Consider the following 144,179-nt stretch of genomic DNA (forward strand, 5'->3'; position numbering starts at 1 on the left):
TTACGGAATAACAATTCCGGAATGTTCAGTTTGGATTTTAGAATGTGTTATGTTAACATTCCGGAATGTTAAATTCTCATTTTAGAATGTGTTGTTAACATTCCGGACTGTTAAGTTCAGATTTTAGAATGTGTTATGTTACAATTCCGGAATGTTCAGTTTTGATTTTAGAATGTGTTATGTTAACATTCCGGAATGTTAAGTTTGGATTTTAGAATGTGTTATGTTACAATTCCGGAATGTTCAGTGTGGATTTTAGAATGTGTTATGTTACAATTCCGGAATGTTCAGTGTGGATTTTAGAATGTCTTATGTTAACATTCCGGAATGTTAAATTCTGATTTTAGAATGTGTTGTTAACATTCCGGAATGTTAAGTTCAGATTTTAGAATGTGTTATGTTAACATTCCGGAATGTTTAGTTTTGAATTCAGAATGTGTTACGGAATTACAATTCCGGAATATTCAGTTTGGATTTTAGAATGTTTTATGTTAACATTCCGGAATGTTTAGTTCGGAATTCAGAATGTGTTACGGAATAACAATTCCGGAATGTTCAGTTTGGATTTTAGAATGTGTTATGTTAACATTCCGGAATGTTTAGTTCGGAATTCAGAATGTGTTACGGAATTACAATTCCAGAATGTTAAGTTCAGTTTTTAGAATGTGTTATCTTACAATTCCGGAATGTTCAGTTCGGATTTTAGAATGTGTTATGTTAACATTCCGGAATGTTTAGTTTTGAATTCAGAATGTGTTACGGAATTACAATTCCGGAATATTCAGTTTGGATTTTAGAATGTTTTATGTTAACATTCCGGAATGTTTAGTTCGGAATTCAGAATGTGTTACGGAATTACAATTCCAGAATGTTAAGTTCAGTTTTTAGAATGTGTTATGTTACAATTCCGGAATGTTCAGTTTGGATTTTAGAATGTGTTATGTTAACATTCCGGAATGTTTAGTTTCGAATTCAGAATGTGTTACGGAATAACAATTCCGGAATGTTCAGTTTGGATTTTAGAATGTGTTATGTTAACATTCCGGAATGTTAAATTCTGATTTTAGAATGTGTTGTTAACATTCCGGACTGTTAAGTTCAGATTTTAGAATGTGTTATGTTACAATTCTGGAATGTTCAGTTTGTATTTTAGAATGTGTTATGTTAACATTCCGGAATGTTTTGTTCGGAATTCAGAATGTGTTATGTTACAATTCCGGAATGTTCAGTTTGGATTTTAGAATGCGTTATGTTAACATTACGGAATGTTTAGTTCGGAATTCAGAATGTGTTACGGAATTACAATTCCGGAATGTTCAGTTCAGATTTTAGAATGTGTTGCGTTACAATTCCGGAATGTTCAGTTTGGATTTTAGAATGTGTTATGTTATCATGTCCGGAATGTTTAGTTCGGAATTCAGAATGTGTTAAGGAATTACAATTCCGGAATGTTCAGTTTGGATTTTAGAATGCGTTATGTTAACATTCCGGAATGTTTAGTTCGGAATTCAGAATGTGTTACGGAATTACAATTCCAGAATGTTAAGTACAGATTTTAGAATGTGTTATGTTAACATTCCGGAATGTTAAGTTCGGAATTTAGAATGTGTTACGGAATTACAATTCCGGAATGTTCAGTTTGGATTTTAGAATGTCTTATGTTAACATTCCGGAATGTTTAGTTCGGAATTCAGAATGTGTTACGGAATTACAATTCCAGAATGTTAAGTTCAGATTTTAGAATGTGTTACGGAATAACAATTCCGGAATGTTCAGTTTGGATTTTAGAATGTCTTTTGTTAACATTCCGGAATGTTTAGTTCGGAATTCAGAATGTGTTACGGAATTACAATTCCAGAATGTTAAGTTCATTTTTTAGAATGTGTTATGTTACAATCCCGGAATGTTCAGTTTCGAATTCAGAATGTGTTACGGAATAAAAATTCCAGATTGTTAAGTTCAGTTTTTAGAATGTGTTATGTTACAATTCCGGAATGTTCAGTTTGGATTTTAGAATGTGTTATGTTAACATTCCGGAATGTTAAATTCTCATTTTAGAATGTGTTGTTAACATTCCGGACTGTTAAGTTCAGATTTTAGAATGTGTTATGTTACAATTCCGGAATGTTCAGTTTGGATTTTAGAATGTGTTATGTTAACATTCCGGAATGTTAAGTTTGGATTTTAGAATGTGTTATGTTACAATTCCGGAATGTTCAGTGTGGATTTTAGAATGTCTTATGTTAACATTCCGGAATGTTAAATTCTGATTTTAGAATGTGTTGTTAACATTCCGGAATGTTAAGTTCAGATTTTAGAATGTGTTATGTTAACATTCCGGAATGTTAAGTTCAGATTTTAGAATGTGTTATGTTACAATTCCGGAATGTTCAGTTTGGATTTTAGAATGCGTTATGTTAACATTCCGGAATGTTTAGTTCGGAATTCAGAATGTGTTACGGAATTACAATTCCGGAATGTTCAGTTTGGATTTTAGAATGTGTTATGTTAACATTCCGGAATGTTAAATTCTGATTTTAGAATGTGTTGTTAACATTCCGGAATGTTAAGTTCAGATTTTAGAATGTGTTATGTTACAATTCCGGAATGTTCAGTATGGATTTTAGAATGCGTTATGTTAACATTCCGGAATGTTTAGTTCGGAATTCAGAATGTGTTACGGAATTACAATTCCGGAATGTTCAGTTCAGATTTTAGAATGTGTTGCGTTACAATTCCGGAATGTTCAGTTTGGATTTTAGAATGCGTTATGTTAACATTCCGGAATGTTTAGTTCGGAATTCAGAATGTGTTACGGAATTACAATTCCGGAATGTTCAGTTCGGATTTTAGAATGTGTTATGTTAACATTCCGGAATGTTTAGTTTTGAATTCAGAATGTGTTACGGAATTACAATTCCGGAATATTCAGTTTGGATTTTAGAATGTTTTATGTTAACATTCCGGAATGTTTAGTTCGGAATTCAGAATGTGTTACGGAATAACAATTCCGGAATGTTCAGTTTGGATTTTAGAATGTGTTATGTTAACATTCCGGAATGTTTAGTTCGGAATTCAGAATGTGTTACGGAATTACAATTCCGGAATGTTAAGTACAGATTTTAGAATGTGTTATGTTAACATTCCGGAATGTTAAATTCTGATTTTAGAATGTGTTGTTAACATTCCGGAATGTTAAGTTCAGATTTTAGAATGTGTTATGTTACAATTCCGGAATGTTCAGTATGGATTTTAGAATGCGTTATGTTAACATTCCGGAATGTTTAGTTCGGAATTCAGAATGTGTTACGGAATTACAATTCCGGAATGTTCAGTTCAGATTTTAGAATGTGTTGCGTTACAATTCCGGAATGTTCAGTTTGGATTTTAGAATGCGTTATGTTAACATTCCGGAATGTTTAGTTCGGAATTCAGAATGTGTTACGGAATTACAATTCCGGAATGTTCAGTTCGGATTTTAGAATGTGTTATGTTAACATTCCGGAATGTTTAGTTTTGAATTCAGAATGTGTTACGGAATTACAATTCCGGAATATTCAGTTTGGATTTTAGAATGTTTTATGTTAACATTCCGGAATGTTTAGTTCGGAATTCAGAATGTGTTACGGAATAACAATTCCGGAATGTTAAGTTCTGATTTTACAATGTTTTGTTAACATTCCGGAATGTTTTGTTCGGAATTCAGAATGTGTTACGGAATTACAATTCCGGAATGTTCAGTTTGGATTTTAGAATGTCTTATGTTAACATTCCGGAATGTTTAGTTCGGAATTCAGAATGTGTTACGGAATTACAATTCCAGAATGTTAAGTTCAGATTTTAGAATGTGTTACGGAATAACAATTCCGGAATGTTCAGTTTGTATTTTAGAATGTGTTATGTTAACATTCCGGAATGTTTAGTTCGGAATTCAGAATGTGTTACGGAATTACAATTCCAGAATGTTAAGTTCATTTTTTAGAATGTGTTATGTTACAATTCCGGAATGTTCAGTTTCGAATTCAGAATGTGTTACGGAATAAAAATTCCAGATTGTTAAGTTCAGTTTTTAGAATGTGTTATGTTACAATTCCGGAATGTTCAGTTTGGATTTTAGAATGTGTTATGTTAACATTCCGGAATGTTTAGTTTCGAATTCAGAATGTGTTACGGAATAACAATTCCGGAATGTTCAGTTTGGATTTTAGAATGTGTTATGTTAACATTCCGGAATGTTAAATTCTCATTTTAGAATGTGTTGTTAACATTCCGGACTGTTAAGTTCAGATTTTAGAATGTGTTATGTTACAATTCCGGAATGTTCAGTTTGGATTTTAGAATGTGTTATGTTAACATTCCGGAATGTTAAGTTTGGATTTTAGAATGTGTTATGTTACAATTCCGGAATGTTCAGTGTGGATTTTAGAATGTCTTATGTTAACATTCCGGAATGTTAAATTCTGATTTTAGAATGTGTTGTTAACATTCCGGAATGTTAAGTTCAGATTTTAGAATGTGTTATGTTAACATTCCGGAATGTTAAGTTTGGATTTTAGAATGTGTTATGTTACAATTCCGGAATGTTCAGTGTGGATTTTAGAATGTCTTATGTTAACATTCCGGAATGTTAAATTCTGATTTTAGAATGTGTTGTTAACATTCCGGAATGTTAAGTTCAGATTTTAGAATGTGTTATGTTACAATTCCGGAATGTTCAGTTTGGATTTTAGAATGCGTTATGTTAACATTCCGGAATGTTTAGTTCGGAATTCAGAATGTGTTACGGAATTACAATTCCGGAATGTTCAGTTTGGATTATAGAATGTGTTATGTTAACATTCCGGAATGTTAAATTCTGATTTTAGAATGTGTTGTTAACATTCCGGAATGTTAAGTTCAGATTTTAGAATGTGTTATGTTACAATTCCGGAATGTTCAGTTTGGATTTTAGAATGCGTTATGTTAACATTCCGGAATGTTTAGTTCGGAATTCAGAATGTGTTACGGAATTACAATTCCGGAATGCTCAGTTCAGATTTTAGAATGTGTTGCGTTACAATTCCGGAATGTTCAGTTTGGATTTTAGAATGCGTTATGTTAACATTCCGGAATGTTTAGTTCGGAATTCAGAATGTGTTACGGAATTACAATTCCGGAATGTTCAGTTCGGATTTTAGAATGTGTTATGTTAACATTCCGGAATGTTTAGTTTTGAATTCAGAATGTGTTACGGAATTACAATTCCGGACTATTCAGTTTGGATTTTAGAATGTTTTATGTTAACATTCCGGAATGTTTAGTTCGGAATTCAGAATGTGTTACGGAATAACAATTCCGGAATGTTCAGTTTGGATTTTAGAATGTGTTATGTTAACATTCCGGAATGTTTAGTTCGGAATTCAGAATGTGTTACGGAATTACAATTCCAGAAAGTTAAGTTCAGTTTTTAGAATGTGTTATGTTACAATTCCGGAATGTTCAGTTTGTATTTTAGAATGTGTTATGTTAACATTCCGGAATGTTTTGTTCGGAATTCAGAATGTGTTATGTTACAATTCCGGAATGTTCAGTTTGGATTTTAGAATGCGTTATGTTAACATTACGGAATGTTTAGTTCGGAATTCAGAATGTGTTTCGGAATTACAATTCCGGAATGTTCAGTTCAGATTTTAGAATGTGTTGCGTTACAATTCCGGAATGTTCAGTTTGGATTTTAGAATGTGTTATGTTATTAGTTCGGAATTCAGAATGTATTACGGAAGTACAATTCCGGAATGTTAAGTTCTGATTTTAGAATGTGTTATGTTATCATGTCCGGAATGTTTAGTTCGGAATTCAGAATGTGTTACGGAATTACAATTCCGGAATGTTCAGTTTGGATTTTAGAATGCGTTATGTTAACATTCCGGAATGTTTAGTTCGGAATTCAGAATGTGTTACGGAATTACAATTCCGGAATGTTAAGTACAGATTTTAGAATGTGTTATGTTACAATTCCGGAATGTTCAGTTTGTATTTTAGAATGTGTTATGTTAACATTCCGGAATGTTTTGTTCGGAATTCAGAATGTGTTATGTTACAATTCCGGAATGTTCAGTTTGGATTTTAGAATGCGTTATGTTAACATTACGGAATGTTTAGTTCGGAATTCAGAATGTGTTTCGGAATTACAATTCCGGAATGTTCAGTTCAGATTTTAGAATGTGTTGCGTTACAATTCCGGAATGTTCAGTTTGGATTTTAGAATGTGTTATGTTATTAGTTCGGAATTCAGAATGTATTACGGAAGTACAATTCCGGAATGTTAAGTTCTGATTTTAGAATGTGTTATGTTATCATGTCCGGAATGTTTAGTTCGGAATTCAGAATGTGTTACGGAATTACAATTCCGGAATGTTCAGTTTGGATTTTAGAATGCGTTATGTTAACATTCCGGAATGTTTAGTTCGGAATTCAGAATGTGTTACGGAATTACAATTCCGGAATGTTAAGTACAGATTTTAGAATGTGTTATGTTAACATTCCGGAATGTTAAGTTCGGAATTTAGAATGTGTTACGGAATTACAATTCCGGAATGTTCAGTTTGGATTTTAGAATGTGTTATGGTAACATTCCGGAATGTTAAGTTCTGATTTTACAATGTTTTGTTAACATTCCGGAATGTTAAGTTCAGATATTAGAATGTGTTATGTTACAATTCCGGAATGTTCAGTTTGGATTTTAGAATGTGTTATGTTAACATTCCGGAATGTTAAGTTTGGATTTTAGAATGTGTTATGTCACAATTCCGGAATGTTCAGTGTGGATTTTAGAATGTCTTATGTTAACATTCTGGAATGTTTAGTTCGGAATTCAGAATGTGTTACGGAATTACAATTCCGGAATGTTCAGTTTGGATTTTAGAATGTGTTATGTTAACATTCCGGAATGTTAAATTCTGATTTTAGAATGTGTTGTTAACATTCCGGAATGTTAAGTTCAGATTTTAGAATGTGTTATGTTACAATTCCGGAATGTTCAGTTTGGATTTTAGAATGCGTTATGTTAACATTCCGGAATGTTTAGTTCAGAATTCAGAATGTGTTACGGAATTACAATTCCGGAATGTTCAGTTTGGATTTTAGAATGTCTTATGTTAACATTCCGGAATGTTTAGTTCGGAATTCAGAATGTGTTACGGAATTACAATTCCAGAATGTTAAGTTCAGATTTTAGAATGTGTTACGGAATAACAATTCCGGAATGTTCAGTTTGGATTTTAGAATGTCTTTTGTTAACATTCCGGAATGTTTAGTTCGGAATTCAGAATGTGTTACGGAATTACAATTCCAGAATGTTAAGTTCATTTTTTAGAATGTGTTATGTTACAATTCCGGAATGTTCAGTTTCGAATTCAGAATGTGTTACGGAATAAAAATTCCAGATTGTTAAGTTCAGTTTTTAGAATGTGTTATGTTACAATTCCGGAATGTTCAGTTTGGATTTTAGAATGTGTTATGTTAACATTCCGGAATGTTTAGTTTCGAATTCAGAATGTGTTACGGAATAACAATTCCGGAATGTTCAGTTTGGATTTTAGAATGTGTTATGTTAACATTCCGGAATGTTAAATTCTCATTTTAGAATGTGTTGTTAACATTCCGGACTGTTAAGTTCAGATTTTAGAATGTGTTATGTTACAATTATGGAATGTTCAGTTTGGATTTTAGAATGTGTTATGTTAACATTCCGGAATGTTAAGTTTGGATTTTAGAATGTGTTATGTTACAATTCCGGAATGTTCAGTGTGGATTTTAGAATGTCTTATGTTAACATTCCGGAATGTTAAATTCTGATTTTAGAATGTGTTGTTAACATTCCGGAATGTTAAGTTCAGATTTTAGAATGTGTTATGTTACAATTCCGGAATGTTCAGTTTGGATTTTAGAATGCGTTATGTTAACATTCCGGAATGTTTAGTTCGGAATTCAGAATGTGTTACGGAATTACAATTCCGGAATGTTCAGTTTGGATTTTAGAATGTGTTATGTTAACATTCCGGAATGTTAAATTCTGATTTTAGAATGTGTTGTTAACATTCCGGAATGTTAAGTTCAGATTTTAGAATGTGTTATGTTACAATTCCGGAATGTTCAGTTTGGATTTTAGAATGCGTTATGTTAACATTCCGGAATGTTTAGTTCGGAATTCAGAATGTGTTACGGAATTACAATTCCGGAATGTTCAGTTCAGATTTTAGAATGTGTTGCGTTACAATTCCGGAATGTTCAGTTTGGATTTTAGAATGCGTTATGTTAACATTCCGGAATGTTTAGTTCGGAATTCAGAATGTGTTACGGAATTACAATTCCAGAATGTTAAGTTCAGTTTTTAGAATGTGTTATGTTACAATTCCGGAATGTTCAGTTTGGATTTTAGAATGTGTTATGTTAACATTCCGGAATGTTTAGTTTCGAATTCAGAATGTGTTACGGAATAACAATTCCGGAATGTTCAGTTTGGATTTTAGAATGTGTTATGTTAACATTCCGGAATGTTAAATTCTGATTTTAGAATGTGTTGTTAACATTCCGGACTGTTAAGTTCAGATTTTAGAATGTGTTATGTTACAATTCCGGAATGTTCAGTTTGTATTTTAGAATGCGTTATGTTAACATTACGGAATGTTTAGTTCGGAATTCAGAATGTGTTACGGAATTACAATTCCGGAATGTTCAGTTCAGATTTTAGAATGTGTTGCGTTACAATTCCGGAATGTTCAGTTTGGATTTTAGAATGTGTTATGTTATTAGTTCGGAATTCAGAATGTATTACGGAAGTACAATTCCGGAATGTTAAGTTCTGATTTTAGAATGTGTTATGTTATCATATCCGGAATGTTTAGTTCGGAATTCAGAATGTGTTACGGAATTACAATTCCGGAATGTTCAGTTTGGATTTTAGAATGCGTTATGTTAACATTCCGGAATGTTTAGTTCGGAATTCAGAATGTGTTACGGAATTACAATTCCGGAATGTTAAGTACAGATTTTAGAATGTGTTATGTTAACATTCCGGAATGTTAAGTTCGGAATTTAGAATGTGTTACGGAATTACAATTCCGGAATGTTCAGTTTGGATTTTAGAATGTGTTATGGTAACATTCCGGAATGTTAAGTTCTGATTTTACAATGTTTTGTTAACATTCCGGAATGTTAAGTTCAGATATTAGAATGTGTTATGTTACAATTCCGGAATGTTCAGTTTGGATTTTAGAATGCGTTATGTTAACATTCCGGAATGTTTTGTTCGGAATTCAGAATGTGTTACGGAATTACAATTCCGGAATGTTCAGTTTGGATTTTAGAATGTCTTATGTTAACATTCCGGAATGTTTAGTTCGGAATTCAGAATGTGTTACGGAATTACAATTCCAGAATGTTAAGTTCATTTTTTAGAATGTGTTATGTTACAATTCCGGAATGTTCAGTTTGGATTTTAGAATGTGTTATGTTAACATTCCGGAATGTTTAGTTCGGAATTCAGAATGTGTTACGGAATTACAATTCCGGAATGTTCAGTTTGGATTTTAGAATGTGTTATGGTAACATTCCGGAATGTTAAGTTCTGATTTTACAATGTTTTGTTAACATTCCGGAATGTTAAGTTCAGATATTAGAATGTGTTATGTTACAATTCCGGAATGTTCAGTTTGGATTTTAGAATGCGTTATGTTAACATTCCGGAATGTTTTGTTCGGAATTCAGAATGTGTTACGGAATTACAATTCCGGAATGTTCAGTTTGGATTTTAGAATGTCTTATGTTAACATTCCGGAATGTTTAGTTCGGAATTCAGAATGTGTTACGGAATTACAATTCCAGAATGTTAAGTTCATTTTTTAGAATGTGTTATGTTACAATTCCGGAATGTTCAGTTTGGATTTTAGAATGTGTTATGTTAACATTCCGGAATGTTTAGTTCGGAATTCAGAATGTGTTACGGAATTACAATTCCGGAATGTTCAGTTTGGATTTTAGAATGTGTTATGTTAACATTCCGGAATGTTTAGTTTCGAATTCAGAATGTGTTACGGAATAACAATTCCGGAATGTTCAGTTTGGATTTTAGAATGTGTTATGTTAACATTCCGGAATGTTAAATTCTCATTTTAGAATGTGTTGTTAACATTCCGGACTGTTAAGTTCAGATTTTAGAATGTGTTATGTTACAATTCCGGAATGTTCAGTTTGGATTTTAGAATGTGTTATGTTAACATTCCGGAATGTTAAGTTTGGATTTTAGAATGTGTTATGTTACAATTCCGGAATGTTCAGTGTGGATTTTAGAATGTCTTATGTTAACATTCTGGAATGTTTAGTTCGGAATTCAGAATGTGTTACGGAATTACAATTCCGGAATGTTCAGTTTGGATTTTAGAATGTGTTATGTTAACATTCCGGGATGTTAAATTCTGATTTTAGAATGTGTTGTTAACATTCCGGAATGTTAAGTTCAGATTTTAGAATGTGTTATGTTACAATTCCGGAATGTTCAGTTTGGATTTTAGAATGCGTTATGTTAACATTCCGGAATGTTTAGTTCGGAATTCAGAATGTGTTACTGAATTACAATTCCGGAATGTTAAGTTTATATTTTAGAATGTGTTATGTTATCATTCCAGAATGTTTTGTTCGGAATTCAGAATGTGTTACGGAATTACAATTCCGGAATGTTCAGTTCGGATTTTAGAATGTGTTATGTTAACATTCCGGAATGTTTAGTTTTGAATTCAGAATGTGTTACGGAATTACAATTCCGGAATATTCAGTTTGGATTTTAGAATGTTTTATGTTAACATTCCGGAATGTTTAGTTCGGAATTCAGAATGTGTTACGGAATAACAATTCCGGAATGTTCAGTTTGGATTTTAGAATGTGTTATGTTAACATTCCGGAATGTTTAGTTTCGAATTCAGAATGTGTTACGGAATAACAATTCCGGAATGTTCAGTTTGGATTTTAGAATGTGTTATGTTAACATTCCGGAATGTTAAATTCTGATTTTAGAATGTGTTGTTAACATTCCGGACTGTTAAGTTCAGATTTTAGAATGTGTTATGTTACAATTCCGGAATGTTCAGTTTGTATTTTAGAATGTGTTATGTTAACATTCCGGAATGTTTAGTTTCGAATTCAGAATGTGTTACGGAATAACAATTCCGGAATGTTCAGTTTGGATTTTAGAATGTGTTATGTTAACATTCCGGAATGTTAAATTCTCATTTTAGAATGTGTTGTTAACATTCCGGACTGTTAAGTTCAGATTTTAGAATGTGTTATGTTACAATTCCGGAATGTTCAGTTTGGATTTTAGAATGTGTTATGTTAACATTCCGGAATGTTAAGTTTGGATTTTAGAATGTGTTATGTTACAATTCCGGAATGTTCAGATTGGATTTTAGAATGTCTTATGTTAACATTCCGGAATGTTAAATTCTGATTTTAGAATGTGTTGTTAACATTCCGGAATGTTAAGTTCAGATTTTAGAATGTGTTATGTTACAATTCCGGAATGTTCAGTTTGGATTTTAGAATGCGTTATGTTAACATTCCGGAATGTTTAGTTCGGAATTCAGAATGTGTTACGGAATTACAATTCCGGAATGTTCAGTTTGGATTTTAGAATGTGTTATGTTAACATTCCGGAATGTTAAATTCTGATTTTAGAATGTGTTGTTAACATTCCGGAATGTTAAGTTCAGATTTTAGAATGTGTTATGTTACAATTCCGGAATGTTCAGTTTGGATTTTAGAATGTGTTATGTTAACATTCCGGAATGTTAAGTTTGGATTTTAGAATGTGTTATGTTACAATTCCGGAATGTTCAGTGTGGATTTTAGAATGTCTTATGTTAACATTCCGGAATGTTAAATTCTGATTTTAGAATGTGTTGTTAACATTCCGGAATGTTAAGTTCAGATTTTAGAATGTGTTATGTTACAATTCCGGAATGTTCAGTTTGGATTTTAGAATGCGTTATGTTAACATTCCGGAATGTTTAGTTCGGAATTCAGAATGTGTTACGGAATTACAATTCCGGAATGTTCAGTTTGGATTTTAGAATGTGTTATGTTAACATTCCGGAATGTTAAATTCTGATTTTAGAATGTGTTGTTAACATTCCGGAATGTTAAGTTCAGATTTTAGAATGTGTTATGTTACAATTCCGGAATGTTCAGTTTGGATTTTAGAATGCGTTATGTTAACATTCCGGAATGTTTAGTTCGGAATTCAGAATGTGTTACGGAATTACAATTCCGGAATGTTCAGTTCAGATTTTAGAATGTGTTGCGTTACAATTCCGGAATGTTCAGTTTGGATTTTAGAATGCGTTATGTTAACATTCCGGAATGTTTAGTTCGGAATTCAGAATGTGTTACGGAATTACAATTCCGGAATGTTCAGTTCGGATTTCGGAATGTGTTATGTTAACATTCCGGAATGTTTAGTTTTGAATTCAGAATGTGTTACGGAATTACAATTCCGGAATATTCAGTTTGGATTTTAGAATGTTTTATGTTAACATTCCGGAATGTTTAGTTCGGAATTCAGAATATGTTACGGAATAACAATTCCGGAATGTTCAGTTTGGATTTTAGAATGTGTTATGTTAACATTCCGGAATGTTTAGTTCGGAATTCAGAATGTGTTACGGAATTACAATTCCAGAATGTTAAGTTCAGTTTTTAGAATGTGTTATGTTACAATTCCGGAATGTTCAGTTTGGATTTTAGAATGTGTTATGTTAACATTCCGGAATGTTTAGTTTCGAATTCAGAATGTGTTACGGAATAACAATTCCGGAATGTTCAGTTTGGATTTTAGAATGTGTTATGTTAACATTCCGGAATGTTAAATTCTGATTTTAGAATGTGTTGTTAACATTCCGGACTGTTAAGTTCAGATTTTAGAATGTGTTATGTTACAATTCCGGAATGTTCAGTTTGTATTTTAGAATGCGTTATGTTAACATTACGGAATGTTTAGTTCGGAATTCAGAATGTGTTACGGAATTACAATTCCGGAATGTTCAGTTCAGATTTTAGAATGTGTTGCGTTACAATTCCGGAATGTTCAGTTTGGATTTTAGAATGTGTTATGTTATTAGTTCGGAATTCAGAATGTATTACGGAAGTACAATTCCGGAATGTTAAGTTCTGATTTTAGAATGTGTTATGTTATCATATCCGGAATGTTTAGTTCGGAATTCAGAATGTGTTACGGAATTACAATTCCGGAATGTTCAGTTTGGATTTTAGAATGCGTTATGTTAACATTCCGGAATGTTTAGTTCGGAATTCAGAATGTGTTACGGAATTACAATTCCGGAATGTTAAGTACAGATTTTAGAATGTGTTATGTTAACATTCCGGAATGTTAAGTTCGGAATTTAGAATGTGTTACGGAATTACAATTCCGGAATGTTCAGTTTGGATTTTAGAATGTGTTATGGTAACATTCCGGAATGTTAAGTTCTGATTTTACAATGTTTTGTTAACATTCCGGAATGTTAAGTTCAGATATTAGAATGTGTTATGTTACAATTCCGGAATGTTCAGTTTGGATTTTAGAATGCGTTATGTTAACATTCCGGAATGTTTTGTTCGGAATTCAGAATGTGTTACGGAATTACAATTCCGGAATGTTCAGTTTGGATTTTAGAATGTCTTATGTTAACATTCCGGAATGTTTAGTTCGGAATTCAGAATGTGTTACGGAATTACAATTCCAGAATGTTAAGTTCATTTTTTAGAATGTGTTATGTTACAATTCCGGAATGTTCAGTTTGGATTTTAGAATGTGTTATGTTAACATTCCGGAATGTTTAGTTCGGAATTCAGAATGTGTTACGGAATTACAATTCCGGAATGTTCAGTTTGGATTTTAGAATGTGTTATGGTAACATTCCGGAATGTTAAGTTCTGATTTTACAATGTTTTGTTAACATTCCGGAATGTTAAGTTCAGATATTAGAATGTGTTATGTTACAATTCCGGAATGTTCAGTTTGGATTTTAGAATGCGTTATGTTAACATTCCGGAATGTTTTGTTCGGAATTCAGAATGTGTTACGGAATTACAATTCCGGAATGTTCAGTTTGGATTTTAGAATGTCTTATGTTAACATTCCGGAATGTTTAGTTCGGAATTCAGAATGTGTTACGGAATTACAATTCCAGAATGTTAAGTTCATTTTTTAGAATGTGTTATGTTACAATTCCGGAATGTTCAGTTTGGATTTTAGAATGTGTTATGTTAACATTCCGGAATGTTTAGTTCGGAATTCAGAATGTGTTACGGAATTACAATTCCGGAATGTTCAGTTTGGATTTTAGAATGTGTTATGTTAACATTCCGGAATGTTTAGTTTCGAATTCAGAATGTGTTACGGAATAACAATTCCGGAATGTTCAGTTTGGATTTTAGAATGTGTTATGTTAACATTCCGGAATGTTAAATTCTCATTTTAGAATGTGTTGTTAACATTCCGGACTGTTAAGTTCAGATTTTAGAATGTGTTATGTTACAATTCCGGAATGTTCAGTTTGGATTTTAGAATGTGTTATGTTAACATTCCGGAATGTTAAGTTTGGATTTTAGAATGTGTTATGTTACAATTCCGGAATGTTCAGTGTGGATTTTAGAATGTCTTATGTTAACATTCTGGAATGTTTAGTTCGGAATTCAGAATGTGTTACGGAATTACAATTCCGGAATGTTCAGTTTGGATTTTAGAATGTGTTATGTTAACATTCCGGGATGTTAAATTCTGATTTTAGAATGTGTTGTTAACATTCCGGAATGTTAAGTTCAGATTTTAGAATGTGTTATGTTACAATTCCGGAATGTTCAGTTTGGATTTTAGAATGCGTTATGTTAACATTCCGGAATGTTTAGTTCGGAATTCAGAATGTGTTACTGAATTACAATTCCGGAATGTTAAGTTTATATTTTAGAATGTGTTATGTTATCATTCCAGAATGTTTTGTTCGGAATTCAGAATGTGTTACGGAATTACAATTCCGGAATGTTCAGTTCGGATTTTAGAATGTGTTATGTTAACATTCCGGAATGTTTAGTTTTGAATTCAGAATGTGTTACGGAATTACAATTCCGGAATATTCAGTTTGGATTTTAGAATGTTTTATGTTAACATTCCGGAATGTTTAGTTCGGAATTCAGAATGTGTTACGGAATAACAATTCCGGAATGTTCAGTTTGGATTTTAGAATGTGTTATGTTAACATTCCGGAATGTTTAGTTTCGAATTCAGAATGTGTTACGGAATAACAATTCCGGAATGTTCAGTTTGGATTTTAGAATGTGTTATGTTAACATTCCGGAATGTTAAATTCTGATTTTAGAATGTGTTGTTAACATTCCGGACTGTTAAGTTCAGATTTTAGAATGTGTTATGTTACAATTCCGGAATGTTCAGTTTGTATTTTAGAATGTGTTATGTTAACATTCCGGAATGTTTAGTTTCGAATTCAGAATGTGTTACGGAATAACAATTCCGGAATGTTCAGTTTGGATTTTAGAATGTGTTATGTTAACATTCCGGAATGTTAAATTCTCATTTTAGAATGTGTTGTTAACATTCCGGACTGTTAAGTTCAGATTTTAGAATGTGTTATGTTACAATTCCGGAATGTTCAGTTTGGATTTTAGAATGTGTTATGTTAACATTCCGGAATGTTAAGTTTGGATTTTAGAATGTGTTATGTTACAATTCCGGAATGTTCAGATTGGATTTTAGAATGTCTTATGTTAACATTCCGGAATGTTAAATTCTGATTTTAGAATGTGTTGTTAACATTCCGGAATGTTAAGTTCAGATTTTAGAATGTGTTATGTTACAATTCCGGAATGTTCAGTTTGGATTTTAGAATGCGTTATGTTAACATTCCGGAATGTTTAGTTCGGAATTCAGAATGTGTTACGGAATTACAATTCCGGAATGTTCAGTTTGGATTTTAGAATGTGTTATGTTAACATTCCGGAATGTTAAATTCTGATTTTAGAATGTGTTGTTAACATTCCGGAATGTTAAGTTCAGATTTTAGAATGTGTTATGTTACAATTCCGGAATGTTCAGTTTGGATTTTAGAATGCGTTATGTTAACATTCCGGAATGTTTAGTTCGGAATTCAGAATGTGTTACGGAATTACAATTCTGGAATGTTCAGTTCAGATTTTAGAATGTGTTGCGTTACAATTCCGGAATGTTCAGTTTGGATTTTAGAATGCGTTATGTTAACATTCCGGAATGTTTAGTTCGGAATTCAGAATGTGTTACGGAATTACAATTCCGGAATGTTCAGTTCGGATTTTAGAATGTGTTATGTTAACATTCCGGAATGTTTAGTTTTGAATTCAGAATGTGTTACGGAATTACAATTCCGGAATATTCAGTTTGGATTTTAGAATGTTTTATGTTAACATTCCGGAATGTTTAGTTCGGAATTCAGAATGTGTTACGGAATAACAATTCCGGAATGTTCAGTTTGGATTTTAGAATGTGTTATGTTAACATTCCGGAATGTTTAGTTCGGAATTCAGAATGTGTTACGGAATTACAATTCCAGAATGTTAAGTTCAGTTTTTAGAATGTGTTATGTTACAATTCCGGAATGTTCAGTTTGGATTTTAGAATGTGTTATGTTAACATTCCGGAATGTTAAATTCTGATTTTAGAATGTGTTGTTAACATTCCGGACTGTTAAGTTCAGATTTTAGAATGTGTTATGTTACAATTCCGGAATGTTCAGTTTGTATTTTAGAATGTGTTATGTTAACATTCCGGAATGTTTAGTTCGGAATTCAGAATGTGTTACGGAATTACAATTCCAGAATGTTAAGTTCATTTTTTAGAATGTGTTATGTTACAATTCCGGAATGTTCAGTTTGGATTTTAGAATGTGTTATGTTAACATTCCGGAATGTTTAGTTTCGAATTCAGAATGTGTTACGGAATAACAATTCCGGAATGTTCAGTTTGGATTTTAGAATGTGTTATGTTAACATTCCGGAATGTTAAATTCTGATTTTAGAATGTGTTGTTAACATTCCGGACTGTTAAGTTCAGATTTTAGAATGTGTTATGTTACAATTCCGGAATGTTCAGTTTGTATTTTAGAATGCGTTATGTTAACATTACGGAATGTTTAGTTCGGAATTCAGAATGTGTTACGGAATTACAATTCCGGAATGTTCAGTTCAGATTTTAGAATGTGTTGCGTTACAATTCCGGAATGTTCAGTTTGGATTTTAGAATGTGTTATGTTATTAGTTCGGAATTCAGAATGTATTACGGAAGTACAATTCCGGAATGTTAAGTTCTGATTTTAGAATGTGTTATGTTATCATATCCGGAATGTTTAGTTCGGAATTCAGAATGTGTTACGGAATTACAATTCCGGAATGTTCAGTTTGGATTTTAGAATGCGTTATGTTAACATTCCGGAATGTTTAGTTCGGAATTCAGAATGTGTTACGGAATTACAATTCCGGAATGTTAAGTACAGATTTTAGAATGTGTTATGTTAACATTCCGGAATGTTAAGTTCGGAATTTAGAATGTGTTACGGAATTACAATTCCGGAATGTTCAGTTTGGATTTTAGAATGTGTTATGGTAACATTCCGGAATGTTAAGTTCTGATTTTACAATGTTTTGTTAACATTCCGGAATGTTAAGTTCAGATATTAGAATGTGTTATGTTACAATTCCGGAATGTTCAGTTTGGATTTTAGAATGCGTTATGTTAACATTCCGGAATGTTTTGTTCGGAATTCAGAATGTGTTACGGAATTACAATTCCGGAATGTTCAGTTTGGATTTTAGAATGTCTTATGTTAACATTCCGGAATGTTTAGTTCGGAATTCAGAATGTGTTACGGAATTACAATTCCAGAATGTTAAGTTCATTTTTTAGAATGTGTTATGTTACAATTCCGGAATGTTCAGTTTGGATTTTAGAATGTGTTATGTTAACATTCCGGAATGTTTAGTTCGGAATTCAGAATGTGTTACGGAATTACAATTCCGGAATGTTCAGTTTGGATTTTAGAATGTGTTATGGTAACATTCCGGAATGTTAAGTTCTGATTTTACAATGTTTTGTTAACATTCCGGAATGTTAAGTTCAGATATTAGAATGTGTTATGTTACAATTCCGGAATGTTCAGTTTGGATTTTAGAATGCGTTATGTTAACATTCCGGAATGTTTTGTTCGGAATTCAGAATGTGTTACGGAATTACAATTCCGGAATGTTCAGTTTGGATTTTAGAATGTCTTATGTTAACATTCCGGAATGTTTAGTTCGGAATTCAGAATGTGTTACGGAATTACAATTCCAGAATGTTAAGTTCATTTTTTAGAATGTGTTATGTTACAATTCCGGAATGTTCAGTTTGGATTTTAGAATGTGTTATGTTAACATTCCGGAATGTTTAGTTCGGAATTCAGAATGTGTTACGGAATTACAATTCCGGAATGTTCAGTTTGGATTTTAGAATGTGTTATGTTAACATTCCGGAATGTTTAGTTTCGAATTCAGAATGTGTTACGGAATAACAATTCCGGAATGTTCAGTTTGGATTTTAGAATGTGTTATGTTAACATTCCGGAATGTTAAATTCTCATTTTAGAATGTGTTGTTAACATTCCGGACTGTTAAGTTCAGATTTTAGAATGTGTTATGTTACAATTCCGGAATGTTCAGTTTGGATTTTAGAATGTGTTATGTTAACATTCCGGAATGTTAAGTTTGGATTTTAGAATGTGTTATGTTACAATTCCGGAATGTTCAGTGTGGATTTTAGAATGTCTTATGTTAACATTCTGGAATGTTTAGTTCGGAATTCAGAATGTGTTACGGAATTACAATTCCGGAATGTTCAGTTTGGATTTTAGAATGTGTTATGTTAACATTCCGGTATGTTAAATTCTGATTTTAGAATGTGTTGTTAACATTCCGGAATGTTAAGTTCAGATTTTAGAATGTGTTATGTTACAATTCCGGAATGTTCAGTTTGGATTTTAGAATGCGTTATGTTAACATTCCGGAATGTTTAGTTCGGAATTCAGAATGTGTTACTGAATTACAATTCCGGAATGTTAAGTTTATATTTTAGAATGTGTTATGTTATCATTCCAGAATGTTTTGTTCGGAATTCAGAATGTGTTACGGAATTACAATTCCGGAATGTTCAGTTCGGATTTTAGAATGTGTTATGTTAACATTCCGGAATGTTTAGTTTTGAATTCAGAATGTGTTACGGAATTACAATTCCGGAATATTCAGTTTGGATTTTAGAATGTTTTATGTTAACATTCCGGAATGTTTAGTTCGGAATTCAGAATGTGTTACGGAATAACAATTCCGGAATGTTCAGTTTGGATTTTAGAATGTGTTATGTTAACATTCCGGAATGTTTAGTTTCGAATTCAGAATGTGTTACGGAATAACAATTCCGGAATGTTCAGTTTGGATTTTAGAATGTGTTATGTTAACATTCCGGAATGTTAAATTCTGATTTTAGAATGTGTTGTTAACATTCCGGACTGTTAAGTTCAGATTTTAGAATGTGTTATGTTACAATTCCGGAATGTTCAGTTTGTATTTTAGAATGTGTTATGTTAACATTCCGGAATGTTTAGTTTCGAATTCAGAATGTGTTACGGAATAACAATTCCGGAATGTTCAGTTTGGATTTTAGAATGTGTTATGTTAACATTCCGGAATGTTAAATTCTCATTTTAGAATGTGTTGTTAACATTCCGGACTGTTAAGTTCAGATTTTAGAATGTGTTATGTTACAATTCCGGAATGTTCAGTTTGGATTTTAGAATGTGTTATGTTAACATTCCGGAATGTTAAGTTTGGATTTTAGAATGTGTTATGTTACAATTCCGAAATGTTCAGATTGGATTTTAGAATGTCTTATGTTAACATTCCGGAATGTTAAATTCTGATTTTAGAATGTGTTGTTAACATTCCGGAATGTTAAGTTCAGATTTTAGAATGTGTTATGTTACAATTCCGGAATGTTCAGTTTGGATTTTAGAATGCGTTATGTTAACATTCCGGAATGTTTAGTTCGGAATTCAGAATGTGTTACGGAATTACAATTCCGGAATGTTCAGTTTGGATTTTAGAATGTGTTATGTTAACATTCCGGAATGTTAAATTCTGATTTTAGAATGTGTTGTTAACATTCCGGAATGTTAAGTTCAGATTTTAGAATGTGTTATGTTACAATTCCGGAATGTTCAGTTTGGATTTTAGAATGCGTTATGTTAACATTCCGGAATGTTTAGTTCGGAATTCAGAATGTGTTACGGAATTACAATTCTGGAATGTTCAGTTCAGATTTTAGAATGTGTTGCGTTACAATTCCGGAATGTTCAGTTTGGATTTTAGAATGCGTTATGTTAACATTCCGGAATGTTTAGTTCGGAATTCAGAATGTGTTACGGAATTACAATTCCGGAATGTTCAGTTCGGATTTTAGAATGTGTTATGTTAACATTCCGGAATGTTTAGTTTTGAATTCAGAATGTGTTACGGAATTACAATTCCGGAATATTCAGTTTGGATTTTAGAATGTTTTATGTTAACATTCCGGAATGTTTAGTTCGGAATTCAGAATGTGTTACGGAATAACAATTCCGGAATGTTCAGTTTGGATTTTAGAATGTGTTATGTTAACATTCCGGAATGTTAAATTCTGATTTTAGAATGTGTTGTTAACATTCCGGACTGTTAAGTTCAGATTTTAGAATGTGTTATGTTACAATTCCGGAATGTTCAGTTTGTATTTTAGAATGTGTTATGTTAACATTCCGGAATGTTTAGTTCGGAATTCAGAATGTGTTACGGAATTACAATTCCAGAATGTTAAGTTCATTTTTTAGAATGTGTTATGTTACAATTCCGGAATGTTCAGTTTCGAATTCAGAATGTGTTACGGAATAAAAATTCCAGATTGTTAAGTTCAGTTTTTAGAATGTGTTATGTTACAATTCCGGAATGTTCAGTTTGGATTTTAGAATGTGTTATGTTAACATTCCGGAATGTTTAGTTTCGAATTCAGAATGTGTTACGGAATAACAATTCCGGAATGTTCAGTTTGGATTTTAGAATGTGTTATGTTAACATTCCGGAATGTTAAATTCTCATTTTAGAATGTGTTGTTAACATTCCGGACTGTTAAGTTCAGATTTTAGAATGTGTTATGTTACAATTCCGGAATGTTCAGTTTGGATTTTAGAATGTGTTATGTTAACATTCCGGAATGTTAAGTTTGGATTTTAGAATGTGTTATGTTACAATTCCGGAATGTTCAGTGTGGATTTTAGAATGTCTTATGTTAACATTCCGGAATGTTAAATTCTGATTTTAGAATGTGTTGTTAACATTCCGGAATGTTAAGTTCAGATTTTAGAATGTGTTATGTTAACATTCCGGAATGTTAAGTTTGGATTTTAGAATGTGTTATGTTACAATTCCGGAATGTTCAGTGTGGATTTTAGAATGTCTTATGTTAACATTCCGGAATGTTAAATTCTGATTTTAGAATGTGTTGTTAACATTCCGGAATGTTAAGTTCAGATTTTAGAATGTGTTATGTTACAATTCCGGAATGTTTAGTTCGGAATTCAGAATGTGTTACGGAATTACAATTCCGGAATGTTCAGTTTGGATTATAGAATGTGTTATGTTAACATTCCGGAATGTTAAATTCTGATTTTAGAATGTGTTGTTAACATTCCGGAATGTTAAGTTCAGATTTTAGAATGTGTTATGTTACAATTCCGGAATGTTCAGTTTTGATTTTAGAATGCGTTATGTTAACATTCCGGAATGTTTAGTTCGGAATTCAGAATGTGTTACGGAATTACAATTCCGGAATGTTCAGTTTGGATTATAGAATGTGTTATGTTAACATTCCGGAATGTTAAATTCTGATTTTAGAATGTGTTGTTAACATTCCGGAATGTTAAGTTCAGATTTTAGAATGTGTTATGTTACAATTCCGGAATGTTCAGTTTTGATTTTAGAATGCGTTATGTTAACATTCCGGAATGTTTAGTTCGGAATTCAGAATGTGTTACGGAATTACAATTCCGGAATGTTCAGTTCAGATTTTAGAATGTGTTGCGTTACAATTCCGGAATGTTCAGTTTGGATTTTAGAATGCGTTATGTTAACATTCCGGAATGTTTAGTTCGGAATTCAGAATGTGTTACGGAATTACAATTCCGGAATGTTCAGTTCGGATTTTAGAATGTGTTATGTTAACATTCCGGAATGTTTAGTTTTGAATTCAGAATGTGTTACGGAATTACAATTCCGGACTATTCAGTTTGGATTTTAGAATGTTTTATGTTAACATTCCGGAATGTTTAGTTCGGAATTCAGAATGTGTTACGGAATAACAATTCCGGAATGTTCAGTTTGGATTTTAGAATGTGTTATGTTAACATTCCGGAATGTTTAGTTCGGAATTCAGAATGTGTTACGGAATTACAATTCCAGAATGTTAAGTTCAGTTTTTAGAATGTGTTATGTTACAATTCCGGAATGTTCAGTTTGGATTTTAGAATGTGTTATGTTAACATTCCGGAATGTTTAGTTTCGAATTCAGAATGTGTTACGGAATAACAATTCCGGAATGTTCAGTTTGGATTTTAGAATGTGTTATGTTAACATTCCGGAATGTTAAATTCTGATTTTAGAATGTGTTGTTAACATTCCGGACTGTTAAGTTCAGATTTTAGAATGTGTTATGTTACAATTCCGGAATGTTCAGTTTGTATTTTAGAATGTGTTATGTTAACATTCCGGAATGTTTTGTTCGGAATTCAGAATGTGTTATGTTACAATTCCGGAATGTTCAGTTTGGATTTTAGAATGCGTTATGTTAACATTACGGAATGTTTAGTTCGGAATTCAGAATGTGTTTCGGAATTACAATTCCGGAATGTTCAGTTCAGATTTTAGAATGTGTTGCGTTACAATTCCGGAATGTTCAGTTTGGATTTTAGAATGTGTTATGTTATTAGTTCGGAATTCAGAATGTATTACGGAAGTACAATTCCGGAATGTTAAGTTCTGATTTTAGAATGTGTTATGTTATCATGTCCGGAATGTTTAGTTCGGAATTCAGAATGTGTTACGGAATTACAATTCCGGAATGTTCAGTTTGGATTTTAGAATGCGTTATGTTAACATTCCGGAATGTTTAGTTCGGAATTCAGAATGTGTTACGGAATTACAATTCCGGAATGTTAAGTACAGATTTTAGAATGTGTTATGTTAACATTCCGGAATGTTAAGTTCGGAATTTAGAATGTGTTACGGAATTACAATTCCGGAATGTTCAGTTTGGATTTTAGAATGTGTTATGGTAACATTCCGGAATGTTAAGTTCTGATTTTACAATGTTTTGTTAACATTCCGGAATGTTAAGTTCAGATATTAGAATGTGTTATGTTACAATTCCGGAATGTTCAGTTTGGATTTTAGAATGTGTTATGTTAACATTCCGGAATGTTAAGTTTGGATTTTAGAATGTGTTATGTCACAATTCCGGAATGTTCAGTGTGGATTTTAGAATGTCTTATGTTAACATTCTGGAATGTTTAGTTCGGAATTCAGAATGTGTTACGGAATTACAATTCCGGAATGTTCAGTTTGGATTTTAGAATGTGTTATGTTAACATTCCGGAATGTTAAATTCTGATTTTAGAATGTGTTGTTAACATTCCGGAATGTTAAGTTCAGATTTTAGAATGTGTTATGTTACAATTCCGGAATGTTCAGTTTGGATTTTAGAATGCGTTATGTTAACATTCCGGAATGTTTAGTTCGGAATTCAGAATGTGTTACGGAATTACAATTCCGGAATGTTCAGTTTGGATTTTACAATGCGTTATGTTAACATTCCGGAATGTTTAGTTCGGAATTCAGAATGTGTTACGGAATTACAATTCCGGAATGTTCAGTTCGGATTTTAGAATGTGTTATGTTAACATTCCGGAATGTTTAGTTTTGAATTCAGAATGTGTTACGGAATTACAATTCCGGACTATTCAGTTTGGATTTTAGAATGTTTTATGTTAACATTCCGGAATGTTTAGTTCGGAATTCAGAATGTGTTACGGAATAACAATTCCGGAATGTTCAGTTTGGATTTTAGAATGTGTTATGTTAACATTCCGGAATGTTTAGTTCGGAATTCAGAATGTGTTACGGAATTACAATTCCAGAATGTTAAGTTCAGTTTTTAGAATGTGTTATGTTACAATTCCGGAATGTTCAGTTTGGATTTTAGAATGTGTTATGTTAACATTCCGGAATGTTTAGTTTCGAATTCAGAATGTGTTACGGAATAACAATTCCGGAATGTTCAGTTTGGATTTTAGAATGTGTTATGTTAACATTCCGGAATGTTAAATTCTGATTTTAGAATGTGTTGTTAACATTCCGGACTGTTAAGTTCAGATTTTAGAATGTGTTATGTTACAATTCCGGAATGTTCAGTTTGTATTTTAGAATGTGTTATGTTAACATTCCGGAATGTTTTGTTCGGAATTCAGAATGTGTTATGTTACAATTCCGGAATGTTCAGTTTGGATTTTAGAATGCGTTATGTTAACATTACGGAATGTTTAGTTCGGAATTCAGAATGTGTTTCGGAATTACAATTCCGGAATGTTCAGTTCAGATTTTAGAATGTGTTGCGTTACAATTCCGGAATGTTCAGTTTGGATTTTAGAATGTGTTATGTTATTAGTTCGGAATTCAGAATGTATTACGGAAGTACAATTCCGGAATGTTAAGTTCTGATTTTAGAATGTGTTATGTTATCATGTCCGGAATGTTTAGTTCGGAATTCAGAATGTGTTACGGAATTACAATTCCGGAATGTTCAGTTTGGATTTTAGAATGCGTTATGTTAACATTCCGGAATGTTTAGTTCGGAATTCAGAATGTGTTACGGAATTACAATTCCGGAATGTTAAGTACAGATTTTAGAATGTGTTATGTTAACATTCCGGAATGTTAAGTTCGGAATTTAGAATGTGTTACGGAATTACAATTCCGGAATGTTCAGTTTGGATTTTATTATGTGTTATGGTAACATTCCGGAATGTTAAGTTCTGATTTTACAATGTTTTGTTAACATTCCGGAATGTTAAGTTCAGATATTAGAATGTGTTATGTTACAATTCCGGAATGTTCAGTTTGGATTTTAGAATGTGTTATGTTAACATTCCGGAATGTTAAGTTTGGATTTTAGAATGTGTTATGTCACAATTCCGGAATGTTCAGTGTGGATTTTAGAATGTCTTATGTTAACATTCTGGAATGTTTAGTTCGGAATTCAGAATGTGTTACGGAATTACAATTCCGGAATGTTCAGTTTGGATTTTAGAATGTGTTATGTTAACATTCCGGAATGTTAAATTCTGATTTTAGAATGTGTTGTTAACATTCCGGAATGTTAAGTTCAGATTTTAGAATGTGTTATGTTACAATTCCGGAATGTTCAGTTTGGATTTTAGAATGCGTTATGTTAACATTCCGGAATGTTTAGTTCGGAATTCAGAATGTGTTACGGAATTACAATTCCGGAATGTTCAGTTTGGATTTTAGAATGTCTTATGTTAACATTCCGGAATGTTTAGTTCGGAATTCAGAATGTGTTACGGAATTACAATTCCAGAATGTTAAGTTCAGATTTTAGAATGTGTTACGGAATAACAATTCCGGAATGTTCAGTTTGGATTTTAGAATGTCTTTTGTTAACATTCCGGAATGTTTAGTTCGGAATTCAGAATGTGTTACGGAATTACAATTCCAGAATGTTAAGTTCATTTTTTAGAATGTGTTATGTTACAATTCCGGAATGTTCAGTTTGGATTTTAGAATGTGTTATGTTAACATTCCGGAATGTTAAATTCTTATTTTAGAATGTGTTGTTAACATTCCGGACTGTTAAGTTCAGATTTTAGAATGTGTTATGTTACAATTCCGGAATGTTCAGTTTGTATTTTAGAATGTGTTATGTTAACATTCCGGAATGTTTAGTTCGGAATTCAGAATGTGTTACGGAATTACAATTCCAGAATGTTAAGTTCATTTTTTAGAATGTGTTATGTTACAATTCCGGAATGTTCAGTTTCGAATTCAGAATGTGTTACGGAATAAAAATTCCAGATTGTTAAGTTCAGTTTTTAGAATGTGTTATGTTACAATTCCGGAATGTTCAGTTTGGATTTTAGAATGTGTTATGTTAACATTCCGGAATGTTTAGTTTCGAATTCAGAATGTGTTACGGAATAACAATTCCGGAATGTTCAGTTTGGATTTTAGAATGTGTTATGTTAACATTCCGGAATGTTAAATTCTCATTTTAGAATGTGTTGTTAACATTCCGGACTGTTAAGTTCAGATTTTAGAATGTGTTATGTTACAATTCCGGAATGTTCAGTTTGGATTTTAGAATGTGTTATGTTAACATTCCGGAATGTTAAGTTTGGATTTTAGAATGTGTTATGTTACAATTCCGGAATGTTCAGTGTGGATTTTAGAATGTCTTATGTTAACATTCCGGAATGTTAAATTCTGATTTTAGAATGTGTTGTTAACATTCCGGAATGTTAAGTTCAGATTTTAGAATGTGTTATGTTAACATTCCGGAATGTTAAGTTTGGATTTTAGAATGTGTTATGTTACAATTCCGGAATGTTCAGTGTGGATTTTAGAATGTCTTATGTTAACATTCCGGAATGTTAAATTCTGATTTTAGAATGTGTTGTTAACATTCCGGAATGTTAAGTTCAGATTTTAGAATGTGTTATGTTACAATTCCGGAATGTTCAGTTTGGATTTTAGAATGCGTTATGTTAACATTCCGGAATGTTTAGTTCGGAATTCAGAATGTGTTACGGAATTACAATTCCGGAATGTTCAGTTTGGATTATAGAATGTGTTATGTTAACATTCCGGAATGTTAAATTCTGATTTTAGAATGTGTTGTTAACATTCCGGAATGTTAAGTTCAGATTTTAGAATGTGTTATGTTACAATTCCGGAATGTTCAGTTTTGATTTTAGAATGCGTTATGTTAACATTCCGGAATGTTTAGTTCGGAATTCAGAATGTGTTACGGAATTACAATTCCGGAATGTTCAGTTCAGATTTTAGAATGTGTTGCGTTACAATTCCGGAATGTTCAGTTTGGATTTTAGAATGCGTTATGTTAACATTCCGGAATGTTTAGTTCGGAATTCAGAATGTGTTACGGAATTACAATTCCGGAATGTTCAGTTCGGATTTTAGAATGTGTTATGTTAACATTCCGGAATGTTTAGTTTTGAATTCAGAATGTGTTACGGAATTACAATTCCGGACTATTCAGTTTGGATTTTAGAATGTTTTATGTTAACATTCCGGAATGTTTAGTTCGGAATTCAGAATGTGTTACGGAATAACAATTCCGGAATGTTCAGTTTGGATTTTAGAATGTGTTATGTTAACATTCCGGAATGTTTAGTTCGGAATTCAGAATGTGTTACGGAATTACAATTCCAGAATGTTAAGTTCAGTTTTTAGAATGTGTTATGTTACAATTCCGGAATGTTCAGTTTGGATTTTAGAATGTGTTATGTTAACATTCCGGAATGTTTAGTTTCGAATTCAGAATGTGTTACGGAATAACAATTCCGGAATGTTCAGTTTGGATTTTAGAATGTGTTATGTTAACATTCCGGAATGTTAAATTCTGATTTTAGAATGTGTTGTTAACATTCCGGACTGTTAAGTTCAGATTTTAGAATGTGTTATGTTACAATTCCGGAATGTTCAGTTTGTATTTTAGAATGTGTTATGTTAACATTCCGGAATGTTTTGTTCGGAATTCAGAATGTGTTATGTTACAATTCCGGAATGTTCAGTTTGGATTTTAGAATGCGTTATGTTAACATTACGGAATGTTTAGTTCGGAATTCAGAATGTGTTTCGGAATTACAATTCCGGAATGTTCAGTTCAGATTTTAGAATGTGTTGCGTTACAATTCCGGAATGTTCAGTTTGGATTTTAGAATGTGTTATGTTATTAGTTCGGAATTCAGAATGTATTACGGAAGTACAATTCCGGAATGTTAAGTTCTGATTTTAGAATGTGTTATGTTATCATGTCCGGAATGTTTAGTTCGGAATTCAGAATGTGTTACGGAATTACAATTCCGGAATGTTCAGTTTGGATTTTAGAATGCGTTATGTTAACATTCCGGAATGTTTAGTTCGGAATTCAGAATGTGTTACGGAATTACAATTCCGGAATGTTAAGTACAGATTTTAGAATGTGTTATGTTAACATTCCGGAATGTTAAGTTCGGAATTTAGAATGTGTTACGGAATTACAATTCCGGAATGTTCAGTTTGTATTTTAGAATGTGTTATGGTAACATTCCGGAATGTTAAGTTCTGATTTTACAATGTTTTGTTAACATTCCGGAATGTTAAGTTCAGATATTAGAATGTGTTATGTTACAATTCCGGAATGTTCAGTTTGGATTTTAGAATGTGTTATGTTAACATTCCGGAATGTTAAGTTTGGATTTTAGAATGTGTTATGTCACAATTCCGGAATGTTCAGTGTGGATTTTAGAATGTCTTATGTTAACATTCTGGAATGTTTAGTTCGGAATTCAGAATGTGTTACGGAATTACAATTCCGGAATGTTCAGTTTGGATTTTAGAATGTGTTATGTTAACATTCCGGAATGTTAAATTCTGATTTTAGAATGTGTTGTTAACATTCCGGAATGTTAAGTTCAGATTTTAGAATGTGTTATGTTACAATTCCGGAATGTTCAGTTTGGATTTTAGAATGCGTTATGTTAACATTCCGGAATGTTTAGTTCGGAATTCAGAATGTGTTACGGAATTACAATTCCGGAATGTTCAGTTTGGATTTTAGAATGTCTTATGTTAACATTCCGGAATGTTTAGTTCGGAATTCAGAATGTGTTACGGAATTACAATTCCAGAATGTTAAGTTCAGATTTTAGAATGTGTTACGGAATAACAATTCCGGAATGTTCAGTTTGGATTTTAGAATGTCTTTTGTTAACATTCCGGAATGTTTAGTTCGGAATTCAGAATGTGTTACGGAATTACAATTCCAGAATGTTAAGTTCATTTTTTAGAATGTGTTATGTTACAATTCCGGAATGTTCAGTTTCGAATTCAGAATGTGTTACGGAATAAAAATTCCAGATTGTTAAGTTCAGTTTTTAGAATGTGTTATGTTACAATTCCGGAATGTTCAGTTTGGATTTTAGAATGTGTTATGTTAACATTCCGGAATGTTTAGTTTCGAATTCAGAATGTGTTACGGAATAACAATTCCGGAATGTTCAGTTTGGATTTTAGAATGTGTTATGTTAACATTCCGGAATGTTAAATTCTCATTTTAGAATGTGTTGTTAACATTCCGGACTGTTAAGTTCAGATTTTAGAATGTGTTATGTTACAATTCCGGAATGTTCAGTTTGGATTTTAGAATGTGTTATGTTAACATTCCGGAATGTTAAGTTTGGATTTTAGAATGTGTTATGTTACAATTCCGGAATGTTCAGTGTGGATTTTAGAATGTCTTATGTTAACATTCCGGAATGTTAAATTCTCATTTTAGAATGTGTTGTTAACATTCCGGAATGTTTAGTTCGGAATTCAGAATGTGTTACGGAATAACAATTCCGGAATGTTCAGTTTGTATTTTAGAATGTGTTATGTTAACATTCCGGAATGTTTAGTTCGGAATTCAGAATGTGTTACGGAATAACAATTCCGGAATGTTCAGTTTGGATTTTAGAATGTGTTATGTTAACATTCCGGAATGTTTAGTTCGGAATTCAGAATGTGTTACGGAATTACAATTCCAGAATGTTAAGTTCAGTTTTTAGAATGTGTTATGTTACAATTCCGGAATGTTCAGTTTGGATTTTAGAATGTGTTATGTTTACATTCCGGAATGTTTAGTTTCGAATTCAGAATGTGTTACGGAATAACAATTCCGGAATGTTCAGTTTGGATTTTAGAATGTGTTATGTTAACATTCCGGAATGTTAAATTCAGATTTTAGAATGTGTTATGTTACAATTCCGGAATGTTCAGTTTGTATTTTAGAATGTGTTATGTTAACATTCCGGAATGTTTTGTTCGGAATTCAGAATGTGTTATGTTACAATTCCGGAATGTTCAGTTTGGATTTTAGAATGCGTTATGTTAACATTCCGGAATGTTTAGTTCGGAATTCAGAATGTGTTACGGAATTACAATTCCGGAATGTTCAGTTCGGATTTTAGAATGTGTTATGTTAACATTCCGGAATGTTCAGTTTTGAATTCAGAATGTGTTACGGAATTACAATTCCGGAATATTCAGTTTGGATTTTAGAATGTTTTATGTTAACATTCCGGAATGTTTAGTTCGGAATTCAGAATGTGTTACGGAATAACAATTCCGGAATGTTCAGTTTGGATTTTAGAATGTGTTATGTTAACATTCCGGAATGTTTAGTTCGGAATTCAGAATGTGTTACGGAATTACAATTCCAGAATGTTAAGTTCAGTTTTTAGAATGTGTTATGTTACAATTCCGGAATGTTCAGTTTGGATTTTAGAATGTGTTATGTTAACATTCCGGAATGTTTAGTTCGGAATTCAGAATGTGTTACGGAATTACAATTCCAGAATGTTAAGTTCATTTTTTAGAATGTGTTATGTTACAATTCCGGAATGTTCAGTTTGGATTTTAGAATGTGTTATGTTAACATTCCGGAATGTTTAGTTTCGAATTCAGAATGTGTTACGGAATAACAATTCCGGAATGTTCAGTTTGGATTTTAGAATGTGTTATGTTAACATTCCGGAATGTTAAATTCTGATTTTAGAATGTGTTGTTAACATTCCGGACTGTTAAGTTCAGATTTTAGAATGTGTTATGTTACAATTCCGGAATGTTCAGTTTGTATTTTAGAATGTGTTATGTTAACATTCCGGAATGTTTAGTTCGGAATTCAGAATGTGTTACGGAATAACAATTCCGGAATGTTCAGTTTGGATTTTAGAATGTGTTATGTTAACATTCCGGAATGTTTAGTTCGGAATTCAGAATGTGTTACGGAATTACAATTCCAGAATGTTAAGTTCAGTTTTTAGAATGTGTTATGTTACAATTCCGGAATGTTCAGTTTGGATTTTAGAATGTGTTATGTTAACATTCCGGAATGTTTAGTTTCGAATTCAGAATGTGTTACGGAATAACAATTCCGGAATGTTCAGTTTGGATTTTAGAATGTGTTATGTTAACATTCCGGAATGTTAAATTCAGATTTTAGAATGTGTTATGTTACAATTCCGGAATGTTCAGTTTGTATTTTAGAATGTGTTATGTTAACATTCCGGAATGTTTTGTTCGGAATTCAGAATGTGTTATGTTACAATTCCGGAATGTTCAGTTTGGATTTTAGAATGCGTTATGTTAACATTACGGAATGTTTAGTTCGGAATTCAGAATGTGTTACGGAATTACAATTCCGGAATGTTCAGTTCAGATTTTAGAATGTGTTGCGTTACAATTCCGGAATGTTCAGTTTGGATTTTAGAATGTGTTATGTTATTAGTTCGGAATTCAGAATGTATTACGGAAGTACAATTCCGGAATGTTAAGTTCTGATTTTAGAATCTGTTATGTTATCATGTCCGGAATGTTTAGTTCGGAATTCAGAATGTGTTACGGAATTACAATTCCGGAATGTTCAGTTTGGATTTTAGAATGCGTTATGTTAACATTCCGGAATGTTTAGTTCGGAATTCAGAATGTGTTACGGAATTACAATTCCGGAATGTTAAGTACAGATTTTAGAATGTGTTATGTTAACATTCCGGAATGTTAAGTTCGGAATTTAGAATGTGTTACGGAATTACAATTCCGGAATGTTCAGTTTGGATTTTAGAATGCGTTATGTTAACATTCCGGAATGTTTTGTTCGGAATTCAGAATGTGTTACGGAATTACAATTCCGGAATGTTCAGTTTGGATTTTAGAATGTCTTATGTTAACATTCCGGAATGTTTAGTTCGGAATTCAGAATGTGTTACGGAATTACAATTCCAGAATGTTAAGTTCAGATTTTAGAATGTGTTACGGAATAACAATTCCGGAATGTTCAGTTTGGATTTTAGAATGTCTTATGTTAACATTCCGGAATGTTTAGTTCGGAATTCAGAATGTGTTACGGAATTACAATTCCAGAATGTTAAGTTCATTATTTAGAATGTGTTATGTTACAATTCCGGAATGTTCAGTTTGGATTTTAGAATGTGTTATGTTAACATTCCGGAATGTTTAGTTTCGAATTCAGAATGTGTTACGGAATAAAAATTCCAGAATGTTAAGTTCAGTTTTTAGAATGTGTTATGTAACAATTCCGGAATGTTCAGTTTGGATTTTAGAATGTGTTATGTTATTAGTTCGGAATTCAGAATGTATTACGGAAGTACAATTCCGGAATGTTAAATTCTGATTTTAGAATGTGTTGTTAACATTCCGTAATGTTAAGTTCAGATTTTAGAATGTGTTGCGTTACAATTCCGGAATGTTAAGTTTGGATTTTAGAATGCGTTATGTTAACATTCCGGAATGTTTAGTTCGGAATTCAGAATGTGTTACGGAATTACAATTCCGGAATGTTCAGTTTGGATTTTAGAATGTGTTATGTTAACATTCCGGAATGTTTAGTTTCGAATTCAGAATGTGTTACGGAATAACAATTCCGGAATGTTCAGTTTGGATTTTAGAATGTGTTATGTTAACATTCCGGAATGTTAAATTCTCATTTTAGAATGTGTTGTTAACATTCCGGACTGTTAAGTTCAGATTTTAGAATGTGTTATGTTACAATTCCGGAATGTTCAGTTTGGATTTTAGAATGTGTTATGTTAACATTCCGGAATGTTAAGTTTGGATTTTAGAATGTGTTATGTTACAATTCCGGAATGTTCAGTGTGGATTTTAGAATGTCTTATGTTAACATTCTGGAATGTTTAGTTCGGAATTCAGAATGTGTTACGGAATTACAATTCCGGAATGTTCAGTTTGGATTTTAGAATGTGTTATGTTAACATTCCGGGATGTTAAATTCTGATTTTAGAATGTGTTGTTAACATTCCGGAATGTTAAATTCAGATTTTAGAATGTGTTATGTTACAATTCCGGAATGTTCAGTTTGGATTTTAGAATGCGTTATGTTAACATTCCGGAATGTTTAGTTCGGAATTCAGAATGTGTTACGGAATTACAATTCCGGAATGTTCAGTTCAGATTTTAGAATGTGTTGCGTTACAATTCCGGAATGTTCAGTTTATATTTTAGAATGTGTTATGTTATCATTCCAGAATGTTTTGTTCGGAATTCAGAATGTGTTACGGAATTACAATTCCGGAATGTTCAGTTCGGATTTTAGAATGTGTTATGTTAACATTCCGGAATGTTTAGTTTTGAATTCAGAATGTGTTACGGAATTACAATTCCGGAATATTCAGTTTGGATTTTAGAATGTTTTATGTTAACATTCCGGAATGTTTAGTTCGGAATTCAGAATGTGTTACGGAATTACAATTCCGGAATGTTCAGTTCGGATTTTAGAATGTGTTATGTTAACATTCCGGAATGTTTAGTTTTGAATTCAGAATGTGTTACGGAATTACAATTCCGGAATATTCAGTTTGGATTTTAGAATGTTTTATGTTAACATTCCGGAATGTTTAATTCGGAATTCAGAATGTGTTACGGAATAACAATTCCGGAATGTTCAGTTTGGATTTTAGAATGTGTTATGTTAACATTCCGGAATGTTTAGTTCGGAATTCAGAATGTGTTACGGAATTACAATTCCAGAATGTTAAGTTTGGATTTTAGAATGCGTTATGTTAACATTACGGAATGTTTAGTTCGGAATTCAGAATGTGTTACGGAATTACAATTCCGGAATGTTCAGTTCAGATTTTAGAATGTGTTGCGTTACAATTCCGGAATGTTCAGTTTGGATTTTAGAATGTGTTATGTTATCATGTCCGGAATGTTTAGTTCGGAATTCAGAATGTGTTACGGAATTACAATTCCGGAATGTTCAGTTTGGATTTTAGAATGCGTTATGTTAACATTCCGGAATGTTTAGTTCGGAATTCAGAATGTGTTACGGAATTACAATTCCGGAATGTTCAGTTTGGATTTTAGAATGTCTTATGTTAACATTCCGGAATGTTTAGTTCGGAATTCAGAATGTGTTACGGAATTACAATTCCAGAATGTTAAGTTCAGATTTTAGAATGTGTTACGGAATAACAATTCCGGAATGTTCAGTTTGGATTTTAGAATGTCTTATGTTAACATTCCGGAATGTTTAGTTCGGAATTCAGAATGTGTTACGGAATTACAATTCCAGAATGTTAAGTTCATTTTTTAGAATGTGTTATGTTACAATTCCGGAATGTTCAGTTTGGATTTTAGAATGTGTTATGTTAACATTCCGGAATGTTTAGTTTCGAATTCAGAATGTGTTACGGAATAACAATTCCGGAATGTTCAGTTTGGATTTTAGAATGTGTTATGTTAACATTCCGGAATGTTAAATTCTGATTTTAGAATGTGTTGTTAACATTCCGGACTGTTAAGTTCAGATTTTAGAATGTGTTATGTTACAATTCCGGAATGTTCAGTTTGTATTTTAGAATGTGTTATGTTAACATTCCGGAATGTTTTGTTCGGAATTCAGAATGTGTTATGTTACAATTCCGGAATGTTCAGTTTGGATTTTAGAATGCGTTATGTTAACATTACGGAATGTTTAGTTCGGAATTCAGAATGTGTTACGGAATTACAAATCCGGAATGTTCAGTTCAGATTTTAGAATGTGTTGCGTTACAATTCCGGAATGTTCAGTTTGGATTTTAGAATGTGTTATGTTATCATGTCCGGAATGTTTAGTTCGGAATTCAGAATGTGTTACGGAATTACAATTCCGGAATGTTCAGTTTGGATTTTAGAATGCGTTATGTTAACATTCCGGAATGTTTAGTTCGGAATTCAGAATGTGTTACGGAATTACAATTCCGGAATGTTCAGTTTGGATTTTAGAATGTGTTATGTTAACATTCCGGAATGTTTAGTTTGGATTTTAGAATGCGTTATGTTAACATTACGGAATGTTTAGTTCGGAATTCAGAATGTGTTACGGAATTACAATTCCGGAATGTTCAGTTTGGATTTTAGAATGTGTTATGTTAACATTCCGGAATGTTTAGTTTGGAATTCAGAAAGTGTTACGGAATTACAATTCCGGAATGTTCAGTTCAGTTTTTAGAATGTGTTATGTTACAATTCCGGAATGTTCAGTTTGGATTTTAGAATGTCTTATGTTAACATTCCGGAATGTTTAGTTCGGAATTCAGAATGTGTTATGTTACAATTCCGGAATGTTCAGTTTGGATTTTAGAATGTGTTATGTTAACATTCCGGAATGTTTAGTTCGGAATTCAGAATGTGTTACGGAATAACAATTCCGGAATGTTCAGTTTGGATTTTAGAATGTGTTATGTTAACATTCCGGAATGTTTAGTTCGGAATTCAGAATGTGTTACGGAATTACAATTCCAGAGTGTTAAGTTCAATTTTTAGAATGTGTTATGTTACAATTCCGGAAAGTTCAGTTTGGATTTTAGAATGTGTTATGTTAACATTCCGGAATGTTAAATTCTGATTTTAGAATGTGGTGTTAACATTCCGGACTGTTAAGTTCAGATTTTAGAATGTGTTATGTTACAATTCCGGAATGTTCAGTTTGGATTTTAGAATGTGTTGCGTTACAATTCCGGAATGTTAAGTTCTGATTTTACAATGTTTTGTTAACATTCCGGAATGTTAAGTTCAGATATTAGAATGTGTTATGTTACAATTCCGGAATGTTCAGTTTGGATTTTAGAATGCGTTGCGTTACAATTCCGGAATGTTAAGTTCTGATTTTACAATGTTTTGTTAACATTCCGGAATGTTAAGTTCAGATATTAGAATGTGTTATGTTACAATTCCGGAATGTTCAGTTTGGATTTTAGAATGCGTTATGTTAACATTCCGGAATGTTTAGTTTCGAATTCAGAATGTGTTACGGAATAACAATTCCGGAATGTTCAGTTTGGATTTTAGAATTTGTTATGTTAACATTCCGGAATGTTAAATTCTGATTTTAGAATGTGTTGTTAACATTCCGGACTGTTAAGTTCAGATTTTAGAATGTTTTATGTTACAATTCCGGAATGTTCAGTTTGGATTTTAGAATGTGTTATGTTAACATTCCGGAATGCTAAGTTCGGAATTTAGAATGTGTTACGGAATTACAATTCCGGAATGTTCAGTTTGGATTTTAGAATGTGTTATGTTAACATTACGGAATGTTAAGTTCTGATTTTACAATGTTTTGTTAACATTCCGGAATGTTAAGTTCATATATTAGAATGTGTTATGTTACAATTCCGGAATGTTCAGTTTGGATTTTAGAATGCGTTATGTTAACATTCCGGAATGTTTTGTTCGGAATTCAGAATGTGTTACGGAATTACAATTCTGGAATGTTCAGTTTGGATTTTAGAATGTGTTATGTTAACATTCTGGAATGTTTAGATCGGAATTCAGAATGTGTTACGGAATTACAATTCCGGAATGTTAAGTTCAGATTTTAGAATGTGTTATGGAATAACAATTCTGGAATGTTCAGTTTGGATTTTAGAATGTCTTATGTTAACATTCCGGAATGTTTAGTTCGGAATTCAGAATGTGTTACGGAATTACAATTCCAGAATGTTAAGTTCAGTTTTTAGAATGTCTTATGTTACAATTCCGGAATGTTCAGTTTGGATTTTAGAATGTGTTATGTTAACATTCCGGAATGTTTAGTTTCGAATTCAGAATGTGTTACGGAATAACAATTCCAGAATGTTAAGTCCAGTTTTTAGAATGAGTTATGTTACAATTCCGGAATGTTCAGTTTGGATTTTAGAATGTGTTATGTTAACATTCCGGAATGTTTAGTTTCGAATTCAGAATGTGTTACGGAATAACAATTCCGGAATGTTCAGTTTGGATTTTAGAATGTGTTATGTTAACATTCCGGAATGTTAAATTCTCATTTTAGAATGTGTTGTTAACATTCCGGACTGTTAAGTTCAGATTTTAGAATGTGTTATGTTACAATTCCGGAATGTTCAGTTTGGATTTTAGAATGTGTTATGTTAACATTCCGGAATGTTAAGTTCGGAATTCAGAATGTGTTATGTTACAATTCCGGAATGTTAAGTTTGGATTTTAGAATGTGTTATGTTAACATTCTGGAATGTTTAGTTCGGAATTCAGAATGTGTTACGGAATTACAATTCCGGAATGTTCAGTTTGGATTTTAGAATGTGTTATGTTAACATTCCGGAATGTTAAATTCTGATTTTAGAATGTGTTGTTAACATTCCGGAATGTTAAGTTCAGATTTTAGAATATGTTATGTTACAATTCCGGAATGTTCAGTTTGGATTTTAGAATGCGTTATGTTAACATTCCGGAATGTTTAGTTCGGAATTCAGAATGTGTTACGGAATTACAATTCCGGAATGTTAAGTTCAGTTTTTAGAATGAGTTATGTTACAATTCCGGAATGTTCAGTTTGGATTTTAGAATGTGTTATGTTAACATTCTGGAATGTTTAGTTCGGAATTCAGAATGTGTTACGGAATTACAATTCCGGAATGTTCAGTTTGGATTTTAGAATGTGTTATGTTACAATTCCGGAATGTTCAGTTTGGATTTTAGAATGTGTTATGTTAACATTCCGGAATGTTTAGTTTCGAATTCAGAATGTGTTACGGAATAACAATTCCGGAATGTTCAGTTTGGATTTTAGAATGTGTTATGTTAACATTCCGGAATGTTAAATTCTGATTTTAGAATGTGTTGTTAACATTCCGGACTGTTAAGTTCAGATTTTAGAATGTTTTATGTTACAATTCCGGAATGTTCAGTTTGGATTTTAGAATGTGTTATGTTAACATTCCGGAATGCTAAGTTCGGAATTTAGAATGTGTTACGGAATTACAATTCCGGAATGTTCAGTTTGGATTTTAGAATGTGTTATGTTAACATTCCGGAATGTTAAGTTCTGATTTTACAATGTTTTGTTAACATTCCGGAATGTTAAGTTCATATATTAGAATGTGTTATGTTACAATTCCGGAATGTTCAGTTTGGATTTTAGAATGCGTTATGTTAACATTCCGGAATGTTTTGTTCGGAATTCAGAATGTGTTACGGAATTACAATTCTGGAATGTTCAGTTTGGATTTTAGAATGTGTTATGTTAACATTCTGGAATGTTTAGATCGGAATTCAGAATGTGTTACGGAATTACAATTCCGGAATGTTAAGTTCAGATTTTAGAATGTGTTATGGAATAACAATTCTGGAATGTTCAGTTTGGATTTTAGAATGTCTTATGTTAACATTCCGGAATGTTTAGTTCGGAATTCAGAATGTGTTACGGAATTACAATTCCAGAATGTTAAGTTCAGTTTTTAGAATGTCTTATGTTACAATTCCGGAATGTTCAGTTTGGATTTTAGAATGTGTTATGTTAACATTCCGGAATGTTTAGTTTCGAATTCAGAATGTGTTACGGAATAACAATTCCAGAATGTTAAGTCCAGTTTTTAGAATGAGTTATGTTACAATTCCGGAATGTTCAGTTTGGATTTTAGAATGTGTTATGTTAACATTCCGGAATGTTTAGTTTCGAATTCAGAATGTGTTACGGAATAACAATTCCGGAATGTTCAGTTTGGATTTTAGAATGTGTTATGTTAACATTCCGGAATGTTAAATTCTCATTTTAGAATGTGTTGTTAACATTCCGGACTGTTAAGTTCAGATTTTAGAATGTGTTATGTTACAATTCCGGAATGTTCAGTTTGGATTTTAGAATGTATTATGTTAACATTCCGGAATGTTAAGTTTGGATTTTAGAATGTGTTATGTTACAATTCCGGAATGTTCAGTTTGGATTTTAGAATGTGTTATGTTAACATTCTGGAATGTTTAGTTCGGAATTCAGAATGTGTTACGGAATTACAATTCCGGAATGTTCAGTTTGGATTTTAGAATGTGTTATGTTAACATTCCGGAATGTTAAATTCTCATTTTAGAATGTGTTGTTAACATTCCGGACTGTTAAGTTCAGATTTTAGAATGTGTTATGTTACAATTCCGGAATGTTCAGTTTGGATTTTAGAATGTGTTATGTTAACATTCCGGAATGTTAAGTTTGGATTTTAGAATGTGTTATGTTACAATTCCGGAATGTTCAGTGTGGATTTTAGAATGTCTTATGTTAACATTCTGGAATGTTTAGTTCGGAATTCAGAATGTGTTACGGAATTACAATTCCGGAATGTTCAGTTTGGATTTTAGAATGTGTTATGTTAACATTCCGGGATGTTAAATTCTGATTTTAGAATGTGTTGTTAACATTCCGGACTGTTAAGTTCAGATTTTAGAATGTTTTATGTTACAATTCCGGAATGTTCAGTTTGGATTTTAGAATGTGTTATGTTAACATTCCGGAATGCTAAGTTCGGAATTTAGAATGTGTTACGGAATTACAATTCCGGAATGTTCAGTTTGGATTTTAGAATGTGTTATGTTAACATTCCGGAATGTTAAGTTCTGATTTTACAATGTTTTGTTAACATTCCGGAATGTTAAGTTCATATATTAGAATGTGTTATGTTACAATTCCGGAATGTTCAGTTTGGATTTTAGAATGCGTTATGTTAACATTCCGGAATGTTTTGTTCGGAATTCAGAATGTGTTACGGAATTACAATTCTGGAATGTTCAGTTTGGATTTTAGAATGTGTTATGTTAACATTCCGGAATGTTTAGTTTCGAATTCAGAATGTGTTACGGAATAACAATTCCAGAATGTTAAGTCCAGTTTTTAGAATGAGTTATGTTACAATTCCGGAATGTTCAGTTTGGATTTTAGAATGTGTTATGTTAACATTCCGGAATGTTTAGTTTCGAATTCAGAATGTGTTACGGAATAACAATTCCGGAATGTTCAGTTTGGATTTTAGAATGTGTTATGTTAACATTCCGGAATGTTAAATTCTCATTTTAGAATGTGTTGTTAACATTCCGGACTGTTAAGTTCAGATTTTAGAATGTGTTATGTTACAATTCCGGAATGTTCAGTTTGGATTTTAGAATGTATTATGTTAACATTCCGGAATGTTAAGTTTGGATTTTAGAATGTGTTATGTTACAATTCCGGAATGTTCAGTTTGGATTTTAGAATGTGTTATGTTAACATTCTGGAATGTTTAGTTCGGAATTCAGAATGTGTTACGGAATTACAATTCCGGAATGTTCAGTTTGGATTTTAGAATGTGTTATGTTAACATTCCGGAATGTTAAATTCTCATTTTAGAATGTGTTGTTAACATTCCGGACTGTTAAGTTCAGATTTTAGAATGTGTTATGTTACAATTCCGGAATGTTCAGTTTGGATTTTAGAATGTGTTATGTTAACATTCCGGAATGTTAAGTTTGGATTTTAGAATGTGTTATGTTACAATTCCGGAATGTTCAGTTTGGATTTTAGAATGTGTTATGTTAACATTCCGGAATGTTTAGTTTTGAATTCAGAATGTGTTACGGAATAACAATTCCGGAATGTTCAGTTTGGATTTTAGAATGTGTTATGTTAACATTCCGGAATGTTAAATTCTCATTTTAGAATGTGTTGTTAACATTCCGGACTGTTAAGTTCAGATTTTAGAATGTGTTATGTTACAATTCCGGAATGTTCAGTTTGGATTTTAGAATGTGTTATGTTAACATTCCGGAATGTTTAGTTTCGAATTCAGAATGTGTTACGGAATAACAATTCCGGAATGTTCAGTTTGGATTTTAGAATGTGTTATGTTAACATTCCGGAATGTTAAATTCTCATTTTAGAATGTGTTGTTAACATTCCGGACTGTTAAGTTCAGATTTTAGAATGTGTTATGTTACAATTCCGGAATGTTCAGTTTGGATTTTAGAATGTGTTATGTTAACATTCCGGAATGTTAAGTTTGGATTTTAGAATGTGTTATGTTACAATTCCGGAATGTTCAGTGTGGATTTTAGAATGTCTTATGTTAACATTCTGGAATGTTTAGTTCGGAATTCAGAATGTGTTACGGAATTACAATTCCGGAATGTTCAGTTTGGATTTTAGAATGTGTTATGTTAACATTCCGGGATGTTAAATTCTGATTTTAGAATGTGTTGTTAACATTCCGGAATGTTTAGTTTTGAATTCAGAATGTGTTACGGAATTACAATTCCGGAATATTCAGTTTGGATTTTAGAATGTTTTATGTTAACATTCCGGAATGTTTAGTTCGGAATTCAGAATGTGTTACGGAATAACAATTCCGGAATGTTCAGTTTGGATTTTAGAATGTGTTATGTTAACATTCCGGAATGTTTAGTTCGGAATTCAGAATGTGTTACGGAATTACAATTCCAGAATGTTAAGTTCAGTTTTTAGAATGTGTTATGTTACAATTCCGGAATGTTCAGTTTGGATTTTAGAATGTATTATGTTAACATTCCGGAATGTTTAGTTTCGAATTCAGAATGTGTTACGGAATAACAATTCCGGAATGTTCAGTTTGGATTTTAGAATGTGTTATGTTAACATTCCGGACTGTTAAGTTCAGATTTTAGAATGTGTTATGTTACAATTCCGGAATGTTCAGTTTGTATTTTAGAATGTGTTATGTTATTAGTTCGGAATTCAGAATGTATTACGGAAGTACAATTCCGGAATGTTAAATTCTGATTTTAGAATGTGTTGTTAACATTCCGGAATGTTAAGTTTGGATTTTAGAATGCGTTATGTTAACATTCCGGAATGTTTAGTTCGGAATTCAGAATGTGTTACGGAATTACAATTCCGGAATGTTCAGTTTGGATTTTAGAATGTGTTATGTTAACATTCCGGAATGTTTAGTTTCGAATTCAGAATGTGTTACGGAATAACAATTCCGGAATGTTCAGTTTGGATTTTAGAATGTGTTATGTTAACATTCCGGAATGTTAAATTCTCATTTTAGAATGTGTTGTTAACATTCCGGACTGTTAAGTTCAGATTTTAGAATGTGTTATGTTACAATTCCGGAATGTTCAGTTTGGATTTTAGAATGTGTTATGTTAACATTCCGGAATGTTAAGTTTGGATTTTAGAATGTGTTATGTTACAATTCCGGAATGTTCAGTGTGGATTTTAGAATGTCTTATGTTAACATTCTGGAATGTTTAGTTCGGAATTCAGAATGTGTTACGGAATTACAATTCCGGAATGTTCAGTTTGGATTTTAGAATGTGTTATGTTAACATTCCGGGATGTTAAATTCTGATTTTAGAATGTGTTGTTAACATTCCGGAATGTTAAATTCAGATTTTAGAATGTGTTATGTTACAATTCCGGAATGTTCAGTTTGGATTTTAGAATGCGTTATGTTAACATTCCGGAATGTTTAGTTCGGAATTCAGAATGTGTTACGGAATTACAATTCCGGAATGTTCAGTTCAGATTTTAGAATGTGTTGCGTTACAATTCCGGAATGTTCAGTTTATATTTTAGAATGTGTTATGTTATCATTCCAGAATGTTTTGTTCGGAATTCAGAATGTGTTACGGAATTACAATTCCGGAATGTTCAGTTCGGATTTTAGAATGTGTTATGTTAACATTCCGGAATGTTTAGTTTTGAATTCAGAATGTGTTACGGAATTACAATTCCGGAATATTCAGTTTGGATTTTAGAATGTTTTATGTTAACATTCCGGAATGTTTAGTTCGGAATTCAGAATGTGTTACGGAATTACAATTCCGGAATGTTCAGTTCGGATTTTAGAATGTGTTATGTTAACATTCCGGAATGTTTAGTTTTGAATTCAGAATGTGTTACGGAATTACAATTCCGGAATATTCAGTTTGGATTTTAGAATGTTTTATGTTAACATTCCGGAATGTTTAATTCGGAATTCAGAATGTGTTACGGAATAACAATTCCGGAATGTTCAGTTTGGATTTTAGAATGTGTTATGTTAACATTCCGGAATGTTTAGTTCGGAATTCAGAATGTGTTACGGAATTACAATTCCAGAATGTTAAGTTCAGTTTTTAGAATGTGTTATGTTACAATTCCGGAATGTTCAGTTTGGATTTTAGAATGCGTTATGTTAACATTACGGAATGTTTAGTTCGGAATTCAGAATGTGTTACGGAATTACAATTCCGGAATGTTCAGTTCAGATTTTAGAATGTGTTGCGTTACAATTCCGGAATGTTCAGTTTGGATTTTAGAATGTGTTATGTTACAATTCCGGAATGTTCAGTTTGGATTTTAGAATGTGTTATGTTAACATTCCGGAATGTTTAGTTTTGAATTCAGAATGTGTTACGGAATAACAATTCCGGAATGTTCAGTTTGGATTTTAGAATGTGTTATGTTAACATTCCGGAATGTTAAATTCTCATTTTAGAATGTGTTGTTAACATTCCGGACTGTTAAGTTCAGATTTTAGAATGTGTTATGTTACAATTCCGGAATGTTCAGTTTGGATTTTAGAATGTGTTATGTTAACATTCCGGAATGTTTAGTTTCGAATTCAGAATGTGTTACGGAATAACAATTCCGGAATGTTCAGTTTGGATTTTAGAATGTGTTATGTTAACATTCCGGAATGTTAAATTCTCATTTTAGAATGTGTTGTTAACATTCCGGACTGTTAAGTTCAGATTTTAGAATGTGTTATGTTACAATTCCGGAATGTTCAGTTTGGATTTTAGAATGTGTTATGTTAACATTCCGGAATGTTAAGTTTGGATTTTAGAATGTGTTATGTTACAATTCCGGAATGTTCAGTGTGGATTTTAGAATGTCTTATGTTAACATTCTGGAATGTTTAGTTCGGAATTCAGAATGTGTTACGGAATTACAATTCCGGAATGTTCAGTTTGGATTTTAGAATGTGTTATGTTAACATTCCGGGATGTTAAATTCTGATTTTAGAATGTGTTGTTAACATTCCGGAATGTTTAGTTTTGAATTCAGAATGTGTTACGGAATTACAATTCCGGAATATTCAGTTTGGATTTTAGAATGTTTTATGTTAACATTCCGGAATGTTTAGTTCGGAATTCAGAATGTGTTACGGAATAACAATTCCGGAATGTTCAGTTTGGATTTTAGAATGTGTTATGTTAACATTCCGGAATGTTTAGTTCGGAATTCAGAATGTGTTACGGAATTACAATTCCAGAATGTTAAGTTCAGTTTTTAGAATGTGTTATGTTACAATTCCGGAATGTTCAGTTTGGATTTTAGAATGTATTATGTTAACATTCCGGAATGTTTAGTTTCGAATTCAGAATGTGTTACGGAATAACAATTCCGGAATGTTCAGTTTGGATTTTAGAATGTGTTATGTTAACATTCCGGAATGTTAAATTCTCATTTTAGAATGTGTTGTTAACATTCCGGACTGTTAAGTTCAGATTTTAGAATGTGTTATGTTACAATTCCGGAATGTTCAGTTTGGATTTTAGAATGTGTTATGTTAACATTCCGGAATGTTAAGTTTGGATTTTAGAATGTGTTATGTTACAATTCCGGAATGTTCAGTGTGGATTTTAGAATGTCTTATGTTAACATTCTGGAATGTTTAGTTCGGAATTCAGAATGTGTTACGGAATTACAATTCCGGAATGTTCAGTTTGGATTTTAGAATGTGTTATGTTAACATTCCGGGATGTTAAATTCTGATTTTAGAATGTGTTGTTAACATTCCGGAATGTTAAATTCAGATTTTAGAATGTGTTATGTTACAATTCCGGAATGTTCAGTTTGGATTTTAGAATGCGTTATGTTAACATTCCGGAATGTTTAGTTCGGAATTCAGAATGTGTTACGGAATTACAATTCCGGAATGTTCAGTTCAGATTTTAGAATGTGTTGCGTTACAATTCCGGAATGTTCAGTTTATATTTTAGAATGTGTTATGTTATCATTCCAGAATGTTTTGTTCGGAATTCAGAATGTGTTACGGAATTACAATTCCGGAATGTTCAGTTCGGATTTTAGAATGTGTTATGTTAACATTCCGGAATGTTTAGTTTTGAATTCAGAATGTGTTACGGAATTACAATTCCGGAATATTCAGTTTGGATTTTAGAATGTTTTATGTTAACATTCCGGAATGTTTAGTTCGGAATTCAGAATGTGTTACGGAATTACAATTCCGGAATGTTCAGTTCGGATTTTAGAATGTGTTATGTTAACATTCCGGAATGTTTAGTTTTGAATTCAGAATGTGTTACGGAATTACAATTCCGGAATATTCAGTTTGGATTTTAGAATGTTTTATGTTAACATTCCGGAATGTTTAATTCGGAATTCAGAATGTGTTACGGAATAACAATTCCGGAATGTTCAGTTTGGATTTTAGAATGTGTTATGTTAACATTCCGGAATGTTTAGTTCGGAATTCAGAATGTGTTACGGAATTACAATTCCAGAATGTTAAGTTCAGTTTTTAGAATGTGTTATGTTACAATTCCGGAATGTTCAGTTTGGATTTTAGAATGCGTTATGTTAACATTACGGAATGTTTAGTTCGGAATTCAGAATGTGTTACGGAATTACAATTCCGGAATGTTCAGTTCAGATTTTAGAATGTGTTGCGTTACAATTCCGGAATGTTCAGTTTGGATTTTAGAATGTGTTATGTTATCATGTCCGGAATGTTTAGTTCGGAATTCAGAATGTGTTACGGAATTACAATTCCGGAATGTTCAGTTTGGATTTTAGAATGCGTTATGTTAACATTCCGGAATGTTTAGTTCGGAATTCAGAATGTGTTACGGAATTACAATTCCGGAATGTTCAGTTTGGATTTTAGAATGTCTTATGTTAACATTCCGGAATGTTTAGTTCGGAATTCAGAATGTGTTACGGAATTACAATTCCAGAATGTTAAGTTCAGATTTTAGAATGTGTTACGGAATAACAATTCCGGAATGTTCAGTTTGGATTTTAGAATGTCTTATGTTAACATTCCGGAATGTTTAGTTCGGAATTCAGAATGTGTTACGGAATTACAATTCCAGAATGTTAAGTTCATTTTTTAGAATGTGTTATGTTACAATTCCGGAATGTTCAGTTTGGATTTTAGAATGTGTTATGTTAACATTCCGGAATGTTTAGTTTCGAATTCAGAATGTGTTACGGAATAACAATTCCGGAATGTTCAGTTTGGATTTTAGAATGTGTTATGTTAACATTCCGGAATGTTAAATTCTGATTTTAGAATGTGTTGTTAACATTCCGGACTGTTAAGTTCAGATTTTAGAATGTGTTATGTTACAATTCCGGAATGTTCAGTTTGTATTTTAGAATGTGTTATGTTAACATTCCGGAATGTTTTGTTCGGAATTCAGAATGTGTTATGTTACAATTCCGGAATGTTCAGTTTGGATTTTAGAATGCGTTATGTTAACATTACGGAATGTTTAGTTCGGAATTCAGAATGTGTTACGGAATTACAATTCCGGAATGTTCAGTTCAGATTTTAGAATGTGTTGCGTTACAATTCCGGAATGTTCAGTTTGGATTTTAGAATGTGTTATGTTATCATGTCCGGAATGTTTAGTTCGGAATTCAGAATGTGTTACGGAATTACAATTCCGGAATGTTCAGTTTGGATTTTAGAATGCGTTATGTTAACATTCCGGAATGTTTAGTTCGGAATTCAGAATGTGTTACGGAATTACAATTCCGGAATGTTCAGTTTGGATTTTAGAATGTGTTATGTTAACATTCCGGAATGTTTAGTTTGGATTTTAGAATGCGTTATGTTAACATTACGGAATGTTTAGTTCGGAATTCAGAATGTGTTACGGAATTACAATTCCGGAATGTTCAGTTTGGATTTTAGAATGTGTTATGTTAACATTCCGGAATGTTTAGTTTGGAATTCAGAAAGTGTTACGGAATTACAATTCCGGAATGTTCAGTTCAGTTTTTAGAATGTGTTATGTTACAATTCCGGAATGTTCAGTTTGGATTTTAGAATGTCTTATGTTAACATTCCGGAATGTTTAGTTCGGAATTCAGAATGTGTTATGTTACAATTCCGGAATGTTCAGTTTGGATTTTAGAATGTGTTATGTTAACATTCCGGAATGTTTAGTTCGGAATTCAGAATGTGTTACGGAATAACAATTCCGGAATGTTCAGTTTGGATTTTAGAATGTGTTATGTTAACATTCCGGAATGTTTAGTTCGGAATTCAGAATGTGTTACGGAATTACAATTCCAGAGTGTTAAGTTCAATTTTTAGAATGTGTTATGTTACAATTCCGGAAAGTTCAGTTTGGATTTTAGAATGTGTTATGTTAACATTCCGGAATGTTAAATTCTGATTTTAGAATGTGGTGTTAACATTCCGGACTGTTAAGTTCAGATTTTAGAATGTGTTATGTTACAATTCCGGAATGTTCAGTTTGGATTTTAGAATGTGTTGCGTTACAATTCCGGAATGTTAAGTTCTGATTTTACAATGTTTTGTTAACATTCCGGAATGTTAAGTTCAGATATTAGAATGTGTTATGTTACAATTCCGGAATGTTCAGTTTGGATTTTAGAATGCGTTGCGTTACAATTCCGGAATGTTAAGTTCTGATTTTACAATGTTTTGTTAACATTCCGGAATGTTAAGTTCAGATATTAGAATGTGTTATGTTACAATTCCGGAATGTTCAGTTTGGATTTTAGAATGCGTTATGTTAACATTCCGGAATGTTTAGTTTCGAATTCAGAATGTGTTACGGAATAACAATTCCGGAATGTTCAGTTTGGATTTTAGAATTTGTTATGTTAACATTCCGGAATGTTAAATTCTGATTTTAGAATGTGTTGTTAACATTCCGGACTGTTAAGTTCAGATTTTAGAATGTTTTATGTTACAATTCCGGAATGTTCAGTTTGGATTTTAGAATGTGTTATGTTAACATTCCGGAATGCTAAGTTCGGAATTTAGAATGTGTTACGGAATTACAATTCCGGAATGTTCAGTTTGGATTTTAGAATGTGTTATGTTAACATTCCGGAATGTTAAGTTCTGATTTTACAATGTTTTGTTAACATTCCGGAATGTTAAGTTCATATATTAGAATGTGTTATGTTACAATTCCGGAATGTTCAGTTTGGATTTTAGAATGCGTTATGTTAACATTCCGGAATGTTTTGTTCGGAATTCAGAATGTGTTACGGAATTACAATTCTGGAATGTTCAGTTTGGATTTTAGAATGTGTTATGTTAACATTCTGGAATGTTTAGATCGGAATTCAGAATGTGTTACGGAATTACAATTCCGGAATGTTCAGTTTGGATTTTAGAATGTGTTATGTTAACATTCCGGAATGTTAAGTTCTGATTTTACAATGTTTTGTTAACATTCCGGAATGTTAAGTTCATATATTAGAATGTGTTATGTTACAATTCCGGAATGTTCAGTTTGGATTTTAGAATGCGTTATGTTAACATTCCGGAATGTTTTGTTCGGAATTCAGAATGTGTTACGGAATTACAATTCTGGAATGTACAGTTTGGATTTTAGAATGTGTTATGTTAACATTCTGGAATGTTTAGATCGGAATTCAGAATGTGTTACGGAATTACAATTCCGGAATGTTAAGTTCAGATTTTAGAATGTGTTATGGAATAACAATTCTGGAATGTTCAGTTTGGATTTTAGAATGTCTTATGTTAACATTCCGGAATGTTTAGTTCGGAATTCAGAATGTGTTACGGAATTACAATTCCAGAATGTTAAGTTCATTTTTTAGAATGTCTTATGTTACAATTCCGGAATGTTCAGTTTGGATTTTAGAATGTGTTATGTTAACATTCCGGAATGTTTAGTTTCGAATTCAGAATGTGTTACGGAATAACAATTCCGGAATGTTCAGTTTGGATTTTAGAATGTGTTATGTTAACATTCCGGAATGTTAAATTCTGATTTTAGAATGTGTTGTTAACATTCCGGACTGTTAAGTTCAGATTTTAGAATGTGTTATGTTACAATTCCGGAATGTTCAGTTTGTATTTTAGAATGTGTTATGTTAACATTCCGGAATGTTTTGTTCGGAATTCAGAATGTGTTATGTTACAATTCCGGAATGTTCAGTTTGGATTTTAGAATGCGTTATGTTAACATTACGGAATGTTTAGTTCGGAATTCAGAATGTGTTACGGAATTACAATTCCGGAATGTTCAGTTCAGATTTTAGAATGTGTTGCGTTACAATTCCGGAATGTTCAGTTTGGATTTTAGAATGTGTTATGTTATCATGTCCGGAATGTTTAGTTCGGAATTCAGAATGTGTTACGGAATTACAATTCCGGAATGTTCAGTTTGGATTTTAGAATGCGTTATGTTAACATTCCGGAATGTTTAGTTCGGAATTCAGAATGTGTTACGGAATTACAATTCCGGAATGTTCAGTTTGGATTTTAGAATGTGTTATGTTAACATTCCGGAATGTTTAGTTTGGATTTTAGAATGCGTTATGTTAACATTACGGAATGTTTAGTTCGGAATTCAGAATGTGTTACGGAATTACAATTCCGGAATGTTCAGTTTGGATTTTAGAATGTGTTATGTTAACATTCCGGAATGTTTAGTTTGGAATTCAGAAAGTGTTACGGAATTACAATTCCGGAATGTTCAGTTCAGTTTTTAGAATGTGTTATGTTACAATTCCGGAATGTTCAGTTTGGATTTTAGAATGTCTTATGTTAACATTCCGGAATGTTTAGTTCGGAATTCAGAATGTGTTATGTTACAATTCCGGAATGTTCAGTTTGGATTTTAGAATGTGTTATGTTAACATTCCGGAATGTTTAGTTCGGAATTCAGAATGTGTTACGGAATAACAATTCCGGAATGTTCAGTTTGGATTTTAGAATGTGTTATGTTAACATTCCGGAATGTTTAGTTCGGAATTCAGAATGTGTTACGGAATTACAATTCCAGAGTGTTAAGTTCAATTTTTAGAATGTGTTATGTTACAATTCCGGAAAGTTCAGTTTGGATTTTAGAATGTGTTATGTTAACATTCCGGAATGTTAAATTCTGATTTTAGAATGTGGTGTTAACATTCCGGACTGTTAAGTTCAGATTTTAGAATGTGTTATGTTACAATTCCGGAATGTTCAGTTTGGATTTTAGAATGTGTTGCGTTACAATTCCGGAATGTTAAGTTCTGATTTTACAATGTTTTGTTAACATTCCGGAATGTTAAGTTCAGATATTAGAATGTGTTATGTTACAATTCCGGAATGTTCAGTTTGGATTTTAGAATGCGTTATGTTAACATTCCGGAATGTTTTGTTCGGAATTCAGAATGTGTTACGGAATTACAATTCTGGAATGTACAGTTTGGATTTTAGAATGTCTTATGTTAACATTCCGGAATGTTTAGTTCGGAATTCAGAATGTGTTACGGAATTACAATTCCAGAATGTTAAGTTCATTTTTTAGAATGTCTTATGTTACAATTCCGGAATGTTCAGTTTGGATTTTAGAATGTGTTATGTTAACATTCCGGAATGTTTAGTTTCGAATTCAGAATGTGTTACGGAATAACAATTCCGGAATGTTCAGTTTGGATTTTAGAATGTGTTATGTTAACATTCCGGAATGTTAAATTCTGATTTTAGAATGTGTTGTTAACATTCCGGACTGTTAAGTTCAGATTTTAGAATGTGTTATGTTACAATTCCGGAATGTTCAGTTTGTATTTTAGAATGTGTTATGTTAACATTCCGGAATGTTTTGTTCGGAATTCAGAATGTGTTATGTTACAATTCCGGAATGTTCAGTTTGGATTTTAGAATGCGTTATGTTAACATTACGGAATGTTTAGTTCGGAATTCAGAATGTGTTACGGAATTACAATTCCGGAATGTTCAGTTCAGATTTTAGAATGTGTTGCGTTACAATTCCGGAATGTTCAGTTTGGATTTTAGAATGTGTTATGTTATCATGTCCGGAATGTTTAGTTCGGAATTCAGAATGTGTTACGGAATTACAATTCCGGAATGTTCAGTTTGGATTTTAGAATGCGTTATGTTAACATTCCGGAATGTTTAGTTCGGAATTCAGAATGTGTTACGGAATTACAATTCCGGAATGTTCAGTTTGGATTTTAGAATGTGTTATGTTAACATTCCGGAATGTTTAGTTTGGATTTTAGAATGCGTTATGTTAACATTACGGAATGTTTAGTTCGGAATTCAGAATGTGTTACGGAATTACAATTCCGGAATGTTCAGTTTGGATTTTAGAATGTGTTATGTTAACATTCCGGAATGTTTAGTTTGGAATTCAGAAAGTGTTACGGAATTACAATTCCGGAATGTTCAGTTCAGTTTTTAGAATGTGTTATGTTACAATTCCGGAATGTTCAGTTTGGATTTTAGAATGTCTTATGTTAACATTCCGGAATGTTTAGTTCGGAATTCAGAATGTGTTATGTTACAATTCCGGAATGTTCAGTTTGGATTTTAGAATGTGTTATGTTAACATTCCGGAATGTTTAGTTCGGAATTCAGAATGTGTTACGGAATAACAATTCCGGAATGTTCAGTTTGGATTTTAGAATGTGTTATGTTAACATTCCGGAATGTTTAGTTCGGAATTCAGAATGTGTTACGGAATTACAATTCCAGAGTGTTAAGTTCAATTTTTAGAATGTGTTATGTTACAATTCCGGAAAGTTCAGTTTGGATTTTAGAATGTGTTATGTTAACATTCCGGAATGTTAAATTCTGATTTTAGAATGTGGTGTTAACATTCCGGACTGTTAAGTTCAGATTTTAGAATGTGTTATGTTACAATTCCGGAATGTTCAGTTTGGATTTTAGAATGTGTTGCGTTACAATTCCGGAATGTTAAGTTCTGATTTTACAATGTTTTGTTAACATTCCGGAATGTTAAGTTCAGATATTAGAATGTGTTATGTTACAATTCCGGAATGTTCAGTTTGGATTTTAGAATGCGTTGCGTTACAATTCCGGAATGTTAAGTTCTGATTTTACAATGTTTTGTTAACATTCCGGAATGTTAAGTTCAGATATTAGAATGTGTTATGTTACAATTCCGGAATGTTCAGTTTGGATTTTAGAATGTGTTATGTTAACATTCCGGAATGCTAAGTTCGGAATTTAGAATGTGTTACGGAATTACAATTCCGGAATGTTCAGTTTGGATTTTAGAATGTGTTATGTTAACATTACGGAATGTTAAGTTCTGATTTTACAATGTTTTGTTAACATTCCGGAATGTTAAGTTCATATATTAGAATGTGTTATGTTACAATTCCGGAATGTTCAGTTTGGATTTTAGAATGCGTTATGTTAACATTCCGGAATGTTTTGTTCGGAATTCAGAATGTGTTACGGAATTACAATTCTGGAATGTTCAGTTTGGATTTTAGAATGTGTTATGTTAACATTCTGGAATGTTTAGATCGGAATTCAGAATGTGTTACGGAATTACAATTCCGGAATGTTAAGTTCAGATTTTAGAATGTGTTATGGAATAACAATTCTGGAATGTTCAGTTTGGATTTTAGAATGTCTTATGTTAACATTCCGGAATGTTTAGTTCGGAATTCAGAATGTGTTACGGAATTACAATTCCAGAATGTTAAGTTCAGTTTTTAGAATGTCTTATGTTACAATTCCGGAATGTTCAGTTTGGATTTTAGAATGTGTTATGTTAACATTCCGGAATGTTTAGTTTCGAATTCAGAATGTGTTACGGAATAACAATTCCAGAATGTTAAGTCCAGTTTTTAGAATGAGTTATGTTACAATTCCGGAATGTTCAGTTTGGATTTTAGAATGTGTTATGTTAACATTCCGGAATGTTTAGTTTCGAATTCAGAATGTGTTACGGAATAACAATTCCGGAATGTTCAGTTTGGATTTTAGAATGTGTTATGTTAACATTCCGGAATGTTAAATTCTCATTTTAGAATGTGTTGTTAACATTCCGGACTGTTAAGTTCAGATTTTAGAATGTGTTATGTTACAATTCCGGAATGTTCAGTTTGGATTTTAGAATGTGTTATGTTAACATTCCGGAATGTTAAGTTCGGAATTCAGAATGTGTTATGTTACAATTCCGGAATGTTAAGTTTGGATTTTAGAATGTGTTATGTTAACATTCTGGAATGTTTAGTTCGGAATTCAGAATGTGTTACGGAATTACAATTCCGGAATGTTCAGTTTGGATTTTAGAATGTGTTATGTTAACATTCCGGAATGTTAAATTCTGATTTTAGAATGTGTTGTTAACATTCCGGAATGTTAAGTTCAGATTTTAGAATATGTTATGTTACAATTCCGGAATGTTCAGTTTGGATTTTAGAATGCGTTATGTTAACATTCCGGAATGTTTAGTTCGGAATTCAGAATGTGTTACGGAATTACAATTCCGGAATGTTAAGTTCAGTTTTTAGAATGAGTTATGTTACAATTCCGGAATGTTCAGTTTGGATTTTAGAATGTGTTATGTTAACATTCTGGAATGTTTAGTTCGGAATTCAGAATGTGTTACGGAATTACAATTCCGGAATGTTCAGTTTGGATTTTAGAATGTGTTATGTTACAATTCCGGAATGTTCAGTTTGGATTTTAGAATGTGTTATGTTAACATTCCGGAATGTTTAGTTTCGAATTCAGAATGTGTTACGGAATAACAATTCCGGAATGTTCAGTTTGGATTTTAGAATGTGTTATGTTAACATTCCGGAATGTTAAATTCTGATTTTAGAATGTGTTGTTAACATTCCGGACTGTTAAGTTCAGATTTTAGAATGTTTTATGTTACAATTCCGGAATGTTCAGTTTGGATTTTAGAATGTGTTATGTTAACATTCCGGAATGCTAAGTTCGGAATTTAGAATGTGTTACGGAATTACAATTCCGGAATGTTCAGTTTGGATTTTAGAATGTGTTATGTTAACATTCCGGAATGTTAAGTTCTGATTTTACAATGTTTTGTTAACATTCCGGAATGTTAAGTTCATATATTAGAATGTGTTATGTTACAATTCCGGAATGTTCAGTTTGGATTTTAGAATGCGTTATGTTAACATTCCGGAATGTTTTGTTCGGAATTCAGAATGTGTTACTGAATTACAATTCTGGAATGTTCAGTTTGGATTTTAGAATGTGTTATGTTAACATTCTGGAATGTTTAGATCGGAATTCAGAATGTGTTACGGAATTACAATTCCGGAATGTTAAGTTCAGATTTTAGAATGTGTTATGGAATAACAATTCTGGAATGTTCAGTTTGGATTTTAGAATGTCTTATGTTAACATTCCGGAATGTTTAGTTCGGAATTCAGAATGTGTTACGGAATTACAATTCCAGAATGTTAAGTTCAGTTTTTAGAATGTCTTATGTTACAATTCCGGAATGTTCAGTTTGGATTTTAGAATGTGTTATGTTAACATTCCGGAATGTTTAGTTTCGAATTCAGAATGTGTTACGGAATAACAATTCCAGAATGTTAAGTCCAGTTTTTAGAATGAGTTATGTTACAATTCCGGAATGTTCAGTTTGGATTTTAGAATGTGTTATGTTAACATTCCGGAATGTTTAGTTTCGAATTCAGAATGTGTTACGGAATAACAATTCCGGAATGTTCAGTTTGGATTTTAGAATGTGTTATGTTAACATTCCGGAATGTTAAATTCTCATTTTAGAATGTGTTGTTAACATTCCGGACTGTTAAGTTCAGATTTTAGAATGTGTTATGTTACAATTCCGGAATGTTCAGTTTGGATTTTAGAATGTATTATGTTAACATTCCGGAATGTTAAGTTTGGATTTTAGAATGTGTTATGTTACAATTCCGGAATGTTCAGTTTGGATTTTAGAATGTGTTATGTTAACATTCCGGAATGTTAAATTCTCATTTTAGAATGTGTTGTTAACATTCCGGACTGTTAAGTTCAGATTTTAGAATGTGTTATGTTACAATTCCGGAATGTTCAGTTTGGATTTTAGAATGTGTTATGTTAACATTCCGGAATGTTAAGTTTGGATTTTAGAATGTGTTATGTTACAATTCCGGAATGTTCAGTGTGGATTTTAGAATGTCTTATGTTAACATTCTGGAATGTTTAGTTCGGAATTCAGAATGTGTTACGGAATTACAATTCCGGAATGTTCAGTTTGGATTTTAGAATGTGTTATGTTAACATTCCGGGATGTTAAATTCTGATTTTAGAATGTGTTGTTAACATTCCGGACTGTTAAGTTCAGATTTTAGAATGTTTTATGTTACAATTCCGGAATGTTCAGTTTGGATTTTAGAATGTGTTATGTTAACATTCCGGAATGCTAAGTTCGGAATTTAGAATGTGTTACGGAATTACAATTCCGGAATGTTCAGTTTGGATTTTAGAATGTGTTATGTTAACATTCCGGAATGTTAAGTTCTGATTTTACAATGTTTTGTTAACATTCCGGAATGTTAAGTTCATATATTAGAATGTGTTATGTTACAATTCCGGAATGTTCAGTTTGGATTTTAGAATGCGTTATGTTAACATTCCGGAATGTTTTGTTCGGAATTCAGAATGTGTTACGGAATTACAATTCTGGAATGTTCAGTTTGGATTTTAGAATGTGTTATGTTAACATTCCGGAATGTTTAGTTTTGAATTCAGAATGTGTTACGGAATAACAATTCCGGAATGTTCAGTTTGGATTTTAGAATGTGTTATGTTAACATTCCGGAATGTTTAGTTTTGAATTCAGAATGTGTTACGGAATAACAATTCCGGAATGTTCAGTTTGGATTTTAGAATGTGTTATGTTAACATTCCGGAATGTTAAATTCTCATTTTAGAATGTGTTGTTAACATTCCGGACTGTTAAGTTCAGATTTTAGAATGTGTTATGTTACAATTCCGGAATGTTCAGTTTGGATTTTAGAATGTGTTATGTTAACATTCCGGAATGTTAAGTTTGGATTTTAGAATGTGTTATGTTACAATTCCGGAATGTTCAGTGTGGATTTTAGAATGTCTTATGTTAACATTCTGGAATGTTTAGTTCGGAATTCAGAATGTGTTACGGAATTACAATTCCGGAATGTTCAGTTTGGATTTTAGAATGTGTTATGTTAACATTCCGGGATGTTAAATTTTGATTTTAGAATGTGTTGTTAACATTCCGGACTGTTAAGTTCAGATTTTAGAATGTTTTATGTTACAATTCCGGAATGTTCAGTTTGGATTTTAGAATGTGTTATGTTAACATTCCGGAATGTTTAGTTTCGAATTCAGAATGTGTTACGGAATAACAATTCCGGAATGTTCAGTTTGGATTTTAGAATGTGTTATGTTAACATTCCGGAATGTTAAATTCTCATTTTAGAATGTGTTGTTAACATTCCGGACTGTTAAGTTCAGATTTTAGAATGTGTTATGTTACAATTCCGGAATGTTCAGTTTGGATTTTAGAATGTGTTATGTTAACATTCCGGAATGTGTAGTTTCGAATTCAGAATGTGTTACGGAATAACAATTCCAGAATGTTAAGTCCAGTTTTTAGAATGAGTTATGTTACAATTCCGGAATGTTCAGTTTGGATTTTAGAATGTGTTATGTTAACATTCCGGAATGTTTAGTTTCGAATTCAGAATGTGTTACGGAATAACAATTCCGGAATGTTCAGTTTGGATTTTAGAATGTGTTATGTTAACATTCCGGAATGTTAAATTCTCATTTTAGAATGTGTTGTTAACATTCCGGACTGTTAAGTTCAGATTTTAGAATGTGTTATGTTACAATTCCGGAATGTTCAGTTTGGATTTTAGAATGTATTATGTTAACATTCCGGAATGTTAAGTTTGGATTTTAGAATGTGTTATGTTACAATTCCGGAATGTTCAGTTTGGATTTTAGAATGTGTTATGTTAACATTCTGGAATGTTTAGTTCGGAATTCAGAATGTGTTACGGAATTACAATTCCGGAATGTTCAGTTTGGATTTTAGAATGTGTTATGTTAACATTCCGGAATGTTAAATTCTCATTTTAGAATGTGTTGTTAACATTCCGGACTGTTAAGTTCAGATTTTAGAATGTGTTATGTTACAATTCCGGAATGTTCAGTTTGGATTTTAGAATGTGTTATGTTAACATTCCGGAATGTTAAGTTTGGATTTTAGAATGTGTTATGTTACAATTCCGGAATGTTCAGTTTGGATTTTAGAATGTGTTATGTTAACATTCCGGAATGTTTAGTTTTGAATTCAGAATGTGTTACGGAATAACAATTCCGGAATGTTCAGTTTGGATTTTAGAATGTGTTATGTTAACATTCCGGAATGTTAAATTCTGATTTTAGAATGTGTTGTTAACTTTCCGGACTGTTAAGTTCAGATTTTAGAATGTTTTATGTTACAATTCCGGAATGTTCAGTTTGGATTTTAGAATGTGTTATGTTAACATTCCGGAATGTTAAATTCTGATTTTAGAATGTGTTGTTAACATTCCGGACTGTTAAGTTCAGATTTTAGAATGTTTTATGTTACAATTCCGGAATGTTCAGTTTGGATTTTAGAATGTGTTATGTTAACATTCCGGAATGTTCAGTTTGGATTTTAGAATGCGTTATGTTAACATTCCGGAATGTTTTGTTCGGAATTCAGAATGTGTTACGGAATAACAATTCTGGAATGTTCAGTTTGGATTTTAGAATGTCTTATGTTAACATTCCGGAATGTTTAGTTCGGAATTCAGAATGTGTTACGGAATTACAATTCCAGAATGTTAAGTTCAGTTTTTAGAATGTCTTATGTTACAATTCCGGAATGTTCAGTTTGGATTTTAGAATGTGTTATGTTAACATTCCGGAATGTTTAGTTTCGAATTCAGAATGTGTTACGGAATAACAATTCCGGAATGTTCAGTTTGGATTTTAGAATGTGTTATGTTAACATTCCGGAATGTTAAATTCTCATTTTAGAATGTGTTGTTAACATTCCGGACTGTTAAGTTCAGATTTTAGAATGTGTTATGTTACAATTCCGGAATGTTCAGTTTGGATTTTAGAATGTGTTATGTTAACATTCTGGAATGTTTAGTTCGGAATTCAGAATGTGTTACGGAATAACAATTCCGGAATGTTCAGTTTGGATTTTAGAATGTGTTATGTTAACATTCCGGAATGTTAAATTCTCATTTTAGAATGTGTTGTTAACATTCCGGACTGTTAAGTTCAGATTTTAGAATGTGTTATGTTACAATTCCGGAATGTTCAGTTTGGATTTTAGAATGTGTTATGTTAACATTCCGGAATGTTAAGTTTGGATTTTAGAATGTGTTATGTTACAATTCCGGAATGTTCAGTGTGGATTTTAGAATGTCTTATGTTAACATTCCGGAATGTTTAGTTCGGAATTCAGAATGTGTTATGTTAACATTCCGGAATGTTAAATTCTGATTTTAGAATGTGTTGTTAACATTCCGGAATGTTAAGTTCAGATTTTAGAATATGTTATGTTACAATTCCGGAATGTTCAGTTTGGATTTTAGAATGCGTTATGTTAACATTCTGGAATGTTTAGTTCGGAATTCAGAATGTGTTACGGAATTACAATTCCGGAATGTTAAGTTCAGTTTTTAGAATGAGTTATGTTACAATTCCGGAATGTTCAGTTTGTATTTTAGAATGTGTTATGTTAACATTCTGGAATGTTTAGTTCGGAATTCAGAATGTGTTACGGAATTACAATTCCGGAATGTTCAGTTTGGATTTTAGAATGTGTTATGTTAACATTCCGGAATGTTTAGTTTCGAATTCAGAATGTGTTACGGAATAACAATTCCAGAATGTTAAGTTCAGTTTTTAGAATGTGTTATGTTACAATTCCGTAATGTTCAGTTTGGATTTTAGAATGTGTTATGTTAACATTCCGGAATGTTTAGTTTCGAATTCAGAATGTGTTACGGAATAACAATTCCGGAATGTTCAATTTGGATTTTAGAATGTGTTATGTTAACATTCCGGAATGTTAAGTTTGGATTTTAGAATGTGTTATGTTACAATTCCGGAATGTTCAGTTTGGATTTTAGAATGTGTTATGTTAACATTCCGGAATGTTTAGTTTCGAATTCAGAATGTGTTACGGAATAACAGTTCCGGAATGTTCAGTTTGGATTTTAGAATGTGTTATGTTAACATTCCGGAATGTTAAATTCTGATTTTAGAATGTGTTGTTAACATTCCGGACTGTTAAGTTCAGATTTTAGAATGTTTTATGTTACAATTCCGGAATGTTCAGTTTGGATTTTAGAATGTGTTATGTTAACATTCCGGAATGCTAAGTTCGGAATTTAGAACGTGTTACGGAATTACAATTCCGGAATGTTCAGTTTGGATTTTAGAATGTTTTGTTAACATTCCGGAATGTTAAGTTCATATATTAGAATGTGTTATGTTACAATTCCGGAATGTTCAGTTTGGATTTTAGAATGCGTTATGTTAACATTCTGGAATGTTTAGATCGGAATTCAGAATGTGTTACGGAATTACAATTCCGGAATGTTAAGTTCAGATTTTAGAATGTGTTACGGAATAACAATTCTGGAATGTTCAGTTTGGATTTTAGAATGTCTTATGTTAACATTCCGGAATGTTTAGTTCGGAATTCAGAATGTGTTACGGAATTACAATTCCAGAATGTTAAGTTCAGTTTTTAGAATGTCTTATGTTACAATTCCGGAATGTTCAGTTTGGATTTTAGAATGTGTTATGTTAACATTCCGGAATGTTTAGTTTCGAATTCAGAATGTGTTACGGAATAACAATTCCAGAATGTTAAGTTCAGTTTTTAGAATGAGTTATGTTACAATTCCGGAATGTTCAGTTTGGATTTTAGAATGTGTTATGTTAACATTCCGGAATGTTTAGTTTCGAATTCAGAATGTGTTACGGAATAACAATTCCGGAATGTTCAGTTTGGATTTTAGAATGTGTTATGTTAACATTCCGGAATGTTAAATTCTCATTTTAGAATGTGTTGTTAACATTCCGGACTGTTAAGTTCAGATTTTAGAATGTGTTATGTTACAATTCCGGAATGTTCAGTTTGGATTTTAGAATGTATTATGTTAACATTCCGGAATGTTAAGTTTGGATTTTAGAATGTGTTATGTTACAATTCCGGAATGTTCAGTTTGGATTTTAGAATGTGTTGTTAACATTCTGGAATGTTTAGTTCGGAATTCAGAATGTGTTACGGAATTACAATTCCGGAATGTTCAGTTTGGATTTTAGAATGTGTTATGTTACAATTCGGGAATGTTCAGTTTGGATTTTAGAATGCGTTATGTTAACATTCCGGAATGTTTAGTTCGGAATTCAGAATGTGTTACGGAATTACAATTCCGGAATGTTCAGTTCAGATTTTAGAATGTGTTGCGTTACAATTCCGGAATGTTCAGTTTATTTTTTAGAATGTGTTATGTTATCATTCCAGAATGTTTTGTTCGGAATTCAGAATGTGTTACGGAATTACAATTCCGGAATGTTCAGTTTGGATTTTAGAATGTGTTATGTTAACATTCCGGAATGTTCAGTTTGGATTTTAGAATGCGTTATGTTAACATTCCGGAATGTTTTGTTCGGAATTCAGAATGTGTTACGGAATAACAATTCTGGAATGTTCAGTTTGGATTTTAGAATGTCTTATGTTAACATTCCGGAATGTTTAGTTCGGAATTCAGAATGTGTTACGGAATTACAATTCCAGAATGTTAAGTTCAGTTTTTAGAATGTCTTATGTTACAATTCCGGAATGTTCAGTTTGGATTTTAGAATGTGTTATGTTAACATTCCGGAATGTTTAGTTTCGAATTCAGAATGTGTTACGGAATAACAATTCCGGAATGTTCAGTTTGGATTTTAGAATGTGTTATGTTAACATTCCGGAATGTTAAATTCTCATTTTAGAATGTGTTGTTAACATTCCGGACTGTTAAGTTCAGATTTTAGAATGTGTTATGTTACAATTCCGGAATGTTCAGTTTGGATTTTAGAATGTGTTATGTTAACATTCTGGAATGTTTAGTTCGGAATTCAGAATGTGTTACGGAATAACAATTCCGGAATGTTCAGTTTGGATTTTAGAATGTGTTATGTTAACATTCCGGAATGTTAAATTCTCATTTTAGAATGTGTTGTTAACATTCCGGACTGTTAAGTTCAGATTTTAGAATGTGTTATGTTACAATTCCGGAATGTTCAGTTTGGATTTTAGAATGTGTTATGTTAACATTCCGGAATGTTAAGTTTGGATTTTAGAATGTGTTATGTTACAATTCCGGAATGTTCAGTGTGGATTTTAGAATGTCTTATGTTAACATTCCGGAATGTTTAGTTCGGAATTCAGAATGTGTTATGTTAACATTCCGGAATGTTAAATTCTGATTTTAGAATGTGTTGTTAACATTCCGGAATGTTAAGTTCAGATTTTAGAATATGTTATGTTACAATTCCGGAATGTTCAGTTTGGATTTTAGAATGCGTTATGTTAACATTCTGGAATGTTTAGTTCGGAATTCAGAATGTGTTACGGAATTACAATTCCGGAATGTTAAGTTCAGTTTTTAGAATGAGTTATGTTACAATTCCGGAATGTTCAGTTTGTATTTTAGAATGTGTTATGTTAACATTCTGGAATGTTTAGTTCGGAATTCAGAATGTGTTACGGAATTACAATTCCGGAATGTTCAGTTTGGATTTTAGAATGTGTTATGTTAACATTCCGGAATGTTTAGTTTCGAATTCAGAATGTGTTACGGAATAACAATTCCAGAATGTTAAGTTCAGTTTTTAGAATGTGTTATGTTACAATTCCGTAATGTTCAGTTTGGATTTTAGAATGTGTTATGTTAACATTCCGGAATGTTTAGTTTCGAATTCAGAATGTGTTACGGAATAACAATTCCGGAATGTTCAATTTGGATTTTAGAATGTGTTATGTTAACATTCCGGAATGTTAAGTTTGGATTTTAGAATGTGTTATGTTACAATTCCGGAATGTTCAGTTTGGATTTTAGAATGTGTTATGTTAACATTCCGGAATGTTTAGTTTCGAATTCAGAATGTGTTACGGAATAACAGTTCTGGAATGTTCAGTTTGGATTTTAGAATGTGTTATGTTAACATTCCGGAATGTTAAATTCTGATTTTAGAATGTGTTGTTAACATTCCGGACTGTTAAGTTCAGATTTTAGAATGTTTTATGTTACAATTCCGGAATGTTCAGTTTGGATTTTAGAATGTGTTATGTTAACATTCCGGAATGCTAAGTTCGGAATTTAGAACGTGTTACGGAATTACAATTCCGGAATGTTCAGTTTGGATTTTAGAATGTTTTGTTAACATTCCGGAATGTTAAGTTCATATATTAGAATGTGTTATGTTACAATTCCGGAATGTTCAGTTTGGATTTTAGAATGCGTTATGTTAACATTCTGGAATGTTTAGATCGGAATTCAGAATGTGTTACGGAATTACAATTCCGGAATGTTAAGTTCAGATTTTAGAATGTGTTACGGAATAACAATTCTGGAATGTTCAGTTTGGATTTTAGAATGTCTTATGTTAACATTCCGGAATGTTTAGTTCGGAATTCAGAATGTGTTACGGAATTACAATTCCAGAATGTTAAGTTCAGTTTTTAGAATGTCTTATGTTACAATTCCGGAATGTTCAGTTTGGATTTTAGAATGTGTTATGTTAACATTCCGGAATGTTTAGTTTCGAATTCAGAATGTGTTACGGAATAACAATTCCAGAATGTTAAGTTCAGTTTTTAGAATGAGTTATGTTACAATTCCGGAATGTTCAGTTTGGATTTTAGAATGTGTTATGTTAACATTCCGGAATGTTTAGTTTCGAATTCAGAATGTGTTACGGAATAACAATTCCGGAATGTTCAGTTTGGATTTTAGAATGTGTTATGTTAACATTCCGGAATGTTAAATTCTCATTTTAGAATGTGTTGTTAACATTCCGGACTGTTAAGTTCAGATTTTAGAATGTGTTATGTTACAATTCCGGAATGTTCAGTTTGGATTTTAGAATGTATTATGTTAACATTCCGGAATGTTAAGTTTGGATTTTAGAATGTGTTATGTTACAATTCCGGAATGTTCAGTTTGGATTTTAGAATGTGTTGTTAACATTCTGGAATGTTTAGTTCGGAATTCAGAATGTGTTACGGAATTACAATTCCGGAATGTTCAGTTTGGATTTTAGAATGTGTTATGTTACAATTCGGGAATGTTCAGTTTGGATTTTAGAATGCGTTATGTTAACATTCCGGAATGTTTAGTTCGGAATTCAGAATGTGTTACGGAATTACAATTCCGGAATGTTCAGTTCAGATTTTAGAATGTGTTGCGTTACAATTCCGGAATGTTCAGTTTATTTTTTAGAATGTGTTATGTTATCATTCCAGAATGTTTTGTTCGGAATTCAGAATGTGTTACGGAATTACAATTCCGGAATGTTCAGTTCGGATTTTAGAATGTGTTATGTTAACATTCCGGAATGTTTAGTTTTGAATTCAGAATGTGTTACGGAATTACAATTCCGGAATATTCAGTTTGGATTTTAGAATGTTTAGTTCGGAATTCAGAATGTGTTACGGAATAACAATTCCGGAATGTTCAGTTTGGATTTTAGAATGTGTTATGTTAACATTCCGGAATGTTAAATTCTCATTTTAGAATGTGTTGTTAACATTCCGGACTGTTAAGTTCAGATTTTAGAATGTGTTATGTTACAATTCCGGAATGTTCAGTTTGGATTTTAGAATGTATTATGTTAACATTCCGGAATGTTAAGTTTGGATTTTAGAATGTGTTATGTTACAATTCCGGAATGTTCAGTTTGGATTTTAGAATGTGTTGTTAACATTCTGGAATGTTTAGTTCGGAATTCAGAATGTGTTACGGAATTGCAATTCCGGAATGTTCAGTTTGGATTTTAGAATGTGTTATGTTACAATTCGGGAATGTTCAGTTTGGATTTTAGAATGCGTTATGTTAACATTCCGGAATGTTTAGTTCGGAATTCAGAATGTGTTACGGAATTACAATTCCGGAATGTTCAGTTCAGATTTTAGAATGTGTTGCGTTACAATTCCGGAATGTTCAGTTTATTTTTTAGAATGTGTTATGTTATCATTCCAGAATGTTTTGTTCGGAATTCAGAATGTGTTACGGAATTACAATTCCGGAATGTTCAGTTCGGATTTTAGAATGTGTTATGTTAACATTCCGGAATGTTTAGTTTTGAATTCAGAATGTGTTACGGAATTACAATTCCGGAATATTCAGTTTGGATTTTAGAATGTTTTATGTTAACATTCCGGAATGTTTAGTTCGGAATTCAGAATGTGTTACGGAATAACAATTACGGAATGTTCAGTTTGGATTTTAGAATGTGTTATGTTAACATTCCGGAATGTTTAGTTCGGAATTCAGAATGTGTTACGGAATTACAATTCCAGAATGTTAAGTTCAGTTTTTAGAATGTGTTATGTTACAATTCCGGAATGTTCAGTTTGGATTTTAGAATGTGTTATGTTAACATTCCGGAATGTTTAGTTTCGAATTCAGAATGTGTTACGGAATAACAATTCCGGAATGTTCAGTTTGGATTTTAGAATGTGTTATGTTAACATTCCGGAATGTTTAGTTTCGAATTCAGAATGTGTTACGGAATAACAATTCCAGAATGTTAAGTCCAGTTTTTAGAATGAGTTATGTTACAATTCCGGAATGTTCAGTTTGGATTTTAGAATGTGTTATGTTAACATTCCGGAATGTTTAGTTTCGAATTCAGAATGTGTTACGGAATAACAATTCCGGAATGTTCAGTTTGGATTTTAGAATGTGTTATGTTAACATTCCGGAATGTTAAATTCTCATTTTAGAATGTGTTGTTAACATTCCGGACTGTTAAGTTCAGATTTTAGAATGTGTTATGTTACAATTCCGGAATGTTCAGTTTGGATTTTAGAATGTATTATGTTAACATTCCGGAATGTTAAGTTTGGATTTTAGAATGTGTTATGTTACAATTCCGGAATGTTCAGTTTGGATTTTAGAATGTGTTATGTTAACATTCCGGAATGTTAAATTCTCATTTTAGAATGTGTTGTTAACATTCCGGACTGTTAAGTTCAGATTTTAGAATGTGTTATGTTACAATTCCGGAATGTTCAGTTTGGATTTTAGAATGTGTTATGTTAACATTCCGGAATGTTAAGTTTGGATTTTAGAATGTGTTATGTTACAATTCCGGAATGTTCAGTGTGGATTTTAGAATGTCTTATGTTAACATTCTGGAATGTTTAGTTCGGAATTCAGAATGTGTTACGGAATTACAATTCCGGAATGTTCAGTTTGGATTTTAGAATGTGTTATGTTAACATTCCGGGATGTTAAATTCTGATTTTAGAATGTGTTGTTAACATTCCGGACTGTTAAGTTCAGATTTTAGAATGTTTTATGTTACAATTCCGGAATGTTCAGTTTGGATTTTAGAATGTGTTATGTTAACATTCCGGAATGCTAAGTTCGGAATTTAGAATGTGTTACGGAATTACAATTCCGGAATGTTCAGTTTGGATTTTAGAATGTGTTATGTTAACATTCCGGAATGTTAAGTTCTGATTTTACAATGTTTTGTTAACATTCCGGAATGTTAAGTTCATATATTAGAATGTGTTATGTTACAATTCCGGAATGTTCAGTTTGGATTTTAGAATGCGTTATGTTAACATTCCGGAATGTTTTGTTCGGAATTCAGAATGTGTTACGGAATTACAATTCTGGAATGTTCAGTTTGGATTTTAGAATGTGTTATGTTAACATTCCGGAATGTTTAGTTTTGAATTCAGAATGTGTTACGGAATAACAATTCCGGAATGTTCAGTTTGGATTTTAGAATGTGTTATGTTAACATTCCGGAATGTTTAGTTTTGAATTCAGAATGTGTTACGGAATAACAATTCCGGAATGTTCAGTTTGGATTTTAGAATGTGTTATGTTAACATTCCGGAATGTTAAATTCTCATTTTAGAATGTGTTGTTAACATTCCGGACTGTTAAGTTCAGATTTTAGAATGTGTTATGTTACAATTCCGGAATGTTCAGTTTGGATTTTAGAATGTGTTATGTTAACATTCCGGAATGTTAAGTTTGGATTTTAGAATGTGTTATGTTACAATTCCGGAATGTTCAGTGTGGATTTTAGAATGTCTTATGTTAACATTCTGGAATGTTTAGTTCGGAATTCAGAATGTGTTACGGAATTACAATTCCGGAATGTTCAGTTTGGATTTTAGAATGTGTTATGTTAACATTCCGGGATGTTAAATTTTGATTTTAGAATGTGTTGTTAACATTCCGGACTGTTAAGTTCAGATTTTAGAATGTTTTATGTTACAATTCCGGAATGTTCAGTTTGGATTTTAGAATGTGTTATGTTAACATTCCGGAATGTTTAGTTTCGAATTCAGAATGTGTTACGGAATAACAATTCCGGAATGTTCAGTTTGGATTTTAGAATGTGTTATGTTAACATTCCGGAATGTTAAATTCTCATTTTAGAATGTGTTGTTAACATTCCGGACTGTTAAGTTCAGATTTTAGAATGTGTTATGTTACAATTCCGGAATGTTCAGTTTGGATTTTAGAATGTGTTATGTTAACATTCCGGAATGTGTAGTTTCGAATTCAGAATGTGTTACGGAATAACAATTCCAGAATGTTAAGTCCAGTTTTTAGAATGAGTTATGTTACAATTCCGGAATGTTCAGTTTGGATTTTAGAATGTGTTATGTTAACATTCCGGAATGTTTAGTTTCGAATTCAGAATGTGTTACGGAATAACAATTCCGGAATGTTCAGTTTGGATTTTAGAATGTGTTATGTTAACATTCCGGAATGTTAAATTCTCATTTTAGAATGTGTTGTTAACATTCCGGACTGTTAAGTTCAGATTTTAGAATGTGTTATGTTACAATTCCGGAATGTTCAGTTTGGATTTTAGAATGTATTATGTTAACATTCCGGAATGTTAAGTTTGGATTTTAGAATGTGTTATGTTACAATTCCGGAATGTTCAGTTTGGATTTTAGAATGTGTTATGTTAACATTCTGGAATGTTTAGTTCGGAATTCAGAATGTGTTACGGAATTACAATTCCGGAATGTTCAGTTTGGATTTTAGAATGTGTTATGTTAACATTCCGGAATGTTAAATTCTCATTTTAGAATGTGTTGTTAACATTCCGGACTGTTAAGTTCAGATTTTAGAATGTGTTATGTTACAATTCCGGAATGTTCAGTTTGGATTTTAGAATGTGTTATGTTAACATTCCGGAATGTTAAGTTTGGATTTTAGAATGTGTTATGTTACAATTCCGGAATGTTCAGTTTGGATTTTAGAATGTGTTATGTTAACATTCCGGAATGTTTAGTTTTGAATTCAGAATGTGTTACGGAATAACAATTCCGGAATGTTCAGTTTGGATTTTAGAATGTGTTATGTTAACATTCCGGAATGTTAAATTCTGATTTTAGAATGTGTTGTTAACTTTCCGGACTGTTAAGTTCAGATTTTAGAATGTTTTATGTTACAATTCCGGAATGTTCAGTTTGGATTTTAGAATGTGTTATGTTAACATTCCGGAATGTTAAATTCTGATTTTAGAATGTGTTGTTAACATTCCGGACTGTTAAGTTCAGATTTTAGAATGTTTTATGTTACAATTCCGGAATGTTCAGTTTGGATTTTAGAATGTGTTATGTTAACATTCCGGAATGTTCAGTTTGGATTTTAGAATGCGTTATGTTAACATTCCGGAATGTTTTGTTCGGAATTCAGAATGTGTTACGGAATAACAATTCTGGAATGTTCAGTTTGGATTTTAGAATGTCTTATGTTAACATTCCGGAATGTTTAGTTCGGAATTCAGAATGTGTTACGGAATTACAATTCCAGAATGTTAAGTTCAGTTTTTAGAATGTCTTATGTTACAATTCCGGAATGTTCAGTTTGGATTTTAGAATGTGTTATGTTAACATTCCGGAATGTTTAGTTTCGAATTCAGAATGTGTTACGGAATAACAATTCCGGAATGTTCAGTTTGGATTTTAGAATGTGTTATGTTAACATTCCGGAATGTTAAATTCTCATTTTAGAATGTGTTGTTAACATTCCGGACTGTTAAGTTCAGATTTTAGAATGTGTTATGTTACAATTCCGGAATGTTCAGTTTGGATTTTAGAATGTGTTATGTTAACATTCTGGAATGTTTAGTTCGGAATTCAGAATGTGTTACGGAATAACAATTCCGGAATGTTCAGTTTGGATTTTAGAATGTGTTATGTTAACATTCCGGAATGTTAAATTCTCATTTTAGAATGTGTTGTTAACATTCCGGACTGTTAAGTTCAGATTTTAGAATGTGTTATGTTACAATTCCGGAATGTTCAGTTTGGATTTTAGAATGTGTTATGTTAACATTCCGGAATGTTAAGTTTGGATTTTAGAATGTGTTATGTTACAATTCCGGAATGTTCAGTGTGGATTTTAGAATGTCTTATGTTAACATTCCGGAATGTTTAGTTCGGAATTCAGAATGTGTTATGTTAACATTCCGGAATGTTAAATTCTGATTTTAGAATGTGTTGTTAACATTCCGGAATGTTAAGTTCAGATTTTAGAATATGTTATGTTACAATTCCGGAATGTTCAGTTTGGATTTTAGAATGCGTTATGTTAACATTCTGGAATGTTTAGTTCGGAATTCAGAATGTGTTACGGAATTACAATTCCGGAATGTTAAGTTCAGTTTTTAGAATGAGTTATGTTACAATTCCGGAATGTTCAGTTTGTATTTTAGAATGTGTTATGTTAACATTCTGGAATGTTTAGTTCGGAATTCAGAATGTGTTACGGAATTACAATTCCGGAATGTTCAGTTTGGATTTTAGAATGTGTTATGTTAACATTCCGGAATGTTTAGTTTCGAATTCAGAATGTGTTACGGAATAACAATTCCAGAATGTTAAGTTCAGTTTTTAGAATGTGTTATGTTACAATTCCGTAATGTTCAGTTTGGATTTTAGAATGTGTTATGTTAACATTCCGGAATGTTTAGTTTCGAATTCAGAATGTGTTACGGAATAACAATTCCGGAATGTTCAATTTGGATTTTAGAATGTGTTATGTTAACATTCCGGAATGTTAAGTTTGGATTTTAGAATGTGTTATGTTACAATTCCGGAATGTTCAGTTTGGATTTTAGAATGTGTTATGTTAACATTCCGGAATGTTTAGTTTCGAATTCAGAATGTGTTACGGAATAACAGTTCCGGAATGTTCAGTTTGGATTTTAGAATGTGTTATGTTAACATTCCGGAATGTTAAATTCTGATTTTAGAATGTGTTGTTAACATTCCGGACTGTTAAGTTCAGATTTTAGAATGTTTTATGTTACAATTCCGGAATGTTCAGTTTGGATTTTAGAATGTGTTATGTTAACATTCCGGAATGCTAAGTTCGGAATTTAGAACGTGTTACGGAATTACAATTCCGGAATGTTCAGTTTGGATTTTAGAATGTTTTGTTAACATTCCGGAATGTTAAGTTCATATATTAGAATGTGTTATGTTACAATTCCGGAATGTTCAGTTTGGATTTTAGAATGCGTTATGTTAACATTCTGGAATGTTTAGATCGGAATTCAGAATGTGTTACGGAATTACAATTCCGGAATGTTAAGTTCAGATTTTAGAATGTGTTACGGAATAACAATTCTGGAATGTTCAGTTTGGATTTTAGAATGTCTTATGTTAACATTCCGGAATGTTTAGTTCGGAATTCAGAATGTGTTACGGAATTACAATTCCAGAATGTTAAGTTCAGTTTTTAGAATGTCTTATGTTACAATTCCGGAATGTTCAGTTTGGATTTTAGAATGTGTTATGTTAACATTCCGGAATGTTTAGTTTCGAATTCAGAATGTGTTACGGAATAACAATTCCAGAATGTTAAGTTCAGTTTTTAGAATGAGTTATGTTACAATTCCGGAATGTTCAGTTTGGATTTTAGAATGTGTTATGTTAACATTCCGGAATGTTTAGTTTCGAATTCAGAATGTGTTACGGAATAACAATTCCGGAATGTTCAGTTTGGATTTTAGAATGTGTTATGTTAACATTCCGGAATGTTAAATTCTCATTTTAGAATGTGTTGTTAACATTCCGGACTGTTAAGTTCAGATTTTAGAATGTGTTATGTTACAATTCCGGAATGTTCAGTTTGGATTTTAGAATGTATTATGTTAACATTCCGGAATGTTAAGTTTGGATTTTAGAATGTGTTATGTTACAATTCCGGAATGTTCAGTTTGGATTTTAGAATGTGTTGTTAACATTCTGGAATGTTTAGTTCGGAATTCAGAATGTGTTACGGAATTACAATTCCGGAATGTTCAGTTTGGATTTTAGAATGTGTTATGTTACAATTCGGGAATGTTCAGTTTGGATTTTAGAATGCGTTATGTTAACATTCCGGAATGTTTAGTTCGGAATTCAGAATGTGTTACGGAATTACAATTCCGGAATGTTCAGTTCAGATTTTAGAATGTGTTGCGTTACAATTCCGGAATGTTCAGTTTATTTTTTAGAATGTGTTATGTTATCATTCCAGAATGTTTTGTTCGGAATTCAGAATGTGTTACGGAATTACAATTCCGGAATGTTCAGTTTGGATTTTAGAATGTGTTATGTTAACATTCCGGAATGTTCAGTTTGGATTTTAGAATGCGTTATGTTAACATTCCGGAATGTTTTGTTCGGAATTCAGAATGTGTTACGGAATAACAATTCTGGAATGTTCAGTTTGGATTTTAGAATGTCTTATGTTAACATTCCGGAATGTTTAGTTCGGAATTCAGAATGTGTTACGGAATTACAATTCCAGAATGTTAAGTTCAGTTTTTAGAATGTCTTATGTTACAATTCCGGAATGTTCAGTTTGGATTTTAGAATGTGTTATGTTAACATTCCGGAATGTTTAGTTTCGAATTCAGAATGTGTTACGGAATAACAATTCCGGAATGTTCAGTTTGGATTTTAGAATGTGTTATGTTAACATTCCGGAATGTTAAATTCTCATTTTAGAATGTGTTGTTAACATTCCGGACTGTTAAGTTCAGATTTTAGAATGTGTTATGTTACAATTCCGGAATGTTCAGTTTGGATTTTAGAATGTGTTATGTTAACATTCTGGAATGTTTAGTTCGGAATTCAGAATGTGTTACGGAATAACAATTCCGGAATGTTCAGTTTGGATTTTAGAATGTGTTATGTTAACATTCCGGAATGTTAAATTCTCATTTTAGAATGTGTTGTTAACATTCCGGACTGTTAAGTTCAGATTTTAGAATGTGTTATGTTACAATTCCGGAATGTTCAGTTTGGATTTTAGAATGTGTTATGTTAACATTCCGGAATGTTAAGTTTGGATTTTAGAATGTGTTATGTTACAATTCCGGAATGTTCAGTGTGGATTTTAGAATGTCTTATGTTAACATTCCGGAATGTTTAGTTCGGAATTCAGAATGTGTTATGTTAACATTCCGGAATGTTAAATTCTGATTTTAGAATGTGTTGTTAACATTCCGGAATGTTAAGTTCAGATTTTAGAATATGTTATGTTACAATTCCGGAATGTTCAGTTTGGATTTTAGAATGCGTTATGTTAACATTCTGGAATGTTTAGTTCGGAATTCAGAATGTGTTACGGAATTACAATTCCGGAATGTTAAGTTCAGTTTTTAGAATGAGTTATGTTACAATTCCGGAATGTTCAGTTTGTATTTTAGAATGTGTTATGTTAACATTCTGGAATGTTTAGTTCGGAATTCAGAATGTGTTACGGAATTACAATTCCGGAATGTTCAGTTTGGATTTTAGAATGTGTTATGTTAACATTCCGGAATGTTTAGTTTCGAATTCAGAATGTGTTACGGAATAACAATTCCAGAATGTTAAGTTCAGTTTTTAGAATGTGTTATGTTACAATTCCGTAATGTTCAGTTTGGATTTTAGAATGTGTTATGTTAACATTCCGGAATGTTTAGTTTCGAATTCAGAATGTGTTACGGAATAACAATTCCGGAATGTTCAATTTGGATTTTAGAATGTGTTATGTTAACATTCCGGAATGTTAAGTTTGGATTTTAGAATGTGTTATGTTACAATTCCGGAATGTTCAGTTTGGATTTTAGAATGTGTTATGTTAACATTCCGGAATGTTTAGTTTCGAATTCAGAATGTGTTACGGAATAACAGTTCTGGAATGTTCAGTTTGGATTTTAGAATGTGTTATGTTAACATTCCGGAATGTTAAATTCTGATTTTAGAATGTGTTGTTAACATTCCGGACTGTTAAGTTCAGATTTTAGAATGTTTTATGTTACAATTCCGGAATGTTCAGTTTGGATTTTAGAATGTGTTATGTTAACATTCCGGAATGCTAAGTTCGGAATTTAGAACGTGTTACGGAATTACAATTCCGGAATGTTCAGTTTGGATTTTAGAATGTTTTGTTAACATTCCGGAATGTTAAGTTCATATATTAGAATGTGTTATGTTACAATTCCGGAATGTTCAGTTTGGATTTTAGAATGCGTTATGTTAACATTCTGGAATGTTTAGATCGGAATTCAGAATGTGTTACGGAATTACAATTCCGGAATGTTAAGTTCAGATTTTAGAATGTGTTACGGAATAACAATTCTGGAATGTTCAGTTTGGATTTTAGAATGTCTTATGTTAACATTCCGGAATGTTTAGTTCGGAATTCAGAATGTGTTACGGAATTACAATTCCAGAATGTTAAGTTCAGTTTTTAGAATGTCTTATGTTACAATTCCGGAATGTTCAGTTTGGATTTTAGAATGTGTTATGTTAACATTCCGGAATGTTTAGTTTCGAATTCAGAATGTGTTACGGAATAACAATTCCAGAATGTTAAGTTCAGTTTTTAGAATGAGTTATGTTACAATTCCGGAATGTTCAGTTTGGATTTTAGAATGTGTTATGTTAACATTCCGGAATGTTTAGTTTCGAATTCAGAATGTGTTACGGAATAACAATTCCGGAATGTTCAGTTTGGATTTTAGAATGTGTTATGTTAACATTCCGGAATGTTAAATTCTCATTTTAGAATGTGTTGTTAACATTCCGGACTGTTAAGTTCAGATTTTAGAATGTGTTATGTTACAATTCCGGAATGTTCAGTTTGGATTTTAGAATGTATTATGTTAACATTCCGGAATGTTAAGTTTGGATTTTAGAATGTGTTATGTTACAATTCCGGAATGTTCAGTTTGGATTTTAGAATGTGTTGTTAACATTCTGGAATGTTTAGTTCGGAATTCAGAATGTGTTACGGAATTACAATTCCGGAATGTTCAGTTTGGATTTTAGAATGTGTTATGTTACAATTCGGGAATGTTCAGTTTGGATTTTAGAATGCGTTATGTTAACATTCCGGAATGTTTAGTTCGGAATTCAGAATGTGTTACGGAATTACAATTCCGGAATGTTCAGTTCAGATTTTAGAATGTGTTGCGTTACAATTCCGGAATGTTCAGTTTATTTTTTAGAATGTGTTATGTTATCATTCCAGAATGTTTTGTTCGGAATTCAGAATGTGTTACGGAATTACAATTCCGGAATGTTCAGTTCGGATTTTAGAATGTGTTATGTTAACATTCCGGAATGTTTAGTTTTGAATTCAGAATGTGTTACGGAATTACAATTCCGGAATATTCAGTTTGGATTTTAGAATGTTTTATGTTAACATTCCGGAATGTTTAGTTCGGAATTCAGAATGTGTTACGGAATAACAATTCCGGAATGTTCAGTTTGGATTTTAGAATGTGTTATGTTAACATTCCGGAATGTTAAATTCTCATTTTAGAATGTGTTGTTAACATTCCGGACTGTTAAGTTCAGATTTTAGAATGTGTTATGTTACAATTCCGGAATGTTCAGTTTGGATTTTAGAATGTATTATGTTAACATTCCGGAATGTTAAGTTTGGATTTTAGAATGTGTTATGTTACAATTCCGGAATGTTCAGTTTGGATTTTAGAATGTGTTGTTAACATTCTGGAATGTTTAGTTCGGAATTCAGAATGTGTTACGGAATTGCAATTCCGGAATGTTCAGTTTGGATTTTAGAATGTGTTATGTTACAATTCGGGAATGTTCAGTTTGGATTTTAGAATGCGTTATGTTAACATTCCGGAATGTTTAGTTCGGAATTCAGAATGTGTTACGGAATTACAATTCCGGAATGTTCAGTTCAGATTTTAGAATGTGTTGCGTTACAATTCCGGAATGTTCAGTTTATTTTTTAGAATGTGTTATGTTATCATTCCAGAATGTTTTGTTCGGAATTCAGAATGTGTTACGGAATTACAATTCCGGAATGTTCAGTTCGGATTTTAGAATGTGTTATGTTAACATTCCGGAATGTTTAGTTTTGAATTCAGAATGTGTTACGGAATTACAATTCCGGAATATTCAGTTTGGATTTTAGAATGTTTTATGTTAACATTCCGGAATGTTTAGTTCGGAATTCAGAATGTGTTACGGAATAACAATTACGGAATGTTCAGTTTGGATTTTAGAATGTGTTATGTTAACATTCCGGAATGTTTAGTTCGGAATTCAGAATGTGTTACGGAATTACAATTCCAGAATGTTAAGTTCAGTTTTTAGAATGTGTTATGTTACAATTCCGGAATGTTCAGTTTGGATTTTAGAATGTGTTATGTTAACATTCCGGAATGTTTAGTTTCGAATTCAGAATGTGTTACGGAATAACAATTCCGGAATGTTCAGTTTGGATTTTAGAATGTGTTATGTTAACATTCCGGAATGTTAAATTCTGATTTTAGAATGTGTTGTTAACAATCCGGACTGTTAAGTTCAGATTTTAGAATGTGTTATGTTACAATTCCGGAATGTTCAGTTTGGATTTTAGAATGTGTTGCGTTACAATTCCGGAATGTTCAGTTTTTATTTTAGAATGTGTTATGTTAACATTCCGGAATGTTTAGTTCGGAATTCAGAATGTTTTACGGAATTACAATTCCGGAATGTTCAGTTCAGATTTTAGAATGTGTTGCGTTACAATTCCGGAATGTTCAGTTTGTATTTTAGAATGTGTTATGTTAACATTCCGGAATGTTTTGTTCGGAATTCAGAATGTGTTATGTTACAATTCCGGAATGTTCAGTTTGGATTTTAGAATGCGTTATGTTAACATTCCGGAATGTTAAGTTCAGATATTAGAATGTGTTATGTTACAATTCCGGAATGTTCAGTTTGGATTTTAGAATGTGTTATGTTAACATTCTGGAATGTTTAGTTCGGAATTCAGAATGTGTTACGGAATTACAATTCCGGAATGTTAAGTTCAGATTTTAGAATGTGTTACGGAATAACAATTCTGGAATGTTAAGTTCAGTTTTTAGAATGTCTTATGTTACAATTCCGGAATGTTCAGTTTGGATTTTAGAATGTGTTATGTTAACAATCCGGAATGTTAAGTTTGGATTTTAGAATGTGTTATGTTACAATTCCGGAATGTTCAGTTTGGATTTTAGAATGTGTTATGTTAACATTCTGGAATGTTTAGTTTCGAATTCAGAATGTGTTACGGAATACCAATTCCGGAATGTTCAGTTTGGATTTTAGAATGTGTTATGTTAACATTCCGGAATGTTAAATTCTGATTTTAGAATGTGTTGTTAACATTCCGGACTGTTAAGTTCAGATTTTAGAATGTTTTATTTTACAATTCCGGAATGTTCAGTTTGGATTTTAGAATGTGTTATGTTAACATTCCGGAATGCTAAGTTCGGAATTTAGAATGTGTTACGGAATTACAATTCCGGAATGTTCAGTTTGGATTTTAGAATGTGTTATGTTAACATTCCGGAATGTTAAGTTCTGATTTTACAATGTTTTGTTAACATTCCGGAATGTTAAGTTCAGATATTAGAATGTGTTATGTTACAATTCCGGAATGTTCAGTTTGGATTTTAGAATGCGTTATGTTAACATTCCGGAATGTTTTGTTCGGAATTCAGAATGTGTTACGGAATTACAATTCCGGAATGTTCAGTTTGGATTTTAGAATGTGTTATGTTAACATTCCGGAATGTTTAGTTTCGAATTCAGAATGTGTTACGGAATAACAATTCCAGAATGTTAAGTTCAGTTTTTAGAATGAGTTATGTTACAATTCCGGAATGTTCAGTTTGGATTTTAGAATGTGTTATGTTAACATTCCGGAATGTTTAGTTTCGAATTCAGAATGTGTTACGGAATAACAATTCCGGAATGTTCAGTTTGGATTTTAGAATGTGTTATGTTAACATTCCGGAATGTTAAATTCTCATTTTAGAATGTGTTGTTAACATTCCGGACTGTTAAGTTCAGATTTTAGAATGTGTTATGTTACAATTCCGGAATGTTCAGTTTGGATTTTAGAATGTATTATGTTAACATTCCGGAATGTTAAGTTTGGATTTTAGAATGTGTTATGTAACAATTCCGGAATGTTCAGTTTGGATTTTAGAATTTGTTGTTAACATTCTGGAATGTTTAGTTCGGAATTCAGAATGTGTTACGGAATTACAATTCCGGAATGTTCAGTTTGGATTTTAGAATGTGTTATGTTAACATTCCGGAATGTTAAATTCTGATTTTAGAATGTATTATGTTAACATTCCGGAATGTTAAGTTTGGATTTTAGAATGTGTTATGTTACAATTCGGGAATGTTCAGTTTGGATTTTAGAATGCGTTATGTTAACATTCCGGAATGTTTAGTTCGGAATTCAGAATGTGTTACGGAATTACAATTCCGGAATGTTAAGTTCAGATTTTAGAATGTGTTGCGTTACAATTCCGGAATGTTCAGTTTATTTTTTAGAATGTGTTATGTTATCATTCCAGAATGTTTTGTTCGGAATTCAGAATGTGTTACGGAATTACAATTCCGGAATGTTCAGTTCGGATTTTAGAATGTGTTATGTTAACATTCCGGAATGTTTAGTTTTGAATTCAGAATGTGTTACGGAATTACAATTCCGGAATATTCAGTTTGGATTTTAGAATGTTTTATGTTAACATTCCGGAATGTTTAGTTCGGAATTCAGAATGTGTTACGGAATAACAATTCCGGAATGTTCAGTTTGGATTTTAGAATGTGTTATGTTAACATTCCGGAATGTTTAGTTCGGAATTCAGAATGTGTTACGGAATTACAATTCCAGAATGTTAAGTTCAGTTTTTAGAATGAGTTATGTTACAATTCCGGAATGTTCAGTTTGGATTTTAGAATGTGTTATGTTAACATTCCGGAATGTTAAATTCTGATTTTAGAATGTGTTGTTAACATTCCGGATTGTTAAGTTCAGATTTTAGAATGTTTTATTTTACAATTCCGGAATGTTCAGTTTGGATTTTAGAATGTGTTATGTTAACATTCCGGAATGCTAAGTTCGGAATTTAGAATGTGTTACGGAATTACAATTCCGGAATGTTCAGTTTGGATTTTAGAATGTGTTATGTTAACATTCCGGAATGTTAAGTTCTGATTTTACAATGTTTTGTTAACATTCCGGAATGTTAAGTTCAGATATTAGAATGTGTTATGTTACAATTCCGGAATGTTCAGTTTGGATTTTAGAATGCGTTATGTTAACATTCCGGAATGTTTTGTTCGGAATTCAGAATGTGTTACGGAATTACAATTCCGGAATGTTCAGTTTGGATTTTAGAATGTGTTATGTTAACATTCTGGAATGTTTAGATCGGAATTCAGAATGTGTTACGGAATTACAATTCCGGAATGTTAAGTTCAGATTTTAGAATGTGTTACGGAATAACAATTCTGGAATGTTCAGTTTGGATTTTAGAATGTGTTATGTTAACATTCCGGAATGTTTAGTTTCGAATTCAGAATGTGTTACGGAATAACAATTCCAGAATGTTAAGTTCAGTTTTTAGAATGAGTTATGTTACAATTCCGGAATGTTCAGTTTGGATTTTAGAATGTGTTATGTTAACATTCCGGAATGTTTAGTTTCGAATTCAGAATGTGTTACGGAATAACAATTCCGGAATGTTCAGTTTGGATTTTAGAATGTGTTATGTTAACATTCCGGAATGTTAAATTCTCATTTTAGAATGTGTTGTTAACATTCCGGACTGTTAAGTTCAGATTTTAGAATGTGTTATGTTACAATTCCGGAATGTTCAGTTTGGATTTTAGAATGTATTATGTTAACATTCCGGAATGTTAAGTTTGGATTTTAGAATGTGTTATGTAACAATTCCGGAATGTTCAGTTTGGATTTTAGAATGTGTTGTTAACATTCTGGAATGTTTAGTTCGGAATTCAGAATGTGTTACGGAATTACAATTCCGGAATGTTCAGTTTGGATTTTAGAATGTGTTATGTTAACATTCCGGAATGTTAAATTCTGATTTTAGAATGTATTATGTTAACATTCCGGAATGTTAAGTTTGGATTTTAGAATGTGTTATGTTACAATTCGGGAATGTTCAGTTTGGATTTTAGAATGCGTTATGTTAACATTCCGGAATGTTTAGTTCGGAATTCAGAATGTGTTACGGAATTACAATTCCGGAATGTTCAGTTCAGATTTTAGAATGTGTTGCGTTACAATTCCGGAATGTTCAGTTTATTTTTTAGAATGTGTTATGTTATCATTCCAGAATGTTTTGTTCGGAATTCAGAATGTGTTACGGAATTACAATTCCGGAATGTTCAGTTCGGATTTTAGAATGTGTTATGTTAACATTCCGGAATGTTTAGTTTTGAATTCAGAATGTGTTACGGAATTACAATTCCGGAATATTCAGTTTGGATTTTAGAATGTTTTATGTTAACATTCCGGAATGTTTAGTTCGGAATTCAGAATGTGTTACGGAATAACAATTCCGGAATGTTCAGTTTGGATTTTAGAATGTGTTATGTTAACATTCCGGAATGTTTAGTTCGGAATTCAGAATGTGTTACGGAATTACAATTCCAGAATGTTAAGTTCAGTTTTTAGAATGAGTTATGTTACAATTCCGGAATGTTCAGTTTGGATTTTAGAATGTGTTATGTTAACATTCCGGAATGTTTAGTTTCGAATTCAGAATGTGTTACGGAATAACAATTTCGGAATGTTCAATTTGGATTTTAGAATGTGTTATGTTAACATTCCGGAATGTTTAGTTTCGAATTCAGAATGTGTTACGGAATAACAATTCCAGAATGTTAAGTTCAGTTTTTAGAATGAGTTATGTTACAATTCCGGAATGTTCAGTTTGGATTTTAGAATGTGTTATGTTAACATTCCGGAATGTTTAGTTTCGAATTCAGAATGTGTTACGGAATAACAATTCCAGAATGTTAAGTTCAGTTTTTAGAATGAGTTATGTTACAATTCCGGAATGTTCATTTTGGATTTTAGAATGTGTTATGTTAACATTCCGGAATGTTTAGTTTCGAATTCAGAATGTGTTACGGAATAACAATTTCGGAATGTTCAATTTGGATTTTAGAATGTGTTATGTTAACATTCCGGAATGTTTAGTTTCGAATTCAGAATGTGTTACGGAATAACAATTTCGGAATGTTCAATTTGGATTTTAGAATGTGTTATGTTAACATTCCGGAATGTTTAGTTTCGAATTCAGAATGTGTTACGGAATAACAATTTCGGAATGTTCAATTTGGATTTTAGAATGTGTTATGTTAACATTCCGGAATGTTAAATTCTCATTTTAGAATGTGTTGTTAACATTCCGGACTGTTAAGTTCAGATTTTAGAATGTGTTATGTTACAATTCCGGAATGTTCAGTTTGGATTTTAGAATGTGTTATGTTAACATTCCGGAATGTTAAGTTTGGATTTTAGAATGTGTTATGTTACAATTCCGGAATGTTCAGTTTGGATTTTAGAATGTGTTATGTTAACATTCTGGAATGTTTAGTTCGGAATTCAGAATGTGTTACGGAATTACAATTCCGGAATGTTCAGTTTGGATTTTAGAATGTGTTATGTTAACATTCCGGAATGTTAAATTCTGATTTTAGAATGTGTTGTTAACATTCCGGAATGTTAAGTTCAGATTTTAGAATGTGTTATGTTACAATTCGGGAATGTTCAGTTTGGATTTTAGAATGCATTATGTTAACATTCCGGAATGTTTAGTTCGGAATTCAGAATGTGTTACGGAATTACAATTCCGGAATGTTCAGTTCAGATTTTAGAATGTGTTGCGTTACAATTCCGGAATGTTCAGTTTATTTTTTAGAATGTGTTATGTTATCATTCCAGAATGTTTTGTTCGGAATTCAGAATGTGTTACGGAATTACAATTCCGGAATGTTCAGTTCGGATTTTAGAATGTGTTATGTTAACATTCCGGAATGTTTAGTTTTGAATTCAGAATGTGTTACGGAATTACAATTCCGGAATATTCAGTTTGGATTTTAGAATGTGTTATGTTAACATTCTGGAATGTTTAGTTCGGAATTCAGAATGTGTTACGGAATTACAATTCCGGAATGTTAAGTTCAGATTTTAGAATGTGTCACGGAATAACAATTCTGGAATGTTCAGTTTGGATTTTAGAATGTGTTATGTTAACATTCCGGAATGTTTAGTTTCGAATTCAGAATGTGTTACGGAATAACAATTCCAGAATGTTAAGTTCAGTTTTTAGAATGAGTTATGTTACAATTCCGGAATGTTCAGTTTGGATTTTAGAATGTGTTATGTTAACATTCCGGAATGTTTAGTTTCGAATTCAGAATGTGTTACGGAATAACAATTCCAGAATGTTAAGTTCAGTTTTTAGAATGAGTTATGTTACAATTCCGGAATGTTCAGTTTGGATTTTAGAATGTGTTATGTTAACATTCCGGAATGTTTAGTTTCGAATTCAGAATGTGTTACGGAATAACAATTCCGGAATGTTCAGTTTGGATTTTAGAATGTGTTATGTTAACATTCCGGAATGTTAAATTCTCATTTTAGAATGTGTTGTTAACATTCCGGACTGTTAAGTTCAGATTTTAGAATGTGTTATGTTACAATTCCGGAATGTTCAGTTTGGATTTTAGAATGTATTATGTTAACATTCCGGAATGTTAAGTTTGGATTTTAGAATGTGTTATGTAATAATTCCGGAATGTTCAGTTTGGATTTTAGAATGTGTTGTTAACATTCTGGAATGTTTAGTTCGGAATTCAGAATGTGTTACGGAATTACAATTCCGGAATGTTCAGTTTGGATTTTAGAATGTGTTATGTTAACATTCCGGAATGTTAAATTCTGATTTTAGAATGTATTATGTTAACATTCCGGAATGTTAAGTTTGGATTTTAGAATGTGTTATGTTACAATTCGGGAATGTTCAGTTTGGATTTTAGAATGCGTTATGTTAACATTCCGGAATGTTTAGTTCGGAATTCAGAATGTGTTACGGAATTACAATTCCGGAATGTTCAGTTCAGATTTTAGAATGTGTTGCGTTACAATTCCGGAATGTTCAGTTTATTTTTTAGAATGTGTTATGTTATCATTCCAGAATGTTTTGTTCGGAATTCAGAATGTGTTACGGAATTACAATTCCGGAATGTTCAGTTCGGATTTTAGAATGTGTTATGTTAACATTCCGGAATGTTTAGTTTTGAATTCAGAATGTGTTACGGAATTACAATTCCGGAATATTCAGTTTGGATTTTAGAATGTTTTATGTTAACATTCCGGAATGTTTAGTTCGGAATTCAGAATGTGTTACGGAATAACAATTCCGGAATGTTCAGTTTGGATTTTAGAATGTGTTATGTTAACATTCCGGAATGTTTAGTTCGGAATTCAGAATGTGTTACGGAATTACAATTCCAGAATGTTAAGTTCAGTTTTTAGAATGTGTTATGTTACAATTCCGGAATGTTCAGTTTGGATTTTAGAATGTGTTATGTTAACATTCCGGAATGTTAAATTCTGATTTTAGAATGTGTTGTTAACAATCCGGACTGTTAAGTTCAGATTTTAGAATGTGTTATGTTACAATTCCGGAATGTTCAGTTTGGATTTTAGAATGTGTTGCGTTACAATTCCGGAATGTTCAGTTTGTATTTTAGAATGTGTTATGTTAACATTCCGGAATGTTTAGTTCGGAATTCAGAATGTTTTACGGAATTAAAATTCCGGAATGTTCAGTTCAGATTTTAGAATGTGTTGCGTTACAATTCCGGAATGTTCAGTTTGTATTTTAGAATGTGTTATGTTAACATTCCGGAATGTTTTGTTCGGAATTCAGAATGTGTTATGTTACAATTCCGGAATGTTCAGTTTGGATTTTAGAATGCGTTATGTTAACATTCCGGAATGTTAAGTTCAGATATTAGAATGTGTTATGTTACAATTCCGGAATGTTCAGTTCAGATTTTAGAATGTGTTACGGAATAACAATTCTGGAATGTTCAGTTTGGATTTTAGAATGTCTTATGTTAACATTCCGGAATGTTTAGTTCGGAATTCAGAATGTGTTACGGAATTACAATTCCAGAATGTTAAGTTCAGTTTTTAGAATGAGTTATGTTACAATTCCGGAATGTTCAGTTTGGATTTTAGAATGTGTTACATTAACATTCCGGAATGTTTAGTTTCGAATTCAGAATGTGTTACGGAATAACAATTTCGGAATGTTCAATTTGGATTTTAGAATGTGTTATGTTAACATTCCGGAATGTTTAGTTTCGAATTCAGAATGTGTTACGGAATAACAATTCCAGAATGTTAAGTTCAGTTTTTAGAATGAGTTATGTTACAATTCCGGAATGTTCAGTTTGGATTTTAGAATGTGTTATGTTAACATTCCGGAATGTTTAGTTTCGAATTCAGAATGTCTTACGGAATAACAATTCCAGAATGTTAAGTTCAGTTTTTAGAATGAGTTATGTTACAATTCCGGAATGTTCAGTTTGGATTTTAGAATGTGTTATGTTAACATTCCGGAATGTTTAGTTTCGAATTCAGAATGTGTTACGGAATAACAATTTCGGAATGTTCAATTTGGATTTTAGAATGTGTTATGTTAACATTCCGGAATGTTAAATTCTCATTTTAGAATGTGTTGTTAACATTCCGGACTGTTAAGTTCAGATTTTAGAATGTGTTATGTTACAATTCCGGAATGTTCAGTTTGGATTTTAGAATGTGTTATGTTAACATTCCGGAATGTTTAGTTTCGAATTCAGAATGTGTTACGGAATAACAATTCCGGAATGTTCAGTTTGGATTTTAGAATGTGTTATGTTAACATTCCGGAATGTTAAATTCTGATTTTAGAATGTGTTGTTAACAATCCGGACTGTTAAGTTCAGATTTTAGAATGTGTTATGTTACAATTCCGGAATGTTCAGTTTGGATTTTAGAATGTGTTGCGTTACAATTCCGGAATGTTCAGTTTTTATTTTAGAATGTGTTATGTTAACATTCCGGAATGTTTAGTTCGGAATTCAGAATGTTTTACGGAATTACAATTCCGGAATGTTCAGTTCAGATTTTAGAATGTGTTGCGTTACAATTCCGGAATGTTCAGTTTGTATTTTAGAATGTGTTATGTTAACATTCCGGAATGTTTTGTTCGGAATTCAGAATGTGTTATGTTACAATTCCGGAATGTTCAGTTTGGATTTTAGAATGCGTTATGTTAACATTCCGGAATGTTAAGTTCAGATATTAGAATGTGTTATGTTACAATTCCGGAATGTTCAGTTTGGATTTTAGAATGTGTTATGTTAACATTCTGGAATGTTTAGTTCGGAATTCAGAATGTGTTACGGAATTACAATTCCGGAATGTTAAGTTCAGATTTTAGAATGTGTTACGGAATAACAATTCTGGAATGTTAAGTTCAGTTTTTAGAATGTCTTATGTTACAATTCCGGAATGTTCAGTTTGGATTTTAGAATGTGTTATGTTAACAATCCGGAATGTTAAGTTTGGATTTTAGAATGTGTTATGTTACAATTCCGGAATGTTCAGTTTGGATTTTAGAATGTGTTATGTTAACATTCTGGAATGTTTAGTTTCGAATTCAGAATGTGTTACGGAATACCAATTCCGGAATGTTCAGTTTGGATTTTAGAATGTGTTATGTTAACATTCCGGAATGTTAAATTCTGATTTTAGAATGTGTTGTTAACATTCCGGACTGTTAAGTTCAGATTTTAGAATGTTTTATTTTACAATTCCGGAATGTTCAGTTTGGATTTTAGAATGTGTTATGTTAACATTCCGGAATGCTAAGTTCGGAATTTAGAATGTGTTACGGAATTACAATTCCGGAATGTTCAGTTTGGATTTTAGAATGTGTTATGTTAACATTCCGGAATGTTAAGTTCTGATTTTACAATGTTTTGTTAACATTCCGGAATGTTAAGTTCAGATATTAGAATGTGTTATGTTACAATTCCGGAATGTTCAGTTTGGATTTTAGAATGCGTTATGTTAACATTCCGGAATGTTTTGTTCGGAATTCAGAATGTGTTACGGAATTACAATTCCGGAATGTTCAGTTTGGATTTTAGAATGTGTTATGTTAACATTCCGGAATGTTTAGTTTCGAATTCAGAATGTGTTACGGAATAACAATTCCAGAATGTTAAGTTCAGTTTTTAGAATGAGTTATGTTACAATTCCGGAATGTTCAGTTTGGATTTTAGAATGTGTTATGTTAACATTCCGGAATGTTTAGTTTCGAATTCAGAATGTGTTACGGAATAACAATTCCGGAATGTTCAGTTTGGATTTTAGAATGTGTTATGTTAACATTCCGGAATGTTAAATTCTCATTTTAGAATGTGTTGTTAACATTCCGGACTGTTAAGTTCAGATTTTAGAATGTGTTATGTTACAATTCCGGAATGTTCAGTTTGGATTTTAGAATGTATTATGTTAACATTCCGGAATGTTAAGTTTGGATTTTAGAATGTGTTATGTAACAATTCCGGAATGTTCAGTTTGGATTTTAGAATTTGTTGTTAACATTCTGGAATGTTTAGTTCGGAATTCAGAATGTGTTACGGAATTACAATTCCGGAATGTTCAGTTTGGATTTTAGAATGTGTTATGTTAACATTCCGGAATGTTAAATTCTGATTTTAGAATGTATTATGTTAACATTCCGGAATGTTAAGTTTGGATTTTAGAATGTGTTATGTTACAATTCGGGAATGTTCAGTTTGGATTTTAGAATGCGTTATGTTAACATTCCGGAATGTTTAGTTCGGAATTCAGAATGTGTTACGGAATTACAATTCCGGAATGTTAAGTTCAGATTTTAGAATGTGTTGCGTTACAATTCCGGAATGTTCAGTTTATTTTTTAGAATGTGTTATGTTATCATTCCAGAATGTTTTGTTCGGAATTCAGAATGTGTTACGGAATTACAATTCCGGAATGTTCAGTTCGGATTTTAGAATGTGTTATGTTAACATTCCGGAATGTTTAGTTTTGAATTCAGAATGTGTTACGGAATTACAATTCCGGAATATTCAGTTTGGATTTTAGAATGTTTTATGTTAACATTCCGGAATGTTTAGTTCGGAATTCAGAATGTGTTACGGAATAACAATTCCGGAATGTTCAGTTTGGATTTTAGAATGTGTTATGTTAACATTCCGGAATGTTTAGTTCGGAATTCAGAATGTGTTACGGAATTACAATTCCAGAATGTTAAGTTCAGTTTTTAGAATGAGTTATGTTACAATTCCGGAATGTTCAGTTTGGATTTTAGAATGTGTTATGTTAACATTCCGGAATGTTTAGTTTCGAATTCAGAATGTGTTACGGAATAACAATTTCGGAATGTTCAATTTGGATTTTAGAATGTGTTATGTTAACATTCCGGAATGTTTAGTTTCGAATTCAGAATGTGTTACGGAATAACAATTCCAGAATGTTAAGTTCAGTTTTTAGAATGAGTTATGTTACAATTCCGGAATGTTCAGTTTGGATTTTAGAATGTGTTATGTTAACATTCCGGAATGTTTAGTTTCGAATTCAGAATGTGTTACGGAATAACAATTCCAGAATGTTAAGTTCAGTTTTTAGAATGAGTTATGTTACAATTCCGGAATGTTCATTTTGGATTTTAGAATGTGTTATGTTAACATTCCGGAATGTTTAGTTTCGAATTCAGAATGTGTTACGGAATAACAATTTCGGAATGTTCAATTTGGATTTTAGAATGTGTTATGTTAACATTCCGGAATGTTTAGTTTCGAATTCAGAATGTGTTACGGAATAACAATTTCGGAATGTTCAATTTGGATTTTAGAATGTGTTATGTTAACATTCCGGAATGTTTAGTTTCGAATTCAGAATGTGTTACGGAATAACAATTTCGGAATGTTCAATTTGGATTTTAGAATGTGTTATGTTAACATTCCGGAATGTTAAATTCTCATTTTAGAATGTGTTGTTAACATTCCGGACTGTTAAGTTCAGATTTTAGAATGTGTTATGTTACAATTCCGGAATGTTCAGTTTGGATTTTAGAATGTGTTATGTTAACATTCCGGAATGTTAAGTTTGGATTTTAGAATGTGTTATGTTACAATTCCGGAATGTTCAGTTTGGATTTTAGAATGTGTTATGTTAACATTCTGGAATGTTTAGTTCGGAATTCAGAATGTGTTACGGAATTACAATTCCGGAATGTTCAGTTTGGATTTTAGAATGTGTTATGTTAACATTCCGGAATGTTAAATTCTGATTTTAGAATGTGTTGTTAACATTCCGGAATGTTAAGTTCAGATTTTAGAATGTGTTATGTTACAATTCGGGAATGTTCAGTTTGGATTTTAGAATGCGTTATGTTAACATTCCGGAATGTTTAGTTCGGAATTCAGAATGTGTTACGGAATTACAATTCCGGAATGTTCAGTTCAGATTTTAGAATGTGTTGCGTTACAATTCCGGAATGTTCAGTTTATTTTTTAGAATGTGTTATGTTATCATTCCAGAATGTTTTGTTCGGAATTCAGAATGTGTTACGGAATTACAATTCCGGAATGTTCAGTTCGGATTTTAGAATGTGTTATGTTAACATTCCGGAATGTTTAGTTTTGAATTCAGAATGTGTTACGGAATTACAATTCCGGAATATTCAGTTTGGATTTTAGAATGTGTTATGTTAACATTCTGGAATGTTTAGTTCGGAATTCAGAATGTGTTACGGAATTACAATTCCGGAATGTTAAGTTCAGATTTTAGAATGTGTCACGGAATAACAATTCTGGAATGTTCAGTTTGGATTTTAGAATGTGTTATGTTAACATTCCGGAATGTTTAGTTTCGAATTCAGAATGTGTTACGGAATAACAATTCCAGAATGTTAAGTTCAGTTTTTAGAATGAGTTATGTTACAATTCCGGAATGTTCAGTTTGGATTTTAGAATGTGTTATGTTAACATTCCGGAATGTTTAGTTTCGAATTCAGAATGTGTTACGGAATAACAATTCCAGAATGTTAAGTTCAGTTTTTAGAATGAGTTATGTTACAATTCCGGAATGTTCAGTTTGGATTTTAGAATGTGTTATGTTAACATTCCGGAATGTTTAGTTTCGAATTCAGAATGTGTTACGGAATAACAATTCCGGAATGTTCAGTTTGGATTTTAGAATGTGTTATGTTAACATTCCGGAATGTTAAATTCTCATTTTAGAATGTGTTGTTAACATTCCGGACTGTTAAGTTCAGATTTTAGAATGTGTTATGTTACAATTCCGGAATGTTCAGTTTGGATTTTAGAATGTATTATGTTAACATTCCGGAATGTTAAGTTTGGATTTTAGAATGTGTTATGTAATAATTCCGGAATGTTCAGTTTGGATTTTAGAATGTGTTGTTAACATTCTGGAATGTTTAGTTCGGAATTCAGAATGTGTTACGGAATTACAATTCCGGAATGTTCAGTTTGGATTTTAGAATGTGTTATGTTAACATTCCGGAATGTTAAATTCTGATTTTAGAATGTATTATGTTAACATTCCGGAATGTTAAGTTTGGATTTTAGAATGTGTTATGTTACAATTCGGGAATGTTCAGTTTGGATTTTAGAATGCGTTATGTTAACATTCCGGAATGTTTAGTTCGGAATTCAGAATGTGTTACGGAATTACAATTCCGGAATGTTCAGTTCAGATTTTAGAATGTGTTGCGTTACAATTCCGGAATGTTCAGTTTATTTTTTAGAATGTGTTATGTTATCATTCCAGAATGTTTTGTTCGGAATTCAGAATGTGTTACGGAATTACAATTCCGGAATGTTCAGTTCGGATTTTAGAATGTGTTATGTTAACATTCCGGAATGTTTAGTTTTGAATTCAGAATGTGTTACGGAATTACAATTCCGGAATATTCAGTTTGGATTTTAGAATGTTTTATGTTAACATTCCGGAATGTTTAGTTCGGAATTCAGAATGTGTTACGGAATAACAATTCCGGAATGTTCAGTTTGGATTTTAGAATGTGTTATGTTAACATTCCGGAATGTTTAGTTCGGAATTCAGAATGTGTTACGGAATTACAATTCCAGAATGTTAAGTTCAGTTTTTAGAATGTGTTATGTTACAATTCCGGAATGTTCAGTTTGGATTTTAGAATGTGTTATGTTAACATTCCGGAATGTTAAATTCTGATTTTAGAATGTGTTGTTAACAATCCGGACTGTTAAGTTCAGATTTTAGAATGTGTTATGTTACAATTCCGGAATGTTCAGTTTGGATTTTAGAATGTGTTGCGTTACAATTCCGGAATGTTCAGTTTGTATTTTAGAATGTGTTATGTTAACATTCCGGAATGTTTAGTTCGGAATTCAGAATGTTTTACGGAATTAAAATTCCGGAATGTTCAGTTCAGATTTTAGAATGTGTTGCGTTACAATTCCGGAATGTTCAGTTTGTATTTTAGAATGTGTTATGTTAACATTCCGGAATGTTTTGTTCGGAATTCAGAATGTGTTATGTTACAATTCCGGAATGTTCAGTTTGGATTTTAGAATGCGTTATGTTAACATTCCGGAATGTTAAGTTCAGATATTAGAATGTGTTATGTTACAATTCCGGAATGTTCAGTTCAGATTTTAGAATGTGTTACGGAATAACAATTCTGGAATGTTCAGTTTGGATTTTAGAATGTCTTATGTTAACATTCCGGAATGTTTAGTTCGGAATTCAGAATGTGTTACGGAATTACAATTCCAGAATGTTAAGTTCAGTTTTTAGAATGAGTTATGTTACAATTCCGGAATGTTCAGTTTGGATTTTAGAATGTGTTACATTAACATTCCGGAATGTTTAGTTTCGAATTCAGAATGTGTTACGGAATAACAATTTCGGAATGTTCAATTTGGATTTTAGAATGTGTTATGTTAACATTCCGGAATGTTTAGTTTCGAATTCAGAATGTGTTACGGAATAACAATTCCAGAATGTTAAGTTCAGTTTTTAGAATGAGTTATGTTACAATTCCGGAATGTTCAGTTTGGATTTTAGAATGTGTTATGTTAACATTCCGGAATGTTTAGTTTCGAATTCAGAATGTCTTACGGAATAACAATTCCAGAATGTTAAGTTCAGTTTTTAGAATGAGTTATGTTACAATTCCGGAATGTTCAGTTTGGATTTTAGAATGTGTTATGTTAACATTCCGGAATGTTTAGTTTCGAATTCAGAATGTGTTACGGAATAACAATTTCGGAATGTTCAATTTGGATTTTAGAATGTGTTATGTTAACATTCCGGAATGTTAAATTCTCATTTTAGAATGTGTTGTTAACATTCCGGACTGTTAAGTTCAGATTTTAGAATGTGTTATGTTACAATTCCGGAATGTTCAGTTTGGATTTTAGAATGTGTTATGTTAACATTCCGGAATGTTAAGTTTGGATTTTAGAATGTGTTATGTTACAATTCCGGAATGTTCAGTTTGGATTTTAGAATGTGTTATGTTAACATTCTGGAATGTTTAGTTCGGAATTCAGAATGTGTTACGGAATTACAATTCCGGAATGTTCAGTTTGGATTTTAGAATGTGTTATGTTAACATTCCGGAATGTTAAATTCTGATTTTAGAATGTGTTGTTAACATTCCGGAATGTTAAGTTCAGATTTTAGAATGTGTTATGTTACAATTCGGGAATGTTCAGTTTGGATTTTAGAATGCGTTATGTTAACATTCCGGAATGTTTAGTTCGGAATTCAGAATGTGTTACGGAATTACAATTCCGGAATGTTCAGTTCAGATTTTAGAATGTGTTGCGTTACAATTCCGGAATGTTCAGTTTATTTTTTAGAATGTGTTATGTTATCATTCCAGAATGTTTTGTTCGGAATTCAGAATGTGTTACGGAATTACAATTCCGGAATGTTCAGTTCGGATTTTAGAATGTGTTATGTTAACATTCCGGAATGTTTAGTTTCGAATTCAGAATGTGTTACGGAATAACAATTCCGGAATGTTCAGTTTGGATTTTAGAATGTGTTATGTTAACATTCCGGAATGTTAAATTCTGATTTTAGAATGTGTTGTTAACAATCCGGACTGTTAAGTTCAGATTTTAGAATGTGTTATGTTACAATTCCGGAATGTTCAGTTTGGATTTTAGAATGTGTTGCGTTACAATTCCGGAATGTTCAGTTTGTATTTTAGAATGTGTTATGTTAACATTCCGGAATGTTTAGTTCGGAATTCAGAATGTTTTACGGAATTACAATTCCGGAATGTTCAGTTCAGATTTTAGAATGTGTTGCGTTACAATTCCGGAATGTTCAGTTTGTATTTTAGAATGTGTTATGTTAACATTCCGGAATGTTTTGTTCGGAATTCAGAATGTGTTATGTTACAATTCCGGAATGTTCAGTTTGGATTTTAGAATGCGTTATGTTAACATTCCGGAATGTTAAGTTCAGATATTAGAATGTGTTATGTTACAATTCCGGAATGTTCAGTTCAGATTTTAGAATGTGTTACGGAATAACAATTCTGGAATGTTCAGTTTGGATTTTAGAATGTCTTATGTTAACATTCCGGAATGTTTAGTTTCGAATTCAGAATGTGTTACGGAATAACAATTTCGGAATGTTCAATTTGGATTTTAGAATGTGTTATGTTAACATTCCGGAATGTTTAGTTTCGAATTCAGAATGTGTTACGGAATAACAATTTCGGAATGTTCAATTTGGATTTTAGAATGTGTTATGTTAACATTCTGGAATGTTTAGTTCGGAATTCAGAATGTGTTACGGAATTACAATTCCGGAATGTTAAGTTCAGATTTTAGAATGTGTCACGGAATAACAATTCCGGAATGTTCAGTTTGGATTTTAGAATGTGTTATGTTAACATTCCGGAATGTTTAGTTTCGAATTCAGAATGTGTTACGGAATAACAATTCCAGAATGTTAAGTTCAGTTTTTAGAATGAGTTATGTTACAATTCCGGAATGTTCAGTTTGGATTTTAGAATGTGTTATGTTAACATTCCGGAATGTTTAGTTTCGAATTCAGAATGTGTTACGGAATAACAATTCCAGAATGTTAAGTTCAGTTTTTAGAATGAGTTATGTTACAATTCCGGAATGTTCAGTTTGGATTTTAGAATGTGTTATGTTAACATTCCGGAATGTTTAGTTTCGAATTCAGAATGTGTTACGGAATAACAATTCCGGAATGTTCAGTTTGGATTTTAGAATGTGTTATGTTAACATTCCGGAATGTTAAATTCTCATTTTAGAATGTGTTGTTAACATTCCGGACTGTTAAGTTCAGATTTTAGAATGTGTTATGTTACAATTCCGGAATGTTCAGTTTGGATTTTAGAATGTATTATGTTAACATTCCGGAATGTTAAGTTTGGATTTTAGAATGTGTTATGTAATAATTCCGGAATGTTCAGTTTGGATTTTAGAATGTGTTGTTAACATTCTGGAATGTTTAGTTCGGAATTCAGAATGTGTTACGGAATTACAATTCCGGAATGTTCAGTTTGGATTTTAGAATGTGTTATGTTAACATTCCGGAATGTTAAATTCTGATTTTAGAATGTATTATGTTAACATTCCGGAATGTTAAGTTTGGATTTTAGAATGTGTTATGTTACAATTCGGGAATGTTCAGTTTGGATTTTAGAATGCGTTATGTTAACATTCCGGAATGTTTAGTTCGGAATTCAGAATGTGTTACGGAATTACAATTCCGGAATGTTCAGTTCAGATTTTAGAATGTGTTGCGTTACAATTCCGGAATGTTCAGTTCGGATTTTAGAATGTGTTATGTTAACATTCCGGAATGTTTAGTTTTGAATTCAGAATGTGTTACGGAATTACAATTCCAGAATGTTAAGTTCAGTTTTTAGAATGTGTTATGTTACAATTCCGGAATGTTCAGTTTGGATTTTAGAATGTGTTATGTTAACATTCCGGAATGTTTAGTTTCGAATTCAGAATGTGTTACGGAATAACAATTCCGGAATGTTCAGTTTGGATTTTAGAATGTGTTATGTTAACATTCCGGAATGTTAAATTCTGATTTTAGAATGTGTTGTTAACAATCCGGACTGTTAAGTTCAGATTTTAGAATGTGTTATGTTACAATTCCGGAATGTTCAGTTTGGATTTTAGAATGTGTTGCGTTACAATTCCGGAATGTTCAGTTTGTATTTTAGAATGTGTTATGTTAACATTCCGGAATGTTTAGTTCGGAATTCAGAATGTTTTACGGAATTACAATTCCGGAATGTTCAGTTCAGATTTTAGAATGTGTTGCGTTACAATTCCGGAATGTTCAGTTTGTATTTTAGAATGTGTTATGTTAACATTCCGGAATGTTTTGTTCGGAATTCAGAATGTGTTATGTTACAATTCCGGAATGTTCAGTTTGGATTTTAGAATGCGTTATGTTAACATTCCGGAATGTTAAGTTCAGATATTAGAATGTGTTATGTTACAATTCCGGATTGTTCAGTTCAGATTTTAGAATGTGTTACGGAATAACAATTCTGGAATGTTCAGTTTGGATTTTAGAATGTCTTATGTTAACATTCCGGAATGTTTAGTTCGGAATTCAGAATGTGTTACGGAATTACAATTCCAGAATGTTAAGTTTAGTTTTTAGAATGAGTTATGTTACAATTCCGGAATGTTCAGTTTGGATTTTAGAATGTGTTATATTAACATTCCGGAATGTTTAGTTTCGAATTCAGAATGTGTTACGGAATAACAATTTCGGAATGTTCAATTTGGATTTTAGAATGTGTTATGTTAACATTCCGGAATGTTTAGTTTCGAATTCAGAATGTGTTACGGAATAACAATTCCAGAATGTTAAGTTCAGTTTTTAGAATGAGTTATGTTACAATTCCGGAATGTTCAGTTTGGATTTTAGAATGTGTTATGTTAACATTCCGGAATGTTTAGTTTGTATTTTAGAATGTGTTATGTTAACATTCCGGAATGTTTAGTTCGGAATTCAGAATGTTTTACGGAATTACAATTCCGGAATGTTCAGTTCAGATTTTAGAATGTGTTGCGTTACAATTCCGGAATGTTCAGTTTGTATTTTAGAATGTGTTATGTTAACATTCCGGAATGTTTTGTTCGGAATTCAGAATGTGTTATGTTACAATTCCGGAATGTTCAGTTTGGATTTTAGAATGCGTTATGTTAACATTCCGGAATGTTAAGTTCAGATATTAGAATGTGTTATGTTACAATTCCGGATTGTTCAGTTCAGATTTTAGAATGTGTTACGGAATAACAATTCTGGAATGTTCAGTTTGGATTTTAGAATGTCTTATGTTAACATTCCGGAATGTTTAGTTCGGAATTCAGAATGTGTTACGGAATTACAATTCCAGAATGTTAAGTTTAGTTTTTAGAATGAGTTATGTTACAATTCCGGAATGTTCAGTTTGGATTTTAGAATGTGTTATATTAACATTCCGGAATGTTTAGTTTCGAATTCAGAATGTGTTACGGAATAACAATTTCGGAATGTTCAATTTGGATTTTAGAATGTGTTATGTTAACATTCCGGAATGTTTAGTTTCGAATTCAGAATGTGTTACGGAATAACAATTCCAGAATGTTAAGTTCAGTTTTTAGAATGAGTTATGTTACAATTCCGGAATGTTCAGTTTGGATTTTAGAATGTGTTATGTTAACATTCCGGAATGTTTAGTTTCGAATTCAGAATGTGTTACGGAATAACAATTCCAGAATGTTAAGTTCAGTTTTTAGAATGAGTTATGTTACAATTCCGGAATGTTCAGTTTGGATTTTAGAATGTGTTATGTTAACATTCCGGAATGTTTAGTTTCGAATTCAGAATGTGTTACGGAATAACAATTTCGGAATGTTCAATTTGGATTTTAGAATGTGTTATGTTAACATTCCGGAATGTTAAATTCTCATTTTAGAATGTGTTGTTAACATTCCGGACTGTTAAGTTCAGATTTTAGAATGTGTTATGTTACAATTCCGGAATGTTCAGTTTGGATTTTAGAATGTGTTATGTTAACATTCCGGAATGTTAAGTTTGGATTTTAGAATGAGTTATGTTACAATTCCGGAATGTTCAGTTTGGATTTTAGAATGTGTTATGTTAACATTCTGGAATGTTTAGTTCGGAATTCAGAATGTGTTACGGAATTACAATTCCGGAATGTTCAGTTTGGATTTTAGAATGTGTTATGTTAACATTCCGGAATGTTAAATTCTGATTTTAGAATGTGTTGTTAACATTCCGGAATGTTAAGTTCAGATTTTAGAATGTGTTATGTTACAATTCGGGAATGTTCAGTTTGGATTTTAGAATGCGTTATGTTAACATTCCGGAATGTTTAGTTCGGAATTCAGAATGTGTTACGGAATTACAATTCCGGAATGTTCAGTTCAGATTTTAGAATGTGTTGCGTTACAATTCCGGAATGTTCAGTTTATTTTTTAGAATGTGTTATGTTATCATTCCAGAATGTTTTGTTCGGAATTCAGAATGTGTTACGGAATTACAATTCCGGAATGTTCAGTTCGGATTTTAGAATGTGTTATGTTAACATTCCGGAATGTTTAGTTTTGAATTCAGAATGTGTTACGGAATTACAATTCCGGAATATTCAGTTTGGATTTTAGAATGTGTTATGTTAACATTCTGGAATGTTTAGTTCGGAATTCAGAATGTGTTACGGAATTACAATTCCGGAATGTTAAGTTCAGATTTTAGAATGTGTTACGGAATAACAATTCTGGAATGTTCAGTTTGGATTTTAGAATGTCTTATGTTAACATTCCGGAATGTTTAGTTCGGAATTCAGAATGTGTTACGGAATTACAATTCCAGAATGTTAAGTTCAGTTTTTAGAATGTCTTATGTTACAATTCCGGAATGTTCAGTTTGGATTTTAGAATGTGTTATGTTAACATTCTGGAATGTTTAGTTCGGAATTCAGAATGTGTTACGGAATTACAATTCCGGAATGTTAAGTTCAGATTTTAGAATGTGTTACGGAATAACAATTCTGGAATGTTCAGTTTGGATTTTAGAATGTCTTATGTTAACATTCCGGAATGTTTAGTTCGGAATTCAGAATGTGTTACGGAATTACAATTCCAGAATGTTAAGTTCAGTTTTTAGAATGTCTTATGTTACAATTCCGGAATGTTCAGTTTGGATTTTAGAATGTGTTATGTTAACATTCCGGAATGTTTAGTTTCGAATTCAGAATGTGTTACGGAATAACAATTCCAGAATGTTAAGTTCAGTTTTTAGAATGAGTTATGTTACAATTCCGGAATGTTCAGTTTGGATTTTAGAATGTGTTATGTTAACATTCCGGAATGTTTAGTTTCGAATTCAGAATGTGTTACGGAATAACAATTTCGGAATGTTCAATTTGGATTTTAGAATGTGTTATGTTAACATTCCGGAATGTTAAATTATCATTTTAGAATGTGTTGTTAAAATTCCGGATTGTTAAGTTCAGATTTTAGAATGTGTTATGTTAACATTCCGGAATGTTTAGTTTTGAATTCAGAATGTGTTACGGAATTACAATTCCGGAATATTCAGTTTGGATTTTAGAATGTGTTATGTTAACATTCTGGAATGTTTAGTTCGGAATTCAGAATGTGTTACGGAATTACAATTCCGGAATGTTAAGTTCAGATTTTAGAATGTGTCACGGAATAACAATTCTGGAATGTTCAGTTTGGATTTTAGAATGTGTTATGTTAACATTCCGGAATGTTTAGTTTCGAATTCAGAATGTGTTACGGAATAACAATTCCAGAATGTTAAGTTCAGTTTTTAGAATGAGTTATGTTACAATTCCGGAATGTTCAGTTTGGATTTTAGAATGTGTTATGTTAACATTCCGGAATGTTTAGTTTCGAATTCAGAATGTGTTACGGAATAACAATTCCAGAATGTTAAGTTCAGTTTTTAGAATGAGTTATGTTACAATTCCGGAATGTTCAGTTTGGATTTTAGAATGTGTTATGTTAACATTCCGGAATGTTTAGTTTCGAATTCAGAATGTGTTACGGAATAACAATTCCGGAATGTTCAGTTTGGATTTTAGAATGTGTTATGTTAACATTCCGGAATGTTAAATTCTCATTTTAGAATGTGTTGTTAACATTCCGGACTGTTAAGTTCAGATTTTAGAATGTGTTATGTTACAATTCCGGAATGTTCAGTTTGGATTTTAGAATGTATTATGTTAACATTCCGGAATGTTAAGTTTGGATTTTAGAATGTGTTATGTAATAATTCCGGAATGTTCAGTTTGGATTTTAGAATGTGTTGTTAACATTCTGGAATGTTTAGTTCGGAATTCAGAATGTGTTACGGAATTACAATTCCGGAATGTTCAGTTTGGATTTTAGAATGTGTTATGTTAACATTCCGGAATGTTAAATTCTGATTTTAGAATGTATTATGTTAACATTCCGGAATGTTAAGTTTGGATTTTAGAATGTGTTATGTTACAATTCGGGAATGTTCAGTTTGGATTTTAGAATGCGTTATGTTAACATTCCGGAATGTTTAGTTCGGAATTCAGAATGTGTTACGGAATTACAATTCCGGAATGTTCAGTTCAGATTTTAGAATGTGTTGCGTTACAATTCCGGAATGTTCAGTTTATTTTTTAGAATGTGTTATGTTATCATTCCAGAATGTTTTGTTCGGAATTCAGAATGTGTTACGGAATTACAATTCCGGAATGTTCAGTTCGGATTTTAGAATGTGTTATGTTAACATTCCGGAATGTTTAGTTTTGAATTCAGAATGTGTTACGGAATTACAATTCCGGAATATTCAGTTTGGATTTTAGAATGTTTTATGTTAACATTCCGGAATGTTTAGTTCGGAATTCAGAATGTGTTACGGAATAACAATTCCGGAATGTTCAGTTTGGATTTTAGAATGTGTTATGTTAACATTCCGGAATGTTTAGTTCGGAATTCAGAATGTGTTACGGAATTACAATTCCAGAATGTTAAGTTCAGTTTTTAGAATGTGTTATGTTACAATTCCGGAATGTTCAGTTTGGATTTTAGAATGTGTTATGTTAACATTCCGGAATGTTTAGTTTCGAATTCAGAATGTGTTACGGAATAACAATTCCGGAATGTTCAGTTTGGATTTTAGAATGTGTTATGTTAACATTCCGGAATGTTAAATTCTGATTTTAGAATGTGTTGTTAACAATCCGGACTGTTAAGTTCAGATTTTAGAATGTGTTATGTTACAATTCCGGAATGTTCAGTTTGGATTTTAGAATGTGTTGCGTTACAATTCCGGAATGTTCAGTTTGTATTTTAGAATGTGTTATGTTAACATTCCGGAATGTTTAGTTCGGAATTCAGAATGTTTTACGGAATTACAATTCCGGAATGTTCAGTTCAGATTTTAGAATGTGTTGCGTTACAATTCCGGAATGTTCAGTTTGTATTTTAGAATGTGTTATGTTAACATTCCGGAATGTTTTGTTCGGAATTCAGAATGTGTTATGTTACAATTCCGGAATGTTCAGTTTGGATTTTAGAATGTGTTATGTTAACATTCCGGAATGTTTAGTTTCGAATTCAGAATGTGTTACGGAATAACAATTCCGGAATGTTCAGTTTGGATTTTAGAATGTGTTATGTTAACATTCCGGAATGTTAAATTCTGATTTTAGAATGTGTTGTTAACAATCCGGACTGTTAAGTTCAGATTTTAGAATGTGTTATGTTACAATTCCGGAATGTTCAGTTTGGATTTTAGAATGTGTTGCGTTACAATTCCGGAATGTTCAGTTTGTATTTTAGAATGTGTTATGTTAACATTCCGGAATGTTTAGTTCGGAATTCAGAATGTTTTACGGAATTACAATTCCGGAATGTTCAGTTCAGATTTTAGAATGTGTTGCGTTACAATTCCGGAATGTTCAGTTTGTATTTTAGAATGTGTTATGTTAACATTCCGGAATGTTTTGTTCGGAATTCAGAATGTGTTATGTTACAATTCCGGAATGTTCAGTTTGGATTTTAGAATGCGTTATGTTAACATTCCGGAATGTTAAGTTCAGATATTAGAATGTGTTATGTTACAATTCCGGAATGTTCAGTTCAGATTTTAGAATGTGTTACGGAATAACAATTCTGGAATGTTCAGTTTGGATTTTAGAATGTCTTATGTTAACATTCCGGAATGTTTAGTTCGGAATTCAGAATGTGTTACGGAATTACAATTCCAGAATGTTAAGTTCAGTTTTTAGAATGAGTTATGTTACAATTCCGGAATGTTCAGTTTGGATTTTAGAATGTGTTATATTAACATTCCGGAATGTTTAGTTTCGAATTCAGAATGTGTTACGGAATAACAATTTCGGAATGTTCAATTTGGATTTTAGAATGTGTTATGTTAACATTCCGGAATGTTTAGTTTCGAATTCAGAATGTGTTACGGAATAACAATTCCAGAATGTTAAGTTCAGTTTTTAGAATGAGTTATGTTACAATTCCGGAATGTTCAGTTTGGATTTTAGAATGTGTTATGTTAACATTCCGGAATGTTTAGTTTCGAATTCAGAATGTGTTACGGAATAACAATTCCAGAATGTTAAGTTCAGTTTTTAGAATGAGTTATGTTACAATTCCGGAATGTTCAGTTTGGATTTTAGAATGTGTTATGTTAACATTCCGGAATGTTTAGTTTCGAATTCAGAATGTGTTACGGAATAACAATTTCGGAATGTTCAATTTGGATTTTAGAATGTGTTATGTTAACATTCCGGAATGTTAAATTCTCATTTTAGAATGTGTTGTTAACATTCCGGACTGTTAAGTTCAGATTTTAGAATGTGTTATGTTACAATTCCGGAATGTTCAGTTTGGATTTTAGAATGTGTTATGTTAACATTCCGGAATGTTAAGTTTGGATTTTAGAATGTGTTATGTTACAATTCCGGAATGTTCAGTTTGGATTTTAGAATGTGTTATGTTAACATTCTGGAATGTTTAGTTCGGAATTCAGAATGTGTTACGGAATTACAATTCCGGAATGTTCAGTTTGGATTTTAGAATGTGTTATGTTAACATTCCGGAATGTTAAATTCTGATTTTAGAATGTGTTGTTAACATTCCGGAATGTTAAGTTCAGATTTTAGAATGTGTTATGTTACAATTCGGGAATGTTCAGTTTGGATTTTAGAATGCGTTATGTTAACATTCCGGAATGTTTAGTTCGGAATTCAGAATGTGTTACGGAATTACAATTCCGGAATGTTCAGTTCAGATTTTAGAATGTGTTGCGTTACAATTCCGGAATGTTCAGTTTATTTTTTAGAATGTGTTATGTTATCATTCCAGAATGTTTTGTTCGGAATTCAGAATGTGTTACGGAATTACAATTCCGGAATGTTCAGTTCGGATTTTAGAATGTGTTATGTTAACATTCCGGAATGTTTAGTTTTGAATTCAGAATGTGTTACGGAATTACAATTCCGGAATATTCAGTTTGGATTTTAGAATGTGTTATGTTAACATTCTGGAATGTTTAGTTCGGAATTCAGAATGTGTTACGGAATTACAATTCCGGAATGTTAAGTTCAGATTTTAGAATGTGTTACGGAATAACAATTCTGGAATGTTCAGTTTGGATTTTAGAATGTCTTATGTTAACATTCCGGAATGTTTAGTTCGGAATTCAGAATGTGTTACGGAATTACAATTCCGGAATGTTAAGTTCAGATTTTAGAATGTGTTACGGAATAACAATTCTGGAATGTTCAGTTTGGATTTTAGAATGTCTTATGTTAACATTCCGGAATGTTTAGTTCGGAATTCAGAATGTGTTACGGAATTACAATTCCAGAATGTTAAGTTCAGTTTTTAGAATGTCTTATGTTACAATTCCGGAATGTTCAGTTTGGATTTTAGAATGTGTTATGTTAACATTCTGGAATGTTTAGTTCGGAATTCAGAATGTGTTACGGAATTACAATTCCGGAATGTTAAGTTCAGATTTTAGAATGTGTTACGGAATAACAATTCCGGAATGTTCAGTTTGGATTTTAGAATGTGTTATGTTAACATTCCGGAATGTTAAGTTTGGATTTTAGAATGTGTTATGTTACAATTCCGGAATGTTCAGTTTGGATTTTAGAATGTGTTATGTTAACATTCTGGAAGGTTTAGTTCGGAATTCAGAATGTGTTACGGAATTACAATTCCGGAATGTTCAGTTTGGATTTTAGAATGTGTTATGTTAACGTTCCGGAATGTTAAATTCTGATTTTAGAATGTGTTGTTAACATTCCGGAATGTTAAGTTCAGATTTTAGAATGTGTTATGTTACAATTCGGGAATGTTCAGTTTGGATTTTAGAATGCGTTATGTTAACATTCCGGAATGTTTAGTTCGGAATTCAGAATGTGTTACGGAATTACAATTCCGGAATGTTCAGTTCAGATTTTAGAATGTGTTGCGTTACAATTCCGGAATGTTCAGTTTATTTTTTAGAATGTGTTATGTTATCATTCCAGAATGTTTTGTTCGGAATTCAGAATGTGTTACGGAATTACAATTCCGGAATGTTCAGTTCGGATTTTAGAATGTGTTATGTTAACATTCCGGAATGTTTAGTTTTGAATTCAGAATGTGTTACGGAATTACAATTCCGGAATATTCAGTTTGGATTTTAGAATGTTTTATGTTAACATTCCGGAATGTTTAGTTCGGAATTCAGAATGTGTTACGGAATAACAATTCCGGAATGTTCAGTTTGGATTTTAGAATGTGTTATGTTAACATTCCGGAATGTTTAGTTCGGAATTCAGAATGTGTTACGGAATTACAATTCCAGAATGTTAAGTTCAGTTTTTAGAATGTGTTATGTTACAATTCCGGAATGTTCAGTTTGGATTTTAGAATGTGTTATGTTAACATTCCGGAATGTTAAATTCTGATTTTAGAATGTGTTGTTAACATTCCGGACTGTTAAGTTCAGATTTTAGAATGTTTTATTTTACAATTCCGGAATGTTCAGTTTGGATTTTAGAATGTGTTACGGAATAACAATTCCAGAATGTTAAGTTCAGTTTTTAGAATGAGTTATGTTACAATTCCGGAATGTTCAGTTTGGATTTTAGAATGTGTTATGTTAACATTCCGGAATGTTTAGTTTCGAATTCAGAATGTGTTACGGAATAACAATTCCAGAATGTTAAGTTCAGTTTTTAGAATGAGTTATGTTACAATTCCGGAATGTTCAGTTTGGATTTTAGAATGTGTTATGTTAACATTCCGGAATGTTTAGTTTCGAATTCAGAATGTGTTACGGAATAACAATTTCGGAATGTTCAATTTGGATTTTAGAATGTGTTATGTTAACATTCCGGAATGTTAAATTCTCATTTTAGAATGTGTTGTTAACATTCCGGACTGTTAAGTTCAGATTTTAGAATGTGTTATGTTACAATTCCGGAATGTTCAGTTTGGATTTTAGAATGTGTTATGTTAACATTCCGGAATGTTAAGTTTGGATTTTAGAATGTGTTATGTTACAATTCCGGAATGTTCAGTTTGGATTTTAGAATGTGTTATGTTAACATTCTGGAATGTTTAGTTCGGAATTCAGAATGTGTTACGGAATTACAATTCCGGAATGTTCAGTTTGGATTTTAGAATGTGTTATGTTAACATTCCGGAATGTTAAATTCTGATTTTAGAATGTGTTGTTAACATTCCGGAATGTTAAGTTCAGATTTTAGAATGTGTTATGTTACAATTCGGGAATGTTCACTTTGGATTTTAGAATGCGTTATGTTAACATTCCGGAATGTTTAGTTCGGAATTCAGAATGTGTTACGGAATTACAATTCCGGAATGTTCAGTTCAGATTTTAGAATGTGTTGCGTTACAATTCCGGAATGTTCAGTTTATTTTTTAGAATGTGTTATGTTATCATTCCAGAATGTTTTGTTCGGAATTCAGAATGTGTTACGGAATTACAATTCCGGAATGTTCAGTTCGGATTTTAGAATGTGTTATGTTAACATTCCGGAATGTTTAGTTTTGAATTCAGAATGTGTTACGGAATTACAATTCCGGAATATTCAGTTTGGATTTTAGAATGTGTTATGTTATCATTCCAGAATGTTTTGTTCGGAATTCAGAATGTGTTACGGAATTACAATTCCGGAATGTTCAGTTCGGATTTTAGAATGTGTTATGTTAACATTCCGGAATGTTTAGTTTTGAATTCAGAATGTGTTACGGAATTACAATTCCGGAATATTCAGTTTGGATTTTAGAATGTGTTATGTTATCATTCCAGAATGTTTTGTTCGGAATTCAGAATGTGTTACGGAATTACAATTCCGGAATGTTCAGTTCGGATTTTAGAATGTGTTATGTTAACATTCCGGAATGTTTAGTTTTGAATTCAGAATGTGTTACGGAATTACAATTCCGGAATATTCAGTTTGGATTTTAGAATGTGTTATGTTAACATTCTGGAATGTTTAGTTCGGAATTCAGAATGTGTTACGGAATTACAATTCCGGAATGTTAAGTTCAGATTTTAGAATGTGTTACGGAATAACAATTCTGGAATGTTCAGTTTGGATTTTAGAATGTCTTATGTTAACATTCCGGAATGTTTAGTTCGGAATTCAGAATGTGTTACGGAATTACAATTCCAGAATGTTAAGTTCAGTTTTTAGAATGTCTTATGTTACAATTCCGGAATGTTCAGTTTGGATTTTAGAATGTGTTATGTTAACATTCTGGAATGTTTAGTTCGGAATTCAGAATGTGTTACGGAATTACAATTCCGGAATGTTAAGTTCAGATTTTAGAATGTGTTACGGAATAACAATTCTGGAATGTTCAGTTTGGATTTTAGAATGTCTTATGTTAACATTCCGGAATGTTTAGTTCGGAATTCAGAATGTGTTACGGAATTACAATTCCAGAATGTTAAGTTCAGTTTTTAGAATGTCTTATGTTACAATTCCGGAATGTTCAGTTTGGATTTTAGAATGTGTTATGTTAACATTCCGGAATGTTTAGTTTCGAATTCAGAATGTGTTACGGAATAACAATTCCAGAATGTTAAGTTCAGTTTTTAGAATGAGTTATGTTACAATTCCGGAATGTTCAGTTTGGATTTTAGAATGTGTTATGTTACAATACCGGAATGTTCAGTTTGGATTTTAGAATGTGTTATGTTAACATTCCGGAATGTTAAGTTTGGATTTTAGAATGTGTTATGTTACAATTCCGGAATGTTCAGTTTGGATTTTAGAATGTGTTATGTTAACATTCTGGAAGGTTTAGTTCGGAATTCAGAATGTGTTACGGAATTACAATTCCGGAATGTTCAGTTTGGATTTTAGAATGTGTTATGTTAACGTTCCGGAATGTTAAATTCTGATTTTAGAATGTGTTGTTAACATTCCGGAATGTTAAGTTCAGATTTTAGAATGTGTTATGTTACAATTCGGGAATGTTCAGTTTGGATTTTAGAATGCGTTATGTTAACATTCCGGAATGTTTAGTTCGGAATTCAGAATGTGTTACGGAATTACAATTCCGGAATGTTCAGTTCAGATTTTAGAATGTGTTGCGTTACAATTCCGGAATGTTCAGTTTATTTTTTAGAATGTGTTATGTTATCATTCCAGAATGTTTTGTTCGGAATTCAGAATGTGTTACGGAATTACAATTCCGGAATGTTCAGTTCGGATTTTAGAATGTGTTATGTTAACATTCCGGAATGTTTAGTTTTGAATTCAGAATGTGTTACGGAATTACAATTCCGGAATATTCAGTTTGGATTTTAGAATGTTTTATGTTAACATTCCGGAATGTTTAGTTCGGAATTCAGAATGTGTTACGGAATTACAATTCCGGAATGTTAAGTTCAGATTTTAGAATGTGTTACGGAATAACAATTCTGGAATGTTCAGTTTGGATTTTAGAATGTCTTATGTTAACATTCCGGAATGTTTAGTTCGGAATTCAGAATGTGTTACGGAATTACAATTCCGGAATGTTAAGTTCAGATTTTAGAATGTGTTACGGAATAACAATTCTGGAATGTTCAGTTTGGATTTTAGAATGTCTTATGTTAACATTCCGGAATGTTTAGTTCGGAATTCAGAATGTGTTACGGAATTACAATTCCAGAATGTTAAGTTCAGTTTTTAGAATGTCTTATGTTACAATTCCGGAATGTTCAGTTTGGATTTTAGAATGTGTTATGTTAACATTCTGGAATGTTTAGTTCGGAATTCAGAATGTGTTACGGAATTACAATTCCGGAATGTTAAGTTCAGATTTTAGAATGTGTTACGGAATAACAATTCTGGAATGTTCAGTTTGGATTTTAGAATGTCTTATGTTAACATTCCGGAATGTTTAGTTCGGAATTCAGAATGTGTTACGGAATTACAATTCCAGAATGTTAAGTTCAGTTTTTAGAATGTCTTATGTTACAATTCCGGAATGTTCAGTTTGGATTTTAGAATGTGTTATGTTAACATTCCGGAATGTTTAGTTTCGAATTCAGAATGTGTTACGGAATAACAATTCCAGAATGTTAAGTTCAGTTTTTAGAATGAGTTATGTTACAATTCCGGAATGTTCAGTTTGGATTTTAGAATGTGTTATGTTACAATTCCGGAATGTTCAGTTTGGATTTTAGAATGTGTTATGTTAACATTCCGGAATGTTAAGTTTGGATTTTAGAATGTGTTATGTTACAATTCCGGAATGTTCAGTTTGGATTTTAGAATGTGTTATGTTAACATTCTGGAAGGTTTAGTTCGGAATTCAGAATGTGTTACGGAATTACAATTCCGGAATGTTCAGTTTGGATTTTAGAATGTGTTATGTTAACGTTCCGGAATGTTAAATTCTGATTTTAGAATGTGTTGTTAACATTCCGGAATGTTAAGTTCAGATTTTAGAATGTGTTATGTTACAATTCGGGAATGTTCAGTTTGGATTTTAGAATGCGTTATGTTAACATTCCGGAATGTTTAGTTCGGAATTCAGAATGTGTTACGGAATTACAATTCCGGAATGTTCAGTTCAGATTTTAGAATGTGTTGCGTTACAATTCCGGAATGTTCAGTTTATTTTTTAGAATGTGTTATGTTATCATTCCAGAATGTTTTGTTCGGAATTCAGAATGTGTTACGGAATTACAATTCCGGAATGTTCAGTTCGGATTTTAGAATGTGTTATGTTAACATTCCGGAATGTTTAGTTTTGAATTCAGAATGTGTTACGGAATTACAATTCCGGAATATTCAGTTTGGATTTTAGAATGTTTTATGTTAACATTCCGGAATGTTTAGTTCGGAATTCAGAATGTGTTACGGAATAACAATTCCGGAATGTTCAGTTTGGATTTTAGAATGTGTTATGTTAACATTCCGGAATGTTTAGTTCGGAATTCAGAATGTGTTACGGAATTACAATTCCAGAATGTTAAGTTCAGTTTTTAGAATGTGTTATGTTACAATTCCGGAATGTTCAGTTTGGATTTTAGAATGTGTTATGTTAACATTCCGGAATGTTAAATTCTGATTTTAGAATGTGTTGTTAACATTCCGGACTGTTAAGTTCAGATTTTAGAATGTTTTATTTTACAATTCCGGAATGTTCAGTTTGGATTTTAGAATGTGTTACGGAATAACAATTCCAGAATGTTAAGTTCAGTTTTTAGAATGAGTTATGTTACAATTCCGGAATGTTCAGTTTGGATTTTAGAATGTGTTATGTTAACATTCCGGAATGTTTAGTTTCGAATTCAGAATGTGTTACGGAATAACAATTCCAGAATGTTAAGTTCAGTTTTTAGAATGAGTTATGTTACAATTCCGGAATGTTCAGTTTGGATTTTAGAATGTGTTATGTTAACATTCCGGAATGTTTAGTTTCGAATTCAGAATGTGTTACGGAATAACAATTTCGGAATGTTCAATTTGGATTTTAGAATGTGTTATGTTAACATTCCGGAATGTTAAATTCTCATTTTAGAATGTGTTGTTAACATTCCGGACTGTTAAGTTCAGATTTTAGAATGTGTTATGTTACAATTCCGGAATGTTCAGTTTGGATTTTAGAATGTGTTATGTTAACATTCCGGAATGTTAAGTTTGGATTTTAGAATGTGTTATGTTACAATTCCGGAATGTTCAGTTTGGATTTTAGAATGTGTTATGTTAACATTCTGGAATGTTTAGTTCGGAATTCAGAATGTGTTACGGAATTACAATTCCGGAATGTTCAGTTTGGATTTTAGAATGTGTTATGTTAACATTCCGGAATGTTAAATTCTGATTTTAGAATGTGTTGTTAACATTCCGGAATGTTAAGTTCAGATTTTAGAATGTGTTATGTTACAATTCGGGAATGTTCACTTTGGATTTTAGAATGCGTTATGTTAACATTCCGGAATGTTTAGTTCGGAATTCAGAATGTGTTACGGAATTACAATTCCGGAATGTTCAGTTCAGATTTTAGAATGTGTTGCGTTACAATTCCGGAATGTTCAGTTTATTTTTTAGAATGTGTTATGTTATCATTCCAGAATGTTTTGTTCGGAATTCAGAATGTGTTACGGAATTACAATTCCGGAATGTTCAGTTCGGATTTTAGAATGTGTTATGTTAACATTCCGGAATGTTTAGTTTTGAATTCAGAATGTGTTACGGAATTACAATTCCGGAATATTCAGTTTGGATTTTAGAATGTGTTATGTTATCATTCCAGAATGTTTTGTTCGGAATTCAGAATGTGTTACGGAATTACAATTCCGGAATGTTCAGTTCGGATTTTAGAATGTGTTATGTTAACATTCCGGAATGTTTAGTTTTGAATTCAGAATGTGTTACGGAATTACAATTCCGGAATATTCAGTTTGGATTTTAGAATGTGTTATGTTATCATTCCAGAATGTTTTGTTCGGAATTCAGAATGTGTTACGGAATTACAATTCCGGAATGTTCAGTTCGGATTTTAGAATGTGTTATGTTAACATTCCGGAATGTTTAGTTTTGAATTCAGAATGTGTTACGGAATTACAATTCCGGAATATTCAGTTTGGATTTTAGAATGTGTTATGTTAACATTCTGGAATGTTTAGTTCGGAATTCAGAATGTGTTACGGAATTACAATTCCGGAATGTTAAGTTCAGATTTTAGAATGTGTTACGGAATAACAATTCTGGAATGTTCAGTTTGGATTTTAGAATGTCTTATGTTAACATTCCGGAATGTTTAGTTCGGAATTCAGAATGTGTTACGGAATTACAATTCCAGAATGTTAAGTTCAGTTTTTAGAATGTCTTATGTTACAATTCCGGAATGTTCAGTTTGGATTTTAGAATGTGTTATGTTAACATTCTGGAATGTTTAGTTCGGAATTCAGAATGTGTTACGGAATTACAATTCCGGAATGTTAAGTTCAGATTTTAGAATGTGTTACGGAATAACAATTCTGGAATGTTCAGTTTGGATTTTAGAATGTCTTATGTTAACATTCCGGAATGTTTAGTTCGGAATTCAGAATGTGTTACGGAATTACAATTCCAGAATGTTAAGTTCAGTTTTTAGAATGTCTTATGTTACAATTCCGGAATGTTCAGTTTGGATTTTAGAATGTGTTATGTTAACATTCCGGAATGTTTAGTTTCGAATTCAGAATGTGTTACGGAATAACAATTCCAGAATGTTAAGTTCAGTTTTTAGAATGAGTTATGTTACAATTCCGGAATGTTCAGTTTGGATTTTAGAATGTGTTATGTTACAATTCCGGAATGTTCAGTTTGGATTTTAGAATGTGTTATGTTAACATTCCGGAATGTTAAGTTTGGATTTTAGAATGTGTTATGTTACAATTCCGGAATGTTCAGTTTGGATTTTAGAATGTGTTATGTTAACATTCTGGAAGGTTTAGTTCGGAATTCAGAATGTGTTACGGAATTACAATTCCGGAATGTTCAGTTTGGATTTTAGAATGTGTTATGTTAACGTTCCGGAATGTTAAATTCTGATTTTAGAATGTGTTGTTAACATTCCGGAATGTTAAGTTCAGATTTTAGAATGTGTTATGTTACAATTCGGGAATGTTCAGTTTGGATTTTAGAATGCGTTATGTTAACATTCCGGAATGTTTAGTTCGGAATTCAGAATGTGTTACGGAATTACAATTCCGGAATGTTCAGTTCAGATTTTAGAATGTGTTGCGTTACAATTCCGGAATGTTCAGTTTATTTTTTAGAATGTGTTATGTTATCATTCCAGAATGTTTTGTTCGGAATTCAGAATGTGTTACGGAATTACAATTCCGGAATGTTCAGTTCGGATTTTAGAATGTGTTATGTTAACATTCCGGAATGTTTAGTTTTGAATTCAGAATGTGTTACGGAATTACAATTCCGGAATATTCAGTTTGGATTTTAGAATGTTTTATGTTAACATTCCGGAATGTTTAGTTCGGAATTCAGAATGTGTTACGGAATAACAATTCCGGAATGTTCAGTTTGGATTTTAGAATGTGTTATGTTAACATTCCGGAATGTTTAGTTCGGAATTCAGAATGTGTTACGGAATTACAATTCCAGAATGTTAAGTTCAGTTTTTAGAATGTGTTATGTTACAATTCCGGAATGTTCAGTTTGGATTTTAGAATGTGTTATGTTAACATTCCGGAATGTTAAATTCTGATTTTAGAATGTGTTGTTAACATTCCGGACTGTTAAGTTCAGATTTTAGAATGTTTTATTTTACAATTCCGGAATGTTCAGTTTGGATTTTAGAATGTGTTACGGAATAACAATTCCAGAATGTTAAGTTCAGTTTTTAGAATGAGTTATGTTACAATTCCGGAATGTTCAGTTTGGATTTTAGAATGTGTTATGTTAACATTCCGGAATGTTTAGTTTCGAATTCAGAATGTGTTACGGAATAACAATTCCAGAATGTTAAGTTCAGTTTTTAGAATGAGTTATGTTACAATTCCGGAATGTTCAGTTTGGATTTTAGAATGTGTTATGTTAACATTCCGGAATGTTTAGTTTCGAATTCAGAATGTGTTACGGAATAACAATTTCGGAATGTTCAATTTGGATTTTAGAATGTGTTATGTTAACATTCCGGAATGTTAAATTCTCATTTTAGAATGTGTTGTTAACATTCCGGACTGTTAAGTTCAGATTTTAGAATGTGTTATGTTACAATTCCGGAATGTTCAGTTTGGATTTTAGAATGTGTTATGTTAACATTCCGGAATGTTAAGTTTGGATTTTAGAATGTGTTATGTTACAATTCCGGAATGTTCAGTTTGGATTTTAGAATGTGTTATGTTAACATTCTGGAATGTTTAGTTCGGAATTCAGAATGTGTTACGGAATTACAATTCCGGAATGTTCAGTTTGGATTTTAGAATGTGTTATGTTAACATTCCGGAATGTTAAATTCTGATTTTAGAATGTGTTGTTAACATTCCGGAATGTTAAGTTCAGATTTTAGAATGTGTTATGTTACAATTCGGGAATGTTCAGTTTGGATTTTAGAATGCGTTATGTTAACATTCCGGAATGTTTAGTTCGGAATTCAGAATGTGTTACGGAATTACAATTCCGGAATGTTCAGTTCAGATTTTAGAATGTGTTGCGTTACAATTCCGGAATGTTCAGTTTATTTTTTAGAATGTGTTATGTTATCATTCCAGAATGTTTTGTTCGGAATTCAGAATGTGTTACGGAATTACAATTCCGGAATGTTCAGTTCGGATTTTAGAATGTGTTATGTTAACATTCCGGAATGTTTAGTTTTGAATTCAGAATGTGTTACGGAATTACAATTCCGGAATATTCAGTTTGGATTTTAGAATGTGTTATGTTAACATTCTGGAATGTTTAGTTCGGAATTCAGAATGTGTTACGGAATTACAATTCCGGAATGTTAAGTTCAGATTTTAGAATGTGTTACGGAATAACAATTCTGGAATGTTCAGTTTGGATTTTAGAATGTCTTATGTTAACATTCCGGAATGTTTAGTTCGGAATTCAGAATGTGTTACGGAATTACAATTCCGGAATGTTAAGTTCAGATTTTAGAATGTGTTACGGAATAACAATTCTGGAATGTTCAGTTTGGATTTTAGAATGTCTTATGTTAACATTCCGGAATGTTTAGTTCGGAATTCAGAATGTGTTACGGAATTACAATTCCAGAATGTTAAGTTCAGTTTTTAGAATGTCTTATGTTACAATTCCGGAATGTTCAGTTTGGATTTTAGAATGTGTTATGTTAACATTCTGGAATGTTTAGTTCGGAATTCAGAATGTGTTACGGAATTACAATTCCGGAATGTTAAGTTCAGATTTTAGAATGTGTTACGGAATAACAATTCTGGAATGTTCAGTTTGGATTTTAGAATGTCTTATGTTAACATTCCGGAATGTTTAGTTCGGAATTCAGAATGTGTTACGGAATTACAATTCCAGAATGTTAAGTTCAGTTTTTAGAATGTCTTATGTTACAATTCCGGAATGTTCAGTTTGGATTTTAGAATGTGTTATGTTAACATTCCGGAATGTTTAGTTTCGAATTCAGAATGTGTTACGGAATAACAATTCCAGAATGTTAAGTTCAGTTTTTAGAATGAGTTATGTTACAATTCCGGAATGTTCAGTTTGGATTTTAGAATGTGTTATGTTAACATTCCGGAATGTTTAGTTTCGAATTCAGAATGTGTTACGGAATAACAATTTCGGAATGTTCAATTTGGATTTTAGAATGTGTTATGTTAACATTCCGGAATGTTAAATTATCATTTTAGAATGTGTTGTTAAAATTCCGGATTGTTAAGTTCAGATTTTAGAATGTGTTATGTTACAATTCCGGAATGTTCAGTTTGGATTTTAGAATGTGTTATGTTAACATTCCGGAATGTTAAGTTTGGATTTTAGAATGTGTTATGTTACAATTCCGGAATGTTCAGTTTGGATTTTAGAATGTGTTATGTTAACATTCTGGAAGGTTTAGTTCGGAATTCAGAATGTGTTACGGAATTACAATTCCGGAATGTTCAGTTTGGATTTTAGAATGTGTTATGTTAACATTCCGGAATGTTAAATTCTGATTTTAGAATGTGTTGTTAACATTCCGGAATGTTAAGTTCAGATTTTAGAATGTGTTATGTTACAATTCGGGAATGTTCAGTTTGGATTTTAGAATGCGTTATGTTAACATTCCGGAATGTTTAGTTCGGAATTCAGAATGTGTTACGGAATTACAATTCCGGAATGTTCAGTTCAGATTTTAGAATGTGTTGCGTTACAATTCCGGAATGTTCAGTTTATTTTTTAGAATGTGTTATGTTATCATTCCAGAATGTTTTGTTCGGAATTCAGAATGTGTTACGGAATTACAATTCCGGAATGTTCAGTTCGGATTTTAGAATGTGTTATGTTAACATTCCGGAATGTTTAGTTTTGAATTCAGAATGTGTTACGGAATTACAATTCCGGAATATTCAGTTTGGATTTTAGAATGTTTTATGTTAACATTCCGGAATGTTTAGTTCGGAATTCAGAATGTGTTACGGAATAACAATTCCGGAATGTTCAGTTTGGATTTTAGAATGTGTTATGTTAACATTCCGGAATGTTTAGTTCGGAATTCAGAATGTGTTACGGAATTACAATTCCAGAATGTTAAGTTCAGTTTTTAGAATGTGTTATGTTACAATTCCGGAATGTTCAGTTTGGATTTTAGAATGTGTTATGTTAACATTCCGGAATGTTAAATTCTGATTTTAGAATGTGTTGTTAACATTCCGGACTGTTAAGTTCAGATTTTAGAATGTTTTATTTTACAATTCCGGAATGTTCAGTTTGGATTTTAGAATGTGTTATGTTAACATTCCGGAATGCTAAGTTCGGAATTTAGAATGTGTTACGGAATTACAATTCCGGAATGTTCAGTTTGGATTTTAGAATGTGTTATGTTAACATTCCGGAATGTTAAGTTCTGATTTTACAATGTTTTGTTAACATTCCGGAATGTTAAGTTCAGATATTAGAATGTGTTATGTTACAATTCCGGAATGTTCAGTTTGGATTTTAGAATGCGTTATGTTAACATTCCGGAATGTTTTGTTCGGAATTCAGAATGTGTTACGGAATTACAATTCCGGAATGTTCAGTTTGGATTTTAGAATGTGTTATGTTAACATTCTGGAATGTTTAGTTCGGAATTCAGAATGTGTTATGGAATTACAATTCCGGAATGTTAAGTTCAGATTTTAGAATGTGTTACGGAATAACAATTCTGGAATGTTAAGTTCAGTTTTTAGAATGTCTTATGTTACAATTCCAGAATGTTCAGTTTGGATTTTAGAATGTGTTATGTTAACATTCCGGAATGTTTAGTTTCGAATTCAGAATGTGTTACGGAATAACAATTCCAGAATGTTAAGTTCAGTTTTTAGAATGAGTTATGTTACAATTCCGGAATGTTCAGTTTGGATTTTAGAATGTGTTATGTTAACATTCCGGAATGTTAAATTCTCATTTTAGAATGTGTTGTTAACATTCCGGACTGTTAAGTTCAGATTTTAGAATGTGTTATGTTACAATTCCGGAATGTTCAGTTTGGATTTTAGAATGTGTTATGTTACAATTCCGGAATGTTCAGTTTGGATTTTAGAATGTGTTATGTTAACATTCCGGAATGTTAAATTCTGATTTTAGAATGTGTTGTTAACATTCCGGAATGTTCAGTTCAGATTTTAGAATGTGTTGCGTTACAATTCCGGAATGCTCAGTTTATATTTTAGAATGTGTTATGTTATCATTCCAGAATGTTTTGTTCGGAATTCAGAATGTTTTACGGAATTACAATTCCGGAATGTTCAGTTCGGATTTTAGAATGTGTTATGTTAACATTCCGGAATGTTTAGTTTTGAATTCAGAATGTGTTACGGAATTACAATTCCGGAATATTCAGTTTGGATTTTAGAATGTTTTATGTTAACATTCCGGAATGTTTAGTTCGGAATTCAGAATGTGTTACGGAATAACAATTCCGGAATGTTCAGTTTGGATTTTAGAATGTGTTATGTTAACATTCCGGAATGTTTAGTTCGGAATTCAGAATGTGTTACGGAATTACAATTCCAGAATGTTAAGTTCAGTTTTTAGAATGTGTTATGTTACAATTCCGGAATGTTCAGTTTGGATTTTAGAATGTGTTATGTTAACATTCCGGAATGTTAAATTCTGATTTTAGAATGTGTTGTTAACAATCCGGACTGTTAAGTTCAGATTTTAGAATGTGTTATGTTACAATTCCGGAATGTTCAGTTTGGATTTTAGAATGTGTTGCGTTACAATTCCGGAATGTTCAGTTTGTATTTTAGAATGTGTTATGTTAACATTCCGGAATGTTTAGTTCGGAATTCAGAATGTTTTACGGAATTACAATTCCGGAATGTTCAGTTCAGATTTTAGAATGTGTTGCGTTACAATTCCGGAATGTTCAGTTTGTATTTTAGAATGTGTTATGTTAACATTCCGGAATGTTTTGTTCGGAATTCAGAATGTGTTATGTTACAATTCCGGAATGTTCAGTTTGGATTTTAGAATGCGTTATGTTAACATTCCGGAATGTTTAGTTCGGAATTCAGAATGTGTTACAGAATTACAATTCCGGAATGCGTTATGTTAACATTCCGGAATGTTCAGTTTGGATTTTAGAATCTGTTATGTTATTAGTTCGGAATTCAGAATGTATTACGGAAGTACAATTCCGGAATGTTAAATTCTGATTTTAGAATGTGTTGTTAACATTCCGTAATGTTAAGTTCAGATTTTAGAATGTGTTGCGTTACAATTCCGGAATGTTAAGTTTGGATTTTAGAATTCGTTATGTTAACATTCCGGAATGTTTAGTTCGGAATTCAGAATGTGTTACGGAATTACAATTCCGGAATGTTCAGTTTGGATTTTAGAATGTGTTATGTTATTAGTTCGGAATTCAGAATGTATTACGGAAGTACAATTCCGGAATGTTAAGTTCTGATTTTAGAATGTGTTATGTTATCATGTCCGGAATGTTTAGTTCGGAATTCAGAATGTGTTACGGAATTACAATTCCGGAATGTTCAGTTTGGATTTTAGAATGCGTTATGTTAACATTCCGGAATGTTTAGTTCGGAATTCAGAATGTGTTACGGAATTACAATTCCGGAATGTTAAGTACAGATTTTAGAATGTGTTATGTTAACATTCCGGAATGTTTAGTTTCGAATTCAGAATGTGTTACGGAATAACAATTCCGGAATGTTCAGTTTGGATTTTAGAATGTGTTATGTTAACATTCCGGAATGTTAAATTCTCATTTTAGAATGTGTTGTTAACATTCCGGACTGTTAAGTTCAGATTTTAGAATGTGTTATGTTACAATTCCGGAATGTTCAGTTTGGATTTTAGAATGTGTTATGTTAACATTCCGGAATGTTAAGTTTGGATTTTAGAATGTGTTATGTTACAATTCCGGAATGTTCAGTGTGGATTTTAGAATGTCTTATGTTAACATTCTGGAATGTTTAGTTCGGAATTCAGAATGTGTTACGGAATTACAATTCCGGAATGTTCAGTTTGGATTTTAGAATGTGTTATGTTAACATTCCGGAATGTTAAATTCTGATTTTAGAATGTGTTATGTTACAATTCCGGAATGTTCAGTGTGGATTTTAGAATGTCTTATGTTAACATTCCGGAATGTTTAGTTCGGAATTCAGAATGTGTTATGTTACAATTCCGGAATGTTAAGTTTGGATTTTAGAATGTGTTATGTTAACATTCTGGAATGTTTAGTTCGGAATTCAGAATGTGTTACGGAATTACAATTCCGGAATGTTCAGTTTGGATTTTAGAATGTGTTATGTTAACATTCCGGAATGTTAAATTCTGATTTTAGAATGTGTTGTTAACATTCCGGAATGTTAAGTTCAGATTTTAGAATATGTTATGTTACAATTCCGGAATGTTCAGTTTGGATTTTAGAATGTGTTATGTTAACATTCCGGAATGTTTAGTTCGGAATTCAGAATGTGTTACGGAATTACAATTCCGGAATGTTCAGTTCAGATTTTAGAATGTGTTGCGTTACAATTCCGGAATGTTCAGTTTATATTTTAGAATGTGTTATGTTATCATTCCAGAATGTTTTGTTTGGAATTCAGAATGTTTTACGGAATTACAATTCCGGAATGTTCAGTTCGGATTTTAGAATGTGTTATGTTAACATTCCGGAATGTTTAGTTTTGAATTCAGAATGTGTTACGGAATTACAATTCCGGAATATTCAGTTTGGATTTTAGAATGTTTTATGTTAACATTCCGGAATGTTTAGTTCGGAATTCAGAATGTGTTACGGAATTACAATTCCAGAATGTTAAGTTCAGTTTTTAGAATGTGTTATGTTACAATTCCGGAATGTTCAGTTTGGATTTTAGAATGTTTTATGTTAACATTCCGGAATGTTTAGTTTCGAATTCAGAATGTGTTACGGATAACAATTCCGGAATGTTCAGTTTGGATTTTAGAATGTGTTATGTTAACATTCCGGAATGTTAAATTCTGATTTTAGAATGTGTTGTTAACAATCCGGACTGTTAAGTTCAGATTTTAGAATGTGTTATGTTACAATTCCGGAATGTTCAGTTTGGATTTTAGAATGTGTTGCGTTACAATTCCGGAATGTTCAGTTTGTATTTTAGAATGTGTTATGTTAACATTCCGGAATGTTTAGTTCGGAATTCAGAATGTTTTACGGAATTACAATTCCGGAATGTTCAGTTCAGATTTTAGAATGTGTTGCGTTACAATTCCGGAATGTTCAGTTTGTATTTTAGAATGTGTTATGTTAAAATTCCGGAATGTTTTGTTCGGAATTCAGAATGTGTTATGTTACAATTCCGGAATGTTCAGTTTGGATTTTAGAATGCGTTATGTTAACATTCCGGAATGTTTAGTTCGGAATTCAGAATGTGTTACGGAATTACAATTCCGGAATGCGTTATGTTAACATTCCGGAATGTTCAGTTTGGATTTTAGAATGTGTTATGTTATTAGTTCGGAATTCAGAATGTATTACGGAAGTACAATTCCGGAATGTTAAATTCTGATTTTAGAATGTGTTGTTAACATTCCGTAATGTTAAGTTCAGATTTTAGAATGTGTTGCGTTACAATTCCGGAATGTTAAGTTTGGATTTTAGAATTCGTTATGTTAACATTCCGGAATGTTTAGTTCGGAATTCAGAATGTGTTACGGAATTACAATTCCGGAATGTTCAGTTTGGATTTTAGAATGTGTTATGTTATTAGTTCGGAATTCAGAATGTATTACGGAAGTACAATTCCGGAATGTTAAGTTCTGATTTTAGAATGTGTTATGTTATCATGTCCGGAATGTTTAGTTCGGAATTCAGAATGTGTTACGGAATTACAATTCCGGAATGTTCAGTTCAGATTTTAGAATGTGTTGCGTTACAATTCCGGAATGTTCAGTTTGGATTTTAGAATGTGTTATGTTATCATGTCCGGAATGTTTATTTCGGAATTCAGAATGTGTTACGGAATTACAATTCCGTAATGTTCAGTTTGGATTTTAGAATGCGTTATGTTAACATTCCGGAATGTTTAGTTCGGAATTCAGAATGTGTTACGGAATTACAATTCCGGAATGTTAAGTACAGATTTTAGAATGTGTTATGTTAACATTCCGGAATGTTAAGTTCGGAATTTAGAATGTGTTACGGAATTACAATTCCGGAATGTTCAGTTTGGATTTTAGAATGTGTTATGGTAACATTCCGGAATGTTAAGTTCTGATTTTACAATGTTTTGTTAACATTCCGGAATGTTAAGTTCAGATATTAGAATGTGTTATGTTACAATTCCGGAATGTTCAGTTTGGATTTTAGAATGCGTTATGTTAACATTCCGGAATGTTTTGTTCGGAATTCAGAATGTGTTACGGAATTACAATTCCGGAATGTTCAGTTTGGATTTTAGAATGTCTTATGTTAACATTCCGGAATGTTTAGTTCGGAATTCAGAATGTGTTACGGAATTACAATTCCAGAATGTTAAGTTCAGTTTTTAGAATGTGTTACGGAATAACAATTCCGGAATGTTCAGTTTGGATTTTAGAATGTCTTTTGTTAACATTCCGGAATGTTTAGTTCGGAATTCAGAATGTGTTACGGAATAAAAATTCCAGAATGTTAAGTTCAGTTTTTAGAATGTGTTATGTTACAATTCCGGAATGTTCAGTTTGGATTTTAGAATGTGTTATGTTAACATTCCGGAATGTTTAGTTTCGAATTCAGAATGTGTTACGGAATAACAATTCCGGAATGTTCAGTTTGGATTTTAGAATGTGTTATGTTAACATTCCGGAATGTTAAATTCTGATTTTAGAATGTGTTGTTAACATTCCGGACTGTTAAGTTCAGATTTTAGAATGTGTTATGTTACAATTCCGGAATGTTCAGTTTGTATTTTAGAATGTGTTATGTTAACATTCCGGAATGTTTTGTTCGGAATTCAGAATGTGTTATGTTACAATTCCGGAATGTTCAGTTTGGATTTTAGAATGCGTTATGTTAACATTACGGAATGTTTAGTTCGGAATTCAGAATGTGTTACGGAATTACAATTCCGGAATGTTCAGTTCAGATTTTAGAATGTGTTGCGTTACAATTCCGGAATGTTCAGTTTGGATTTTAGAATGTGTTATGTTATCATGTCCGGAATGTTTATTTCGGAATTCAGAATGTGTTACGGAATTACAATTCCGGAATGTTCAGTTTGGATTTTAGAATGCGTTATGTTAACATTCCGGAATGTTTAGTTCGGAATTCAGAATGTGTTACGGAATTACAATTCCGGAATGTTAAGTACAGATTTTAGAATGTGTTATGTTAACATTCCGGAATGTTAAGTTCGGAATTTAGAATGTGTTACGGAATTACAATTCCGGAATGTTCAGTTTGGATTTTAGAATGTGTTATGGTAACATTCCGGAATGTTAAGTTCTGATTTTACAATGTTTTGTTAACATTCCGGAATGTTAAGTTCAGATATTAGAATGTGTTATGTTACAATTCCGGAATGTTCAGTTTGGATTTTAGAATGCGTTATGTTAACATTCCGGAATGTTTTGTTCGGAATTCAGAATGTGTTACGGAATTACAATTCCGGAATGTTCAGTTTGGATTTTAGAATGTCTTATGTTAACATTCCGGAATGTTTAGTTCGGAATTCAGAATGTGTTACGGAATTACAATTCCAGAATGTTAAGTTCAGATTTTAGAATGTGTTACGGAATAACAATTCCGGAATGTTCAGTTTGGATTTTAGAATGTCTTTTGTTAACATTCCGGAATGTTTAGTTCGGAATTCAGAATGTGTTACGGAATAAAAATTCCAGAATGTTAAGTTCAGTTTTTAGAATGTGTTATGTTACAATTCCGGAATGTTCAGTTTGGATTTTAGAATGTGTTATGTTAACATTCCGGAATGTTTAGTTTCGAATTCAGAATGTGTTACGGAATAACAATTCCGGAATGTTCAGTTTGGATTTTAGAATGTGTTATGTTAACATTCCGGAATGTTAAATTCTCATTTTAGAATGTGTTGTTAACATTCCGGACTGTTAAGTTCAGATTTTAGAATGTGTTATGTTACAATTCCGGAATGTTCAGTTTGGATTTTAGAATGTGTTATGTTAACATTCCGGAATGTTAAGTTTGGATTTTAGAATGTGTTATGTTACAATTCCGGAATGTTCAGTGTGGATTTTAGAATGTCTTATGTTAACATTCTGGAATGTTTAGTTCGGAATTCAGAATGTGTTACGGAATTACAATTCCGGAATGTTCAGTTTGGATTTTAGAATGTGTTATGTTAACATTCCGGAATGTTAAATTCTGATTTTAGAATGTGTTGTTAACATTCCGGAATGTTAAGTTCAGATTTTAGAATGTGTTATGTTACAATTCCGGAATGTTCAGTTTGGATTTTAGAATGCGTTATGTTAACATTCCGGAATGTTTAGTTCGGAATTCAGAATGTGTTACGGAATTACAATTCCGGAATGTTCAGTTCGGATTTTAGAATGTGTTATGTTAACATTCCGGAATGTTTAGTTTTGAATTCAGAATGTGTTACGGAATTACAATTCCGGAATATTCAGTTTGGATTTTAGAATGTTTTATGTTAACATTCCGGAATGTTTAGTTCGGAATTCAGAATGTGTTACGGAATAACAATTCCGGAATGTTCAGTTTGGATTTTAGAATGTTTTATGTTAACATTCCGGAATGTTTAGTTCGGAATTCAGAATGTGTTACGGAATTACAATTCCAGAATGTTAAGTTCAGTTTTTAGAATGTGTTATGTTACAATTCCGGAATGTTCAGTTTGGATTTTAGAATGTGTTATGTTAACATTCCGGAATGTTTAGTTTCGAATTCAGAATGTGTTACGGAATAACAATTCCGGAATGTTCAGTTTGGATTTTAGAATGTGTTATGTTAACATTCCGGAATGTTAAATTCTGATTTTAGAATGTGTTGTTAACATTCCGGACTGTTAAGTTCAGATTTTAGAATGTGTTATGTTACAATTCCGGAATGTTCAGTTTGTATTTTAGAATGTGTTATGTTAACATTCCGGAATGTTTTGTTTGGAATTCAGAATGTGTTATGTTACAATTCCGGAATGTTCAGTTTGGATTTTAGAATGCGTTATGTTAACATTACGGAATGTTTAGTTCGGAATTCAGAATGTGTTACGGAATTACAATTCCGGAATGTTCAGTTCAGATTTTAGAATGTGTTGCGTTACAATTCCGGAATGTTCAGTTTGGATTTTAGAATGTGTTATGTTATCATGTCCGGAATGTTTAGTTCGGAATTCAGAATGTGTTACGGAATTACAATTCCGGAATGTTCAGTTTGGATTTTAGAATGCGTTATGTTAACATTCCGGAATGTTTAGTTCGGAATTCAGAATGTGTTACGGAATTACAATTCCGGAATGTTCAGTTTGGATTTTAGAATGTGTTATGTTAACATTCCGGAATGTTTAGTTTCGAATTCAGAATGTGTTACGGAATAACAATTCCGGAATGTTCAGTTTGGATTTTAGAATGTGTTATGTTAACATTCCGGAATGTTAAATTCTCATTTTAGAATGTGTTGTTAACATTCCGGACTGTTAAGTTCAGATTTTAGAATGTGTTATGTTACAATTCCGGAATGTTCAGTTTGGATTTTAGAATGTGTTATGTTAACATTCCGGAATGTTAAGTTTGGATTTTAGAATGTGTTATGTTACAATTCCGGAATGTTCAGTGTGGATTTTAGAATGTCTTATGTTAACATTCTGGAATGTTTAGTTCGGAATTCAGAATGTGTTACGGAATTACAATTCCGGAATGTTCAGTTTGGATTTTAGAATGTGTTATGTTAACATTCCGGGATGTTAAATTCTGATTTTAGAATGTGTTGTTAACATTCCGGAATGTTAAGTTCAGATTTTAGAATGTGTTATGTTACAATTCCGGAATGTTCAGTTTGGATTTTAGAATGCGTTATGTTAACATTCCGGAATGTTTAGTTCGGAATTCAGAATGTGTTACGGAATTACAATTCCGGAATGTTCAGTTCAGATTTTAGAATGTGTTGCGTTACAATTCCGGAATGTTCAGTTTATATTTTAGAATGTGTTATGTTATCATTCCAGAATGTTTTGTTCGGAATTCAGAATGTGTTACGGAATTACAATTCCGGAATGTTCAGTTCAGATTTTAGAATGTGTTGCGTTACAATTCCGGAATGTTCAGTTTATATTTTAGAATGTGTTATGTTATCATTCCAGAATGTTTTGTTCGGAATTCAGAATGTGTTACGGAATTACAATTCCGGAATGTTCAGTTCGGATTTTAGAATGTGTTATGTTAACATTCCGGAATGTTTAGTTTCGAATTCAGAATGTGTTACGGAATAACAATTCCGGAATGTTCAGTTTGGATTTTAGAATGTGTTATGTTAACATTCCGGAATGTTAAATTCTGATTTTAGAATGTGTTGTTAACATTCCGGACTGTTAAGTTCAGATTTTAGAATGTGTTATGTTACAATTCCGGAATGTTCAGTTTGTATTTTAGAATGTGTTATGTTAACATTCCGGAATGTTTTGTTCGGAATTCAGAATGTGTTATGTTACAATTCCGGAATGTTCAGTTTGGATTTTAGAATGCGTTATGTTAACATTACGGAATGTTTAGTTCGGAATTCAGAATGTGTTACGGAATTACAATTCCGGAATGTTCAGTTCAGATTTTAGAATGTGTTGCGTTACAATTCCGGAATGTTCAGTTTGGATTTTAGAATGTGTTATGTTATTATGTCCGGAATGTTTAGTTCGGAATTCAGAATGTGTTACGGAATTACAATTCCGGAATGTTCAGTTTGGATTTTAGAATGCGTTATGTTAACATTCCGGAATGTTTAGTTCGGAATTCAGAATGTGTTACGGAATTACAATTCCGGAATGTTAAGTACAGATTTTAGAATGTGTTATGTTAACATTCCGGAATGTTAAGTTCGGAATTTAGAATGTGTTACGGAATTACAATTCAGGAATGTTCAGTTTGGATTTTAGAATGTGTTATGGTAACATTCCGGAATGTTAAGTTCTGATTTTACAATGTTTTGTTAACATTCCGGAATGTTAAGTTCAGATATTAGAATGTGTTATGTTACAATTCCGGAATGTTCAGTTTGGATTTTAGAATGCGTTATGTTAACATTCCGGAATGTTTTGTTCGGAATTCAGAATGTGTTACGGAATTACAATTCCGGAATGTTCAGTTTGGATTTTAGAATGTCTTATGTTAACATTCCGGAATGTTTAGTTCGGAATTCAGAATGTGTTACGGAATTACAATTCCAGAATGTTAAGTTCAGATTTTAGAATGTGTTACGGAATAACAATTCCGGAATGTTCAGTTTGGATTTTAGAATGTCTTTTGTTAACATTCCGGAATGTTTAGTTCGGAATTCAGAATGTGTTACGGAATTACAATTCCAGAATGTTAAGTTCATTTTTTAGAATGTGTTATGTTACAATTCCGGAATGTTCAGTTTGGATTTTAGAATGTGTTATGTTAACATTCCGGAATGTTTAGTTTCGAATTCAGAATGTGTTACGGAATAAAAATTCCAGAATGTTAAGTTCAGTTTTTAGAATGTGTTATGTTACAATTCCGGAATGTTCAGTTTGGATTTTAGAATGTGTTATGTTAACATTCCGGAATGTTTAGTTTCGAATTCAGAATGTGTTACGGAATAACAATTCCGGAATGTTCAGTTTGGATTTTAGAATGTGTTATGTTAACATTCCGGAATGTTAAATTCTCATTTTAGAATGTGTTGTTAACATTCCGGACTGTTAAGTTCAGATTTTAGAATGTGTTATGTTACAATTCCGGAATGTTCAGTTTGGATTTTAGAATGTGTTATGTTAACATTCCGGAATGTTAAGTTTGGATTTTAGAATGTGTTATGTTACAATTCCGGAATGTTCAGTGTGGATTTTAGAATGTCTTATGTTAACATTCTGGAATGTTTAGTTCGGAATTCAGAATGTGTTACGGAATTACAATTCCGGATTGTTCAGTTTGGATTTTAGAATATGTTATGTTAACATTCCGGAATGTTAAATTCAGATTTTAGAATGTGTTGTTAACATTCCGGAATGTTAAGTTCAGATTTTAGAATGTGTTATGTTACAATTCCGGAATGTTCAGTTTGGATTTTAGAATGTGTTATGTTATCATTCCAGAATGTTTTGTTCGGAATTCAGAATGTGTTACGGAATTACAATTCCGGAATGTTCAGTTCAGATTTTAGAATGTGTTGCGTTACAATTCCGGAATGTTCAGTTTATATTTTAGAATGTGTTATGTTATCATTCCAGAATGTTTTGTTCGGAATTCAGAATGTGTTACGGAATTACAATTCCGGAATGTTCAGTTCAGATTTTAGAATGTGTTGCGTTACAATTCCGGAATGTTCAGTTTATATTTTAGAATGTGTTATGTTATCATTCCAGAATGTTTTGTTCGGAATTCAGAATGTGTTACGGAATTACAATTCCGGAATGTTCAGTTCGGATTTTAGAATGTGTTATGTTAACATTCCGGAATGTTTAGTTTCGAATTCAGAATGTGTTACGGAATAACAATTCCGGAATGTTCAGTTTGGATTTTAGAATGTGTTATGTTAACATTCCGGAATGTTAAATTCTGATTTTAGAATGTGTTGTTAACATTCCGGACTGTTAAGTTCAGATTTTAGAATGTGTTATGTTACAATTCCGGAATGTTCAGTTTGTATTTTAGAATGTGTTATGTTAACATTCCGGAATGTTTTGTTCGGAATTCAGAATGTGTTATGTTACAATTCCGGAATGTTCAGTTTGGATTTTAGAATGCGTTATGTTAACATTACGGAATGTTTAGTTCGGAATTCAGAATGTGTTACGGAATTACAATTCCGGAATGTTCAGTTCAGATTTTAGAATGTGTTGCGTTACAATTCCGGAATGTTCAGTTTGGATTTTAGAATGTGTTATGTTATTATGTCCGGAATGTTTAGTTCGGAATTCAGAATGTGTTACGGAATTACAATTCCGGAATGTTCAGTTTGGATTTTAGAATGCGTTATGTTAACATTCCGGAATGTTTAGTTCGGAATTCAGAATGTGTTACGGAATTACAATTCCGGAATGTTAAGTACAGATTTTAGAATGTGTTATGTTAACATTCCGGAATGTTAAGTTCGGAATTTAGAATGTGTTACGGAATTACAATTCAGGAATGTTCAGTTTGGATTTTAGAATGTGTTATGGTAACATTCCGGAATGTTAAGTTCTGATTTTACAATGTTTTGTTAACATTCCGGAATGTTAAGTTCAGATATTAGAATGTGTTATGTTACAATTCCGGAATGTTCAGTTTGGATTTTAGAATGCGTTATGTTAACATTCCGGAATGTTTTGTTCGGAATTCAGAATGTGTTACGGAATTACAATTCCGGAATGTTCAGTTTGGATTTTAGAATGTCTTATGTTAACATTCCGGAATGTTTAGTTCGGAATTCAGAATGTGTTACGGAATTACAATTCCAGAATGTTAAGTTCAGATTTTAGAATGTGTTACGGAATAACAATTCCGGAATGTTCAGTTTGGATTTTAGAATGTCTTTTGTTAACATTCCGGAATGTTTAGTTCGGAATTCAGAATGTGTTACGGAATTACAATTCCAGAATGTTAAGTTCATTTTTTAGAATGTGTTATGTTACAATTCCGGAATGTTCAGTTTGGATTTTAGAATGTGTTATGTTAACATTCCGGAATGTTTAGTTTCGAATTCAGAATGTGTTACGGAATAAAAATTCCAGAATGTTAAGTTCAGTTTTTAGAATGTGTTATGTTACAATTCCGGAATGTTCAGTTTGGATTTTAGAATGTGTTATGTTAACATTCCGGAATGTTTAGTTTCGAATTCAGAATGTGTTACGGAATAACAATTCCGGAATGTTCAGTTTGGATTTTAGAATGTGTTATGTTAACATTCCGGAATGTTAAATTCTCATTTTAGAATGTGTTGTTAACATTCCGGACTGTTAAGTTCAGATTTTAGAATGTGTTATGTTACAATTCCGGAATGTTCAGTTTGGATTTTAGAATGTGTTATGTTAACATTCCGGAATGTTAAGTTTGGATTTTAGAATGTGTTATGTTACAATTCCGGAATGTTCAGTGTGGATTTTTGAATGTCTTATGTTAACATTCTGGAATGTTTAGTTCGGAATTCAGAATGTGTTACGGAATTACAATTCCGGATTGTTCAGTTTGGATTTTAGAATATGTTATGTTAACATTCCGGAATGTTAAATTCTGATTTTAGAATGTGTTGTTAACATTCCGGAATGTTAAGTTCAGATTTTAGAATGTGTTATGTTACAATTCCGGAATGTTCAGTTTGGATTTTAGAATGCGTTATGTTAACATTCCGGAATGTTTAGTTCGGAATTCAGAATGTGTTACGGAATTACAATTCCGGAATGTTCAGTTCAGATTTTAGAATGTGTTATGTTACAATTCCGGAATGTTCAGTTTGGATTTTAGAATGCGTTATGTTAACATTCCGGAATGTTTAGTTCGGAATTCAGAATGTGTTACGGAATTACAATTCCGGAATGTTCAGTTCGGATTTTAGAATGTGTTATGTTAACATTCCGGAATGTTTAGTTTTGAATTCAGAATGTGTTACGGAATTACAATTCCGGAATGTTCAGTTTGGATTTTAGAATGTGTTATGTTAACATTCCGGAATGTTAAATTCTGATTTTAGAATGTGTTGTTAACATTCCGGAATGTTAAGTTCAGATTTTAGAATGTGTTATGTTACAATTCCGGAATGTTCAGTTTGGATTTTAGAATGCGTTATGTTAACATTCCGGAATGTTTAGTTCGGAATTCAGAATGTGTTACGGAATTACAATTCCGGAATGTTCAGTTCGGATTTTAGAATGTGTTATGTTAACATTCCGGAATGTTTAGTTTTGAATTCAGAATGTGTTACGGAATTACAATTCCGGAATATTCAGTTTGGATTTTAGAATGTTTTATGTTAACATTCCGGAATGTTTAGTTCGGAATTCAGAATGTGTTACGGAATAACAATTCCGGAATGTTCAGTTTGGATTTTAGAATGTGTTATGTTAACATTCCGGAATGTTTAGTTCGGAATTCAGAATGTGTTACGGAATTACAATTCCAGAATGTTAAGTTCAGTTTTTAGAATGTGTTATGTTACAATTCCGGAATGTTCAGTTTGGATTTTAGAATGTGTTATGTTAACATTCCGGAATGTTTAGTTTCGAATTCAGAATGTGTTACGGAATAACAATTCCGGAATGTTCAGTTTGGATTTTAGAATGTGTTATGTTAACATTCCGGAATGTTAAATTCTGATTTTAGAATGTGTTGTTAACATTCCGGACTGTTAAGTTCAGATTTTAGAATGTGTTATGTTACAATTCCGGAATGTTCAGTTTGTATTTTAGAATGTGTTATGTTAACATTCCGGAATGTTTTGTTTGGAATTCAGAATGTGTTATGTTACAATTCCGGAATGTTCAGTTTGGATTTTAGAATGCGTTATGTTAACATTACGGAATGTTTAGTTCGGAATTCAGAATGTGTTACGGAATTACAATTCCGGAATGTTCAGTTCAGATTTTAGAATGTGTTGCGTTACAATTCCGGAATATTCAGTTTGGATTTTAGAATGTGTTATGTTATCATGTCCGGAATGTTTAGTTCGGAATTCAGAATGTGTTACGGAATTACAATTCCGGAATGTTCAGTTTGGATTTTAGAATGCGTTATGTTAACATTCCGGAATGTTTAGTTCGGAATTCAGAATGTGTTACGGAATTACAATTCCGGAATGTTCAGTTTGGATTTTAGAATGTGTTATGTTAACATTCCGGAATGTTTAGTTTCGAATTCAGAATGTGTTACGGAATAACAATTCCGGAATGTTCAGTTTGGATTTTAGAATGTGTTATGTTAACATTCCGGAATGTTAAATTCTCATTTTAGAATGTGTTGTTAACATTCCGGACTGTTAAGTTCAGATTTTAGAATGTGTTATGTTACAATTCCGGAATGTTCAGTTTGGATTTTAGAATGTGTTATGTTAACATTCCGGAATGTTTAGTTCGGAATTCAGAATGTGTTACGGAATAACAATTCCGGAATGTTCAGTTTGGATTTTAGAATGTGTTATGTTAACATTCCGGAATGTTTAGTTCGGAATTCAGAATGTGTTACGGAATTACAATTCCAGAATGTTAAGTTCAGTTTTTAGAATGTGTTATGTTACAATTCCGGAATGTTCAGTTTGGATTTTAGAATGTGTTATGTTAACATTCCGGAATGTTTAGTTTCGAATTCAGAATGTGTTACGGAATAACAATTCCGGAATGTTCAGTTTTGATTTTAGAATGTGTTATGTTAACATTCCGGAATGTTAAATTCTGATTTTAGAATGTGTTGTTAACATTCCGGACTGTTAAGTTCAGATTTTAGAATGTGTTATGTTACAATTCCGGAATGTTCAGTTTGTATTTTAGAATGTGTTATGTTAACATTCCGGAATGTTTTGTTTGGAATTCAGAATGTGTTATGTTACAATTCCGGAATGTTCAGTTTGGATTTTAGAATGCGTTATGTTAACATTACGGAATGTTTAGTTCGGAATTCAGAATGTGTTACGGAATTACAATTCCGGAATGTTCAGTTCAGATTTTAGAATGTGTTGCGTTACAATTCCGGAATATTCAGTTTGGATTTTAGAATGTGTTATGTTATCATGTCCGGAATGTTTAGTTCGGAATTCAGAATGTGTTACGGAATTACAATTCCGGAATGTTCAGTTTGGATTTTAGAATGCGTTATGTTAACATTCCGGAATGTTTAGTTCGGAATTCAGAATGTGTTACGGAATTACAATTCCGGAATGTTCAGTTTGGATTTTAGAATGTGTTATGTTAACATTCCGGAATGTTTAGTTTCGAATTCAGAATGTGTTACGGAATAACAATTCCGGAATGTTCAGTTTGGATTTTAGAATGTGTTATGTTAACATTCCGGAATGTTAAATTCTCATTTTAGAATGTGTTGTTAACATTCCGGACTGTTAAGTTCAGATTTTAGAATGTGTTATGTTACAATTCCGGAATGTTCAGTTTGGATTTTAGAATGTGTTATGTTAACATTCCGGAATGTTAAGTTTGGATTTTAGAATGTGTTATGTTACAATTCCGGAATGTTCAGTGTGGATTTTAGAATGTCTTATGTTAACATTCTGGAATGTTTAGTTCGGAATTCAGAATGTGTTACGGAATTACAATTCCGGAATGTTCAGTTTGGATTTTAGAATGTGTTATGTTAACATTCCGGGATGTTAAATTCTGATTTTAGAATGTGTTGTTAACATTCCGGAATGTTAAGTTCAGATTTTAGAATGTGTTATGTTACAATTCCGGAATGTTCAGTTTGGATTTTAGAATGCGTTATGTTAACATTCCGGAATGTTTAGTTCGGAATTCAGAATGTGTTACGGAATTACAATTCCGGAATGTTCAGTTCAGATTTTAGAATGTGTTGCGTTACAATTCCGGAATGTTCAGTTTATATTTTAGAATGTGTTATGTTATCATTCCAGAATGTTTTGTTCGGAATTCAGAATGTGTTACGGAATTACAATTCCGGAATGTTCAGTTCAGATTTTAGAATGTGTTGCGTTACAATTCCGGAATGTTCAGTTTATATTTTAGAATGTGTTATGTTATCATTCCAGAATGTTTTGTTCGGAATTCAGAATGTGTTACGGAATTACAATTCCGGAATGTTCAGTTCGGATTTTAGAATGTGTTATGTTAACATTCCGGAATGTTTAGTTTCGAATTCAGAATGTGTTACGGAATAACAATTCCGGAATGTTCAGTTTGGATTTTAGAATGTGTTATGTTAACATTCCGGGATGTTAAATTCTGATTTTAGAATGTGTTGTTAACATTCCGGAATGTTAAGTTCAGATTTTAGAATGTGTTATGTTACAATTCCGGAATGTTCAGTTTGGATTTTAGAATGCGTTATGTTAACATTCCGGAATGTTTAGTTCGGAATTCAGAATGTGTTACGGAATTACAATTCCGGAATGTTCAGTTCAGATTTTAGAATGTGTTGCGTTACAATTCCGGAATGTTCAGTTTATATTTTAGAATGTGTTATGTTATCATTCCAGAATGTTTTGTTCGGAATTCAGAATGTGTTACGGAATTACAATTCCGGAATGTTCAGTTCAGATTTTAGAATGTGTTGCGTTACAATTCCGGAATGTTCAGTTTATATTTTAGAATGTGTTATGTTATCATTCCAGAATGTTTTGTTCGGAATTCAGAATGTGTTACGGAATTACAATTCCGGAATGTTCAGTTCGGATTTTAGAATGTGTTATGTTAACATTCCGGAATGTTTAGTTTCGAATTCAGAATGTGTTACGGAATAACAATTCCGGAATGTTCAGTTTGGATTTTAGAATGTGTTATGTTAACATTCCAGAATGTTAAATTCTGATTTTAGAATGTGTTGTTAACATTCCGGACTGTTAAGTTCAGATTTTAGAATGTGTTATGTTACAATTCCGGAATGTTCAGTTTGTATTTTAGAATGTGTTATGTTAACATTCCGGAATGTTTTGTTCGGAATTCAGAATGTGTTATGTTACAATTCCGGAATGTTCAGTTTGGATTTTAGAATGCGTTATGTTAACATTACGGAATGTTTAGTTCGGAATTCAGAATGTGTTACGGAATTACAATTCCGGAATGTTCAGTTCAGATTTTAGAATGTGTTGCGTTACAATTCCGGAATGTTCAGTTTGGATTTTAGAATGTGTTATGTTATTATGTCCGGAATGTTTAGTTCGGAATTCAGAATGTGTTACGGAATTACAATTCCGGAATGTTCAGTTTGGATTTTAGAATGCGTTATGTTAACATTCCGGAATGTTTAGTTCGGAATTCAGAATGTGTTACGGAATTACAATTCCGGAATGTTAAGTACAGATTTTAGAATGTGTTATGTTAACATTCCGGAATGTTAAGTTCGGAATTTAGAATGTGTTACGGAATTACAATTCAGGAATGTTCAGTTTGGATTTTAGAATGTGTTATGGTAACATTCCGGAATGTTAAGTTCTGATTTTACAATGTTTTGTTAACATTCCGGAATGTTAAGTTCAGATATTAGAATGTGTTATGTTACAATTCCGGAATGTTCAGTTTGGATTTTAGAATGCGTTATGTTAACATTCCGGAATGTTTTGTTCGGAATTCAGAATGTGTTACGGAATTACAATTCCGGAATGTTCAGTTTGGATTTTAGAATGTCTTATGTTAACATTCCGGAATGTTTAGTTCGGAATTCAGAATGTGTTACGGAATTACAATTCCAGAATGTTAAGTTCAGATTTTAGAATGTGTTACGGAATAACAATTCCGGAATGTTCAGTTTGGATTTTAGAATGTCTTTTGTTAACATTCCGGAATGTTTAGTTCGGAATTCAGAATGTGTTATGTTAACATTCCGGAATGTTTAGTTTCGAATTCAGAATGTGTTACGGAATAAAAATTCCAGAATGTTAAGTTCAGTTTTTAGAATGTGTTATGTTACAATTCCGGAATGTTCAGTTTGGATTTTAGAATGTGTTATGTTAACATTCCGGAATGTTTAGTTTCGAATTCAGAATGTGTTACGGAATAACAATTCCGGAATGTTCAGTTTGGATTTTAGAATATGTTATGTTAACATTCCGGAATGTTAAATTCTGATTTTAGAATGTGTTGTTAACATTCCGGAATGTTAAGTTCAGATTTTAGAATGTGTTATGTTACAATTCCGGAATGTTCAGTTTGGATTTTAGAATGCGTTATGTTAACATTCCGGAATGTTTAGTTCGGAATTCAGAATGTGTTACGGAATTACAATTCCGGAATGTTCAGTTCAGATTTTAGAATGTGTTATGTTACAATTCCGGAATGTTCAGTTTGGATTTTAGAATGCGTTATGTTAACATTCCGGAATGTTTAGTTCGGAATTCAGAATGTGTTACGGAATTACAATTCCGGAATGTTCAGTTCGGATTTTAGAATGTGTTATGTTAACATTCCGGAATGTTTAGTTTTGAATTCAGAATGTGTTACGGAATTACAATTCCGGAATGTTCAGTTTGGATTTTAGAATGTGTTATGTTAACATTCCGGAATGTTAAATTCTGATTTTAGAATGTGTTGTTAACATTCCGGAATGTTAAGTTCAGATTTTAGAATGTGTTATGTTACAATTCCGGAATGTTCAGTTTGGATTTTAGAATGCGTTATGTTAACATTCCGGAATGTTTAGTTCGGAATTCAGAATGTGTTACGGAATTACAATTCCGGAATGTTCAGTTCGGATTTTAGAATGTGTTATGTTAACATTCCGGAATGTTTAGTTTTGAATTCAGAATGTGTTACGGAATTACAATTCCGGAATATTCAGTTTGGATTTTAGAATGTTTTATGTTAACATTCCGGAATGTTTAGTTCGGAATTCAGAATGTGTTACGGAATAACAATTCCGGAATGTTCAGTTTGGATTTTAGAATGTGTTATGTTAACATTCCGGAATGTTTAGTTCGGAATTCAGAATGTGTTACGGAATTACAATTCCAGAATGTTAAGTTCAGTTTTTAGAATGTGTTATGTTACAATTCCGGAATGTTCAGTTTGGATTTTAGAATGTGTTATGTTAACATTCCGGAATGTTTAGTTTCGAATTCAGAATGTGTTACGGAATAACAATTCCGGAATGTTCAGTTTGGATTTTAGAATGTGTTATGTTAACATTCCGGAATGTTAAATTCTGATTTTAGAATGTGTTGTTAACATTCCGGACTGTTAAGTTCAGATTTTAGAATGTGTTATGTTACAATTCCGGAATGTTCAGTTTGTATTTTAGAATGTGTTATGTTAACATTCCGGAATGTTTTGTTTGGAATTCAGAATGTGTTATGTTACAATTCCGGAATGTTCAGTTTGGATTTTAGAATGCGTTATGTTAACATTACGGAATGTTTAGTTCGGAATTCAGAATGTGTTACGGAATTACAATTCCGGAATGTTCAGTTCAGATTTTAGAATGTGTTGCGTTACAATTCCGGAATATTCAGTTTGGATTTTAGAATGTGTTATGTTATCATGTCCGGAATGTTTAGTTCGGAATTCAGAATGTGTTACGGAATTACAATTCCGGAATGTTCAGTTTGGATTTTAGAATGCGTTATGTTAACATTCCGGAATGTTTAGTTCGGAATTCAGAATGTGTTACGGAATTACAATTCCGGAATGTTCAGTTTGGATTTTAGAATGTGTTATGTTAACATTCCGGAATGTTTAGTTTCGAATTCAGAATGTGTTACGGAATAACAATTCCGGAATGTTCAGTTTGGATTTTAGAATGTGTTATGTTAACATTCCGGAATGTTAAATTCTCATTTTAGAATGTGTTGTTAACATTCCGGACTGTTAAGTTCAGATTTTAGAATGTGTTATGTTACAATTCCGGAATGTTCAGTTTGGATTTTAGAATGTGTTATGTTAACATTCCGGAATGTTTAGTTCGGAATTCAGAATGTGTTACGGAATAACAATTCCGGAATGTTCAGTTTGGATTTTAGAATGTGTTATGTTAACATTCCGGAATGTTTAGTTCGGAATTCAGAATGTGTTACGGAATTACAATTCCAGAATGTTAAGTTCAGTTTTTAGAATGTGTTATGTTACAATTCCGGAATGTTCAGTTTGGATTTTAGAATGTGTTATGTTAACATTCCGGAATGTTTAGTTTCGAATTCAGAATGTGTTACGGAATAACAATTCCGGAATGTTCAGTTTTGATTTTAGAATGTGTTATGTTAACATTCCGGAATGTTAAATTCTGATTTTAGAATGTGTTGTTAACATTCCGGACTGTTAAGTTCAGATTTTAGAATGTGTTATGTTACAATTCCGGAATGTTCAGTTTGTATTTTAGAATGTGTTATGTTAACATTCCGGAATGTTTTGTTTGGAATTCAGAATGTGTTATGTTACAATTCCGGAATGTTCAGTTTGGATTTTAGAATGCGTTATGTTAACATTACGGAATGTTTAGTTCGGAATTCAGAATGTGTTACGGAATTACAATTCCGGAATGTTCAGTTCAGATTTTAGAATGTGTTGCGTTACAATTCCGGAATATTCAGTTTGGATTTTAGAATGTGTTATGTTATCATGTCCGGAATGTTTAGTTCGGAATTCAGAATGTGTTACGGAATTACAATTCCGGAATGTTCAGTTTGGATTTTAGAATGCGTTATGTTAACATTCCGGAATGTTTAGTTCGGAATTCAGAATGTGTTACGGAATTACAATTCCGGAATGTTCAGTTTGGATTTTAGAATGTGTTATGTTAACATTCCGGAATGTTTAGTTTCGAATTCAGAATGTGTTACGGAATAACAATTCCGGAATGTTCAGTTTGGATTTTAGAATGTGTTATGTTAACATTCCGGAATGTTAAATTCTCATTTTAGAATGTGTTGTTAACATTCCGGACTGTTAAGTTCAGATTTTAGAATGTGTTATGTTACAATTCCGGAATGTTCAGTTTGGATTTTAGAATGTGTTATGTTAACATTCCGGAATGTTAAGTTTGGATTTTAGAATGTGTTATGTTACAATTCCGGAATGTTCAGTGTGGATTTTAGAATGTCTTATGTTAACATTCTGGAATGTTTAGTTCGGAATTCAGAATGTGTTACGGAATTACAATTCCGGAATGTTCAGTTTGGATTTTAGAATGTGTTATGTTAACATTCCGGGATGTTAAATTCTGATTTTAGAATGTGTTGTTAACATTCCGGAATGTTAAGTTCAGATTTTAGAATGTGTTATGTTACAATTCCGGAATGTTCAGTTTGGATTTTAGAATGCGTTATGTTAACATTCCGGAATGTTTAGTTCGGAATTCAGAATGTGTTACGGAATTACAATTCCGGAATGTTCAGTTCAGATTTTAGAATGTGTTGCGTTACAATTCCGGAATGTTCAGTTTATATTTTAGAATGTGTTATGTTATCATTCCAGAATGTTTTGTTCGGAATTCAGAATGTGTTACGGAATTACAATTCCGGAATGTTCAGTTCAGATTTTAGAATGTGTTGCGTTACAATTCCGGAATGTTCAGTTTATATTTTAGAATGTGTTATGTTATCATTCCAGAATGTTTTGTTCGGAATTCAGAATGTGTTACGGAATTACAATTCCGGAATGTTCAGTTCGGATTTTAGAATGTGTTATGTTAACATTCCGGAATGTTTAGTTTCGAATTCAGAATGTGTTACGGAATAACAATTCCGGAATGTTCAGTTTGGATTTTAGAATGTGTTATGTTAACATTCCGGGATGTTAAATTCTGATTTTAGAATGTGTTGTTAACATTCCGGAATGTTAAGTTCAGATTTTAGAATGTGTTATGTTACAATTCCGGAATGTTCAGTTTGGATTTTAGAATGCGTTATGTTAACATTCCGGAATGTTTAGTTCGGAATTCAGAATGTGTTACGGAATTACAATTCCGGAATGTTCAGTTCAGATTTTAGAATGTGTTGCGTTACAATTCCGGAATGTTCAGTTTATATTTTAGAATGTGTTATGTTATCATTCCAGAATGTTTTGTTCGGAATTCAGAATGTGTTACGGAATTACAATTCCGGAATGTTCAGTTCAGATTTTAGAATGTGTTGCGTTACAATTCCGGAATGTTCAGTTTATATTTTAGAATGTGTTATGTTATCATTCCAGAATGTTTTGTTCGGAATTCAGAATGTGTTACGGAATTACAATTCCGGAATGTTCAGTTCGGATTTTAGAATGTGTTATGTTAACATTCCGGAATGTTTAGTTTCGAATTCAGAATGTGTTACGGAATAACAATTCCGGAATGTTCAGTTTGGATTTTAGAATGTGTTATGTTAACATTCCAGAATGTTAAATTCTGATTTTAGAATGTGTTGTTAACATTCCGGACTGTTAAGTTCAGATTTTAGAATGTGTTATGTTACAATTCCGGAATGTTCAGTTTGTATTTTAGAATGTGTTATGTTAACATTCCGGAATGTTTTGTTCGGAATTCAGAATGTGTTATGTTACAATTCCGGAATGTTCAGTTTGGATTTTAGAATGCGTTATGTTAACATTACGGAATGTTTAGTTCGGAATTCAGAATGTGTTACGGAATTACAATTCCGGAATGTTCAGTTCAGATTTTAGAATGTGTTGCGTTACAATTCCGGAATGTTCAGTTTGGATTTTAGAATGTGTTATGTTATTATGTCCGGAATGTTTAGTTCGGAATTCAGAATGTGTTACGGAATTACAATTCCGGAATGTTCAGTTTGGATTTTAGAATGCGTTATGTTAACATTCCGGAATGTTTAGTTCGGAATTCAGAATGTGTTACGGAATTACAATTCCGGAATGTTAAGTACAGATTTTAGAATGTGTTATGTTAACATTCCGGAATGTTAAGTTCGGAATTTAGAATGTGTTACGGAATTACAATTCAGGAATGTTCAGTTTGGATTTTAGAATGTGTTATGGTAACATTCCGGAATGTTAAGTTCTGATTTTACAATGTTTTGTTAACATTCCGGAATGTTAAGTTCAGATATTAGAATGTGTTATGTTACAATTCCGGAATGTTCAGTTTGGATTTTAGAATGCGTTATGTTAACATTCCGGAATGTTTTGTTCGGAATTCAGAATGTGTTACGGAATTACAATTCCGGAATGTTCAGTTTGGATTTTAGAATGTCTTATGTTAACATTCCGGAATGTTTAGTTCGGAATTCAGAATGTGTTACGGAATTACAATTCCAGAATGTTAAGTTCAGATTTTAGAATGTGTTACGGAATAACAATTCCGGAATGTTCAGTTTGGATTTTAGAATGTCTTTTGTTAACATTCCGGAATGTTTAGTTCGGAATTCAGAATGTGTTATGTTAACATTCCGGAATGTTTAGTTTCGAATTCAGAATGTGTTACGGAATAAAAATTCCAGAATGTTAAGTTCAGTTTTTAGAATGTGTTATGTTACAATTCCGGAATGTTCAGTTTGGATTTTAGAATGTGTTATGTTAACATTCCGGAATGTTTAGTTTCGAATTCAGAATGTGTTACGGAATAACAATTCCGGAATGTTCAGTTTGGATTTTAGAATATGTTATGTTAACATTCCGGAATGTTAAATTCTGATTTTAGAATGTGTTGTTAACATTCCGGAATGTTAAGTTCAGATTTTAGAATGTGTTATGTTACAATTCCGGAATGTTCAGTTTGGATTTTAGAATGCGTTATGTTAACATTCCGGAATGTTTAGTTCGGAATTCAGAATGTGTTACGGAATTACAATTCCGGAATGTTCAGTTCAGATTTTAGAATGTGTTATGTTACAATTCCGGAATGTTCAGTTTGGATTTTAGAATGCGTTATGTTAACATTCCGGAATGTTTAGTTCGGAATTCAGAATGTGTTACGGAATTACAATTCCGGAATGTTCAGTTCGGATTTTAGAATGTGTTATGTTAACATTCCGGAATGTTTAGTTTTGAATTCAGAATGTGTTACGGAATTACAATTCCGGAATGTTCAGTTTGGATTTTAGAATGTGTTATGTTAACATTCCGGAATGTTAAATTCTGATTTTAGAATGTGTTGTTAACATTCCGGAATGTTAAGTTCAGATTTTAGAATGTGTTATGTTACAATTCCGGAATGTTCAGTTTGGATTTTAGAATGCGTTATGTTAACATTCCGGAATGTTTAGTTCGGAATTCAGAATGTGTTACGGAATTACAATTCCGGAATGTTCAGTTCGGATTTTAGAATGTGTTATGTTAACATTCCGGAATGTTTAGTTTTGAATTCAGAATGTGTTACGGAATTACAATTCCGGAATATTCAGTTTGGATTTTAGAATGTTTTATGTTAACATTCCGGAATGTTTAGTTCGGAATTCAGAATGTGTTACGGAATAACAATTCCGGAATGTTCAGTTTGGATTTTAGAATGTGTTATGTTAACATTCCGGAATGTTAAATTCTGATTTTAGAATGTGTTGTTAACATTCCGGAATGTTAAGTTCAGATTTTAGAATGTGTTATGTTACAATTCCGGAATGTTCAGTTTGGATTTTAGAATGCGTTATGTTAACATTCCGGAATGTTTAGTTCGGAATTCAGAATGTGTTACGGAATTACAATTCCGGAATGTTCAGTTCAGATTTTAGAATGTGTTGCGTTACAATTCCGGAATGTTCAGTTTGGATTTTAGAATGCGTTATGTTAACATTCCGGAATGTTTAGTTCGGAATTCAGAATGTGTTACGGAATTACAATTCCGGAATGTTCAGTTCGGATTTTAGAATGTGTTATGTTAACATTCCGGAATGTTTAGTTTCGAATTCAGAATGTGTTACGGAATAACAATTCCGGAATGTTCAGTTTGGATTTTAGAATGTGTTATGTTAACATTCCGGAATGTTTAGTTTCGAATTCAGAATGTGTTACGGAATAAAAATTCCAGAATGTTAAGTTCAGTTTTTAGAATGTGTTATGTTACAATTCCGGAATGTTCAGTTTGGATTTTAGAATGTGTTATGTTAACATTCCGGAATGTTTAGTTTCGAATTCAGAATGTGTTACGGAATAACAATTCCGGAATGTTCAGTTTGGATTTTAGAATGTGTTATGTTAACATTCCGGAATGTTAAATTCTCATTTTAGAATGTGTTGTTAACATTCCGGACTGTTAAGTTCAGATTTTAGAATGTGTTATGTTACAATTCCGGAATGTTCAGTTTGGATTTTAGAATGTGTTATGTTAACATTCCGGAATGTTAAGTTTGGATTTTAGAATGTGTTATGTTACAATTCCGGAATGTTCAGTGTGGATTTTAGAATGTCTTATGTTAACATTCCGGAATGTTAAATTCTGATTTTAGAATGTGTTATGTTAACATTCCGGAATGTTAAATTCTGATTTTAGAATGTGTTGTTAACATTCCGGAATGTTAAGTTCAGATTTTAGAATGTGTTATGTTACAATTCCGGAATGTTCAGTTTGGATTTTAGAATGCGTTATGTTAACATTCCGGAATGTTTAGTTCGGAATTCAGAATGTGTTACGGAATTACAATTCCGGAATGTTCAGTTCAGATTTTAGAATGTGTTGCGTTACAAATCCGGAATGTTCAGTTTGGATTTTAGAATGCGTTATGTTAACATTCCGGAATGTTTAGTTCGGAATTCAGAATGTGTTACGGAATTACAATTCCGGAATGTTCAGTTCGGATTTTAGAATGTGTTATGTTAACATTTCGGAATGTTCAGTTTTGAATTCAGAATGTGTTACGGAATTACAATTCCGGAATATTCAGTTTGGATTTTAGAATGTTTTATGTTAACATTCCGGAATGTTTAGTTCGGAATTCAGAATGTGTTACGGAATTACAATTCCAGAATGTTAAGTTCAGTTTTTAGAATGTGTTATGTTACAATTCCGGAATGTTCAGTTTGGATTTTAGAATGTGTTATGTTAACATTCCGGAATGTTTAGTTTCGAATTCAGAATGTGTTACGGAATAACAATTCCGGAATGTTCAGTTTGGATTTTAGAATGTGTTATGTTAACATTCCGGAATGTTAAATTCTGATTTTAGAATGTGTTGTTAACATTCCGGACTGTTAAGTTCAGATTTTAGAATGTGTTATGTTACAATTCCGGAATGTTCAGTTTGTATTTTAGAATGTGTTATGTTAACATTCCGGAATGTTTAGTTCGGAATTCAGAATGTGTTACGGAATTACAATTCCGGAATGTTAAGTACAGATTTTAGAATGTGTTATGTTAACATTCCGGAATGTTAAGTTCGGAATTTAGAATGTGTTACGGAATTACAAATCCGGAATGTTCAGTTTGGATTTTAGAATGTGTTATGGTAACATTCCGGAATGTTAAGTTCTGATTTTACAATGTTTTGTTAACATTCCGGAATGTTAAGTTCAGATATTAGAATGTGTTATGTTACAATTCCGGAATGTTCAGTTTGGATTTTAGAATGCGTTATGTTAACATTCCGGAATGTTTTGTTCGGAATTCAGAATGTGTTACGGAATTACAATTCCGGAATGTTCAGTTTGGATTTTAGAATGTCTTATGTTAACATTCCGGAATGTTTAGTTCGGAATTCAGAATGTGTTACGGAATTACAATTCCAGAATGTTAAGTTCAGATTTTAGAATGTGTTACGGAATAACAATTCCGGAATGTTCAGTTTGGATTTTAGAATGTCTTTTGTTAACATTCCGGAATGTTTAGTTCGGAATTCAGAATGTGTTACGGAATTACAATTCCAGAATGTTAAGTTCAGTTTTTAGAATGTGTTATGTTACAATTCCGGAATGTTCAGTTTGGATTTTAGAATGTGTTATGTTAACATTCCGGAATGTTTAGTTTCGAATTCAGAATGTGTTACGGAATAAAAATTCCAGAATGTTAAGTTCAGTTTTTAGAATGTGTTATGTTACAATTCCGGAATGTTCAGTTTGGATTTTAGAATGTGTTATGTTAACATTCCGGAATGTTTAGTTTCGAATTCAGAATGTGTTACGGAATAACAATTCCGGAATGTTCAGTTTGGATTTTAGAATGTGTTATGTTAACATTCCGGAATGTTAAATTCTCATTTTAGAATGTGTTGTTAACATTCCGGACTGTTAAGTTCAGATTTTAGAATGTGTTATGTTAACATTCCGGAATGTTAAGTTTGGATTTTAGAATGTGTTATGTTACAATTCCGGATTGTTCAGTGTGGATTTTAGAATGTCTTATGTTAACATTCTGGAATGTTTAGTTCGGAATTCAGAATGTGTTACGGAATTACAATTCCGGAATGTTCAGTTCAGATTTTAGAATGTGTTGCGTTACAATTCCGGAATGTTCAGTTTGGATTTTAGAATGCGTTATGTTAACATTCCGGAATGTTTAGTTCGGAATTCAGAATGTGTTACGGAATTACAATTCCGGAATGTTCAGTTCGGATTTTAGAATGTGTTATGTTAACATTCCGGAATGTTTAGTTTTGAATTCAGAATGTGTTACGGAATTACAATTCCGGAATGTTCAGTTTGGATTTTAGAATGTGTTATGTTAACATTCCGGAATGTTAAATTCTGATTTTAGAATGTGTTGTTAACATTCCGGAATGTTAAGTTCAGATTTTAGAATGTGTTATGTTACAATTCCGGAATGTTCAGTTTGGATTTTAGAATGCGTTATGTTAACATTCCGGAATGTTTAGTTCGGAATTCAGAATGTGTTACGGAATTACAATTCCGGAATGTTCAGTTCAGATTTTAGAATGTGTTGCGTTACAATTCCGGAATGTTCAGTTTGGATTTTAGAATGCGTTATGTTAACATTCCGGAATGTTTAGTTCGGAATTCAGAATGTGTTACGGAATTACAATTCCGGAATGTTCAGTTCGGATTTTAGAATGTGTTATGTTAACATTCCGGAATGTTTAGTTTCGAATTCAGAATGTGTTACGGAATAACAATTCCGGAATGTTCAGTTTGGATTTTAGAATGTGTTATGTTAACATTCCGGAATGTTTAGTTTCGAATTCAGAATGTGTTACGGAATTACAATTCCGGAATGTTCAGTTCGGATTTTAGAATGTGTTATGTTAACATTCCGGAATGTTTAGTTTTGAATTCAGAATGTGTTACGGAATTACAATTCCGGAATGTTCAGTTTAGATTTTAGAATGTGTTATGTTAACATTCCGGAATGTTAAATTCTGATTTTAGAATGTGTTGTTAACATTCCGGAATGTTAAGTTCAGATTTTAGAATGTGTTATGTTACAATTCCGGAATGTTCAGTTTGGATTTTAGAATGCGTTATGTTAACATTCCGGAATGTTTAGTTCGGAATTCAGAATGTGTTACGGAATTACAATTCCGGAATGTTCAGTTCAGATTTTAGAATGTGTTGCGTTACAATTCCGGAATGTTCAGTTTGGATTTTAGAATGCGTTATGTTAACATTCCGGAATGTTTAGTTCGGAATTCAGAATGTGTTACGGAATTACAATTCCGGAATGTTCAGTTCGGATTTTAGAATGTGTTATGTTAACATTCCGGAATGTTTAGTTTCGAATTCAGAATGTGTTACGGAATAACAATTCCGGAATGTTCAGTTTGGATTTTAGAATGTGTTATGTTAACATTCCGGAATGTTAAATTCTGATTTTAGAATGTGTTGTTAACATTCCGGACTGTTAAGTTCAGATTTTAGAATGTGTTATGTTACAATTCCGGAATGTTCAGTTTGTATTTTAGAATGTGTTATGTTAACATTCCGGAATGTTTTGTTCGGAATTCAGAATGTGTTATGTTACAATTCCGGAATGTTCAGTTTGGATTTTAGAATGCGTTATGTTAACATTACGGAATGTTTAGTTCGGAATTCAGAATGTGTTACGGAATTACAATTCCGGAATGTTCAGTTTGGATTTTAGAATGCGTTATGTTAACATTCCGGAATGTTTAGTTCGGAATTCAGAATGTGTTACGGAATTACAATTCCGGAATGTTAAGTACAGATTTTAGAATGTGTTATGTTAACATTCCGGAATGTTAAGTTCGGAATTTAGAATGTGTTACGGAATTACAAATCCGGAATGTTCAGTTTGGATTTTAGAATGTGTTATGGTAACATTCCGGAATGTTAAGTTCTGATTTTACAATGTTTTGTTAACATTCCGGAATGTTAAGTTCAGATATTAGAATGTGTTATGTTACAATTCCGGAATGTTCAGTTTGGATTTTAGAATGCGTTATGTTAACATTCCGGAATGTTTTGTTCGGAATTCAGAATGTGTTACGGAATTACAATTCCGGAATGTTCAGTTTGGATTTTAGAATGTCTTATGTTAACATTCCGGAATGTTTAGTTCGGAATTCAGAATGTGTTACGGAATTACAATTCCAGAATGTTAAGTTCAGATTTTAGAATGTGTTACGGAATAACAATTCCGGAATGTTCAGTTTGGATTTTAGAATGTCTTTTGTTAACATTCCGGAATGTTTAGTTCAGAATTCAGAATGTGTTACGGAATTACAATTCCAGAATGTTAAGTTCAGTTTTTAGAATGTGTTATGTTACAATTCCGGAATGTTCAGTTTGGATTTTAGAATGTGTTATGTTAACATTCCGGAATGTTTAGTTTCGAATTCAGAATGTGTTACGGAATAAAAATTCCAGAATGTTAAGTTCAGTTTTTAGAATGTGTTATGTTACAATTCCGGAATGTTCAGTTTGGATTTTAGAATGTGTTATGTTAACATTCTGGAATGTTTAGTTTCGAATTCAGAATGTGTTACGGAATAACAATTCCGGAATGTTCAGTTTGGATTTTAGAAAGTGTTATGTTAACATTCCGGAATGTTAAATTCTCATTTTAGAATGTGTTGTTAACATTCCGGACTGTTAAGTTCAGATTTTAGAATGTGTTATGTTAACATTCCGGAATGTTAAGTTTGGATTTTAGAATGTGTTATGTTACAATTCCGGATTGTTCAGTGTGGATTTTAGAATGTCTTATGTTAACATTCTGGAATGTTTAGTTCGGAATTCAGAATGTGTTACGGAATTACAATTCCGGAATGTTCAGTTCAGATTTTAGAATGTGTTGCGTTACAATTCCGGAATGTTCAGTTTGGATTTTAGAATGCGTTATGTTAACATTCCGGAATGTTTAGTTCGGAATTCAGAATGTGTTACGGAATTACAATTCCGGAATGTTCAGTTTGGATTTTAGAATGTGTTATGTTAACATTCCGGAATGTTAAATTCTGATTTTAGAATGTGTTGTTAACATTCCGGAATGTTAAGTTCAGATTTTAGAATGTGTTATGTTACAATTCCGGAATGTTCAGTTTGGATTTTAGAATGCGTTATGTTAACATTCCGGAATGTTTAGTTCGGAATTCAGAATGTGTTACGGAATTACAATTCCGGAATGTTCAGTTCAGATTTTAGAATGTGTTGCGTTACAATTCCGGAATGTTCAGTTTGGATTTTAGAATGCGTTATGTTAACATTCCGGAATGTTTAGTTCGGAATTCAGAATGTGTTACGGAATTACAATTCCGGAATGTTCAGTTCGGATTTTAGAATGTGTTATGTTAACATT

Source organism: Sebastes fasciatus, chromosome 1, assembly GCF_043250625.1.
Source record: "Sebastes fasciatus isolate fSebFas1 chromosome 1, fSebFas1.pri, whole genome shotgun sequence".
Taxonomy (NCBI): Eukaryota; Metazoa; Chordata; class Actinopteri; order Perciformes; family Sebastidae; genus Sebastes; species Sebastes fasciatus.